This window comes from Prionailurus viverrinus, chromosome B3, assembly GCF_022837055.1.
Source record: "Prionailurus viverrinus isolate Anna chromosome B3, UM_Priviv_1.0, whole genome shotgun sequence".
Taxonomy (NCBI): domain Eukaryota; kingdom Metazoa; phylum Chordata; class Mammalia; order Carnivora; family Felidae; genus Prionailurus; species Prionailurus viverrinus.
The window spans coordinates 80,912,501-81,056,679 of record NC_062566.1 but is presented as its reverse complement, the minus strand read 5'-3'; the positions used below and the strand labels follow the sequence as shown (position 1 = coordinate 81,056,679).

General features: G+C 37.4%; 3 long non-coding RNA genes across 5 annotated transcripts; 2 read left to right on the top strand and 1 right to left on the bottom strand.

The window, feature by feature from the left end:
• Positions 1-41,679: 41,679 nt before the first annotated feature.
• LOC125167785 (uncharacterized) lies at positions 41,680-43,141 on the top strand. Of its 2 annotated transcripts, none has more exons than XR_007152947.1 (2): positions 41,680-41,763; positions 42,581-43,141. It is a non-coding gene; the product is annotated as an uncharacterized LOC125167785 (long non-coding RNA). The 2 variants fall into 2 exon arrangements; XR_007152948.1 differs by having other exon boundaries at positions 41,720-41,763; positions 41,960-43,141.
• A 30,787-nt stretch (positions 43,142-73,928) lies between these two features.
• Positions 73,929-120,535, bottom strand: LOC125167784 (uncharacterized). The gene is made up of 4 exons (XR_007152946.1): positions 120,444-120,535; positions 103,167-103,302; positions 86,198-86,292; positions 73,929-74,001 (listed from the first exon to the last, which is right to left on the bottom strand). It is a non-coding gene; the product is annotated as an uncharacterized LOC125167784 (long non-coding RNA).
• Positions 120,536-120,657: 122 nt separating this feature from the next.
• LOC125168744 (uncharacterized) lies at positions 120,658-133,768 on the top strand. 2 transcript variants are annotated; one of them, XR_007153278.1, is made up of 3 exons: positions 120,658-120,740; positions 129,137-129,235; positions 133,160-133,768. It is a non-coding gene; the product is annotated as an uncharacterized LOC125168744 (long non-coding RNA). The 2 variants fall into 2 exon arrangements; XR_007153277.1 differs by having other exon boundaries at positions 120,659-120,740; positions 129,144-129,235.
• The last annotated feature ends 10,411 nt before the right edge of the window (positions 133,769-144,179 follow it).

The following is a 144,179-nucleotide window of genomic DNA, read 5'->3' as shown; positions in this document are numbered from 1 at the left end:
GAGCTTCAGAGAAGATCCAGGCAAGAAAGAAGCGGTTTGCATGTGTGTATACGCATGAGGCATGCACGTCTGAAGTGTACGTGTGTGTGTGCGTGCGCGCGCGCGCGCGCGCGCGTGCGTGCTATCTCTTTGTGGGGTCATCATCTAACGCTCTTTGTGATGCACATTCTAAATTAGGCAAAAGGGATGAATCTTTCAAATGCAGATCATGTTTGCATTAGAAGAGCAATGAGAACACTTGTCAGTTTCAGAACATTTATGTGCTAGAAGTACTGTTAGCAGAAGAGCAGTTTAGATAAATTCAAGACTTTTTTTGCTGATCACAAACATTAAGCTTCACACCTGAAGCCCTCAGCCCCCCGCTGTGCTCTAATCCTGGCACCATTCACCCTTAGAGACTCAGAGTGCTGTGCCTCAGCTCTCAAACCTTTGATTGCCCTTACTTTGAATGCCACCACCTGCAAAAATGCCTTTTTATTCCCTTTGAGCCTCTTGAGAAGGAAGTAAAAATGATAATTCATGACAAACATTAATTAATTGTTTACAAGATGATCTTTTCTTTTTCCAACTTCTGTTCAGCAGACATGTTGAACTGCAAGATTCCACTCGCAAGGCCAGGATTCGTCAAGAGGCCCGCATTGTTGTTTCTCACTGAGGCATAGGACCGACTGCAGGCCATTGTTTCTAAAGCTCAAGTGGGCCTGTCTGGTTCGTGTTGGAAGAATAGGGGTGACATGCGTGAGTTCCCCAGTATAAAAGAACTACCAGTTCTAGGAAAGAACGGGAGTTTAGCCACTAATGCAGAGTAAATAAACATTTTTCACCACCTCTTGCTCCATGTGATTTTTTTTAAAGGTCAAGAGCTGCCATTACAGTATTTTAAAAGCTTCAAATTATGTTTAAAGAATGTATCACTAAACTCACAGAAACCTTATCAGAATTGAGGAACCTACTGTGATTGGTCCTTGAGTTTATCATCACTGGGAGGTGGATTGTAAAAGGAATGCAGATGACCCATTGTTTCTGATACCCTGCAATTTGCTCAAAGCGGATGTTGCCCAACCTCTTCCAAATTTTCTTCAAAGTACGGAGAGTGTTGAGACACTTCAATTTCAAAATTTCATAAGGTCCACACTGCGGGTCACACATTCTGACAGACAAGAATAAAGTTCAGGGACCTTTCCTGACAAACATGTTCAAAATGCAGAGAATGGGTCCTGTTCCTGGGAAACCTCCAAATGTGTGTAAAAGAAAGAGAGAGAAGTAAAACACAGAGGGAGATTTCTTTTTTAAATTAAAGAATAAAAAGCTTACTTCAAGGAAGTGTAGAGTAACAGCAGAAAGACTTCCTCAGCAACTGAGGTTTTCAGATTTCAAATTAGGAGCCCTTAGATCACAGCTGCTAGGCTAAAAATCAATTCTGTATTTTCTGAGTTAATACTAAGGATTGCACTTAACAGACATGGAGACTAATAAGGTATGCAGAAGGAGTAAAAGCAGCACACACACACACACAAATTCAGGCCTTAGTTTTGGCCATGATCCAGCACAATGATGTTTCAACCAGATTTGAAAAAAAAAAATCAATAACATCTGTGGTATAATGGTTAATTAAAGCAGCTCTTCAGCAGAGCTCAGGAGGAGAGGCTCGGCCTGAAATTCAGACAGCTGAAGCTTGATTATCAGGAAAGAATGCTTTTTTAGCTACGAGTGGATAGGCCAAAAGCTGCAATGTGCCAAAATGGGGAAAAAAATTGCTTTTATTTTAACTTTCTTTAAGTAATCAATACATGCTTTTCACCTGTATTAGGACACTGCTCAACTCCAAAGCCTGTTACTCCATTTCAGCAAAAATTCTAGCTACTGTCTTTTGAAACTTAGGTTTGAAAAGGAGCTCCCATCCCCTGCAAAGCAAAGAAACAAAGATGCAGGTGTAGGTGTATGTCCGTAAGACCAGTGAAAGCTCAGGCTCCAGGATGGTCTAAAGGCTTTAATCAATAAGTTATGAGCAAAGTTGACCTGACCTTGGAGTAGACAAGAGGCCAAAGCCAACGTACTAAGGCAGCATAATAAAACCACTAAAAATTCTCAAGGAAAACTGTGAAGGGCAGGGTCAAATTTCCTCCTTCTTCCTATTGTTCTGAGTACTGTGCTAGGGATGTTTTCTTTACCTTTTTAAGGACAAAGGTCAAAGAATCAACACTGATGTCTCCTGACTACAGATGGCAAGGTCAGTAGGTGACTTCTCTAAAGAAAAGACTATTGCTCACACCCCATCTGTCTACTGGCACCTTGCTTTGGCTTATATCTCAAATAGAAGTGTCTATGAGGACTACAAATTTCAAACTCCCTCTAGTCAATTGCACTCTGAAAAGGGGCAGAGTGAGCGTTCAGGAGCTTCATGGCAGAGTGACACTGGAGTAGAATCTTAGAGGATGAGGAAGTTTCCAGCAAGGGAGAGAAAAAGTCAGAGAAGGCATTCAGAATTTATGTATACTTGTGAAAACTATAAAAACTGTTCAGAAGAACATGTAAAAAAGAAGCAATAAAAATGTTTTATAAAATCTTCATAATTAATCTTTGTATTTTATATCAGTTCTCCTTATTTTAAGAACTGTCAGATTAGATTCCAATGCCTTCCTTTATAACTATCACAATCAACTAGTTCTTTCCTTCTTCCTTTTGGCCACCCTCTCTCACTGGAGGTTGAAAATTTATGGGTGTCTTCTCTAAATTAAATGCATTCAACACCTTTGGCTTTTAATCAGGGGTCCAGAATTTATTTATTTGCCAGAACTAGTCACATACGTAGCAACATGGAAGGCTGGGAGATTAGACTTTATTCTAGAGTCACTTGTTCAGCCAAAATTCATGTTAAAGTAATTATATTAGACCCAGGATGTAGTTGCTCATGCTAAGCTTGATGTTAGCAAACCAGCACTTCACTCAGTTTCTATGCTTGGCTCTCCCAAAAAAGAAAGGCTTAGGTCAACCAGTTAGTGCCTGCCTCTCAGCACAAAACAATGTTATGAAAATATTTTTACGTTTTTCTAAAGACTTTATAAATCGTGAATTGATTGTAGAATTTTTTTCATTTGGAAAGAAAAAATGTTAAAATATGTATGATTCAGAAATTTTTTATGGGAAAAATACACAAATGAAGATTAAATACACTAAGGGATATGAAAAATGCTTTGAAGATGGTACTAAGTATTATGTAAATATAAACATAAAGGTTGTATTATGTTTGTGATATTAAGATTTTCATTGGTATTTCCAAAGAAAGTAAAGGGGGTACCTTCTATTTTTGTAGTTGGGGAAGAAACATACACACATACAAAACCACTGGAGAAAATTTTAATGTAGATTGGCATGATATAGAAGTTTATATTGTGTTGAGAGACAGCTCATAAATGCTGAGGAAGCATTTTAGTTGAGAAATGAAGTAATATATATGATGGAGTACAACTCATTCATTCGACAATGATTATCTGTACGAAATGATGGGAAAACAGTAAGAAGGAATATTAAGCTAGAATCAATTGAACAATACAGCAAATGTGATACCGCTATGACATAAAATCTTGCTGCTTGAATATTCAAAGCCTACAGGTCAGTTAAACTCTATCACTAAATTCAGTTTCTAAGTGAAACTCATTTAATTTTTATTTTCCGGATTCATTACACTTGGGAGAATACTAAAATGACTCATAACCATTTAGCTAGTAATATCATCAGCTACCTATTACAGAGAATTTCAACCTTTTATCAGGGTTTTTAGTGTGGTTGTTTTTGTTTCTGTTTTTGAGTAGCTATTGTGCACTAAATACACCATTACAAGAACTAATATTAATGCCTAGAACTTTTCATCTTAAGCCTTTTATGCATATCAACAAATTAATTTAAATAGCATTAGCAAGGCAGGTACTATATAAAGTAATGCCCATTTTACAGATAGGCGAGTAGAGCAAAACTGCTTAACACAAGGCAATATTTACACCAGAGAAAAAGGTGGAGGTCGAGGTGGTTAGGTCCACAGTGAAATGAAAGAAATTCTTGGATACCCAAAATGTGTTCTAGACAGTGTGTCTTTTATTTCTTAAATGTTCTTTTACCAACAGACTATATAGTGGAATAAAACTCAATTGTGTCTGATCTGCAACAAGTACTAAGGACCTACAGTGCTGTGTCTAGCTCATAGTTAATTATTCTTGAGCATTATAAAAATGTCCTGACTTATGACCATTTGTCTTCTTTATCATTTAGTTTCTCTAGCTCTCAATGTCAAATTTGTAAATGTCAAATTATGTAAAATTTGCAGAATACTTACTTAGTAACTATACATACTTACCACAATGCTTATATGAGATAAAGATTGTGAATGTTTGAAAACTCAACTCATTTTCACTTGTCTTCTGCATATCATACTCTGAAGACCCCTAAAGACAAAGAAAGGACAAAAAAAAAACAAAAAACCCTAACAACTCCCTGCCAGCAGCTTGGAGGAATTTTTTTTTTTTTACTAAGTATAAGATTAAGAAAGCTATCACGAGATAAATAATAATCAGCCTATGATATGTCTCAACAAAGAGAAGAGCCCTTTCTCACCTATGGCCAACATTTCTGCCTGGCTTATGCAACAGCTATTTCCAAGCCTCTTCTCCCTTGCCCCAAAAGACTTGCTCTGCAGACATGCCAATGCAGCCTCCTCCTCCTTCCTTGTATGTTGAATGTGAAAGTGAGAGAGTGGCCATCTTAAAACCACTTGGGGACATGCATGTAGATAAAAAGCCAACACTCTAAGGATCACAGAGCAGAAAAACAGAAAGTTGGTAACAGCTGAACTGCCAGACCAATCCTGAAATTGCCTACCTCCAGACATAATGGGTACACAAATGTTATTACAGTCTATTCAAGTGTTAGAATAGCAGGGTAAGTGGGAGTAACAGAACTTGCTGCAGAGGGTAGATGCCTGTGGGTTTCACAAGTTTGCACTGTCAGCAAATCGGGCTGCAGGGTGGTAGAAGATCCCATCTAAGTGAATCATGGCCAAAAAAAAAGGCCACTACTTTGAATGAAGGATGATATCCAAAACACTCTCCTCCCCACACTCCTTTAAATAAAGAAAGACAACATTTTGTACAGATGAGAAAAAAGACCGGCCTCAGGATTTCCACACTTCAGAGTAAATACCCAAATTAAACAGAGTGAGAAGGGACAGTAGGCTATGGTCCCAAGTAGATTTCTTTTTTATTTTTTTTAAATGTTTATTTATTTTTGAGAGAGACAGAGTGTGAGTGGGGGAGGGGCAGAGAAAGGGGGAGACACAGAATCCAAAGCAGGCTCCCAGCTGTCAGCAGAGAGACTGACATGGGGCTCAAACCCACAAACCAGAAGACCACGACCTGAGCCAAAGTCAGACGCTTAACCGACTGAGCCTCCCAGGCGCCCCTGATCCAAGTTGATTTTATTTAATGAGAAACAAATTGTCTTTCATGTGTGAAGCTGACAGAAAGAGTCGTAGATGGGGGCACCTGGGTGGCTCAGTTGGTTAAGCATCCAACTTTGGCTTAGGTCATGATTTCATGGCTCGTGAGTTTGAACCCCATGTCAGGCTCTATCAAAAGTATAATATGGTGCTACTCTAGTAGTGACAGATCCTAAATTACATGAGCATGCAATATGCATTATATGCCTAGAATCATCTTTATCAATGAAAAATTCCAATATGAACTCCACCAATGATTTCTATTATCACACAATTAAAAATATTTTTTAAAAACCCATACAATTATAAAATTCTAATTTAAAAAAGTCTATTGAGGGGGTGCCTGGGTGGCTCAGTCGGTTGAGCGTCCTACTTTGGCTCAGGTCATGATCTCAAGGTTTGTGAGTTCGAGCCTGCATCAGGCTCTGTGCTGACGGCTCAGAGCCTAGAGCCTGCTTCGGATTCTGTGTCTCCCTCTCTCTGCCCCTCCCCTGCTTGTGCTCTGTCTCTGTCTCTCTCTCTCAAAAATAAATAAACATTAAAAGAATGAAAGGAAAGGAAAGGAAAGGAAAGGAAAGGAAAGGAAAGGAAAGGAGAAGAGAAGAGAAGAGAAGAGAAGAGAAGAGAAGAGAAGAGAAGAGAAGAGAAGAGAAGAAACGAAAAGAAAAAAGAAAAGTCTATTAAGGAACCCAGCCAGACATGATACCTAAACATGGGAGACATTAGTCTGGTTCACAGGTGCCAGGGGCCACTGGAGGAGCAATGGTTGGAGTCCTTAGAGGCACAGTTTGTAATTCTCCTTATAAATGAGAATTTCATGGGAGGGGTTTAGGCTGAGCCCCCAAGCACTGCATCCATGCTTCTGAGCTCTGCCCTGAAGAGCTTAGAGTTTCTAGCCAAGGTTGATGTATCCAGTAAGCACAGTAGGCACAGTATTGGGCCCACAATATTTTTAAGGATCCACAAAAATGTTACTTTTTAATTGATTTTAAATCAAAGTGAATAAAGTAATAATAATAAACCCAGACTAATTTATATTCATACTCACACTAACACAGTCATAACATTTTAAATTTTTATTATTTTTTTATAGAGGAAAGCACCCACAAAGATGAAGGCATATAAGGCCCATGACATATAAGTCCTAACATGGCCCTGCCCCTAGAACTGGAGAAACAAGCCCTAGACATCCAGGCGAACGCTACAGCCCCTCGGATGCAGCCTGGTTCCCAGCCTCAGCAATTCTTTTCCATTTAACCAGAGGCCCTGAGTTGAAAGCCACAGTTTCTGTCCTATTCCTACTTCAAATATTTTTTAAAAGATCTGTATTTTTAAGTAGTCTCTAACAATGTGGGGTTCCAACTCACAACCCTGAGATTGAGAGTTACATGCTCTCCTGACTGAGCCACGCTGGTGCCACTGTCTTTTTCCTATTTCAAAGATCAATCCATCTTCCAGCCACAGGGAGGGCTTGGCCCTGAGAGAGAGGATTCTAATGAGGAGGAACCTAAGGATACTGAAAATTCAACCCTCAACTACCCTGCAAAGTATTTTAATGTCCCAACTGAATGCCAAATTCTTTCAAGAGGAGGTTGTACCACTATATAATACTGGTACTGAGGGCAGGTATTAATTGGGTCTTGGGGCTCATTACAACTTCATATACTATATACTTGATAAATATTAGTTGGCTGGGTGGCTGGCTGGATGGATGGATAGATGGATGAAAAGATGGATGGATGGATGGACAGATGGAATGCTGAGGATCAGAAGCTACATTCAGATGCCTTAACTCTAAAAGACTTAAGGCAGGGGTGAGAAGAATTTTTGAGTCATGTAGAAAATACTTATTTTAGGTTCTATGGCCCATTCTTTGCTATAACTACTCAACTCCACTATTGTAGCATAAAAGTAACCATAGATAATATGTAAAGGAAAGGATGTGGTTGTGTTCTAATGAATCTTTATGGTCAGTGAAATTTGAATTTCAGTAATTTTCACGTGTCATGGAATATTATCATTCTTTTGGTGTTTTTCAACCATCTACAAATGGAAGAAACATTCTTAGCTAACAGGCTACACAAAAATAGGGGGTGGGCCAGGGTTTGTCACAGGCTGTAGTTTGCAGCTCTTTAACCTGACCTAGAGTGGGAGGACTGACCCATGAAAGACCTGTTCCAAAGGAAAAGGCCACAGTTGCTACTGAGGAAACAGTCATTGGAGGGGTCCTGCCCACCAATCTAATTGGGCTTTGGCATGTTATCCAAACCTCCACAACTGCCTAGGTCACTGATTCAAGCTTGAAACTCTCTTCATTACTACAATTAAAACTTGCATTGTCCATCATTCTACAGTGATTCCTGCCCTTTTCACAAAGCTTCTAACCTTTATTATTCCAAGAATCCTGATCCAACCAGGCCAAACAGATTTGATGTTCTGCCACCATTCCAAACTCAACATGTTTAAAATGAAACCCATTACTTTTTCTTCAATATGAGCTTCCCATATTTTCTAAGCCACCGGGCCAAGCCCTTTGACATCTCTGAATCTTTCTTTTTCATTCTCAAGACACAGGCTTCCCTCCAAGCTACAAATTTGACTACCCTTACCCCAGGACTAAGACAGGGCCTGTCAGAAAGAGAACAGTCTTGGGTTCTAGGCCCAACTCTTCCATGAATTGGCCAGATGACCTGTGAGGTCTCTCTGAGTTCAGGATCACTTTAAAAATGCTTTAGGAATTCAGAGAAGAATTGTATCCTTGTGAACTAAGAGTGTTTAGGAAACACAATATGCACATGCACAGACCTTGAAGAAATGGTATCTACAGAATAGTCAGCCTTCTAATTATCTGATTGATTGCTCCTACTTTTTCTTCAGTGCCTTTTGCCAATACCTAGTCTCCCCATGTTAGATCTTTATGTTATGTGTGGATTCTAAGCAGGAGGTCACTTTAAAAATGAAGCCATGCCTTTTAGCACCAGTTATTTACTAGAGTTTAAGAATTTCTCCTTTTCATTGAAAAAGGAACGTACAGTTCTCTTGATATTACAGCTTAAAGGAAAATGGGCTGACAGCAAAAAGAGGTAATTTAGCCAGAATTCCTGTGCTCTGTACTTGAGCTATAAACAGGGTCTTCATAAGGGCCTTGTGCACTTTTAAACTTTAATAACTCGGGTTGTGCGTGTTAGAGAAACAATCCGTAAATGGTACTCAAAAGTAAATGTATTAAAGTTTAGGACAACTACATTACACAATTGCACACAATATGTACTCATTTCAGATCCTGTGACAAATGAAATATGGCCAGCAGAATTGAAGTTCATGACAGCTCTAAGAAGAAAATTGAATTTGCCTTTAAATTCCATTTACAGTTTACTATCATGTCTACCTCGTATGCTTTTGAAGTTAAAAGTTTAATAATGGCACAGAGACTTTATAAAGATCCTGTACTTGAATTCAGTGATAAGTATAGTTTGAGAGAACATCACCCCATCTCTTAGCAAAGATAATATACCTGCTTACTTTGGCTGCTTTTAAAACAGCTTCAGAAACAGAAAGTATAGTATGTCACCACAGTTAGTACAACTCAGTAAATAACAATAAAACCGACTATCTGAAACCAGAGCCTAGTTCCAAGCTTTGCCAATAGAGTGGCTGATTCAGGAAAATCAGTTCTCTCTGTCCTTCAGGTTTTTTCATCCCATGCTAAAAACAGAGCAACATGGGCCACTAATTCTTTGTCACATGACTTTTCTGAGACTGTGTCTGTGCATGTGTGTACAAGGAAAGGAGTTAGCCTCTACATTTTCCTAGTTAAAAGTCTATTCCAATGTATTTGAATCTGAGGACAAAACACTATTTTCTCCTTATTCCCCAAACTGGAGGTTGCAAATCTACCCAAAAAATCTGGGTGTGTGCCTTTGAGAGGGAGAACAAGAATGAGGTTCTCTTAAAGTCCTTGCTGAATACACAGAACCGAGAGCTGGGGCAGAGTTACACAATTTGCAGATTGCTTTGGCTGGTGTCCGTGTGCTTTTTGCAAAGTGATTCATTTCCTTTATTTGATCAAGATAGAGAAAAATTGGGCACACACGAATTTAATGAGGTTTTTGATTGGAATAGTCTATCAGATAAGTAGGTAAGATTTCATGATAGAGACGGAGAGCATTTTAACATTTAAGACCAAGGGAAGTTGGAGAAAATGGTGTAATCCAAAGGTGTCCATATTCCCAGCTTCCCCTTTGGCAAACTTTTCTCCTCCTCATTGCTTTTCTGCTTTCCTGGAGGGACACAAGTATTGTTCTGCTCCATCACAACTTTCTTCCTAAGGGAATCTGATAAACATCTTCACACTGAGTTGCAAGCTGCTATTAACTCCTCTAGGGGTATTATTGTATTTTAACAGAAGCCAAGTTCAAAAAGTAAACCTCTGATTGAATGATTTTAGGCAACCCTGGAGTTGGAGAAATGAATGCTAAGAGGCAGGCAGTCTTGCTAGAGTCCTGAAATTCTTCTTCCCTAGTCAACTCTGCCCTCAGCAGTTAGTTAGGCTTTTACCTAAAGTTGGCCATGCATTGTATGCAGAGTTTTGGAGATAGTATGAGGAATGTAGATTTTTGGGTGACCTGATGGGCTTCAGTATTCGAAAAAATGGGGATGACATTGCTCCTCTGGAGTTTTTTCTTCAAAGTACTTAGATAAGGCTAAGGCAACCTGGAAAGTTAGAGAAGCAGCTAATACACCAGTGCTGTTGACTGAAGAACAGGCAGTGGCCTTGGCAACATGAGGGACCCTCGGCTCAGTAAAGAGGATTTACTCCACTTACCAGAACTTAGGCAAACAAAGAAGTACTCTGTTCTGGATTGTGTTTTTTTGCAACTTTGAAGGCATGAATTCGAAAAAGTCATCTATGCTGTTCTTGGCTTTAAAAGATTTTGTTGAAGGTTCTCCAAGCTTTGGAGTAGAATCTCTTTTCAAAGTAAAGGTTTGGGACTCTGAAATATGTTGTTGCCTCCATCCCACTCTGGGTTTTCATTAGAAGCTTTCTAAAAATGTTATACAATTTATTGTATTGTTATTTGATTTGTGGTAATGCATTTGCACACTCACTCCAAACTCTCTTCCTTGGCCTATCTTAGATGCAATTGCTCTCTCTTTATGAATAGGGCAGACAGCCAGAATGCCTCTGAGAAAAAAGTCGCAGTTTAAATGGAGCATCAATCAAAAATACAAAAGCCAAAGCTCTTTCTTCAAGTTCTCTGCTGTTGTTTGGGAAACAGCAAACACCTAATGTATCATCTTGGATGCACGTGATCTTGCCCTCATAGGAAAAAGCTTTTAGAATGTTCAGGGCAGCATTTATAGCATTCAGACATTCTAAAAACTTTAATTCAAGGTGTGAATTAGTACTCTTTTGGTTTGTTTCTTGTATCTTCTGGCAAACCTAAAGGATTTTATAGGTTCGACCGGGAAATCATTTGAGCAATGCTTGGAAAAATTTGTTCTCATCTATGCTCCACCAATAGCACTATCATATCTTCTAGTCCTGGTCTTTCTACCTCATCCATGTTGGAACTTCAGTTTCCATGTTGGAAGGAAGGAAGGAAGGAAGGAAGGAAGGAAGGAAGGAAGGAAGAAAAAGAAAGAAAGAAAGAAAGAAAGAAAGAAAGAAAGAAAGAAAGAAAGAAAAGAAAAGAAAGAAAGAGGGAGGGAGGGGGGGAAGGAGGAAGGGAGGAAGGAAGGAAGGAAGAAAAAAGAAAGAAAGAAAGAAAGAAAGAAAGAAAGAAAGAAAGAAAGAAAGAAAGAAAAGAAAGAAAAAGAAAGAAAGGGAGGGAGGGAGGGAGGGAGGGAGGGAGGAAGGAAGGAAGGAAGGAAGGAAGGAAGGAAGGAGGGAAGAAAGTGCATCAATGTGCATCAATGAAGATAAATCCCTAATCAACAGAAAAAACCCCTACACACCAAAACACATGCCTGCATGAGGCTCTCACAAAAAGCAGGAGTGAAGACAGTGCACTTCTGCTCAGCTTTTCCTTTACCCCTGGGTTCCTTGTGGGGCATTTGGCTAACACTGACATTCCTTCCAGACAGAGTGCTAAAGGGGCTGAGGACGAAACCAAATTTGTATTATACTACTAAGCCAGAAAAGCATACTTGAACAAACTTTGTGCATCTCTTTAAGAAAATGTTTACAAATACCAGGCTTTCTTAGTTCCTGAGCCAAAAGCAGTACCAACAAGAACCATTCCATGAGAGAAGGCAACAGAGTCAGTGCTCAGGTGTCCCCAAACGACCTTGCTTCCTTCAGCATTGGAAATCACATTTTCCCCCTAACGTGTCTCAGAGTTATCACAGACTTAGAGGAGATGCCAGGTGAACGTTACACTGAAGTGCTCTGCTCACCCTAGGCCACTCTGCAATATGAGGCGTTGTTACGACTCAACCATACCTACAACACAGCTAAGAGGTTAAAATAACTCTGATTTGGTGCCTAGGATGACTTTCTAGTTATATATATTGAGTAAGGTTGGAGGTATGCTGCTACAGGAAGTTTTGGACTAGCGTTTTTATTTGTATGAAGTAATACTGAGTTTGGAATAGATTAGGAAAGCTTAAAAGTTCTTTTCATTTCTTTAGCACTTTATTTCACATATAGGTCTCATAATTTGAGGCTACCTTAAAATCTCCCATACCTTGCTAAACTCTCTCTAAAATATTTCTACTTGTGCTCTGCCAGCTTGAACAGTAGTCCTTGGGGAATGGGAAACCTTCCTACCATCTCCCAGGGCCATTCCATCTGTATACAGTTCTGACTGTCTGAAAGTGTACCTCTTGGCTCTAAGTTAAATCTGCCTCTTTGAAACTGTTTTTAAGAGTGTTAGGTGAAAAAATATTTTTTCTGATAATAATAGTCATTCACACTTACTGTAGAAAGTTCAGAAAATGTAAAGAAAATATTAAAAAAATTAAAACGATCCATTATTACATCCCAAGATAACCACTTTGCTTTTATTTATTTTAGTGCTGTTTTTCACACTCTGTCTAAACTACATCATATTATCTATGCAACACTCTACTTAAAAAAAATTGGTAAGGTATTTGAATTTGTCTGAACACATAATTTTTTCCAATGTATTATTATAAAAATTTTCAAACCTATAGAAAAGTTGAAAGAATTTTGTGGTGAATGGCCACATACCCACCAGTGAGATTCTACCATTAACACTTCACTCTGTTTGCTTTATCACGTTTAGTCATGTATTCATCTCATTAACCCATCTTATCTTTTTGATGCATTTCAGACATTGCAGACATCACTACACTTCCTTCTAAACCCTACAGCATTCATATTTTTAACTAGAGTCTGAATTAATGCTTTTCTTTCGATGCAAAATTTACATAAAGTAAAATACACAGATCTTAAGTATATATGCACTAAGTTTTGACAAATGCATACCTGTGTAATCCAAGCCTGTATCAACATATAGAACATTATCCTTACCCCAGAAAGTTCCCTTATGTTCAGTTAATCTCTGCTTGCACCGCCAACCTCTAGTTTTTCAAATCTTGAGTTTCACATCATTGACTAGACTGAAATTCATATGGTCGGGATCATACACTATGTACTCTTCTGTATAAGGCTTATGTCTTTCAGCATAACTTTTTTTTGAAATCTATCCATTTTGCTATGTTTATACACACACAAATAAGAAACTGTTTGTTCCTTTTTACTGCCAGTTACTATTTCATTGTACGAATATACCAATTTGTCCATGTTCCTATTAGACACTTGGGCTGAACCCAGTTTTTTACCATTATGAACGTTCTTAGACAAGTTATTTTGTGAAGTTTTTCTTTCACATGAGTGATACTTAAGAGTGGAATTTCTGGATCTAGGATGAGTATATGTTTAGTTTTTAAGAAACTGTGAAACTTTATCCAAACTGGTTATAACATTTTACATTTTCAATAGCAATGTCTACATCCTTGTCAACATTTAATGTTGTAGTCTTTTTAATTATAGACATACTAATGAGTATATAGTGATATTTTTATTATGCTTTTAATTTTAATTTGCATTGCTCTGATCGCTAATGATGAGAAGCATTTTTTTCATGTGCTTATTTGCTATTCGTATTGTTCTTTTTCCAAAGTGTCTTCTAAAATCTTCTGCCCATTTTTAAATGGGTAGTTTGTCTTTTTATTGTTGAGTTTGGAAGTTCATTGTATATCCTTGTTCCCAGTCCTTCACCTGACGTACGTTTTGTGAATATTTTCTCCTGGGCTGTGGCTTCATTTTCTTAATGGATTTAAAAAACATAAATGTTTAATAATTATAAAAATTCAATTTTATAAATTTGTATAATTCATTTCACCACTTCTCTACTGTTGGATACTTAGAGTTTTTCTGTTTATTTATAAATGACATTGTGATGAACATTTTTGTACATCCTTATATATTTTAACTCACTCTTTGTCATGTGTTGAAACTCTTTTCCCATAGTTTGCCAACAGTACTTCAAACTTTTTAGAGCTTTAAACTCTAAAAATACTTGTGAGCAGAGGCTTTGCATTTAGACAGGCCTAAACCCAATAAATTAGCTACAGACTTGAGCAAAGTAACTTCTCTAAACCTCAAATTCCTCATCTTCATGGGATTGTTGTGATGCTAAAATGAGGTATAGAATTGTAGTGCTTGACATAATGTCTAGTATATAGCACGTACTTAATAAATGTTAGACATCTTTATGATGATTTTTACTATTACTTTTATATTTTTTAATGTTTTTTGTTTGTCTTGCCAATTTCAAGATCAATGAAATACTTATGTTTTCTTCTAGTTTTTGGCTTCTTAAAAAAATTTAACTCATCAATTCAATTCATATGATCTTCAAAAATTATTGCTTTTGTCTCCTCCATTCCAATAGTCATTGATCATTTTATGAATTATGTCACTGATTTGTACTGTCTAATTGACTTGAACTATCTAAATAAAGGTATATTAGTTTAACATTGCTGTGTAACAAATTACCCCCAAACTTAGCAACTTAAAACAAGAAACATTTGCTAAGTGTTTGAGGGTCAGGAATCCAGGAGCAGATTAGCTGGGAGTTGTGACCCAAATGTCTCATGAGATTGCTCTTGAGATGTCACTGGGGTTACAAGTCATCTGAAGGCTTGAATGAGCTGGAGAATCTGCTTCCAAGATGAATTTCAAAGAATGTGTGGGCATATTTAAAACCACCAAAAATGGTTAATAGTGTTAATACTAGGCATTCTTTTTGTCTCCTTTTATAAAAATACCTCTAGAATTTTTATCATGACTTTTAGTTTGACAGAGATAGTCTTCATCATATTAGGTGTAAAATCTTTAATTCCTATATTTCTAATAATTTCTTTATTTTGAATAGTTTTGTTAGGTTCCTTTTGACACAATCATATTATTTTCTTCCCTTCCCTGTTCACATAACAAACAGCACTGATCAATTTCCTAATGTTAGACCATTCTTGTACTCTCAAAATAAGTAGTAGCTAATTAAGCATTCTTAAATATACTGTTGGCTGGTTTGTTGACATTTTAGTTGGGGTTTTGTTTTGATATTTATATATGAATCCATCCTCTTATGTGTCCCCATTTTGTTTAATATACATGTCTTTTAAGCAACATGCAATTAGAATATGATATCTGACACACAGCACAAAAGATGCTTCAGCTATTAACATTTTCTTTGGCTTTAGGCCCGGCTCTACGTTAAAAATTATTTTTTGCAATATTTTTATTTCAAAAGATGTTATTTTGTTTTTATGCACACTGTACCCCCACCCCCCGCCCAGGACTACACTCCCTGCACATGCTCATCCTTCCCCTCAAAAAATATGTTATTTATTTATTTATTTATTTGAGAGAAAGAGAGCACCTGCGCAAGCTGGGGTGAGGCAGAAGGAGAAGGAGAGAAAGACTCTTAAGCAGGCTCCATGCCCAGTGCAGAGCTTTATCTCACAATCATGAGATCATGACCTAAGCACAAATCAAGAGTCAGACACTTAATGAACTGAGTCACCCAGGTGCCCCCCAAATGTTTTATATGTTGTATTCATTTCAAATATCACATTTTATCGATCATTTAAACTTAATTCTTTAATTCGTCAAATGTTTACTGCTGTTAGTCCTTTCATGGCACAATTTCTATTTTAAAGCTATTTTTAATTCACATTTTGTTAGCTGGAGTTCATTTTCAAGTTAACTATTCAAAAAGGATGGTATGTGTCTAGATAATTTGCTATGCAACACAATGAGGAGTCTCTGAGTTAGGGAGCTCCAGGGCTGTAGCAAGTTGGGGTCTTAAAATCACAAGGCTCTATCTTACCAAAGGGTAACAACTATCCAGTGAGGTTTTGAAGGGTATGCAAAGGAGGCAGGTTCTAAATGGTTTAAAATTTTGCTTTTTGGGGCTATTTTTAAAATAAATGAATGTGTAAAAACTTAAGTTTGGTGCCAGTGGGCTTTTGAGCTAACAAATCTCAGCCTGCGGTGAAGAAATAAACAACCTAAGGGCCAATGTACGGAGGCCATCTTTGGCTCACTTATATAACATTTTTTAGTGATTTCCCTGAAATTTTGTAAAGTCTGAAATCTTTGTCACATGTGGCCACTGAAGTCTCTGTTCAGTTGTCTAGTGGTCAGCTAATGACTGGATAAAATTTCCTTAAGTGTCTGGAACCAATAAATCTCTAGCTTGTGCTTTATTCACATTCTCCTGCTTTTGTTGTTGTTCACTATTGTGTTTTTTCTTCTACTTCACTGTCCACTCCTTTGTCTCTTTTGGTGATTATTTTTTCATGCCTCCAACCTCTAAATATCCAAAGGTGGGAGGGCTCCATCCTTGGACTTCTTCTCTATCCACACTCACTTTGTTAGTGGTATCCGGTTTTATGGCTTCCAGTAGCATCTACATGCTGCCAGCTTCCAAATTTATATCTCCAGCCTAGATATCCACTTAATTTATCACTTGTATAGCCAGTTGGTTATTTGACATGTCCATCTGGATATCTAATAAGCAATACACATTTAACATATATGCTCAAAACCAAATCCTCACCCTCACCCATATTTGTGTTCACATAGTCTTGCTTATTGCAGTGAATGTCAACTCTATATTCTTTCAGTTACTCAGGCCAAAAATCTGAAGTTGTCCTGGACTCCTTTCTTTCTCTTGCATCATATTCAATCTGTTGGCAATCATGTTGGCTCTATCTTCAGGATTTATTCAGAATCCTGTCACTCTTCACTACCTCCATTGCACTTCCCTGGTCCAAGCCACTAGTATTTTTTGTCTTGACTATTTCAAAAGTCTTCTAACTGATCTCCCTGCTTCTACCCTTGTTTTCTCCCTCCAAAGTCTTTTCTCACTAAAACTGCCAGAGTGATCCTTTAAAAACCATAGTAAGTCACTCCTCTGTCCCAAACCCTTCAATGGTTTTTCATCCTTCTCAGTAAAAGCCAAAATTCTTTGAATGGTCTACAAGGCCTCAGTGGTCTAGTCGTTCATTACACCACTAACTTCATTTCCCAAATCCCCCCTCTTCACACTCTGCTCCAATCACACCTGCCTCCTGCTAATTCTGGGACACACTAGGCATGCTTGAACTTGGTTCCTCTGCCTAGAATTCTTGCACCAGATATCATCATGGCTATTTCAGGTTTCAGGTTAATATCACCTTATCAGTGACATTTCCCTGGCCATCTTTTTAAAAAGTGACTTCCCTCTTCCCTTTCCAGGCTATCTCCCTTCTTTATTTGTCTTTGTTGTTCTTGTCACCATCTAAAATACCACAGTTGTGCTCACATGTTTATTCTTTGTCTCCCCAGTCTAAAATGTGAGCTCCCAGAGAGCAAGGATATCTATTTTGTTTACTGCTTTAACTATACTGTATAGAACAGTGTTGCTGTTTACTGCTTTAACTATACTGCATATAGTAGGCACTTAATAAGTATCTGTTTTAAAACTGGATTTAACACATGTCTGAAGGAAATTTGTATTTTAGAAAAGAAAACATCTAATCCAACCCTAACCCATGCCAGTCAGCCGTCTTCTCTCTTCAGCTTGCCGGGCAACATAATTTTATCAGCACATGCAGGTTAGTCCTTGATTTCAGCTAAGAGGAGATACTCAGTCTCCGTATTGCCTTGTCTCTGTGACAAGGATGCATTTAGATAGCTTTAAGATAGTACTATTTATTTTATATATATCTACACACATCATCTTCCTTTCAGTTCACTAGCACTAATTTCCTACCTTTCAAATAACACTTTAAGAAAGTCATCTTTCAGAAAACTTTGAAAACCAAAGACAACAGGAGAAAAAAATAAGAATCACTGTTTCCCTATGCAAGTACAACCATTAGTATTTTATATTTCCTTATAGTCTTTTGTTTAGTCAAAAAAATTTATATTGTTCACATAATCAGAACTATACTGATTCTTACATTTTTCATTTGAATATATCACAAGTGAATAAAGTTTTCAAGTACCCTAAGTAGCTACAATGATTTTGGGAGACTTAAGTGCTGAATTGGTAAACATTCAGCTAACCATTGTTTTGGAGGAAATCTGGATTGAACAAATTGCTTTCCCAGAGTCAGTCTCTCTAGGACAGCTGCTTAAACCAAAGAGGCTAATAATTACATTGAAACCTGTACTGGATGGTCTTGTAAAAGAGTATCTGGTTTGCCATTAAAAATTATAATTGCATTAACCTAATGCTTCCGGGACTTGAAGCACTAAGGCTGACCTTTTCGCATTCCTTACTCATATCTACCTGTAACTGTGACTGTACAGGGAGGGGGCCTACCTCTTGGAGGTGAGTTAAGAGGGGACTCTCCAGCTGTCATGAGTGGAATTACCACTTTAATTTAATTACAGGTATTCTTCAATGGGCCGGATGTTTTTAAAGTGATTTTGTCTGTCATTTCTCCTGAAAGTTTGTGATCAGTTTGGTTAGTCCTTAGAATATTAATAGTCTCTTTCTTGATTCTAATTAAGTTACTAGTACCTAAGCAAAATAGCCATTAAGAGCTATGGAAATGTAATTGCTCCACCAACTGGTCAGCTATAACATTTTATTACAGCAATAGAAATGAAAACATTACTGTTTACCTATAGGAGAATTTATTAAAAATTAATTACATGTAAAAATAGGAACAGGCTTTTGAGAAAAGGTTAATCTTTGAAACCCATAATTGTGAAGTCAATTGCTTTTTTTCCTCCATGCTGAATATAGTTTTTTAAAGTGTTTATTTATTTTTGAGAGAGAGAAAAAGCAGGAGGGAAGAGGCAGAGAGAGAGAATGGATCCCAAGTGGGCTCTGTGCTGCTAGCGTAGAGCCCAATGCGAGGCTCGATCTCACAAACTGGGAGATCATGACCTGAGTTGAAATCAAGAGTCAGACACTTAACTGACTGAGCCAATCAGGTGCCCCATGCTAAATATATTTTTTAAAACTTATTTTCCTTTCTAAGTTATATTCCAAATTCCAATATGTTTATTAAATTCATGTCCTTGTTCCTTGTGTGAGCTAATGACTGAAGAAGACTGAAGGTGGTACATTTCCCAACAGTATTCAATATTAAAAGGGAACCCTTAGTTAACCTCAAAGCATACCAATTTAGTTAATCTAAAAAACAAAACAAAACATCACCTGTTTAGATATATGTACTCTTCACAGATATTGCTCATGGCAATTTAAAACAAAGAATTATTTCTGACAACTGGTTGTTTTAATCTTTTAATTTATTTTTACCAACCCATTAAGTCATTAAACTCTCTTGTGTGAAAAGGAAATAGTCCATTATGTTTTTGCTTCTTGGAGCTTTTCCCAAGACAGACTGCTTTTAGCACTGTGACAATCCTCCATAAGGAATAAGCTGCTCAGATATAGCTGGACAGGAGGAGGGAAACTCCTTTGCCACCAGCCTCCTGTGTGGATCTGGGAGCCCTTCTGGGCCTGAGTTTCCTTATCTATAACCTGAAGCCCTCCTACAGACCACCCTACTTCTAGCATTAAATACTCCATGACTTTATCTTGTGCATGAGTTACAATTACACTTATGAATAAAAAGGCATTCAATTCTTCATAAAATGTGGAATTTTAGAGCCATGTATTAGGTATTGACTATAAAAGAATTTCTGTCAAATAGCACATGAGGGATATGAGGAATGGTTAGATTTATGTGTGTGTGTATGGTGGGATACACATACACACATTTACATACAGCATCCTTCTTACCCAACTCACCTCATACGATGTGAACAGTGGGCTGTAGTATCACTTTTTTCACTCCAAGTTCTGTGAAAGCATGTCTTTAAATGTTCAAGGCCTACCAACTAAAAGGGACTTCAGAAAATCACCTGTCTCCAGGCCTCTAGAAAGCATGGTGGTTAAACCACCTCATAAAGATTTGTGTTATCAAGTGACCATTCATTTATTCATTCATTATATATTTACTGAGCACTTAGTGTCTGCCAGCTTCTGTGAAGGGAACAATATCCTCAGAAAAAAAAGAGGGAGAGAGGGGCACCTGGGTGGTACAGTCGGTTAAACGTCTAACTCTTGATCTTGGTTCAGGTCATGATCTCATAGTCTGTGAGTTTGAACCCTGTATTGGTTTCTGCTCTGATGGTGTGGGGCCTACTTGAGATTCTGTCTCTCCTCTCTGTCCTTCGCCTACTTGTGCGTATGCTCTCTCTCTCTCTCACAAAATAAATAAATAAACTCAAACAAAATTCTTTTGAAAAGAGGGAAAGAATGAAGAAGAGATTACTCAGGAAATGGTGACAGAATTAAGGCAAATTATTTGGGAGTTTATCCACTAAAATTCTGGTGTTTTAAAAATGACTGACTTTAGGGGCACCTGGGTGGCTCAGTCAGTTGAGTGTCCAGCTCTTGATTTTAGCTCAGGTCATGAACTCAGAGTTGTGGAACGGAGCCCTTGTGTTGGGCTCTGCACTGAGCATGGAGCCTGCTTATTCTCTCTCTCTCTCTCTCTCTCTCTCTCTCTCCTTCTATCCCTCTCTCCCACTCATTCTCTCTCTTTCTTTAAAATAAAAATAAATAAAATAAAATAAAATGACTGACTTTAAATGCTCATCCTGCAAAAAAAAAAAAAAAGCATGAGAATGCCTTTTGCAAATTTTTGGTTACAAGAGGGTGTGGTGGTAAATAGGAGGTCATGATGGGTGTTTCAAGGTATCAAGGACATCATATTTGTCTAGAAAATAGAAGCTGGTAAGATGTCACTTAAACATGAGGCACTAAATAAACTGCTATGTCTCAGGAATCAGATGGGAAGCAGTCACTAAAGGAGAAGAATAAATCTGGATAAACCAAAAGTCAGAATAAATGTAAGTGCACTAGCACACAGCAATTAGAGTCTGAAAAATGTTATTTCACAACAATGGAGTGTCTTAGACAGCAAGGGAGAATTCATGAAGGCTCAAGGCCCCTGATTTCCTCCTATTCTTTTGTTACCTGACTTAGTACCCACCAACACGAATTCCGCCTCCCCCCAACCACACTATCCCTCACACCCTCTTGTATTTTCAATGTACTGGCCGTGACTCATCCCACACCTCATCTTGCTCTCAAGCCTCCCGGCACAATACACTCCGCCACTACTTCAGCGTTCAGTTTAGCACACAAGATTCAAGCTGCTTCCATTTCCCACATTTATTTTTCACCACCTGAGGACCATCGCCTGCCTGCTCTTCTGAGGCAGCTGGATCTGGGTGAATACCAGGGTCTGGGGTGAATGATTGCTTTTTCATTCTTTTTTTTTAAATTTTTTATTTTTAATGTTTATTTATTTTTGAGACAGAGAGAGACACAGCATGAACAAGGGAGGGTCAGAGAGAGAGGGAGACACAGAATCTGAAACAGGCTCTGGGCTCTGAACTGTCAGCACAGAGCCCGACGCGGGGCTCGAACTCGCGGACTGTGAGATCATGACCTGAGCCGAAGTCGGACGCTTAACCGACTGAGCCACCCAGGCGCCCCGCTTTTTCATTCTTGATAAATTTGGGGGCATTTCTGAGGTTCCCACAGGGCTCAGCTTGCCTCCCCTCAGTGCTTTTCCACAAGGCTAAATGTTAAGCAGCCACATTTAAAGAACTGCTTTTGCAGAATCAGGCACGAAGGAGGGCATGAACTCCCTGCAAACGGCCTCAGAAGCTGGTGCTTTTCAGGAGACAGATGCCGCGGTAGGTGTGGTTACCACGTTTCCCTCTGAGCCCGCGCTGGCCAGTGGGGAGGTGTGCATATGCTTCCTATGCTTCTGGGTGTGACCACATTTTTTTTTTCTAAGCTTCACCTTTCTAAGTAGTCACTGCAGGAGGGTATGCATGTATTCTGATGATGCTGAGCATATTTTTGAAATCCTTCTTTAGTAATCTGAAGAACAAATTTGTATCAAGAAAATTGGGATCAATTTACAGCTTCACCTCTTTCCAAAACCAGTCCCACTCCATGTGGCTGGCCGGTGCATGAATTTCTTACTTTAGAAATCAATTCTATTTTCTCTAACAATATTCAAAAGAAAGTGCTGTATGCTTCGAATACCACTCCAAGAAGGGGCTTCCAAAAGTTTGCCGAGAATTTTAACACCTAGGTCTCCCAGGAATACCATTTTTATTTATTTGGATGGATTAAATCTGGAATATTTATTTTAAGAAAATCAAGCAAACCACAGTATTTGGCTTCCTGGTAGAGGATCTCATTTCTCCAAGAAGGCTCACACATCTTGGCAAAACCTCCAAGTTTCTCATTGTCTCAGAATTCCTTACACTGAAATTTGATCACCAAGTAAAATTGACAGTTTATTTTTAATCAGGTTTGTTCATTTCCAACATGTTTAGGAACTTGACCTTTGAACTTTCGTAATTTGGACTGAACATTCCTCTAATGTTTACTCTGCTAGGTACTATGGAAGATATATAAATGAAACTGGCCATTCATTCTCCTTCCCTCTTTCTGATGCTTAGTGAACTTCTGTTTATCCTCCCAGACCCAGTTTGACATCCTCTAAGACATCTGAACTGACATCTGACACCAAAATTTTACATATTACTTCATGTATAATCTCCACATGAACTATGCAAGTAGATTGTTCAACTGAGGTGTCACTGAGAGACAATGCAGTATAATATGTTTTGACTTTTAAAATCTTTATTTTTTATATTATATTATACTTAATACATATACATATATATGTATTAATATATATGTATGTACATACATTATATTATATATATACATATTATATATATTATGCATCTGATTTCTAGAAAGGATTCTCTTTCTTCTTCTAAACAAGATAAACAAAATGCAAACCTGAAAAGACAAAGCAAAACTACAAAATCCTATACTGTCATCTCCTTTGATTTTTCCTATTATATAGGAGAAAAACCACAGAAATCGCTTAAACAGATAAAATTAATGTATGATTAATGTAGCAGGGATTATAGAAAAATATATGTCAGTATTGTGGATGATTAAATGTTGCTTCCTCCCACCTCAAAACTAGTGTTATAGTTCTCTATCAATGTAAGTACCATGGAAGAAAGGTATCATTTCCATAAAGAATTTTTTATCCAGAGGCAACACAGGGCCAGGTGCTATTTCTTAAACATAACATTTAAAATGTTTCTTAAATAAAACATTAATGAGCTGTATAGTAACGTTAGTTTTGTTCATTAGCCAGAATAACTGGAATATTCCCAAATGACAGCACTTGGCTGATGGATGATATTAAATTACCTCAACAATTTTTTCCAACATTACTAAAATTTTCAAACATAAATCAAAGTTCTAAAAGTTTTACAATTTGCACTCATTTATCCATCAAGATTTTACCACTAACATATTTCTCTACTTGCCTTACCACATACTATTACCCATTCCTCAGTCTATCTTATCTTTTTGAAGCTTTTCAAAGTAAACTGTAGTACACATTTTTCTAAATTCTTCAGCATGCGTATCATTAACTGGTGTTCAATATTTATTTTTTTTCTTTTAAGTAAAATTCATACACGATGAAATGTACAAATCTTAAATGTCCATGCGCTGTTTTGACAAATGTAGACACCTGTGTAACCCAAACCCCTATCAAAATATAAAACATTACTCTTACTGCAGAAAGTTCCCTCCTGTTCCTTCCTAGTTAATCCCTGCCTCAATCCCCACAGATTATTTTTCAACATGAAGGTTTCAAAAAAATTGATGAAATTTTAATATATTCCTCTCCTCTTAATGTACCTAAAAAATTTACATCAAACATGATGGGGCATGCTTGGAATTTATAGAAGCAAGAGACTTAAGTTTTACTTTGTATTGTTGGTGATGTACAGCAAGGAAGAACAAGGTTAGCTTAGTGGTTAGTATCATTTCCTTTGCAAGATTACGAAGTACAATGTATTGTCCCCATACTGCAGCATGCCTATAATCCTATAGTAAGAACAACTGACCCTGGGTCTTTCTGGAATGGGCTCTTTGGGAAACCTCACACAGTTGCCTTCCCCATTGCTTGGGGGCTACAAAGGGGGTCACATCCATTAGCCCATTCCTCCCTCAGGTGGCCTATCTTGCCCCTGTCAGCATGAGGCTTTTTGCCTTCTTCCCTCAGTTTGGAAGGGGAGAAGAGGACAACTCAAGGAGAACTGCTTTTCAGTTGGGTTAATAAAGAGTTCTAGGAAAAGGAAGTGTTAATGTTGAGAAAGCTCCTCTAGCTGAAATGGAATGAGGAAAGGAGCCATGAGTGTGTGTTTTGGCATGGTTTGGGGCCAGTGAAACAAAAGTGAAAAAGGTGAAGTTGACAGCAAAGAAAAAGGAAGGAAAAGAAAAAGATGAACACTGAGAAAACATTTGGGGCAGATTTTCTAATTCTCTTTATAAAGTCATCTTCCAGCAGCTAGTAATGTTCAGCCCTGAGGGCTCCCGACTACTAGGCTCTTACTCCTAATACATCTCCCAGTGATCTCTGTGTTCATCCCCTTCCTGCAGGACAAACCCATCAAAGCCTAGGGACTCTGGCCACCTCTCTCAGGGGGATTGGGTGACCTGACTGCTCCGGTCATAGAGCAAGACAGGATAACAAAGGAGCTGAACTTGTCTGGCAGTGCCTGGCACTCTAATACTGGAATGGTTGCCTTTATGGTTGCAAAAAAAAAAAAAAAAAAAAAAAAAAATTGCTTAGAATGAGCTTAGAATGAGCAAAAAATTAGAATTTTGTTATATCCCCCTTTTCTAGATCTTAGCTTTAACACTTATATAAGCTCTGAAGTACATAACCAATTTCTTTTTTAAAAATTTTATTTACTTATTTTAAGATTTCATGTTTAACTAATCTCTATACCCAATGTGGGGTTCAAACCTTCAACCTTGTGATCAAGGGTCACGTGTTCCACTGACTGAGCCAGCCAGGTGTCCCTACATAACCAATTTCTGAGCTTTGAATTGTTTGCCTTTGTAACAATTCTGTATAGACAATGTTACATATACAGACTTGCATAGACAATGTCAATGCCTATATATACAATGTATAATCATTCAAGAAATTACTTTTAATGTATGAATTGCTTGGCTTCATTGATCTGCCAATTCTTTTTTTTTTTTTAAGTAAGCTCTATACCCAACATGAGGCTTAAACTCATGACACTGAGATCAAGAGTCACATGCTTTACCAACTGAGTCAGCCAAGAACCCAATGTGCCAATTCTAGTATCTACTTTTTAAAAGATGAGAGAGACTCAGCAACAGAGATACTATTAGAAGTCATCAAACTCCCAAGTCAGATGAATTCAGAAAGCCACTCTCTTTGGATTTTCATTATTTAGCTTCTGCTTATTGAAAATATAATGTATCTGCCCCTCTTAAGTCAAAGCTATTGACAATGAACATTTTCTTTCATTTAATATTTGCCAAAAGGATCTGTGATAGGAAATATTACACAGATCTCAACTGAACTTCCTCAAAACATTCTCCAAAAATAAATAAAACATTAAAAAAAAAAGAATGAAGGCGCACCTGTGTGGTTCAGTTGGGTAAGCATCCCACTTGGGCTCAGGTCATGATCTCACAGTTCGTGAGTTTGAGCCCCGCATCGGGCTCTGTGCTGACAGCTCAGAGTCTAGAGCCTACTCCAGTTTCTGTGTCTCATTCTCTCTCTGCCCCTTCCCCACTCATGCTCTCTCTCTCTCTCAAAAATAAATAAAACATTAAAAAAAAAAAAAGACTCCTCTTACCACACCCTCTCCAACTTAGTCCCCCATCACAAAAACACTCTGATTTTCCAGCAAGCCTCCTCCTATCTCTTTTGGTGTCCTCTATTTCAGACCTCCCCCAAAAGTAAATGAAGGAATTCACAACTACTCACCCATATCCAAGTCCAAAACTCTAGATTAGAGAACTCCTGGGCAGTACAGGGTTTATAAAAGCAACCAAGCTTCTCCTGAAAGCAAAAGAGTGGGCCTGAAATATATGAAGTGTCTGAAATATATGAAGTGCTTGATGAAAAATATGAAGAATGAATGAATGAATGAGGTCTAGTGGGCACTTAATAAAAGAAATAAAGACAATCCCTGGTCTCAAAGGGCCTACAGTCTGTTTGGAGAGATAGAAAACACTAACTGAATGGCTGAGGGGTACGTATAGAAATAACATTTCAACACTCATAAACTAATATTGTACCAACTTAACTTATTAAGACCAATGAACAATACCAGAGTTAGAAGAAGTCAATCATGAGGGGTGCCAGCGTAGCTCAGTCAGTTAAGTGTCTAACTTCAGCTCAAGTCATAATCTTGTGGGCCGTGAGTTCAAGCCCCGTGTCGGGCTCTGTGCTGACAGCTCACAGCCTGGAGCCTGCATCAGATTCTGTGTCTCCCTTTCTCTCTGCCCCTCCCCCACTCGCACTCTGTCTCTCTCTCAAAAAATAAATAAGCATTAAAAAATTAAAAAGGAAGAAGTCAATCATGAAAGAAAGCCTAAAGGAAAGGGATTTTTGAGTTGGGTTTGAGGGTAATGAATTATAGTAATTGGTGAGCAGAAAGTGGTGTGGGAAGGACGCAGGAGTAAAATGTGTAAAGGCTTAGGAAGAGTAGATTTGATTAGAGCAAAAATTTCATTAAGAAATAATGAAAAGTCAGGTTGGTGAGATGAAGGACAGAAAGAAAAAGGGATATGTCTTTTTTTTAATTTTTTTTTTCAACATTTATTTTTGGGACAGAGAGAGACAGAGCATGAACGGGGGAGGGGCAGAGAGAGAGGGAGACACAGAATCGGAAACAGGCTCCAGGCTCTGAGCCATCAGCCCAGAGCCCGACGCGGGGCTCGAACTCACGGACCGCGAGATCGTGACCTGGCTGAAGTCAGACGCTTAACCGACTGCGCCACCCAGGCACCCCGGGATATGTCTTGATAAATCTTGTATATGTTGGCTCTGTAAACTCGCAAATTGGGAAGAATCATGTAAAAAACATGGTTTAAAGAAAGATAAAGTTGTTACTCTGTTATTATTACAGAGGCAAGCCCAGGGCTGGAAAATCAGCCTGAGGCCTTTGGGATAAAGTTAGCACCAGGGGTGAAGTCCAGAGGAAAGCAATGGGAGATGGGAATGGAAAGGAGATTCCACTTCTACTAAGTGAATATGGACAGCACAGGCCAGGTCATATTTAAGCAAGACGTGAAAATTACCTAACCTCTAACATCTATCACTTCAAAACTTTAGCTTCCAGGTATAGGTTTGCATAGAGAATGAACATAATGCTATGTTTTCCTCTCTGCTTGCTAGCTTTTCTCATACCCATTAACAAAAGAACTTACTTAGACTTGTATCTGATCTTAGCCAATCTACTTTCATCCTCCATGAGAAGTGAATGAGGAAGGAGGAATTTTCTTCTGGAGTCAACCTATTCAAATTATTTTTGAATTCCCCTATGTTTCTTGATTAGTTTCAAGCTTTCAGAGCACCTGGGTGGCTCAGGTGGTTAAGCATCTGACTCTTGATTTCGGGCAAGGTCCTGATCCCAGGGTCATGGGATCAAGCCTCATGTTAGTTTGGGGGTGCGGGGGAACTCCTTAAGATATTCTCTTTCTCTCTCCCTCTCTCCCTCTCTCTCTCTCTCTCTCCCTCTCTCCCTCTCTCCCTCTCTCCCTCTCTCCCTCTCTCTCTCTCTCTCTCTCTCTCTCTCTCTCTCTCTCTTTCAGGGCACCTGAGTGGCTCGGTTAAGTGTCAGGCTCTTGATTTCAGCTCAGGTCATGATCTCATGATTCATGAGATTGGGCCCTACATCAGGCTCTGCACCAATAGTGTGGAGCCTGCTTGGGATTCTCTCTCCCTCTCTCTTTGCCCCTTCCCTGCTCACATTTTTTTTCTCTCTCTCTCAAAATAAATAAACTTAAATTTATTTTCCAAACGTTCATTTTTAACAACCATTTAAGACTATATGAGTGCTTACTTGAACCAAACAAATGTGATCTAGAATGAATTTATCTGAAGACTGATTTATCCCAACATTTCTGGGCCTTTAGTTAAGAGTTTAGAAGAATGTTTGATTCTGGCAGTGTTACCTAGTCGTTTTGGGCCACCCAACGTGGATCTGAATCCTGAATGCACAACTTACTGGCCATGTAACCTTACTTACCTCTCTTAGCCTCAGTTTCTTTATCAGTAAAATGGGGAATGGTAACAGCTCATAGAGCAATAGTTCTTAAAATGTGGTCCCCAGATCAGCAGCAGCATACCTACATCAAACAACTTGTTAAAAATGCAAATTCTCAGGCTCCACAGGCTCCACATCAAATTTGCTGAATCAGAAACTACAGGCAGGGTCCAGAAATCTGTATGTGAGCCATCCTCCAGGTGATTCTGATGCCAATTACAATTTGAGAACCAATTATTACAGGGGTGCCTGGGTGGCTCAATTGGTTGAGGATCCAACTCTTGATTTCGGCTTGGGTCATGATCCCAGAGCCATGGGATAGAGCCCAGTGTCAGGCTCCATGCTGAGTGTGGAGCCTGCTTGAGATTCTCTCTCTCTCCCTCTGCCCCTCTCCCCTACTCACACTTGCTCTCTTTCTCTCTCAAGTAAAATAATAATAATAATAATAATAAGATAGGCATTACATACTTACAGGGATTGTAATAAGTAAACAAGACAACACACCTATATTTGGTGTAGACTTGGCACAAATTAATTGCTCCATAATTGCCAGAAATGATTATGGAGATGGTGGTCATAACCACCTTCACAAGGCAAGTTAGGAAGATCCTACGGTACCGGGCCACCAACAGGAACACTATTCTCAGAAAAGGGAAAATTCATTCAGGTACTTCACAGGTAACCAAGCAAATGTCTGTTTTCTAAAACTGCTCAAACATCAGTCTGGCTGTAATTCCCATATCAGCCTGTATCTGTCAATGGCTTAGCAAAATCCCCTAAACACATGCTAATCTGAAATCCCAGAAGACAAGGTAAAAATAAATCAATTACAATAACTTGTATTGGTGATTCCAGGTTACCACTCTTTCCCTGACTTCCTCTAACATTTATTGTCAATTTGGGATGCTTATTGTGGTTACAATTTTTAAAAACCATAATTTTCCTGTTTTTATCATGGTAGATAAAAGCTTAGTTTCCTTCCCTTCCACCTCCTACCCCCTTTTCAGTAAAACTTCCACTGATCCATTACAGACATAATTCTTACAGCCAGAGTGGGAAGTAACCCATTAAGTAAGCAGCCTAGAATATCCTCCCCTTTAGTATGAACAGGACCTGATATTTGCTTCTACAATGATGAGAAGTTTCTCTTGTTAAGTTGTAACATGTATTAGAGAGGAGACAGTGGAAATGAAGGGAAACAGATGAACTTGAGAAAAATCCAGAAGGTAAAACTGACAGGACTTTGTGATGGTTTAGAGATAGGGGTATGGAAGAGGGAAGTATCAAAGCTAACTCTTGGTTTCTGTCGTGGTCATTCTCTGGCATGGCGAACACTGAAAAATGGTCAGGTCTGAGAGAAGCGTCAACAACAGTGAGTTTTGTTTGGGCATATTGAGTGTGAGGTACCCTTGAGACATACAACAGATATGTGAGGTAAGCTCTCTGGACAGAAGATATATATTTGAGGATCTTGGTAGCAACTGAAGTGTTAGTGGGTATGGGCTTTCTTGCCTAGAGAGAGATAAGAGAGAAGAAAAGGGACCTCTATTCAAATCATGTAGGACTCCTCCAATTAATGGCTGTTAGGGAAAGTAGAGGCCTAGAAATAAACCAAGAAGGAGCTGCCTGAGAAAAAGAAAATCAGCAGTGCAGTGACACTTGCTTGCATGCCTCTCCGGGTATCTCTATTAGATAGGGCAGGTGTCTTTGACACAAGGATTACTTCATTCTCCCTCCTTGATTAGCATGGAAGCACTTGTAGTCTTTGCCTTTCATGTTTATTATAACTCACCAGTTCTGATAGTGTCCAGGGCACATAGCAGGCACTGGCTAAATATTTCTTAACTTGAATCATTTCCTTGTTCAAGAAAGGGTGGAATGAATAGATATATAAGCCCAGTTCTTTCAAGCACATAAACAAATGAGCAGAGTACAGGATATTGTTTCATTATGTAGATGGTAAATATACAGCTACGTGACTAAAATGGTTCAAAAGCCATTTCAGTAGTTTCTGTTGCTGAAATATGTTTAATCAAATGTTTAATCTCTTAGAGATTCAGAGAACTGATAACAACACGGGACGTTTTTGGCTGTACGCTGCAATCAAAAGTTAATTATTGTTCACACCTTTGGTGTTCCTCAGGTTCTTCAAGAAGGCAAACTCCCAGTGGAAAATGTGTTAGGAACTATTTGTTTACTTACTCAAAAAATGCATAAAGAACTTATTACATCCATAATCAGTCCTTTACCAAAACCCACCAGCTAGTGTAGTGGATTTGGAGTCTTTTCCAGAATGACTTAAAACATGCTGATGTCTCATCAGATGTCAACAGATTATAACTCTGACCAACCAATTAAATCCAGGACCCTCAGAAAATGATGCTGAGTAGTACACACTCCCAAACCATTCTGCCACCCTAGGAGCACTTATGGTCATGAATGTGAAAGAATGTGCTTGTATTTGTTTTCTTGGGCTACCAAAACAAATGACTGCAGACTGCTTGCTTAAAACAACAAAAATTCATTTACTCAGTGATGCTGGAGACCAGAAGTCTGAAATCGAGATATATGTAGGACTGAGCTCCCTCTGAGGGAACTAGCACAGAATCCTTCCTTACCTCTTCCAATTTCTAGTGGCTCTAGGCATTCCTTGGCTTGTAGACAGCAAAACTCCATCTCTGTCTCTGTCTTCATATGGCATTCTCCTCTATGTTTCCATATCCTCTCCTTTTCTGTCTTTTATAAGGACATTTATCATTGGATTAGGGCCAAGCTGGGTAATCCAGGATGATCTCATTTTGAGATCCCTACCTTAATTACATCTGCAAGTAAGGTCACATTCCAAGTAAGGTCATATTCTGAGGTTCTGGGTGGAAATAATCTTTGAGGGGTTACCATTCAACTTGCTACACCACTAAAACTTCCTAAGAGCCAATGAAGTAATAAGCAAGCTCAATTATTCCCATATAAAAAAGAAAAAAAATAGACTTTCCAAAATGTATTTTAAAATTATCCAAAGTTAACAGAGGGCTTGACTCTGAACTTTTTGAAAAGCATGAAAAGATGATTTTCCGGATTTAGGTAAGAAGTTCCTTCGAGAGGAGGGCATTTGGTGCCTCTCAAAGTGCCTTCTGACAAAGATATCTTCAGGAACTTGGAAGCCCACCATTAGCATCATTCCTTGAGAGCCTCTTAGAAACAGGGGCAAGCTAACTAAGCAAGAGCATGTGCCAGGGAAAGATGATACATTAGTTGGCTAAAGCATTAGCAGAGATTAAGTTATCTGATTAACTTATCTCTCCAAATTGCCTAAGTTACTACCAAGAAATAAACTATATGTTTGGGAGAATCTTGTTTATCCTTTCACTAATAAATAATAATTTTTTAAAAAAAGAGATATAAAATCTAGTCAAGACTAACTCAGTTTACAAATTCCTCATGGCTGTGAGACCCATTCACCTCTTTCTAATCTGGGGTGTTGTATTCCCAACAATTAGTTCTCACCAGAGAAAGAGACTTACAATGGACTGAAAAGGATGAGCCTGTGCCTATGATCCCCAAGAAATCAAATCTACCAGCCTGCCACTGACCCTGTACTAGGAGACACAGCTGTCGTCCTGTGTAGACCCAAATGACAGTATGATGATCTAGTATGCATTTTTCAAAATAACCTGTGAAGTCACAGTAGCAAATGATTGGCTTGAACTTGTTCCTCAGTTACTCCTAACCTTTATAGCAACATCACAGCCCAGTTTGGAACGAACAGTGTTCAGAGTCTATAAAACACACCTTCATGTCCCATCTAATTGTGAAGAGGTATGAGCATGTAGATCATTGCTGAAAACAACCAGTTATGAGAAAGTCGGTTGCAGCAGAGGAAAAGAGAAAATGAAACTTTCTCAAGCTATTAAGAAATGACATTGCTTATAAACTAAATATAATTAGGCACCTGGCTCCTGCCGATTGCTCATATCAGTAAGCATTTGCACTGGGGAGAGGGGAGTAAGTCACTAGTCTGAGTCATGGTATGGAAGTTTAGATTAATTATAGGACAGCAGAGAGCGGGACCTTAACATTGGGGCAAAGGCATAATCTTTCTGATCCCTGTCCAATGAGCTTGGTCATTCTGGTCCCTAACTAGAAGGCTGAACGCAATAATGGCTTCAAAGAGCCAAAAGCTCCGTAAAAGAGGAACATAATTTGAATGGCAAAGGCATATGTTTTTGAAATTTTTTCTAATGTATATTTATTTTTGAGGGAGTGAAAGACAGAGTGTGAGCGGGGGAGGGGCAGACAGAGAAGGAGACACAGAATCCAAAGCAGGCTCCAGGCTCCAAGCTGTCAGCACAGAGCCTGACACAGGACTCGAACTCAGGAGCAGCGAGATCATGACCTGAGCTGAAGTCAGACTCTTAACTGACTGAGCCACCCAGGTGTCCCAACACAGAGGCGTATTAACTGTGGTCTGCTCAGTGCCTGGTGAGAGGGCAAGGACAATGCTGCACTCCACCATCACCTTGAATTTCTGGAGGCTCCAGCTCTCATCATGTCACTCTTTGGTCTAGAAATACCAAGCTCTTCCATCTCATAAGTAAAGCCCAAAGATCTTTTCTTGATAATATCGATTGCTATTAATATCATTAATCCACAAAATTCTAAAAGCACAAAGAAAAAATATCACTTCCAAATCCCAGCACATGGAGGAAACCAGAGTTCCACATAACATTTGGTATGTTTCTCTGGTCTTGTTGAAATGCAGAAATGTGTCCATTTCAAAGGAACAAATAAACAGAATGTTTAGAGTCAGTTTTCTTTCACTCCACAATAGTTAATAAGCACTTACTGTATGCTAAGCACCATGACAAACACTTCTAAGAAGGCAAAGATGAGTAAGATCATATCATTTCTTTGATGTATTCCCCAGTCAAAAGAGAAAGACAGACATATGGACAAAAAGTCATAATCACTCCTGTGTGAGTCTCAAGAATGAGAGACGCTAAAACTCAAGTCTTCTGAGTTCTTTTCTTGGGGCTTCTCTTCCTGGTAATATTAAATAAAGTCACAAACATACTCCTTAGCACAAAGACATTTCTCCATCTTTGTTCCTGTAGACCCCTAGTGTGAACAGCAAAATCATTACAAGTGCCCCCTTAGGTCAGAGCAAAAACTCTGACAGGCCATAAGGCAAAGCCAGCCAGGGAAGGAAGGGAACAGACCTTAATTCTATGTGAAAGCGAACAGGCCCAGAGGTCCCTCAGTGTAAGAGAAAGCCATAATGAAGATGAGGATAATCATATTTTACATTTACTGAGCGTTTTATGTCCTCAGCACAGTGCTAAGCTTTATACCAGAATCTCATTTAAGTCTCAGAATGAAATTATGGGATTGGTATTAGAATTCTTGTTTTACAGATAAAATCACTAAGGCTAGAGAGGTCGTCGGTCTAAAATGTGGCAAACTTTGCCTTGAGCCCTGAATCGGTGTTCTTAACCTCAGAAAATCACAAATCAGGAGACAGGAGCTAGCCAAGAGAAGCAGCAGTGTGGAGGAGGAACTGGCATGAGCTTCAGAATTATATAAATGGCTTCATATTCTGATTCCATACCTTCCTTGATGAGATGCCTTAATGTTTTTGCTAGTTTTTCCATTTCTGTGCAGGGAGCCAGATCTTGTTTATCACTGGGTCCTCAACATCTACAACTAGGTCTACTGGCCTGTAGCATAGGTTCTCCAAAACTGTGTTAAATGAGTGCCAGATTAATACATGAATTCAGGCAGGACAAGAATACTTATTTCTAAAGGGCTGCAGCAAGGGTTGGCGATGGTAGGAGCAAAATGACTCACCTGGTGCCTGCATAGTGTAGACACCCCGTAAGTGTTGAACTCATTATCCTACAATGGAAACACAGTGTTCAGGGAGGTGAACTGAACCAGTGGGGTGCTTCTTGCCTTAGTTTGAAACCTCACCTTAAGACATATTCCAGAATGTGTAAGGCCACTAAAGGGAAATAAAAGAGGGAGAAGCGGACAGGAGTGAAATCCATGTGGGATCCCCACACAAACTGTCATACTGTAATGAATTTCCTAGAATATAAAGTCTCTTGCCTTATCCACATGCATACCACCACTGGTTCCCTAAAGCATTTTCAAGGGAGGGGACGGTAGGTAATGGGTATTGAGGAGGGCACCTGTTGGGATGAGAACTGGGTGTTGTATGGAAACCAATTTGACAATAAATTTCATATTAAAAAAATAAATAAATAAAGCATTTTCAGAGCTCAATACAACGCCAGGTTTGCATGCCTGTATTGTTCTCCCGAGGCAGAGCAAAAGTCCTTTTTGATTCCTGCTTCATCCATAGGGAAAAAAAAACAAAAAACAAAAAACATACTAGAGAAGTCCTGAGTGGAAACGGCATTGTCACCAAGCATAATAGAAACATTTTAAAGATAAATTTCTTCCGATTGCTGTGGCCTTTTATCTGGCAACTCCGAGAAGGGTGTTAAAACTGATAAGCAGATTTTCTTTGCAGTACAGTAAAATATCAGGGGCTGTGTAGAAAGAATGATCACGCTTATGTTGTCTAAAATAAGATCTGGCTTTTATAAAGTATGGTCTACTCAAGATATCACTGTTTATCTCCTACAAAGCCCATTTAGTTGTTTTCTCACCTTTTCACAATAATCTCATAAAAAACCCTCGTTTTTATTCGAATGTGGCATGAAATCTAGCAGTAGCTCCACCGGCCTTCTTCAGGGCAGCAGGCCCACTGCAGCTGATGATCCCCTTCCAAATATCCAGTCATCAGCTTCTTCACCTTTAAAGTAAGAAGCCCTTTGACAAAAACAAACAAACAAACAAACAAAACCACTTTGGTCAAATTCAAGTCCTCCTGTGCTTGTTGGTTTCCAAATAAGCTGTTCTAACTCCCTTTCAGGGTATGTGGATCTCTTCTTTATGCCCAGAAGGGTTTGTTCTCTTTCTCTTTCCTTGTCTCTCCCTCATCACAGAGGGGAAAAGAATGACTCTACTTTGCTCTTGGCTCAGAATGCACATCAGCCAAAGTCCGAAGGACAAAGCCTCCTCCAGGGGGGCTGTTGAAAGCCAACTTCTTTGAAAATTCATTGGCTGCCGCCCACACACCACTTCCCAGGACAAATTCCAGCTGGAGGAGTTCAGAGACAGAAAAGGGTGGTTTCTCTTGAAGAACTAACTTGATTTTTCTGATGAGCTGAGGAGGGCTCTGTAATTCATAGAGTTCCCTTCTTTGCCTGACTGCTGGAAAGCTCAGAGCCGGAAACTATACTCTTTTCTGGCCAGGATTCCCTGATATAAATTTTTCTTCAGCTATCACTTCATGTTTGTTTGCTGTCTTTTAGCTTCTACTAATGAGTCTCTGTTTAATTAGAACTCCATTTCTTGTGTAATTTGCTTCAATCTCTTTTTGAAAAGTAGATGAGTAAAGAAACATTTTTAAAGCAGCCATCGTCATTCTAACCATACTGTTCTTCCTACCTGAGCAATAGGAAAATTAACCCAGGAGAAACAACCTAAAATCATCTTCCCAGTGAGTGATTTCTTTTTAAAAAAATTTTTTTGTTACATTTATTTATTTCTGAGAGACAGAGAGAGACAGAGCACAAGTGGGGGAGGGGTAGAGAGAGGAGACACAGAATCCAAAGCAGGCTCCAGGCTCTGAATTGTCAGCACAGAGCCAGATGCGGGACTCGAACTCACAAACTGAGATCATGATGTGAACTGAGGTCATATGCTTAACCACTGAGCCACCCAGGCATCCCCCACCCACCTTTGAGTGATTTCTAACTGGAAGCTTTTGGCCTAACCAAAACCAAAATGAGGACAATAATTAATTCATTCATATATAAACGTTCTCATCATTAATAAACATTTGCTTATTGGCTCAAAGTAAACTCACAAAGCTGCCTCCTTTCCTTTCCTGCCGGCCATTTAAAAAAAATAGCATAAAAGAAAAAAGCAGCCCATTTTAGATAGGTATACTGAGTCCCAGAAGTCAATAAGATGAAGAAAATGTGCCAAGTTATAGAACAGGTAACAATTGAAGATGTGATGGTCTATGAAGTCTATGAAGACAGAACTGGCTCAAAACCTGCAGACTGGAGCCTTACAATCCCACCACAATGCAAATAATTTAAATGGGGAATTATAAAAGGTTAGGTCCCATTCTTCTCACCACCAATTTCTCTGGGAAAATGACAGTATTTAAACTAACTTTACTTTTTTTGAGAGAGAGAGAGAATTATCAGTTTCTGTTTATGACTTACTGAAATAATCCTAATTAGAATTTTCCTGCTTAGGGAAAGGGAAGACAAATTTGTGTTTGATGAATCAAAACCAGATAATGTGATTCATTAAAAATATCCGCCAAATTAACTTCGCATATAGAAAGGTACAAAAAATTGTGGGAAAATTGTAATCAGAAAAATGGAGGCAGAGATCAGGGTATGCAAAATTTATTTACCACCCAACAACTACATTTGCAATCAGGAAGTCATGACAATATAAATGTCATTTAAAAGAAACAGACACATACATTATGTTAATCTCCTCAGGGATGGCAAGAATTGTGTAAGAAGTAAACCAAGACAGTTGTGGAGGCAGGAGACGAGCAGGACATGTAGCTATACTCCTGCTCTCTGACCCACAAAACTGTCATGCTCCTTTAGGCTTCTTTCTCCAGACATCAGAACTGACACTGCTAAAATCACGGTGCTTGATTTTGTCAAAAGGAATCGAAATATCCCAGAAACATGTTAAGAGAAGTGAATCATGTATGTTCCTGACATGAAGGTGGGTTTAAGACAGTGTCGGCCACTAACCCAACAGCATTCTCCCTTTATTTGTGCCTACATGTTTGAAAAAAGGGTGTGTATGGGGGGAAACATACCCAAGTTTACTTTTTTAAAACTAAATAACGCTGCCTTGTGGCACTCATATTGTATCTATTACACATTTCACTTCAAAACCTCATCTCCCCTAAACCCTCTTCAATGCGCTTGAAGTAGCACAGCCAAAGGAAAGGAATTTTCTATTTAACTAGAGCACTGACATTCTGTTACACAATTCGATCTTGTCTATTTACCTGCTCTCAAAAACACAAGACACTAAACACAAAATGCTGAATGCGTTGAGTCTGCAGTGCCATAGGTGTCTGAATGCATCTGCAGCTTCCCTCTCACTCATCAGTGTAATTGTTGCCATGTTATTCCATTTTTTGATTAGTCTAGTCCCTCAAGCTCAATGCTTTTTTCTGGCCTAACGTTCTTCTGCTGGTTGTCATGGTGATTGAATTGTTAGAGAGGAGAAAGGCTCTGTTGTCTGTCATTGTTCTGTTGTGGTTTAGGTAACGCAGGAGGCAACACAAGTGAAGTGGATGGACCTTTTTTGCTCTGCATCATTTCATAGTATTGAAAAATCTCACATAAAAAAGGAGCAAATAGGCCCAACCAAAGAAATAACCAAGCTCTTTCTAAAGGAAAGTGCACATTATTATAAAGAGGCAAATGGCACTAATGATGAACTGAGTAATCTATGAAAAATGCTGCTGAATATTACATTTATTACTAGAACAATTGCTGCAACTTAAACATCACATACAATACCTACCATTTTGCAATTTAGAGTAAATATAGTTTTTAACTATACAATTGCAGCATCAACTCTTTGATTCTCGAGGCTCTGCTACTTTAACCTGATGTTCTGTTTAACCCAAAGATAGCAAGTTGAAAGTTAGGACTGAAGCAAAATTAAGACTTGGGCAAATTGTCTTTCGGTGGTAAGATGGTGGGTTAGGGTCAATTTCTACTTTGAGAAGATGGAAATGATTTTTTAAAGATTAGAGCTGACTACAAAGAAGAACTTCTTATTCAAAAGGTCAGAAAGGTTTTTTGAAGCCAACTGAAATAAATATAATCATTCCTCAATTTAATTTTCAATTTTCCAGATTTTTTAACCAGAAAATGGAGACACAGAATAGACATACAATACATAAAGGGATATATCATAGACAAGAACCAAATGAATAGTAGTTTCTGTGGAAAACTGCTTGTAATCTTCTTTCATCATTGTGTTGGTAGACATATACCCTAATCAGCGATTAGTTTTCATTAGTATTGGTATCATTTTTGTCACTAAAAACTATTTCATTTGCTTATTTGATTTTGGAATGATTTAATTTCATTTTTTATGTTTATTTATTTATCTTGATAGAGAATCCCAACCAGGCTCTGCCCTAGCAGCAGAGCCTGACGCAGAGCTCAATCTCATGAACTGTGAGATCGTGACCTGACCCGAAACCAAAAGTCGGACACTTAACCAACTGAGCCACCCAGGCACCCCTAATTTAATTTTATTTAACTGTTTCATTTAATTATTTTAATGATACAACGTTTTAAGTAGGTAAAATTTGGTAAAATATGATTTAAAAATTTAAAAAGATTAAAAGGTTTACTTCTCATCCCCTGAAATTTATCTTGTTCTCTCTTACTCTTCCACACACAGCCATTGTTGTTAGGTTCTTCTGTAGTTTTCCAGAATTTCTTTATGCAAATATTAGAAAATACTGACAGAGATTCTTATTCAACCTCCTGCATATTCCAAGTGGGAGTATGCTATTCAGTGTTCTACACTTTTCACTAAACCGTATATTAGGTTGTCTTTCCATATCAGAACACAGAGATCTTCCCCCTTCTTGTTCTTTTTCTCCCTTTTTACAATCGCATAGTATTCCATTGTATGGATATACTGTAACTTAATCAGCCTCTATTGATGGACAGTTAGGTTGTTCTCAATACTTTGTTTTTATAACAAATAATCTTGTATATTTGTTATTTTTTATGCGTGCAAATATATATGTAAAAGACAGAGTCCCAGAAGTGAAATTTCTAGGTGAAAGTATATATTTGCATTTGTAAATTTGATGAAAATTGTCAAAATGCATTCTGTAATAGTTCCAATCTACACTCCCTCCATAGTGTACAAAAGTACCTGTTTCTGCATGCCTTGCCAACAAAGGGTATTATTAAACTTTTGAAATTCTGCCAATCCAAAAGGTAAAAAATAGTACCATTCTACAGTTCCAATTTCAATTTCTGTTATAAGTGAGGTCAAATACCTTTTCATATATTTCAGAGCCTGTTGTATTTCCTTTCCTGTTAATCCTCTCTTCAGATGCTTTGCACGTATTTCTTTTAGGGTGCTGATATTTTTCTTATTGATTTCTAGGAGCTCTTTATGTTTTTGGAAATGTGCCCTCTGCTATGTTATGAGTTGGCAGATATTTTTCCCAATTTGTCATTTGTCTTTTGACTTTGCATATGAAGTTTTTTCCCATAGAGAAATTCTGATGTTTATACAGAATTTCATACAAATTCATACAAATATTTTATGGTTGTCTTTTTTCTCCATCCCCACTCCAAGGCTATAAAGAAACCCTCCCATGCATTTTTTGTAGTACTTGTATGGTTTATTTTTATATTTTTTCCTTTCTTAAAATATTTAATATTAATATTTAAACTTTATCCTTGTGGAGGGTATAAGATACAGATTCAGCTTTAGATTTTTCCAGATGGCTACCCAGTTATCCTATCTCCAGTTCTGGAATAAGCCATCTTTTCTCCCCACTGATTTGATATACTCCCTTTACCAGATGCTAAAGTCTATGTTTTTGATCTATTTCTGGACTCCCTATCCAGTTACCTTGACCTGCGTGTTCATACATGGAGTACGTCTATCGTAACAAATACAAACACAATCAATAGTGTATTATAAGAACTGTACTTAGTCTTAAATGCACTTAATCATATCTGTATTTTCATACTGCAAGTATTTTGCTGTATTTAGCCACTGCTCACTCTAACTCACCATCCAAACATATATTCCCTCTTGGATTGCCCCCGGGAGTGTATCCATTGTTATGCTGAAGCAGACTTTGATTGTCACTCAAGTTCTGGGAAAATACGGCTGAGACATCACCAATTTTTCAATTAAAACTACAAATTCAAGAATCTATATGGCAGAGATGTTTTCTCTTTCTGAATATGCCTTTAAGGGTACAGAGTGTGGGGTGTTCATAAATCTCAGCGTGCTTTCATTCAGCATCTCATAGTGGTGTACAACCACAGAAATCTGTGAAACACACTGCTCTCCCTTCCTGAGGGCACTCCACAGTGACTTTGAAGCCTAGCCATTAAAGGCATTTGAAAGGGCACTTACTATTTAGTACCCCGTAAACATATATTTTGATTTTCTTTCATACTGTTTAATGGCATAATATTCGGCAAGGATCTGTGGAGACCAGCTAGCAATCACAACAGACACACTCCAAGAGGAGTAGCAGCACTTCCTAGATTGTGTTTCTCCCCCTTCCCCCAGCAGAAGGGCTGCAGCCCATTTCTTCACCGTGCCAAATATTCACAAGCGTGTTGTCTGTTACTGGTTTAATGTAGTACATTCACACAGATTGAAGCTGATTTTCAGTAAAGGTCTATAAATAACACTCTTCGGCTGTGATCTTGAGGCTTTTGAGATCAGTTTTCCCGCTTCCACCCCTCCTTCTTACCAAGCATTTCAACACTGGGGAGAAGATTAATGTCCTCACAACAAAAGATGACTTTTGGAGCAGAACCTACCCAATAATCAGAAGTGGCAAGTAAAAGAGAGAAGGTGGTGACCTCTCTCAGTGACAGGAACAAGAAACTGGAGGAGCCTTTCCTTTTGCTTAGAAAGTGCCCAAACCACTCATTGCAGGAAGCGTTTGGCTACCAATCACTTCTCTGAGACCCATTACAAAAGGTGAGCAAATTTGAAAGCTCGCCCCCTCCCTCCCCAATTAGTTCAGATTGCAGTCGACCTTCAAAGATATCCATTGCAAAGGTATTTTTCTGGTGATGATGCTTTGAAAATAATTTTCTTTCTGAAGGGCTTTCTTTCTATTCTCTCCCAATGGCAACTTTTGAAAATTTGTTAAAATGCACATACACACAAGCCTCTTGGGCTATCTACAAGCTCTCTAGGTGAGTGGGAACAAACGGCAGCCTGACAAAGAAGTGCGCCCAGCACAACTTCGCAGTTCTGATCCTTTGGGGAATCTCACACAGATTCCCCTGCAGTCCCCAGTGCAGCATGGGGAATTTTTTTAAGTACACTGTGTGATAAATTAGGCTGAAACCAAGTTGTTCCTTTGCTTGTTGAAGTACAAAGTAGTTTGGTTGAACTGCTTTTCCAAACTGACAAGAGACATTTCTTACTGTACCAATATCTACATAGCAATGGAAGAAAGAAAGCTAGAGCACTTATAACTTCAGGGCATGCTGACACTAGAAACTGGTAAGAGGGAATTTGTAGAAAAGAGAGTATACCAAAGGTTTAAGGGAACCATGGTGATTCAGAACTGTTGGCACATTCTGGCATTAATCCTAGCACCCAAGTCATGGGAAGATTCATTATTACATCAGCAGAAACCTCCTCCAAATAGATGAACATCTCATTGACTCCACATGGTGAAAGAAATCACACCTCACAGTTTTTGGTAAGTACTTGCCTCATTTCAAGCATCATAACTTTCCATGGATGTCCCTAGGGACGCTTATTTAAAAATGCTCTTTAAATCAGGTATAAAGAGAGAAGAAAGCAAAACCTACTGTACACTTCAGTGTGGTATAATTTCTAGGAGCGGGGGGGGAAAAATGGCTGTTTTCTATTTTATCTTTTCTGCCTCAACACAGAGTGTCATGCCGAGAATTATGCTGGGGCTAGGATTTAATGGCCATGCCAGGAATTGGAAGCAGCACCTGTGGACCAGAATTTAAATCCCATGGACGATTTTTCCTGATGTTTTTATAGAGCATGAATGAGGATGTAATTTAAAAATAAGCCCTGCATCCTATTTAAAAAGATAAGAAGGAGCTGGATGTGTGTAAATGTTTGGATTAAACATGACCAAAGACTGCACTGTATTTAAATGGCTTGGCACTTTAAACATGATGGAATCAGGCTTCATAATGGTGCAAGCATCTACCTAATGGAACTAAATTTGCAATACAGGTGCATAGTGGAAAAGAAGGACAGACAAGTGGCACTGAGAATCTAAGTGAGACGGCATCAAAGAATGAAACATATTGAGTTTAATGATTGACCTTATTGGAGGCTTTCTGCTCTGACAATGAAGATGTGAATTATCCTATTATTATAAGCAGATGGATCATCTTATTAATGCACCCTAGCCTTTCACATTTTTATTTAACTTTAAATTAAATCGAACAATTTCAGTACCATCCCTTAAAGGAAGCAGAAGATGATTCTAGAAATATTTTCTGTGGAACTTTAATATATTTTTGTCTTTCCAGAGACACACTTTCAGCTCTGCTACACTATAATGCTTTGGCTTTCATTTGGATATAGCCGAGGTGTCTTGGAAATTTCTCCGTAAATTCCTTCAAATCCAGAAGAGCTGAAAGAGATTCTAGGAGCCTGTGCTTCTCTTAATGATTCCACATGGAACAGCATCTTTGGAATTCTGATTCTGACATCGTCAGCCACTTGATAGCCAGTGCTACAAGGAGCAGCAGAGGAGCCATAATCAAATGTTTTCTGAATTCATCCTCAGTACAACTCTCCCCTGAAACCAAAATTAGGCAGCAAAGTAATATTTGTTTAGAAACACTTACCAGGCACCTGCTTAATACTATAAATGCTATCCTGGCAAAATCTTCACACACAAAGGAAATATCTCACTGGAAGGCCAATATCTGCAACTACTGAAAAGAACAGAGCTGTTTCAAACTCACCGACAAAGGCTTCTGTCTTAGCCCCTATTCCACTCTCATTTTTTTTTCTTTTTGGTTTTGTTTCCTTTCAGCATATTTTAGGAACTAATCAGCTTTATAAAAGGTACCACTGTTAATCTACTGTTTGTCTTGGTCTTCACTGAAGCTCCTTAAAAGATAGAGTGCAAACAAAGCAAGAATTAAGGTCATTCCATTTAAATCCTTCAGAGAGGAAGACAAGGGCTAAGTTATTGCTGAGGGCTACAGAGAGGGCTGGAGGAATCCAGGATAAAAAAAAAACCCTCATTGTTTATTATTTGCCAGACTCAGAGCAGCCCCCATTCCCATATTTGTGAAGGGATTACCCTTTAATGGGAAGCCCAGACAAGTCCCTGGCCCACAGTCCACCCTGCTCCAAAGCGCATTCTACAGGAAGGTGGACCTCGGAGTGCATTCACTGGGGGGACCCAGAGTGGGACACGGCTCATACCCTGCACAGAGGCAAAACCACATCTTAGCAGGTGGTAGCTACATATGTGAAAATCTTAGCATGTAGCAGATTTAAAGAGGGGAGGGGAGCAAAAGTAAAAAAAATAATCCACATGAAAGCATTGCAGTGGCATGTAATACTGACCCATTTCTTCTACAATTCTGATTGCAACCCTACTGCCAATATTTTATTTGAGACAGAAGTTGGTTAAATGTACTTGAATTTCCTCATTTGTTGCTACTATAATTGTTCATTAAGCATCACTAAAATACATTAGTCTTCAATTTTGTTTTAGTGTGGCAATGGGTTAATCTGTTTAAGTGAATGATTCACTGTTAAGTTTTGTCTTTAAAGAATTAAGGTCAGGAAGCAGAAAGCACTGTCTATAACCAACAGAGATGCGGATTCTTAACTTCCAGTATTTAGTAAGGCTTACACATAGTAAGTGCACAGTAAGAATTTGTTACATGAAGTTGGGGTAGTTTTGACTGCTTTAATAATAATAGCAACGTTAATAATAATTGTTAATGTTCACTGAATATCTACAAGTATGTGCTAAGCGCTCAACTTATATTACCTCACTTAATTCTAATAATCAACATCAAGTGGTTATTATCCTCATTTTACATATGAAAAAAAAACAAAGCTTAGTGAAGTTAAAGTCACTTGCCCAAGGCTAATTACATAAGTAATCAATAGCAAAGCCAGTCTACAGGGCCATAAGCTCTTGCTCAGGACCCTCTGTTCTTTTTCTTTCTTCTTTCTTCCTTCCTTCTTTCCTTTCTTTCTTTTTTTAAGTTAAGTAGGTTCCACGCCCAATTGTGGGGCTTGAACTCACAACCCTGAGATCAAGAGTCGCATGCGCTACTGACTAAGCCAGCCAGGCACCCCAGGACCCTCTGTTCTTAATGCTATACTGCTATACCTTCAAAACAGCATTTCTTAGCTTGAATTTAGAAAATATTCATTCAATGACATTTCATTAGACAAAAAATTATCCTTAGAGAGAACAAGGATTCCACCTTTAGCCAAGATATGAGAACCTGTAAGAGATGAGAAGAAATTTCCTTCATAGTGGCTTCCAATTTTGTCCTCAGGTCCCAAAAGAATTTAACTATTCACAAAATACAGTGACAATTTTGGTGCTGCTTTGTTGAATGTCATATGAACAGATCTTCTGAAAGTGGTAATACTCCTTCCTTACGAGATAACTTACCTCCCCCCAGTTACCACAGACACACACACACACACACACACACACACACACACACAGTGTGTCAAGTTTTCCCAGGCAGAAGGAGATCCGTTTGCAAAACCCTTGGCATATGGTAGGTCTGCCTGGCTTTCTACAGTGTTTGATTATGACTGGCCTAGCTAATTCATTTCATTGTATGTTCACCCCTCTTTGGAAACTGAACGGGATTAAATTGCATTTTTGAAGCTTTAGCAAATCACCGTGTGATTTAAATTAGAATAAAGACAAACACTGAGATCATTTTTTTCTTGAGGAAATTCTGACAGCATTTCTGGCCCAGCAGGAATGTTTGTCCAGAGACTCTTAAAAGTCCCTCTTGGCCATTGGGATACCCAGTTAGTTCTAAGTATATTAACCACTCAGTAAAAAATGTAGAACCTATAATCAAAGACAAGCAGAATGAAAAGCCATACATGAAATAAATGCTTCCTCTTGAAAAATCCTAAAACCCTATTTTTAACAATAGCCCAATTTATTCTCCCTCCAAACTTTATTAGCTTACAGACTAGGCCAAAGAGGACTGAGTTATATCCATGTACTTAATAACTTCTCCTCTTCCAAGAAAACTGCTTAGAAATATGGTATTTCTAAGTCACTAACGAGAAACAAATAGTTCATGGAACTAAAAGCTGAGGGACACTTGCTATTATTTTTAAGTATATTATACTGAGCTATTCAATAATTTCTAGCATGATTACTTACTCAGTCTCATCTGCACCATAGGTTGTAATACCATTGTCCCTTCCAATAAAATGAGTAGATAAAATAAATAGCAAAAATTAAGAATGTGTTCTCATTTGTGGAATCTCTAGCAGTTCTATTAAAAAAAAGCTTTAAATTACAGGGGCCATTTAACTTTCCTAATTTTAGGACATGGTGTTTTTAAGAACCTTTGGATGCTTGTTCCATGTGGCACAATTTTTGTAGCATTTTAATATGATAGGCCTCAAGCTTTTGAGGTTGAAAAACCAGAGCCCACCATTGAACAAGCATGTTTTGTCCCTTTTCATTTTCAAGTATAAGTCTACAGATTCTGCCATGAGTTTATGGTGATGGTGACTTGGTCCTATATTCCATAGGCAGCATGGAAGTTGATCTTCATTTTGCAGTGAAGTTTATCAGGCTAGTCATTAGATGAGCTGCCAGGGTTTTCCTGTTGGACAGGTAGTTATGCCTTAAGCTGAACTGAATATAAAATAAAATATGTTGCTATGGTAATCTAATAGCTTCCTTTAATGGACATTTCATTTTAAAGAAAACAGAAAAGATTCTACTCTCTTCCACCATCCAAAATAAAGGAAAAGAAAAGGACAAAGGAAATTGAGCTTCTGCTTATAATTCATAAGCGTCAGTGTTATCTAAACATCCCATTTAGGAAATTTTGTATTGCCAGAAAAAATCTAATTAAAAAGAAAATTTGTTTTTAAAGAAATGGTCCCTAGGTGAGACAAGCACACAGAGTGCAAACAAACACCAATTTGGGGGGAAAACATTTATGAGATATATTGTACTTCAGGATATCAACATTCACTTCTTCAAAATAAGGTCTACCAAATAAATTAGGATATATCAAAGTGAGGGTGTTTTTACTAGTGAAAGATTTCCAGAGTACAGAATGGTTACTTGACAATTCATCAAGCCACAGCTGTATTTTGTTTGCTTTGTGAAGGACAACCAAATGGCCACATGTAAATGATTTTATAAGCATCCCTCTAGGGAGGTGTGGACCAAGCTGGCAGACCAAACACTTGCATGTACTCCTGGCCACGACCCCTGAAAGCACAGGTATTTTAACAGAATAGATTCATGAGGATACTAAACAATAAAGGAAATTTTCATCAGCAGACAAAAAAATTCTAAAGAATCCTAGAATACAGAAAAGCAAGATGGATGATATTGATTGAGAACAAAACCAGAGAGAAAGAAACATGGCCCAAACCAGGAGCAGGAGAGAAGTAGATTCAGGGAAGTATTACTCTTTTTAAAAAAATTTTTAGGGGCGCCTGGGTGGCGCAGTCGGGTAAGCGTCCGACTTCGGCCAGGTCACGATCTCGCGGTCCGTGAGTTCGAGCCCCGCGTCAGGCTCTGGAATGATGGCTCGGAGCCTGGAGCCTGTTTCTGATTCTGTGTCTCCCTCTCTCTCTGCCCCTCCCCCGTTCATGCTCTGTCTCTCTCTGTCCCAAAATAAATAAAAAACGTTGAAAAAAAATTTAAAAAAATTTTTTTAAATGTTTATTTATTTTTGAGAGAGACACAGAGAGAGAGACAGAGAGACAGAGAGAGACAGAGCATGAGTGGGGGAGGGGCAGAGAGAGAGGGAGACACAGAATCTGTAGCCAGCTCCAGGCTCTGAGCTATCAGCACAGAGCCTAACAAGGGGCTCGAACTCACGAACTGCAAGAGCATGACCTGAGCTGAAGTTGGACACTAAGCCAACCAAGAACCCCTCCAGAAATTTCACTCTTAAGAGTAGGCCCTAGAGGGGTCCTGAAGGTTCACTGAAGAACTGCCCTTGGAACAACAGAGGCTAGTAGGTGTGCACTTTCCTCTTGTTTATACAGAGCTGCTGGCAGGAGCTGCTTTTAATCCCTGGCTAACCCCTCCGAACACTCTCTCAAGAAATATCGTGCCTGTGGACTTCCCGTGTGAGTGCAAGGCCCTAAAAGAGGAGGAAGGTAGAACATAAGTAACTCTATACCTTCAGAACAGACAAGGAAGGAGGTATGCCAAGGAAGCACCTCTGCCCAGGAGGGCAATGTGCTACCTACCTTAGTAACAAAATTAAGCCCTCCTTACTTTGGCGGTGGGGAAATGTGGAAAGGACTAGTCAGTAACTTGCTGTGCCAAGTGCAGGCACCACAAAAGAAGCCTCAGCTCAGTCAGTCTCAGTCAGCCCTCTTAGTCAAAGGAGAGGCTTATTTTCAGGAGAAACCAATAAATATTGCTTCAGAGGAGACCTACATTGGCTGCCTATATTAATGAACCTAGTCTTTCATCATTAATTATGTTAAATGAACAACTGAAGTTTGCCAGATATTGAAGGAAAACTAACAGCTTTTAACAACAACAGAAATAATGATGAAAAGCTTCCTTGAGGATTAAAGATAATTAAAGGAATAAAAGAAGAGTGAGAAAATAAATTCTATATCTTCAAAAAGACATGAGGCTATTGCATCCATTACACAAAAACAGAATATTATCTAGTGCAATAAGACCAAAAAAGAAAAATATTTTAAAAAGAGAGAGAGAGAGAAAGAAATGAAGAGACAGGCTGTCATTATTTGTAGACACACAATCTCCTACCTAGATAATACAAGGGAGTCAACTGAAACACTACTAAAATTAATAAGAGAGTTTAGTAAGCCAGCTGCTAGAAGATCCATAAACACAAATCAATAGCTTTACTACAAGCCAAGTGGGCAGACAGCGTGGCATGGCTAACCTAACTCATTCTTCTCCTCCTTTCCCCTTGCTGCCTCCCTTGCCTCTTGAAGATAGTGATGTGACACAGTTCTGGCTAGTTGAGGAGTGGGCCAGCTCTCCTGAGGAGCTTTTTTGCATTCCTGATACAGGAATCACAACTTCCTTGTCTCTTTCTTCTTCTTGTTCAAATGCTGACTTGGGGCTAGATCCACACTGAGCATCTTTTGAAGATAAGGCCACAAGAAACAAAAGAAGAGACACTTCTCCTGCTATATAACCATGCTGCTAAACCCACACCGGCAGCTGCTTACATTTGGACTTTTTTGTTGTGTGAGTAAAATAAGCTGTTTCTTTAAGCCACATTTGGGTTTTCTGTTTTTTGTGGCCAAATATATTCCTAACTGATAGATATGTAATAACCAACACAATGGGAAAATATTTCATGCACAAAGGAAGCAAACTATAACATCAGAAATAAATGCAACAAGAAATGTGCAAGATCCATACAAAGTAAACTATAACAAAAACAGGCCTCAAGAAAATGGATGGACCAGTTTCTTGTTGGGAAGACTTCCTATGATAAACATTTTAATTTAAAAGCTAATGTCCTATCAATCGAAATTCTAATAGGATCTTTAATGGAACTTGACGAGCTGATTGTAAAATTTACCTGAAAAAGAAAGTGAGCACATAAAATAAACCTATAAAAATTTTGGAAAGAAAGGAAAAATGAAGACTATTTATTCTATCAGCTATCAAACATGCTATGAAATTTCATTATTTAAAACAATGTAAGCTTAGTGCAGAAATATGCAAATATACTAATGAAATAAATAGAAAATCTGAAAACAGGGGTGTGTGGGTAGCTCAGTGGTTGAGCATCCTACTCTTGGTTTTGGCTGAGGTCATGATCTCAAGGTTCGGTTCCTAGGTTCGAGCCCTGGGTTTGGGCTACATGCTAACAGCACTGTGGGGTAGCGAGTGCTGCTTGGGATTCTCTCTCCCTCCCTTCTCTCTCTGCCTCTTCCCGGCTTGTGCATTCACACTCTCTCTCTCAAAATATAATTAATTAGTTAATTAATTAATTAAAAAAAAGAAAATCTGAAAACAGACTCTTGAATATGTGGAATTTTGTATATAATAAACGTGGCATTTCAAACCATCGGAAAGAATGGATATTTAATATGGTGTTGGGAAAGTAAAGTTTCCATTTCATACGAATCAAGTTTGTTCATTATGACACACACATAAATAAATTCTAGATATAATAAAGGCCCATATGTAATAACCAAATTTAAAGCACTGGAATAAAATAAGTGAGATTTTTTATTTAATTTTATAAAGGCAAAGACTGACACATATGATTGCCACAAAGGCACCATAAATAAAGTTAAAACACAAACTAAAGCTTGAAAGAAATGCTTTCAAATGTTTTCAACATGTACAACAGAAAAAAATATCAATATTAGTAATCATAAATAATTCTTACACGTCAATAAAATGACAAATTCAATAGGAAAATGGACAAATGTTTAAACTAACAAGACAAAGGTGAATAAATACAAATAGCTAAAAAAATGCAAAGAAATGATTAACCTCATTAATAAAGAGAAAATTGCAAATTAAAAAGTTCTTGTCATCAGACTAGCAAAAGCTGGAAAGTACGTTAATATACAGTTGTCAGGGGGAGAACACTGTATACTCTCATATACAACTGTAGAAATGAATAGATATAACCATTTTGGGGGAAGGCAATCAGATACCTTTACCCATGTTGAAAATGCACGTGCATTTTGACTCAGCAATACCATAAATTCTCTTTCAGCTCTGTCGCTCATCTTACTCTCACAGTCAATGTCCCTGAAGGAATATTCTATAGTCACTTTCTCATCTCCCAGTCACTGTGACTTTCAATAGTGTAGCTTATTACCTTTACAAGCCCCCAATTCCATTGGTGGGAGGTGGGAGTTGTAAACAATTACCCAACTGTCATACACAATGACATCTTTTAAGTACTTGTCCTATTTGTCTTTGAAATATTTGATGCTCTGGACCATTCTTTCCTTGATATTATTTCTTCCTTTGGCTTCTAATACTCTTCACTCTTGTTTTTTTTTCTCCCCACTTCTAATTCTCAGTCTCCTTTGCTCACTCTTTCTTTGATCCTTCAAAGTGTTCCCCAAGGAACTTCTTTTTCTTACTTTACCTCCTTGGTTGAGCTCAAACTATGGGTTTAATTTCTATTTACAGGTTTGAGATTCTAAAATAACCCCTATCTTCAGTCCAACCCCCCTTACTGAACTATAGATCCTTATTTATACCTCCTTTCTAACATCTCCACCAGGCTATTCCACAGGTATCCCAACAATTTCAGTAAGATGTTTCTCTCTCTCTCTCTCTCTCTCTCTCTCTACACACACACACACACACACACACACACACACACACACATTCTTTTTTTTGATTGAAGCTCTACTGTCCACCCAGTTACCATAGCTAGAATCCTGGGAGTCATCTAAGACACTTTGCCATCCCTCACTCTCATATTCAATCTGCCAAACAAGTCTTATACCATCTTAGTTATGATTCTCATGTCCACCTGTTTCTCTTCATCCTCACTGCTACTGCATTAGTCTATTCCTTCATCATCTATTCAAGTTCTTAACCTGGAATTCATGGGCTCACATGAATCCATGAATGGACTTCAAGATATCTGTGAGCCACTTATAGCATTATATGCCACTTTAGCATTATATGTAAAGTATGTACATATGCATACATAATTCTAAAAAGGGATCTGAGGCCCCCAAAAGGTTAAGAACAATTCACTTAGTCTAATCATTGTTATAATCTTCTAGTTCCTCCTCCTGCTTCTAGTCTCACCCTTCGAACCTATCCTCCACCCTCCTGCTGTTATGTTTTTTCAAAATATAAATCCAACCATGGCCCTGCTATTCAAAACTGCTGCAATATGTTACCATTTTAAAATTAAAACCCAAACCTACTTGTACAGTCCTCCATGATCTGGCTTCTGTAGATTTCTAGAGACTTTTGCATCTCAATTTTCTCTCCTCCTTACATCCCAACTCCAACCCATGATAAAATCTTAATACTTAAATTGTTCCTAATGTCCTGGTTGCTCCATACCTCTTGACTTTTGCTCGTATTGCTTTCTTTGCCTGGATGCCCTTCTTCACAAAGCCTTTCTTGTGTTCCCTCTGGCTCTAAGCCCATTAGACTATCCAGCCCAGGTAGAATGGACCACTTCTTCCCCTATACCCAGAGTATATTATTACAGAGATTATACAGAGCTTTAATATAATTCTTATATTCTTTCATGTCATGTGCTTACGGTTACAGGTCAACTGAACTGTACACTCTCTGAAGGTAAGAACAATGTCTTGTTTTTGTCACCTACAGCAAATGACACAGGTGTGTCCTATAAGGCTACTCTATAAATATTAATGACTTTAAAGGGAGATATCAGCTTGTTTGTTTTATCACCTTCAATCCCCCTTCATATGTTAGAAAGAAAAGATGTGGAAAGAGGAATGAAGAGAGAAAAAGCATCTTAGATAATAGAATGTGAATGGAAAATGCTGCTAGGTAGAAACAGTATCCTATGAATATCAAAACTTCATTGCAAAGGCCAAGAATTCTACAACAATATGAAACAAGGAAGATTATAGAGAAATTTTCAACTTTTGCTGAAGTTAACATAGCTGTCTATTGCCTTCATTCAAATATTGACTTTATTAGATTTATTTCTCATAACCTTCAGTAATATTAAAAGAGATATTAAAAAATAGATACAGTCCAAGGTCTATAGTAGAACGTAGAATCAAGACATAGGTGTTTTGAGTTCACCAATCAACTAAGCGAAGTTTAGAGAATAGAAAATAGGACTATAACAAGCAGCTTTTATATTTAAGGTATACAAATAAAACAACCAATTCTGATTCTAGGATTTTGACACACTGCAGGTAAGACTATAACTTTATCAAAATTCCTTTGAATATAAATCTTGAAAAATAATGTGGAGTCCTCAAGAATATATATCATATTACATTTGTGTGTGGTCAAATGTCGAAGGCTGGAAGGGAAATAGAAAGAGATGAAAGAAAATATGCTATATATGTACCTGAGGTGAAGGGGAAGAATTTCTAAAAAATACACCAAGATCCTAAAAAGGAAGCTTCCTACTTGCTTCAGTGAAATAACAATCTAACATAAAGAAGGCATTACCATTGCATCATGCAAATATTGACTGACTTGGCTAATCAGGGCTGTATATCCACAGCCTTTTTTCCCCTGGAGTCTGCAGCGACAGCTTTGTGTACTCTGCAGTCTCTTGTGCCTGAGCCAACAACTGATAGAGTATTAGATCAAAGCCTTGATACACAGATGCCAGGCAATTTGGTATTAAACAAGCGATAAGAGTACAAAAGAAGTCTCAATGTACTTTCACCACAATTTGAACAGCAAATAGTTAATTAGGTTGATAATAGATGTCAACATTTTACCTGATGTCATAGTTCTAGAAGGTATAAACTTCTTCCATCTCAGATGAAAAACTAAATTAATTTTTTAAAAGAAGCAAAGATGAATAATGTTTTATTATTTATGATTTTTTCTCATCTGAAGTATTTAGTTAAACACAGTTTTAATTTTCTTCAAGGTTTTTTTCTGTAAAGGGACAATATAATTTTCACCAGCATAATTTAAGTGAGGTGTTTAAAAGGTGATATGATGAGCCAGTAAAGTTTGCATTCAATGCAAATAATCAAGGCTTGAATTCATTATGAATTATGGAGATGCTGCTATTTCAAGGGGTATTTTTGAGGTTTCTTATGTGTGGGATTTATAAAATATCTTATTCATTCATTCCAAAAAAACAAAAAATGATATAGGAAATAAAAAACATTTCTATCCTCCTGATACTTTTTTCTTAATTAAAATACTCAACAATCTAGTTATTTTAAACTAAATCAAACATCAGAAAATTGAATATCTTAAAAAATTTTTCTAGGTGATCATCAGATAAAGAGGTCAAAAGTATAAAATGCTCTCAAGTATATATTTTTAACTAAAAAATACATGAAGGTTATTAGAAAGACCATCTATCTTCCCAAGTCTCCAATATCAAGCATGAGGTAAATAAATGCCTTTCCAATTTCAAATGAATTACCAAACCTTTGGAGCAAAGTTTACATGTTGTATTAATTAATTGTATGTGTCAAAAAACCCTGAAACACAGAAAGAATCCAAAACCCCCATAGCCAGATCATGTTAGGGGAGATGAAAATAAACATCACAGAGATCACAGAGTTGAAAGGACTTTATCAAGTAACTGAAGTGCCACTAACTTTAGTTGGAACAACCACATAGTAAATCTTTGGAATACTACTTCCCTTTTCCAGATTTTATAATAAAATCAATGTATATTAACAGTGCCATCTACTGCTTATCAGTAACACTACAGTGCCCCAAAGCAGCCCACTGAATCCAAGATGGTTATTTTTATTTTCACCAGGGGCATCATCATTGGAACTGGTCCATGGTGCTATTCTGAGGACACTATAAAATATGATAAATGTACATAGTCAGTGACTAATTGCTTTCTTTATTTTTTTAAAGCCAAATTTGCTTCCAAATAGCGATTCATGGGAATGTAGTGAAAAAGTACTGGAGTACCAGTAGAAGAAGCTAGGTTCTTATACTTTTTCTTATTCCACCATTGTTTGACCTCATTTTCTCGTTAGTCTTCACAATACTTTCTAGCATAATGTTAGTAAGTTGATCTTTAGAATTTATTTCTTTCAGGAAAAAAATATATCATGTGGGCTCCAGAATGAAGGCATCTAAATCCTCTTCAAAATCCTTTCCAAATACTTTTCAGACTTAACTGAGACTTCTTTAGTTGAGAATAGGAATAGTTACTTTAAGACTCTCTAAAATGCAAATAAAATTTAGATGAAAACCAAAATATACAGGCAATCAGTTTACTTAATGTAGAAAATCCCAGTATCTGGGTAATTTAGCAAATATCTTCATTTGTTTACAGTCTTGCAGACATAGCCCAAATCCCACGAGAATGGAAAAACTTCCTCCCGTGAAATTCACATCTTAAAAATGTTTTAACTTCATGGTATCCTGTACCTCTTGCTGTGATGCACTAAGAATACAGTATTACTTAACATAATATTCCTGCCAAAATACATAACCTGAATCAAATCATGAGGAAACATCAGACATACCCAAGTTAAGAGACTTTCTACAAAAAAAAAAAAATGGCCTATAATTTTTTCAAATGTCAAAGTCACACATGACACAGAAGACTATTCCAGATTCAAGAAGAGTAAAGAGGCATGACAACTACATGGAATGTGTGATTCTGGATTGTGTCCTGGAACAGGGGGAAAAAAATTAACATAGAAAATATTATTGGGAAAACTGACAAAATTTAAATATGGGCTATTTATTAGATAATATTATTGAATCAATGGTGATTTTTTGGAATTTGATAAATAAATCATGGTTATGTGAGAAAACATCATTGTACTTAGGAAATACAATCTGAAGTACATGGAGGTAAAGGGGCACAGAGTCTGCAACCAACTCTCAAATGTTTCAAAACAATTATCATCTATGTACATATCTAATGAGAAACCAAATGGTAAAGCAATACATACATATATATGTATATATATATATATATATACACATACATGTATGTATATATACACACACATATATATATGTATGTGTATATATATATATAGTGGTAAAGCACATGAGGCAAAACATTAGCAATTGGTGAATATGAGTAAAGGGTAATCAGAAGTAGTTCTGTATTGTTCTTGAGACTTTTCTGTAAGTTTAAAATTATTTCAAAATAAAAAAGTAAAAGAAAATAATGGTAGATACATTGGCTTCTATTTTAAAACATAAATTTTAAAGTGGAAGAGACTGAAGAAAACCATTTAGCTCAAGCATTTTATCTAAGAGGAAATTGTAGCCTACAGTGCTGAAGAAAACTTCGTAAGATTGCAGAAGCAATGAAAAAACTCCTAACTCCTGAGTCCCCACCCAGTATCTTTTTCTAGCAAACCACACGAATTCTATAAAAAGGTGATAGATCACAAATACCAAGGTATCATTTCACTGGCTAAGACACTGCTGCCAAAACCTCCAAAGTTCCTCGTAGTACAAACCATTCATCCTCAAACAGTCTGCGCAGCTGGCAGCTTGCTGGGCATGAGAATATAATAATGGAAGACCTGGCAACTCAGAGACAGTGGGGAAGGAGGGTCCTGGTGCATACATAACCCCAAATGTGGCCTTTGATCTTATTTTAAAGCTGAAATTACATGTAAGGGGGTCAAATCTTTGGTTAACAAAGCACTTATAGGCACTTTCTATAGATAACATTTTGTTGGTTTTTGTTTTTTGTTACGTATTAAAGATGATAGAGTCAAAAGTGCAAATGCTAGAGTTCTTAGAATCCAACATTAACATGCCTTCCCATACTATGGGTTTTCTTATACCGTACAATCAAAGCTCATTAGAAGGAAAGATGAATGAGTCTATTTTCTAGATTAAAATGCCAGCAGTTACAGAGAAAGCAGAGAGGGGAGAAAGAAGGAAAGAGGGGGGAAAAACACATAAAGAAATAAGGAAGAGGTAAGAATTCCCTTAAGTAATCTACATTATTTGAACTTTTTAAATTTACTGACTAAACACTGAATTGTAAATAAATTAATAAAATGCCTTTTTATGTGCAAATCAGCCATTCTTTTTATTTGTACCATAATATATGTATTTATGTTACCTATCACAGCCTCTAGTAAGGTATCAATAACTTTTATCATTTTATCCATTTAAAAGGCAATAATTGAGTGTTCAAGGAAAATACCATTTTCAAAATGCTTAAATCTCTAAGTTAGTCAAACATCTGCCAATCAACCAAAGTTTCATCTGTATTTGCTATGGCAGCACTAACATTTGAAACCACCTAATACCAAACAATCTGAATGATAATCCCCCATCCCCAAGTAATTCTTTTTCCTCCTGAATTGGCTAAAAATTTAACCAATATATAAATCGAAGAATGTGAACTTTTAGACTAGATCAGACCCATGCTTCAGCCTGCCTGCCCTGAGACCACAACTAAGAAGCATGTGATGTGTTGTGGACATGCCTGTTGGTGCCTCTCTGGGCCCCCACATCCCAACTTTGTTTCCCATTTATTGAGGACTTTCTGAGATAGTAGTGCTAGACAGAATTCCCAGAAGCATCAAGCTATCACTTCTGGAGTATCCACAAAAAGCCAAGTACTTATGGGAGATGCAAGATAACATGTGGTCAAAAGAGTGGACTGTGGGTCAAGTCACCCACTGTTGAGTCCTAGCTGTGCTGTCTACTGTTCTATGTCTGAATTTCCTCCTCTGGAAAATGGAGTATTAAGGTAACCTAGATCATAAGTCTGGGGCACAGAATCCGGTAAATTACTGTTAGCTATTACTATGCAGTTTATTAACAATATACAATTTTCTTTTGCACATATTTTACAAGAACTTTTCATACACACCAATGCTTTTTTTTAAAAAAAAAGATTTTATTTTTAAGTAATCTCTACCTCCAGTGTCAGGCTCAAACTCACAACCCCAAGATCAAGAGTTGTGTGCTCCACCACTGGGCCAGGCAGGTGCCTCCCAATACTTCTTAAAGTAAGATCCATGGGCCTTCTGCATCTGGCACCTGGATTTGTCAAAATGCAGATTCCAGGCCTTTACCCTACACTGGATGGAATCTTGTGGGACTGGGGGGGGAAGGGATACTACATTTAACATTTTACCTAGGAGTTTGAGAACCAGGATATTATTCACTTATAAACACCCATTTACTTTGCTCATTTATAATTTAAATTTTCTATCCCACAAACCACAGTGCATAATGATAAGAAGACAAAATGTAAATAAATTATCCTTGTATAACATATGCATAACATACCCAAACCTAAAAATGGTGTCCTGACTGGCAAACAGATGGAGACTGTTTAAAAGAACTTCAGTCAAATCTGTTCCCTAGGTTTCTGAGAAGCTTTGCATTGGGTTATATTTAAAAAAAATTTTTTTTACATTTATTTATTTTTGAGAGACAGAGAGTGAGCAGGGGAAGAGCAGAGAGAGAGGGAGACACAGAATCTGAAGCAGGCTCCAGGCTCCGAGTTGTCAGCACAGAGCCCGACACAGGGCTCAAACCCACGAACCGTGAGATCATGACCTGAAAGTCGGACGCTTAACTGACTGAGCCACCCAGGCACCCCTGCATTGGGCTATATTAACAGCTGGTGTTTACTGGCAAATATGGCATCACTCCTCAAATCACGTGTTGCCCACAAAGTAGAAAAGCTAGTCTACAAAATGCAGGGTTGCCAGTCCTCACCAGAAAGTCATAGAGTAACATAGCTACAAAAATCCAGAAGCCTAGTCTCTGGCTCCTCTGGGCACTTCTCACCTATCTTGCATTTTAGAGTATATTCATTCATCCATGCATTCATTCATTCAAAAAAGTGTTTCTTGAGCACCTCCTATACGCAAGGCACTAGTCTTATGGATGGTGGATACCCTAAATTTGTTAATCCAGCTCTTCTGCCACCACATTTATAAATTCGCCTTCAGTTCTCTAGGAGAAGGTTGTGGGAGCAGGGGTGGGTAGAATATTTAGAAAGAAAGAATTTGCAGAACTGAAATAGCCTGACATTAAGATCTGTTATAACAATATGTACTTTGGTGGGTTTTCATCCTTTTTCCCTAACCTAGAAAAAAAGATACCTGGTGTGTACGGAGGGGTACACACTTGTAACTTTAGAGGCCATGATGGAATTTTGCTGACAGCATCCTTGGGCAGGACTGAAGAGAACTCCAATGGAAATATGCCATTATGTCTGCCTCTCCCAAATTTTGACCATATTCTCCTGCTGGATTTCCCTCATTCAGAAAAACAAGAACTCATGAGATCATTCCTATTAGTGAGGTTGGTCTATCCAACCTCAAATTCTGACTCTGGCAGTGGCACCAAGGGATATTTGGAGGGACACCTGATGTTGACCTCAAACATGAGGAATAGACCTCCATCTAAATCTTGTTAAGGGAAATTTAAGTTGTTTTTAGAGGACAGTTTGCTCAGTATACAAGAAATAAACAGTATCAAGCTTTTACTGTTTGCCTGGATTTTCCCTAGGTAAATTTGCTTGTCTGAGGTTAGAGCTCACTGTGCTTGTTCCTTGAAAAAAAGTGATATTGTGCTGGTTTTATTGAAAGGATTATTTAGATCCCATTTACCACAAACTTTTTTCAGCTTTTTAATTTACTTTTTTCAGCTATAATTTTAGCTGTCACTGCAAATCCCCAGTATTGTCAAATACACTGACCATGCCTTGCAATAAAAAAAGAAACCACAGTCTAAATAACTTAAGGTTCCATGAATTTCAGAAAACACTTTGGAGAAGCCCCATTTCCCTTCTATCTCAATTTCTGAAATCTTCTGACAAATTTGTTTTGGAATTCATAGCAAAATTCCAGAAGGTCATGCTGTACTATTGTTGGAAATAAAATTGTGTAAGAAAAGCCAGTGTCAGTATTTAGTTACCAAATAATTCTGCCAGGTGGTATTTGTAATACAGACTACCCTTGTACTCTGAATAGTTTTGTCTTTTTTTTTTTTTTGCCCTTCCAAATTCATAGATCAATCTTAATCTCACAGCAATGTCATGCTTTCTTCTGTAAAACTTGTGAGCCAGTACTTACTCTCAACAGCACATGGTGTATCCAAAAATCATTTCTCGACATACGAAAGCTTCAGCTGTATTTGTTTCCCCTTGTTTCATTATTTTTCTTTAGGGGATATATTTCACCTCCATACCATCTCAGTTTGCTTGTTTGTTTATTAACAACTCTAAGGTATTCAGCAGGATTTTCATTCATACATCGTCAACATACTATCTGATTTCGTGGAAAGAGTACAGGGGGGAAAAAAAGGATTTTATTACATAAAGCCAATAAAAATTATAGAATTGCATAGCCACATTTAAAAAGTTTTTCTCTTCGGGGTGGTTGGGTGGCTCAGTCGGTTAAGCAACCGACTCTTGAGTTTGGCTCAGGTCATGATCTCACGGTTCGTGAGTTCAAGCCCCACATTGGGCTCTGTGCTACAGTGTGGAGACTGCTTGGGATTCTCTTTTTTCTCCCTCTCTTTTTGCCCCTCCCCCACTCACGCTGTCTCTGTCTCTCTGAAAATAAACTTAAAAAAGAACTTTTTAAAAAACGTTTTTCTTTTCATATTAACATAATGAGATTTTCTAAAAATTATATTTGAAAAATAAAAGAATTTGACAATTCAATTAACTTATTAGAGATGACTAATATCCATTTCACCAACAAACCTGGTGGGGTCTTCACATACATAACTGAGAAGACACGAAGTAGAGACTGGTTATTAGCTGATCATCGCCAGTGGAGAGGATATAATTCTTCTCCAGTATTCATTCACCAGTCAAATCACACCCACTTGTTTACAGCCCAATTCAAATCCCTCTTTTCCATGAAACCTTCTATGATTATCCCAAGCAACGTACTTTCTCTGTCCTTTGCATTCTATTATACTGGCACCTATTTGAAGATCTAAAGGAGACTAACATCAAAGAATCTGTGAGGAATCATGCCAAAAAGGACATACATAGAGGTCCCCACTGTCAGCAAAACTGTTCAAAATATGCCATCACTTTTAGCCTTAGGAGGTTAAGTCTCCACTATGGAAAAAGGAAAATTTTGGTACTGGATATGTTTACAAGGCACAAATTTCTGAACTCAAGATAACCACAGCCTGGCTATGGATCTATATAGCTTACTTGGTGTCTTTTCCTCTCCTCTATCTTGTCAAAGATAGCTCTTTTTCTAATCTATCTGGAAATCTTACTTTTTCCCTTATAATGTCCTTTTCCCAGTTCATCTCCAAGGAAGAAGACAAAGAAAGGGATACTAGTACCTGTCCTTTCTCTGCTGATCCATAGAGAGTTCAGGGTTATGTCATGTCCTCATGGAGCACTACCTGATTGAAGGAACCTGGCCTTTCATAGCTTTATGTATTTCTCTGTTGGGAACCAGATATAACAGAGTGGGCCTCAGGGACTGTGAAAGAAATGGGAGGAAAATGTGAAAAGACATAATAGATACTGAGATTTCTTAATCTGGGAGATGGAATATCAGAGGGTAATTTGATAATAGATTTTAAATATTAAGGTTAGATGCAAAAGAAATAAGCTGAAACACTGGAGTAAGAAATGAAAGTTAGATAAAGAAGTAATTTTCATAGATAAAAGAGTAATAAATTACCCAAGAGGGTAGAATATGCTTCATTGTTGGTGTTCAACAGGGGGGAATTTCATCTGCTAGAAACAGTTTAAATAGAGCAATGTGCAAGACAAAATTTTAAGATTAAAATCTATGATTCTCTGATGACAGACTAATCAGAACTTTAATATCTAGTTTAACACATCATAATCACAACATGAATTCTGGAGCTAAGATTAGGAATAAAAGCATAATTACTTCCTTCCCAAATGGAGTTAATCTATATACCAAGGCTATGGCTTTGATATAACTGGGAGTGTCAACTGATTCTGTCTTTAAAAAGTTGAATCCTATTACCTTCTATTATCTATTACCTGGTACATCTATTTTTTTATTCTTTATTCAAGACAGAAAGCAAAAGAGAATGCTTTTGAATATATTGATGTGAAATTCTTTTGGACATCAACAAAATACTCATTTTCAAGTAACAATGATATGCATGGTAGCATGCACATTTTGCACATTTTGTGAAATGCAAAGAGTAAATCAGTATAGAAAAGAAATGATGTTTGTTATAAAACTAGTGAACAAAAGTTCTAATTGATAGCTTTTGAATAAGACTAGCCAAGAATTTGATTCAACCTTTAAAAAAAATTTACATCATTATGAGTTAGTAAATAGTTTGTCTAAAAAATACCTGGCGTGTATTATTTTTATTTCCTTCTGATCACATAAGTAATAAGGTTTATTGTTAAACTTGAAGATTAAAATAAAGTTATAACAAATAAAATAAAAATCATTAATATTCCTACTACCCAAAGGTAACTACTGTTAACATTTTGGAGTCAATTTCCTCCCAATCTTTGAGACCATGTTTTATTCTATATCATTATATTTTCCTTCCTTCAAAACATTATTTGTAATGTCTGTAAGGCAGCCCATCAGAGGGATACACTACAAGATATTTAACCTTTCATTATTACTGAAGATTTTAGCCAATCCTAATGAAGAGTCAGGAGACAGAAACCTCTCTACCTATGTTAGGCAGAAAGGCATTTAATACAGAAAATTAGAACTCTATACTGTGTCAGGGAACGATTCCTAGAAAACCATGACAGAACTGATGCGTGTGGGAATCAGGAGACCCCATTGGGATTGCTGACTTCAGGAACCCACTGCCATAGCTCTGATATAAGAAGCTATGATCTAAGGATGACTGCCACCACCTGCGCAGCCTATCTTGATATTTCCCAAATGAGTGATGGATACTGGTATGCTTATTCAGGAAAACTCAGCGTCCCTACCATGTTTGCTAACAGAAAAGAAAAAAATAAACATCTAGGTCAATAGGAAGATGTCTGTCATCTGCTTCATTTATACTCTCTGTGTATCACATGGGTACACCTACTTGAGGGAAACCTAATTTGCAAATCCTATAGGTAAGGGATATTGGGCTGTGTAGGTTTTAGCTTTCCAGTCTCTAAAGAGAAGAGGGGCTGACAAGAACAAGGTTGGAAGGATGATGAGCCTTAACCCACTATATCTGCTACAACTTTTGCAATAAGGCTGCAAGGAAAGTACTTGACATTGATCTTTGTTTGCGTTGCTGTTTACTTCCTTCGGGTAGATTCCTGGAAGTGAAGTTACTAAGCCAAAAAAGAGAAACTGTTTAGATTCCTGATATATAAATACTGCCAAACTACTTTCCAGAAAAACTAATCACTATACACATATAAAGCAAGATGTGAAAGTGCTCATCTCACCATACACTTCCCAGTACCAAGTACTGAATCTCTTTTAAAAAATCTTCAAGATCACCATCAATGGTGGATATCTGATTCTAACAATCTGGTTATCCTTGTATTAGTAAGAGAAACCAAGAATTCCTCTAGGATATCTAAGGGACTTATTAGATTATACACATTTCTAAAAATCCATTACAAATGAATTCCCCAACAACAACACAGCTAATCATATTATTGCCTTCGGAAAAGGCACTTCACAGCCTGTACAGGACTTCTGACATAAAAGAACCGTGGTACAGGATGTAAACAGAGACTGTGCAATAACAGCAATTTCTGAGATAAAAGGCAAAGGACGGGATACAGATGTTTGAAGCTGTATTTCCTACTAGAAACCAATAGCAGTGTTGAGGTGTCAACTGGGGCTTCTTTCTCCACCCATTGTAATTTCCATCAGCACTTCTAAGTCACACCTATTAGACAAACAATCTAAATAAAAACAGTCCTCTTGCTAGGCAAATTGAACTTCACAGCAAGTCCTTCTGGTTGTTTCAGTTCTATTTAGACTAAAGCCCTTGAGTCCTTCCTGTATACAAATCCTGTAGCTGCACTCTTTGGACCTATATTACCACTTCTACCCCTCTCACAGTAAGAGTAGAATGTAAAAGATTCTTAAACTTTATCTCTACCCCTGTGTAGGTTTCAATAGCTCTAACTATATACAGCACATAGCACTAACACCAGTGTCCTCAAAACTCAAAAATGACCACAATCATCATTTCTCTGTAGAGTGGGATTCATTTCATGAAAGCCCCTCAGAGGAGTTCTCTCTCTCTCTTTCTCTCTCTCTCTCACTCCCCTTCTCTCTCTCTCTCTCTCTGTCTCTCTCTCTGTCACACACACACACACACACACACACACACACACACACACACTGTCTTCCTCTTTCTCAACCTTACTCTATGTTTCTAAACACATTCTCCTCTTGCTAATCACTGGCGAATCCCCTGTATCAGATGTCCACCTCTGGACCAATCAATGGCCACTACTTCCCAAAGAAATGTCTATGACTTCTTCTGAGCTGAGGACTTAGAGGGAGGCTGTTTGGTAGAACAGTTCTCAAAGTGTGGCACTGGACAAGCAGCAACACCTGGGAACTTTTTAGAAAAGCAAGGCTTTTCTCAGGCTTCACAACAAATCTACTGGATCGAAACGAGTTGGGGCCCACCTGTTTAATAAGCCATCCAGGTAGTTCTTATGTGCATTAAGTTTGGGAACTACCTGGCTAAAAGATACAGGTGTGGGTAGCACTGTGACAGATGTGCATGGTAGTATCATAGGGGAAATAATTTGGCTTGGATTATATGATCAGGAGAGTGGACCCAGGCAAAGTCATTTTATAAAAGACAAACAACATGCAGCCAATTATACGGCTCCATGTACTTCTACTCAGCACATTCTTCTCACCAAAAGAGAGAAAAAGATTTGAGGACATTATTCAGGAGCCAATGCCTATGGTAGTGCAAAAAGGGAATCAAAGTTCAGGATAAAATGTTAATGTGGAGTTCCATTTCTAAAATTTGTAAAAGACGACAGTACTGGGATTTTAGCGGTCTTTGATGCTTTAACTACTAACTGATGTGGTAGACCCCCAGACTGGAAGTCACAGGACCTGGGTTCTAGTCTTACCTCTTTTCTTCAGTTATTTTATCATAAGGATAAATCAGGATCTCAGTTTCTTCATTGTAAAATGAGTGTTAATTAAGGTCGCATTCAATTCTAAAATAACTTTATTATCTTATGAGACTCTTTGAGATGGAGTCTCAAAGTTGTGACTACAGGAAAGGATCCTAAATGAAAGCAGGGCATGGTGGTATCAGGAAAGGAAAGAGTGGGGGTAATCTGAGTTAGTGGAAAGTATGGGCAAGGCCCAGCATAAAGAGAAAAAAGAAATTGCAGACATAAGGAATTTCAATCTAGGCTTTACAGCTTCTAGAGCTTCAACTCACTAGTAAATAAGCCTGGTTGAAGATTCCCTTGGGCAAAGTCTGGAGGCCCAACAGAAGATGGAGGGAGTAGGAGAGGAGCAACATAATTAAGGGAAAAAAAACACAGAAAAAGGTGAAGCATTGGCTATTTCACTTCCAGAAAAGAAAATTGCTTTCTGCTGAGGAACTGAACAAATCCCAAGTTCTCAGCCAGTATTTCCTCCTCTCAAAAAAAAAAAAAAAAAAAAAAAAAAAGAACAATGTCAAGGTCAAAAGGAGACAACAGAAGTGAAGTTTGTAGCATGTTCTTGGCACAAAGGATCTCCTTTCTCTGCCTCCCATCCAACCCCACAAAAAAGTGACTTGTCCAGGCCACAAGGAAGAACCAGAACTCAATGCCAGCCTCAGGACCCATGAAACTCCTTTCCAACGGTACCAGTGTACTCCCACTTCACATTCCACCCTATTATCCACTTGGCTCAAAACATCAGCTTTGTTTGATCCCTGTTTTGGGTCAGAAACAAAACGCACACACATAAATTCAACCTTATGGGTACCATATAAAGCAGCGCTGGTTTCGACCAACAGCAACCTAAGGAGGAAGAAAGTCATACATCTATCTCATTTTCATCATTGTCCATTGTAGGAAAAGGTAAATTTTATTAGTGTTTATTTATGTCAAGGTTTTAGATGACTTTTTCAAAGACTGTATTTTCTCAGAGAAGTTTGCCTGGATTAGCAATTCTAAAAAGTTGTAATGCACTATTTTAATCTCTTGCCTGACAGAATAATTTCTGCACAGATAAAAGCACAAGTGAAAAGCAGCTATTGTGTATGCACAGTAGCATATTTTTAAACCCTATCCTATTAAGAAAGAGAGAATAACAACAAAATGTGCCCTAAGAATCAAGGTCCACACTTTACATTACTGGGAGTTACGCCATTAAATCAATGCATGCTGGGTGAAAACTTTTCCCCTAATGTGTGTACAATTTCATAGGTTCTTCAACCTCAGAGCAAAATGCACAGGTACTGTGAGGCTTCTTAAGTCTTCTATAATTCTTTAATAGCTTTTGCTTTTAGTGTTTCCCTCCCCATCTGTTCAGTAAATGGTTCATTTTATATTGAAAGTCAAAGATAATTGAGCACAAAAGTGCTGAGTTGGTATGCTTTCTTAAAGGGTCAATGACCAATAGGTAGCAAGTTAAAATTAAAGTAGGTGAGAGGAGGAAGAGGTGCTGGGCCGTACCCTAAAAACTGTTCCATTTTGAAGGAGTTTAATTGACTATATCTGGAGATTTCTCAACCAAAATCAATGCCGATATATGATGTCAGAAACCAGACCCTGACAAAGTTAGTGTAATCTCTTTAGTCTCTCTCTATCTTAAGGGGGTCATCGGGAACTGAGAGAGATTTAATATTGAGCAACAAAGATGATTATAAGATAGAAAAAAAGGAAGGGCCCCAATGGTTTTAGAATGAAGATGAAGATCCAATGTTCCAATTTCTACTTAAGGAGAGGAAATAGCATGGCTTATAACTAGCATGATATTTCCTAAACTTGGTTGGAAAAACTGGCTAAATTAAAAGAGTAGGGAGGTGGAGCACCTGGGTGGCTCAGTCAGTTAAGCATCCAACTCTTGATTTGGGCCCAGATCATGATCTCACAGTTCATGAGATCTGACAGCACAGAGCCTGCTTGGGATTCTCTCTCTCCTCTCTCTCTGACCCTCTCCCTGCTTGTGTGCTCATACAGCGTGTTCTCTCTCTCTCTCTCTCTCTCTCTCTCTCTCTCTCAAAATAAATAAAATTTAAAAATTTTTTTTAAAATAAAGGAAAAAAAGACAAGGGAGGTATAAATTTGACACAAGAGTAGTCAAGGTAACAAAAAGTATAGAGGTAAGGTGAGAAAAAAGAGAGCTAGAGTATCCTAGTGGATGAAGAGGAGATATCAAGGTTTCAAATGGGAGAGAACACATTCATCTTTAAACTGCACACACTTCCTCACCTGCCAAATAGAATTTGCAGAATCATGGCAAACGTTTCTATAGGTGCCAGCAAATACAGCAAATCTGGAAAGTGATGTCTTGTCCAAACCAAACACCTAAAGGAGGTTCTCTTCTCAGAGATCTAGAGATAATTCTTCTCTGTGGAATGTCTAGTTATAACCAGTCCAGAGCTGCAGATGTCTGAGAGCTGAAGAGGCTCCAAAGAGCAAGATGAGTGCCTTAGCAAAGACAGCTGCGATGACATTCAGCCTCAGCAGCCAGGTTACCCACCAAGCCAGACAAATCCTTAAAGAGACACACACATGTTCATTGAAAAAGGAAAAGGAAGAAATCACTCAAGGCAGAAATGGGGAGTTCGAGTTTTGTGTTTAATTATGGTATTTATCTGTAAAGTCCTGAGAACTCAAACGAGAATGCTTTTGTTTTACTCTCCTTAAATAGTATTTTTTACTCTTTAGTTAGAGCTTATTTAAAGAAAAAAGATGAATTAGATAATTCAAGAAAGGAATTCTGCCTGTCAACATGCTTCAAATGCAGACCAGTGCTACTGTTCACCTATACCCAGATGAATCTAGGAATCCCATCTATTTGTTCAACATGGTACATATTTTGCAACCCAAAATGTGTTCTGGGAATGAATGAATTCACCAAGAAGAAACTGGGAAATTGAATACACAAAAGGAAGTTACAAATTCTGGGGCCATCTTGTCTTTGGTTCTTTCTTTTATACTTCTCTTTCTATACCTCTCTAGCCCTTAATTTCTTTGCTAGAAAAAAAAATGTTTTAATTCCCTCCTCTGCCTAACTTACAGAGATGTTGTGAAGTTTAATGAACTATCACTCATGAAAGCCTTCTTTGAGCTTACCTCAAAGAGCCTTTGTACTCTCTTTGAGCACACCTTTCCTTTGGCCGAGGCCTATGTATACCATGTTATTATTGTCCCTTTAGATTAATAGCAGCTTTGTCCTTTTCTTCCCTCACTGTTAGCACCCAATACAGTAATAATAAAATTCTTGTGCATTTCCAACATTTTTCCTACCAACTGCTATTAGGTTATTTAAGGCCTATATTTCATTCAATAGATCACATACAACAGTATTAGTATAACAGAACTAGCAAATACATTAATCAACTAACGAAAATAAAACCTTACCACTCATATTCTCCATCTCTGATCCATAAGGTAATTTTTGAGAATAATATGCTGATGATAGATACCTGGAAATATGGATTTATTTTTCTTTTTAAAAAAAGTTTAAATGTTTATTCATTTTTTGAGAGAGAGAGACAGAGCACGAGCAGGGGAGGGGTAGAGAGAAAGGGAGACACAGAATCTGAAGCAGGCTTGAAGCTCTGCGCTGTCAGCACAGAGCCCAACGCAGGGCTCGAACCCACAGAGCTATGAAATCATGACCTGAGCCACCCAGGCGCCCCTTGAACAGTTTTTCAAAGCATCTTTGTTTTGAAATTTGGTTCAGATAATCTAGATAATCTCTTATTCTACACAAGACAATGTGTTCATCACTGAGCTCTCAATTCTTTAGATTAAAACTTTAGTAACCAGATCATGTTCTGTTAAACATGAAAAGTACCCAAACACTTTCACTGGAAGAAACTAAACCAATTCTAGTTGTCAGGGAGAAGTGAATACACAATGATACCAGATATCAGATATCAAATATCAGTGTTGCAACTACCAGAGGGCCAGTTTCCCTGAGCTGGTCTATGAATCACACTCACCAGAATCTCCAGAGAATTTGTTAAGAGGCAGATACCTGGGCCCCACACCAGACCTACTATATTCAAAACTGTGCTGGGGCTTCAGTTGTCACATTTAACAAACAAAAATACAAATACAAAAATATACATAAAGCATGCATCAGTAGGGACCCAGAAGTCTATAGTTTAATAAGCACTCCAGATATACCTTCAGCACACCTAAGCTTGCAAACCACTGGCCCAGGCAATATGGATTAGAAATAACAATGAAATATTACTACATACCCTCCAGAATGGCTAAAATCAAAAAAGACTCATAGCACTAAATGTTTCTTGAGGATGTAGAGTGACTGGAATCTTCATATGCTGGTTGCGATAGTATAAAATGGTACAAGCTCTTTGTAAAAAGGTCAGACAGTTTCTCATTAAACTAAATATATTCCTACTTAATAATTTAGCAATTCCACTCCTAAGTATTCACTCAATAGAAATGAAAACATTATGTTTACACAAAGACTTAGGAATGTTTACAACAACTTTATACATAATAGCCCAAAACTGAAAATAGTCAATAGTAGAATGGACCAACAAACTGTCACATATTTATTCAATGGCAATATGACTTGGCAATAAAAGTGAATGATGTATCGATATACACAATAATAGGGATGAATCTCAAAAACATGCTAAGAGAAAGAAACTTTATACAATAGTAGATACTGTAAGATTTCATTTATTTGAAGTTCTAGAACAAGGAGACCTGTTCTATGGTGGAAATAAATTTAAAAGGTGGTTTCTTCTGATGGAGAAGAGGTAAGGGTTAACTAGAAAGGGGTACAAGATAACTTTCTGGAGTGATGGTAATGTTCTGTGTCTTGCTAAGCATTCGAGTTAAAATAATGTACACAGTTGTCAAAATTACCTGAATAGCACACCTAAGAATTGTACATTTCATTCTTTGTAAACATTACCTCGAAAGAAAAACTGTAAACCAATATTCAATTCTAGTTTATGAGATATACGCTGAAGTATTTAAAGAGAAGTATACTGATGTCTGCATCTTACTTTGAAATTCATCAAAAAAATTTAATGAATATAAGGTGGGTACACACACACACACACACACACACACAATAAAACAAACATTGTAAAATGTTAATGGTAGGGCCTAGATGATGGAAATATGAGTGTTTACTATAAAATCCTTTTACCTTCTGTTTGAAATTTTTCAAATTAACTACTGGAGAAAAAAATCACTGACCCAGAGGAACCACAGTTTTCTGACTGAGGACACCAATTTTAAAGAGGCTTCTACTTCCATCTTTAGGCACCTCTTCCTTCAGCACCTGGGAAGCACAGACTCACCCTCTGGGAAGAACCTGTCCTTCTTGTCACAGTCCTTCCTTCACTCCCTTCTAAACACTCACTTTGATTCTTTTTTTTCCTTATAAACTCGAATTTTCTGCACTTGCTTTTGTTTTCTGCTGAGGAACTCTTTTTTTTAACTTGTCTAAGTCATGACACAGAAAGTTGTTCTTCAAACACTTGAACCTTCACCTTTAGCATGGTGACCAACTTGCGCTTAACACACATGAATGGTGCTTGCTTCAAGAGAGAGAGCAAATAGCTCACAGTGTAGCTTTTGGCTCCCATGGCTCTTAGCTCTGGGTTCTCAAGTAGCATCAGAGTCTTGGAGGTAGCTCCATCGCTCTCTCAGATAATCACTCAAGGGATAAATAGCTTCAGTGAATAATCCTTTGTACTGGCCACACTCTGATGAACAGAGAAGATGAGAGTTTGCTTTTTAAGTTATATTTGTAATTTGTCTTACCTGGTTTCTCTCTTTCAGATCAGGCCTAATTAGCTCACAATGGCCAGCAAAGTAGTGGCAATTATTAGTCTGCTACCTGCTCACTCTGTAGTAGCCACACTATGGTGATTCATTAAGCAAAGAGGGTTCCTGAATTCAAATGATTTCTTCCTGAATCAAGACCCAGCTAGGTCTTGTTTATTTCAGGTTCTGATCTATCATTGTGGGCTAAAAGATCATTTTAGTGTGTGGGAGCCAGAAAATTATAACTGTACAACAAGAACTGCTGAAGGTCAAGCTAATGCTTTTATATCTTTGGAGGACGCATTCCTGGTTTAAGAGAGATTTGAAGAGAGAAGAGTAGTATTATTTGAAAGCTTTCTCATTTTTTAATTGCATTTGCAACATCTATACTTTAGCTTTCTACTTAATTACAAATTTATTATATTCTCAACACAGAATATTTGGAAAACACAGAAAAGAATAAAGCAAAAATAACAAAATTTATCTATCATTTCACCACTTAAGATTAGTACTACTGTCCTTTTGATATATATCATGTTTTGTTTGTTTTGTGTCAATTGCTGTTCTCCAGTAATTACTGACTTATACACATAAGAATTATTAACTATTTGTTTTTATTATTTCCTATTCCAGGAAGTATTCAAGACAACCAAAGTCACCAAACTATGTGCATGATTTTTAAATTGAGTATTATTTTTTATTTATTATAAAAATAAGAAATTCTGAAAAACATTGAAATTATTGAAAAATATACTTAGCAAGAAGAGTATATCTCCCACTACCCCATACTCTATAGCGATATCATTAGCAGATTGACAAATCTTTTCAACTATCTCTGCTGGTGAAACTATACATGTATAATTTTTATAAAAAATGAGATTATGCTCTATATATCATTCTATAACTTATTAGTGGATATTTAGATTATTTTCAATTCCTGGCTATTGCATATAATGCTGCGATGGTGATCTTTCAACAGAATTAAATTGCACATATCAGTCTGAGTAGGGTTTTATGCTGTAATAATCAACTCAACATCTCAGCTTCTTAAGACAAAATAACTTTTTGTTTGTGTAAACCACAGCCTAATATAGATTGATGAGCAATAGTGGTGATGGGCTCTGCTCCACACAGTCATTCAGGAACTCAGGCTCCTTCATCTCACAACTCCACTCTTCTTTTGGTCCTTCCCTCCTCTGCATTCTGCCCATGGCTGAGGAAATCAAGCAAGAATAGAGAATGTGCTCCACTCACAATCACCTCAGCCTAAAGGTGACCTACATCAGTTCCACTCATATTCCACTGGAATAGGTAGCCACATGTCTCTATCTTTATGGAAATTCAGATTCATGCTAGAAAGAAAAGAGCTCAGATACTGAACAACACTAACAGTTCTTATGATAGTTTACTAAACTTTCCCTACAGGACACATTCATAAACATGGGATTGCTGAGTCAATTATGAATACTTTAGTTTTGATAATGTCAAACTATGCTCCATGAAAACTGAACCAATTTATATTCTGCCAATAATGTGTTGAGTGTCTCTTACCCCATATTTTGTCAACACATTTTTCATTATTTTAAGTATTTCTCAATTTGAAAGATAAAAAGTACTATCTTGAGAGTTTCATTTTGCACTTATTTATGTATAAGTGAGGGTGCATATCTTTTCATACATTTTAGTCATTTATGTGAGCCTGTTCCTGTCCTTTTGGGGTTGTCCATCTTGTTGATTTATAGTAGATATCCATGAATTGCATTAACTTCTGTCATATATTTTGCAAATATTTCCACAGCAGTTATTATTTTATGTTAACTTTGTAAGATCATTTATCATACTGAATTTTAATAGTGTAGATATTTCTAATATGTTTTTCCATTTATGGTTTCCAACTTTAGCATTATACTTAGAAAGATCCTCCCAGAGGCACCTGGGTGGCTCAGTCGGTTGAGTGTCAGACTTCAACTCAGGTCATGATCTCACAGTTCATGAGTTCAAGCCCCACATCGGCTCGCTGCTGTTAGCCTGTCAGCGCAGAGCCCACTTTGGGTCCTCTGCCTCTCCCCTTACCCGCCCCCACTTGCACTCTCCCAAAAACAAATAAATATTAAAAAAAAGACTTTACCAAACAACAAATTATAAAAATTCTCACTACTGTTTTCTTATAGTGCCATTATGGCTTCATTTTCCATACTTGAACCAATGTAATAAACTTGGAAAACAAGTTAAGGACAATAGAAAAAAGAAAAATCACTGCCAATCCACCACCTAAAGATTACCACTATAAACGTTTGGGGTATTTCTCTTTGCCTGGTTTTACATTGATGTAAGACCACCTAGCTGAAAAGGCAATATCTATATACCATTTTACATTGTGATTTGTTCCAGAAAAGTATTAAGGCAACTAGCTACGTGTATGCTATAAATGGACCTTTAAAATATTTTCAGAGTTTTGATTGGCTTTTATAAAACCAAAAAAATGTTTATTACATTGAAGAAATATACAGAAAAATAATTCAGCTGACAATGTGTATGAAAGTGAAGTGATAAAAAGAAAGGTTTGTTGTCAGTGATGTCAAAAGTGAGAGAAAGTAAATTCAAAACACGAACCATGCATCTGACTTTACTGTTTTTGAGTAGCTATCCTCACTAGGGAAAAAAATCTTCCTATTCTGATTCCAAAACTCTTTACAAACCTTTTGTTAGGTACCCTTTCATAACTATTTTTAAACGAGGCAATCAATGCAAAATACACAGTTACTAAGACAACGTTGGAACGTGTGGGGAGATTACACCTAAAAGTAGTCATATATTCTTTTTTTTTTCATTGAAGTATAATTAACATATGACATTATGGTCATACATTCTTTATATATTTGCCTTGTGTAAGCATCCTTGCAAATTTTTATAAATTTCTCAGGCAATTTATTTAATGGAATATTGCCATAGGATAAATTTCCCTTTCCCAATATTCCAAGAAATCCCTTGACAAAGTATTTTAACTGAAGTAATAAAGAAATTTTAGCATCTGATACAATAACAATGAGGATGTAGACAGTATGCAGGCAAATCTCAGTCCACAAAACCCACTCCCCTGTACCTCTAAAACCATCATTGTTCTGAGTGGAGTCCTAAGGTGACACAGGGAGTGAGACCACCTCTGAGAGCAGCCTTTCAGCTCCCTAGGCCTCAACTGCTTTCATGGAATATGAGAAATCACCAGGAATTCTTTCTCACACTCCCTAGCCTCAACTGAACTTTCATCTCTTTGTGGACACTGGTTCCACAGTGACTTAACTTTAGATTGCTTTGTTTTTCAGGCTGTGAGAACCCTCACACAGTTTAGATACCTGTCGCTGCCTAACCTATCCTCTTCCACACATGGAAGAGGTCACTGGGAGGCAGACAGAATAATCACAACTCCTTCTCTTCTTCTACATATGACTTTTCCTGCTGCAGCCAGAACCACCTTTCTTGACAACTGGGCCCCCTATCTTTATTTATCACTTTATTAATTCTTCTGTCAAATGACTCTATTCAAAATATTATATAAACTTATTTTTAGAGAAATGATGGCTATAACTAAAAAAAAAAAAGGTTGTTTTTGTTTTGTTTTTTAAGCTGACAGCCATTTTTGTTGGTTGTTCTGGCAGAACAGTAGAATTCTTCCTGAAGAGAAAACTGCTATTTTGTTTGGGAGGCATCCAATGGGCTTTTTTTAACTGAATGAGGCTAGACCCCAGGAGAGTCTGGATAGGAGAGGGTGAGCCTAAGGGAGAGCCAAATTTCTCTGCATCATAAAGTTACAGGAATTTTGGAGTGGGTTCCTCCCACCATTGCAGGGCTGAGGAGGATCAGACCATGAAAGAGGGATTGGAAACAAAAAGCTTTCTTAGAGTCTAGAGAGCAGAGAGCATGCCCCAGAAATGCATAATGAAAAGGCTGCCAAGAAGGAGTCCTTGAGGTAGAGATGTTAGATAACTTTAGCCTTAGTGCTGCTCCATACTCAGTTTTAAGTTGTTCCCTGCTATATTACATACACAGAGGAATATGCTACAATTCCTCTGTGTTATGCATATAAAATAAAAATGTAATAAAACACTGCTACTCACCACAGCATTGTCATGAAGGTGAGAGTGAGTCTGTATTTTGAAGCAAAGCAGACTTGAACCGCCTGGAGCAGCCTGTAGGAGCCATGGACAGATGAAGAGAAGAAATCAAGAATAGTCAGAAGCAAGAGTTGGAACAAGAAAAATTGGGAAGACTAAGTCTCAACTGCAGAATCAGCAGAGGACTTGGAGAACACATTGGACTTCCAACAATCTATCGTATGGTTATTAAACAAAAGATGACCTTGGAAGGATAGAGTTGAGGACTTTGGATTATATGAATAACCTTTATATGGAATATTATATTTTCTCACTGCTTAAAAAACAATAGGCTTGCACATTTACTGGCAGTGACCTACACCAGAGTAATGAGCACAGAAAGTGAGGAAAGGCGCTGTCCTTGCAGTTTGTCCCATTAAACTAAAACAGTGAAGCAGGAAGCCTCACATGTAATCACATGTAATAATGATGAGAAAAAGCTCAACAGAAAGTAATCATGCTTTCAGAACTTATGTAATATCCAAAGACTTTACTGAATTAGTTCATGGTTCACTTTAATGCTGTCATTTGTTCCTTCATTTCTTTGCAGGATATCTGTAGGCATAGCTACCCTACACTCTATTGCTGCATCAATCTAGAACCACCTTGCAAGTACTACTAGGCTCAGTTCCAGAAATTCCTCTGCAAAATCTATAAAGTACATTTACCTTGAAACATGAAGAAATGTTTTTTCCAGCAGAAATATCAGAGGCCAGGGAGCTAATACAAACTCTCTCTTCAAGCAGCTCAGTATCTAAGACATCTTAAATTGTTGAGGAGTGACATACAAAATACTGGGAGGGGGGCAGGGTGAATTAGTAATGGCCCAGGAAAAAAACACAAGGACTGAATTTTTTTTTCCTCTAGAGAAAAACAGGATTCATAGATGAAAGAGGAATGAAGAGGAAAAAAGTGATCTGAGACTAATGCATTTCTTTTTATCCTACTTCTACCTCGTGTGTGAGAGAAGATTGTTCTGGAAAAGTCAACTTAGAGGCACCAGGTCAAAGGCTGAATGGAATAAGTGTCAAACCCAAGATTTTGCACTGAGAAGGAATACTCAATCATGTGGATAAGCACTATTTTTTTAATATGCTAGTTTTTCTTTAGATAATGACATTTCAGCTTGTGTTGTAGCTTCCTGGTCATTAGCTCATGGTTATTGCATCTTTGATGTATCACTCAAAGGTATAATTATATTGCATCAGTATACCATTTTGGTCCACTAAGACCTTAAAACTGTTCTCTAGAAAAACAACAATCTATTCCCTCATGACATTATGTGTATATATATATTGTGTATTTATATCATTTTCTTAATTGAAAAGACTCCTTCTACTTCTTTGATACTACCAAACTGCTATTTGCTGCCCAGATTTTCCTCATGTCATTGGTTTTTTCCTTTCTGGATGAATTCAATATAATTATGGGAGTAAAGCTCTTTTGGAAATTAGGAAAGCCCTCCAAAGTTATCATCCCAGTTGCCAAACTGGAAACCTATTTAATTTTGTAACAAAACTACAACAATGATGCTTAATCGCAGAAAGTATCTTTCAGAACATACAGTCAAAGCAAGTTACAAATATAAATTTAGAACTAGATTTCCTTAGTTTTCAATGAGGTTTCTCCAGTGATTCCAAACAAAGACATGTTAAATATAGTTGTAAGCCAAAGATTGTAGAGTAAGTTGGCAGATAAGTCATAATGCTAAGGAGTGGGTTCTTCTTTCCACTTTCTTTCTAATCTATCTAGCAAACAATTTAATAATTCATAAAAACATGTTTGTGCCAGGCACTCTGCCAGACATGGCCTATGTGACTCTGAGTTTGAAATAATTTAACAGGAACTTTTACCTAAATTTTTACAACTGGGGTGGGGATTATTTAATGACAATGCATAGAAAATGCCATGGTGCCTATGTTTCTGCCCAATGCAGAATGTGATTTCAGGTAGGACTGAAATCAAGAAATAATTCTTGAACTTCTACTGCCAACCATGATGGGGTGATTGATACTGGATGAAGCCAAAACAATTCCAAAACTGGACAAAATATGTGAGTCAGCTGATTTCGGGCATTGTCTAACAAGCAATGTAAAACTGTGATTCTTGAGAGAGGGGAAATGCATGAGGTGAGCTGCACAATTGGCTCAGCTCTTTGCCTGGAGACAACTTCCTGCCCATGGTACAGATTACCTGGAGTCTAAGCAGAGCAAGCAGGTCCTGTTGAGCTGAGGAGGAAGATATCAGAGTTCACAGTGGCTGAAATAGTTAGAACCTGTGGAAGAGGGAGCAATGAAGAGAGGGGATCCCAGAAATCTATTAGGGTTCTCCTGAAATCCATGGCTGAGAGCTGGACTGTACATGTGCAGAGTAAGGCAACCTGGGCCTTTAGTATCAGCTGCTATGGAGTCAAAAGTAGAACCAAGATACTAGAAGTTGAGCAATTCTTGGGGAAGAGCAGTGGCAGGAGATGACGGAGTCCTGGCCCTGCCAGAGTAAAAAGGTTATTGAAAACTGCCGACATCCAGTTAATATACCACAGAGTCCACATTTAGGAATGAGACATGCCTCAGAGAGAGACCTACTCTAGACCTACCCTAATAAAGTCTAAAACAAAACTTCAAAAAGACTTGTGGGGAAGACTCTGAAGAGTATTACCAAGTTAGAGAAGTTTGGGAAGTGCCTGAGGCTTTCCACAGATATACACTAACAATACAAAACACCAAGATCACACAAGTTAAAGTGATCAGCCAGTAAATGTACTGCCTTCTTAAACAAGAATCAACTTTCTTCAGAGGAAGATTACAGACTCTAGAATTTGTAGAATCGGTTATCCACAAAGTTTAATATTTAATAAAAATTCACTAGGCATACAAATAATTAAAGGAAATTATGTTAAAAGGATTCAAAGAAAAATTCTATCTTGAGAGATCAAACAGGAAATCTCAGCAGGAAATGAAGACTATAAATACAGTTAATCAAACAAAAATTCCAGACCTAAAAAGTACAGTAACTGAAATAAAAACTGATGGGCTTAACAGCAGGTCAGAGTTAGCAGAGTGAAGAGTGAACTGACACAAGCCAATAGAAATTAACCCAAAGAATAGAAAGAAAAAGATTGAAGAAAAACAAACATTAGACAATAATGAGGTATCACTATGCACCTATTATTGGAATAGCCAAAATCCAGAACATTGACAACACCAAATGCTGACAAGGATGTGGAGTAATAGGAACTTTTATTCACTGATGGTAGGAATGCAAAATGGTACAGTAACTTTGGAAGACAGTTTGGCAATTTCTAACAAAATGAAACATATTCTTAACCACATGATCCAGAAACTGTGCTTCTTGGTATTTATCCAAAGGAGTTGAAAACTTACATACACACAAATAGCTGTTTATATGAGTTTTTATATGAGTTTTATTCACAATTGCCAAAACTTGGAAGGAACCAAGATGTCCTTCAGTAGGTGAATGAATAAACTGTGATGCATCCAGACAATGAAATATCATCCAGCGCTAAAAAGAAATGAGCTATCAGGCCTTGAAAAGACACAGAGGTAAGAAACATAAATGCATATTACTAAGTGAAAAAAGCTAATCTGAAAAGCTTACATACACTGTATGATTCCAACTATATGACATTCTGGATAAAACAGAACTATAAAGACAGTAAAAAGATCAGTGGCTACCAGGGATTAGGATGGAAGGATGGATGAATAAACAGAGCACAGAGGATCTGGAAGGCAGTGAAACAACTCCGTATGATACTATAACCATGGATATGTGTTATTATAAATTTGTCCAAACCCACAGAAGGAATAACACAAGAGTGAATCATAATGTAAACTTTGGACTTTGGGTGATAATGATGTATCAATATAGGTTCATCAATTGTAACAAGTGTACCACTCTGAAGGGCAATGTTGACAACGTGAGAGTAGAGAGTATATGGGAAGTCTCTTTACCTTCTGGTTTTTGCTATGAACCTAAAACTGCTCTAAAAAAAATAAAGTCTATTAAAAAAATGAAGATTAAAAAATAAATCTAAAAAACTCAGAGACCTGTGACAGGATCAGTCAGCCTAGCAAGAGAGTAATTGAGTGCCAAAAGAAGAGAATAATATAGGGACAAAAATAATTTGAAGCAATAATGACTCTAAACTCCCAGGGGTCAGAAAAATACTGAATTATAGATACAAGAATTCAGTGAATCCACACAGGATATAAAGAAAACCAGACCAAGGCTCTTCATAGCCAAACATCTGATAACCAAAGATAAAGACAGAGTCTTAAAAGCAACCAGAGAGAAAAAAAAAGGCACTTTCTCTATAGAACAAGAATAAGAATTATCACTGACTTCTCATCACAGACAATGGAGGCCAGAGACAATGAAATGACTTCTTTAAAGTGCTGAAAGAAAAAAATCCCCATCAACCCAGAATTTTATATCCAACAAAAATAGCTTTTGCAAGCAAAAATTAAATAAAAACATTTGCTAGAGAATGGAAGCTGAGAGGATTTGTTTCCAGCCCAGCTGCACTCCCTGAAGGACAAACTTGGATCTATAAGAGAAAGAACAACAGAAATAGTAAATAAGATAGGGAGCTGAACTATGAAGAATTGGACAAATTTCCTCAAGACCATGGTAAAGATAGAGCTCAAGATGCAACTGAAGTGCCTGCAGACTTTCAATTCCAAATTACCTCTACCTAAGAATTAACTGTCTTGGGGCACCTGGGTGGCTCATTCAGTTAAGTGTCTGACTTCAGCTCAGGTCATGATCTTGTAGTTGGTGAGTTTAAGCCCTGCTTCAGGCTGTCTGTTGTCAGCACAGAGTCTGCTTTGGATCTCTCTCCCTCTCTCTCTGCCCCTCCCCCTGCTCTCTCTCTCAAAAATAACCATTGAAAAAACCACCTTAATATCTAGCCCTTATAATCAGAATGAGGCTGAAAGGTAGCCGGAAAGTTTTTAAAATTAAGGTATTGCTTTTCTAGTCTTGTCTGGGAAACTGCTACTTTATTTAATTTAACTTAACATTGAATATAAAAAGTTCAGACTCCAGTTTCACAGTATCCATCTACTTCCTTTGGCCAATAGAACAGAGCTATAAATCAGAGTTAAATTACTGATTGCTTCCATAAACACTTAGTAAAAGAGTGACTCATCTAATGTGTATAGAGTTTTATACTTTTATTCTCAGTACATTTTTGAAAATTCTTCTGTAACCTTGAAATACTCAAGAATTATTTTAACTCACATAAAAAGAAACATAGGAACTAGCTAGTACAGAAACAGATATCCCGGTAATGTGTACTTACAGTTATATCTTTTATAAATACCTAATTCTGCTTTAAATAGAAAGCACACCATGTATCAGTCTACCTGTAGAATCTAATAAAAGGGCCTGCTATAAGAGTTTAATACTTTTATTTCATTTTTTAAAGCACCCACTATTTTTTTGTTTCCTGTATTCATCCTGGTAACTCCAGAATAATTTTTCTATTCTGGCAAAAAGATAGGTAGAATCCTAAGAACTACTTTATTAAGGATATAATCATACTGAAAGCAAATCTCAAGATTTTTTTATATTAATGAGAACCAATTATTTGATGATGAACATAGAAGTATTCTGCTACTAAGACAAAATGAGGAGGCTCTTTGGGATAGAAGAACATAAGAATTGTCTGGAATCCTAAGTTATTGGGTTAATGTGTTGGGGGTGGGGAGGAGACTGCATTAGACCAATCAGATACTGAGGTATAAAAAACCAAGCGCCAGAAATGAATGGAGTACAGATGTCATAAATAAAGAATACAGATGTCATAAATACATACTTTATGAGACATGATAAATGCAGTACTTAAAATGTAAGTGCTTAAAATGTAGTTGGAAGGCTATGGGGAGATCATTTGAAAACAAGGAACATTAAGCAAATGTTCGGAATTGGCAGGGGGAGTGAAAAACCTCTTCAGATATTACCATAATTTTCTATAAATTTCTAGTGGCTCTGGTAGTTACAGAGTTATTTACATATTTTTATGCCTGGAAATTAAATGATACCATTTTTTATTTTCTTGTTAATTTAAGAAAAGAACTAATCAAAGATCATTAGAAATTTTTGAGCTAGACTCTAATACAAATTTTTTTAAATTCTAATTACTAAAGATCAAAATCAAAATCCTCTATATTTTTAGTTGTCAGAGTAGATGAGCACAATAAATAGCTTATACATTTTCATGGGTTAGTACATTAACTAAAAATACTAAAAAACATCTAACCATCTATAGTTTTAAATATATTTACATGTCCAATCCAACCCTGGAAACCCACTAAAACACAAATTCAGATTGCAATCCAGTTACAATGCAAGCCAGGCACAAAAGCCTTCTAATGATCTTTGATTAGTTCTTTATTAAATTCATCAAGGGAGCGAAGAAAATTTAATAATCTTCACCAGTTGTCATCTTTCTGATTAGAGTTTTGATTAGAACTTTCAGCTTTTATTTTTCTCCTTGCTAGCCTCTGCCAGAGCTTTGCTACTGCGTCTAGTTGGAGAGGAAGAACAAGGCAGATGGAACATGTTAAATAACTCACATGTTAATATTCCCTAGGTATGCGTGTTGGGAGTTTACTGATGGAGAAAGTTCTCTTGTAGCATTCTGTGTGCATCCCCTCCCCACCACCTAGCCATCCTGATGGTGAACTTTTTGCTTTCACCAGCTCTTTGTCCAGGAATGCATTTTGCTTGCCTGATTTTTTCATATTGTTAAGTGTACAAATAAAAATCATACTGAGGTTTGGTTAGTCATATCATACACATTTCATGAGCGAAAGCAGTGGCATTATAGGAACTACCACCCATAGGTATTTGAGAAATGTCCATTAGATTGTTCATAATAAAGGACTCTGAAAGGTCACTCAGTCTGGCATAAAAGGAGTAAGATGAGCAATAATGGTGTTTGCATGTTTCTTCCTCATACAGCATATGGGAGAATAATGACATTCAGATTTCTATATAGCACATTTCTTCTTAGTATTCACAAATATCGCCTCAATTATTTTTCTATCATTGCTGAAAAGTAGGAAATGTGTAGCTATTATCATCTCTATTTCCTAGTATAGTCTATGATGCTATTTTAGTACCTGTCACCTTAAAAGAAGGGCAGCTAGGTAGTGTGTTTATAATCACACTCTATCACCATTAGACCTCAGCACTGGAGAGAGATAAGAGGAAAGAAAGTAAAAAGATATAATGAAAATGCAAACACAGGAAATCCTTAACCTATGAAAAGGTTGTATTCTCAAAGTTCATTTATTAAGCTATTATGTGGAACTCAAAAATCTGTATTTCCATAGAAACAATACTATAACCAGTGGTTAGGTTCGTAGGCTAGCCTGTCGCAGCCTATTTACTTATGTAGTTGAAAATACAATTATTACAAAGATTATAGCACCAGAAAACTATTTGGTTGGAAATATGTGGTATTTTAACTACACAGAAGGTTAAATAAACTTTTAGAGAATAACATATTAGCCAAATGTCTCTTCATAGCCCCAACTCAGTGCTTTGGACACTGGCAACAGTCAATGATGCTGTGACAACCACTCAAGATCTAGGAAAATCACAACCACAAACACAAACTCAAAACCACGGGACCCTCAGGAAGAACTGCCCAACAACCTATCAAATAGGCTATCTTCCCCTTTCTAATTCTCAAAGCCACAACACAGTGGACAACCTGGGAAAAGACAGCTGGTATCAAAATTTCAATCCAGGATCCCAAGGGAATCTCCTTCTTCTCACTTCAAATATGGTAAAGGTTTCTGATTCCAAAGGGTTTCTTTCTAGTTTATTAAACTTGGTGTTATTATCAAAATATACTAGTTACATATAATATGCCAGGCACCACATTGTGAACAGAATACTAAAAATATTAATTTTGAGACCTAACAATTTATAATTTAAAGCAAAAAAATGTTTAAAAATATAGTACATAATATTTTAGAATCAGGGTGTGTTTAAAGGGTGTCAAAATTAATGTCTAGCTTCATCAACTCCAATGAGCAAATGAAAATCTAAAAGGAATTGGCTGAACCAATTGTTAGACTAATTGGTGTCTTTGTTCAGAATACTGAACTGAGGCTATTCTTTCCCTGTTGCTACTGAGAAATTCATTTGAATTCAAACTATTAGTCATTTAATATGTATTACACACCTTCTATTTGCAAACAACAACAAAAAGATTCACATTTATAAAATGAAATAAGCATAAATAATACCCTCCCAGCATCAGAAAATCTCTAGCATTTTCAAAACATAAACATAAACCTGAACATCTCAAAATACATGTCCTATTGCCCAGCATACACAGTATCATTTCCAGGCATAGTTCAACATTCTAGACTTTATGGTCCTAGATTTCTGGCATACTTCTATGACAGCAGTTAATATATTATACCATAAATCTTTGTTATAAATCCAATTCATCCACTAGTCTAGGAGCTCACAAAGGGCAAGGACTGTGTTTTACTTAGTGTTGTATTTTCAGTCCTTGCATAATGCCTGGACCATGGTAAGAGGTCAATAAGTGGAGAAGTGGGGACGCTTTTCCAAGAGCTTTATGTTTCCTTCCATGGGCATAAAGCTCTGCCAACTGTAATGCTCCTGGCCATTTTTTCTCTCCTGTCTGGTTCTTCTATTTTATTTATTTTGTACAGAACCTGGGAGGGCAAAGCGTGCAATTTATTGCTCTTTCAAACCCAACCAGATCTATAGGAGGAAAGATGATAGGACAAATAAATTAACCTGTTCCACATTCCTACTTCACTTTAAATTGTCATTGAATATATAATAACCAACTAGAAAAAGAAAGCAAACACTTCTAAACTTCAAAAAGCTATTCTGGTCAAAGCAGATGCCAGAAATAGACAAAAGAGTTTGTGAGATTCTGATTGTACCTGAATCCATTTGCACCTCTTTCACACAAAGGAATTTGTGTACTTACACACACACACACACACACGCACACACACACACAATACTCATTAGAGATCTAAGACACCATTAATAATGGTAATACATATTCATAAATGTTTTTAAACTGTATCATTTATGCAATCGACATAAATAGATCTTTGAGTACTATTTTAATCTTGTACTACAATTATATATTTAGAACACATTACCCATAGATTTAAAAATTCAAAAAATATTTAAAATGTACTATGTTTGCCTCACAGCTGAGTTTTGAAATGGTGCATTCCAGATTCCGTATGTAAAATTAAAAGCTCTCTGACTGAATCAAATGACAGGTTCAGTCCCCTCTACTACTGATCCAGTTATGTGATTTGGGACAGATTTCTTACCTCTCTGTGCCTCATGTTTCTTCATGTGTAAAATTAGGAGTCAACTAGATAGTCTCATAGGTCCCTGTTTTAGCACCGAAGTTTTATCATTCTAATATAATTATGGTACTTGTATTTTTTTCTACTATAGTCCTAAGCTGTTCTTAAAATCTTCTGTCTTTATTTTTTTTTTAATCTTTGAGTTTCTGGTAATATTATTGCACCCCAGTGGACAGGGCTCTATGTATACCTGTTATGTTATGCTATCTATACCGGTTTTGGGAAACACTCTACTTCTAACATATTATTAGGGTAATAACAAAGAATTTCTGCAGCCATGTAAAAAGTAGAAATTAATTAATTATCAGATCAATAGCTTAATTAAGCCAATAATAGGTTATAATGGAAGGAATGTAAGAACATGATGGTTTATTAAAGCAGGGACATCCTTTTGTAAGGGTAAGAATAACAGAAATGGAACCAACAGGTGGTTAATTCCACTTTCCAGAATATAGACAATGTACATGAAACTGGCCTGACAAAAAAGTGGTCTAATCAGCCTAAGTCATACAGAGAAAATATCATGATAGAAAATAAACCATTCAGCAGTAACAGTTCTGAGCATCGTGTAAAACAATATTATTGGCAGGAGCTTTACCTTCAAGCTACCAGCCTCACTGGAACTTCAAAATTATACAATTCATTGCCTGGGAACATGCCAGCCATCAGCAGGGGAGGGAGGCGGTATCTTTTTTTGTGAGAAAGCTTGAAATTTTTTAAAGGTACATTATGAAATGGCTTGGCAGAAGCTTGGCATGTAAATACTAAGGTTAGCATATTCTTTGTTGTAGCTCTACAGAATGTTAAGCACTGTATTTTAAAAATCTTAACATTTTAGAGTGCTTAAAATGAGTACTCTTCCCATTTAATGGGAGCCTTTTTTCCCCTCTGATGGGCAGACTATGAGGTTTTATAAGTGCTTTCCCTAAGTCTTAGAATCAAAGAGGTTTGATTGGTTCTTTCTTTCACAAGCTTATTTTATTGTGTTGGATGATGACTTGGCTTTTCATGTAACCCTGGCAGAAAGGGATTTGTTTACACTCCCCTAGGTTCTGGGAGGAGATTTAGGCCCCTGAGGAAGAAGGCAGTTCTGGCTAACATTGAGAAGCTAGGATTTGGTAGTACAGTTGCATAATGAGACCACATTCTACCCAGGACTGAACACAACTGGCACAGTTAACAAACTCCAAGCATTGATGCAGAAGTTAAAGTTTCTTTAGTCTTCTTTGTGAATGAAACTGTATACTTTAACCTGTGGTTCTGGAGGCCAGTTAGAATAAACCATTTATAATGACACAATTAATCATGGCATCTAGAAGTTATGTATCGACATCTTTTCACCAGAGTACAAAGAAGGCAAGAGAGCTAACACAACAGAAAGAAATAGACCAGCTAGCTTCTTCCATTTTTTGTAATGTATTAGAAAATGATGAAGATTTCAATATAAAATATATTGGTGAAATCATAATAGGATTAATCATCCTCCAAAAAGGAGAAAACTATTAAAACACCTTTGCATTCAGCATTGTTGGATTTCAAATGGTCTTAGTTACTGAGGCACTTGTTCTAACATGTAAGAGTTTAACCTCTCAGCCACAAAGCTAATCAACCATGAAACTCATTATATTCCACATAGAGAATACAGTATAGCCCTTGTCGATCACCTTAGAATTTATAGCCAGAACATATGAACTGCCCATCCTACCCCAACTTGTCAGACACTATAAAGTTCAGATGGTATTTTCCCCAATGGTAACTATACCATGCAAACTGCAATTTTAACCTTCTTGTACAGGCAACAGTGTTTACATTTTTGTCTATGTTAACTCTTCAACTCTTCAGTAGAAGGGCATAAATTTAGAAAGAAAACCACCAGAAAATTGGCAATCCTTCCACAGTTGCCTCACAACATTAACTATTAGACAAGATGAATATTATAGTTTCTCTTTCTGCCTGACACATGAAAGTGACTATTAAACCAATGATAAACATGCATTCCCTAGTAGCTACAGAGAGATTTTCCAGATGACTGCAATGAATTATCCGCTAGATGTATGAAGTGCAAAAAGCTGGATGCAAAACAATGCATACGAATCTACTGACATAAAAACTATGGAAATGTATACATTTCCATTTATAAGGACACACATCAAACACTTGGGCTGGGAAACAGTACTCTTGCTTTGCCAGGAATATTTGAATTTTTAACAAATTAAACGGATTAATGTATTACTTGCATTAAAATGAAAACAATTTGTAACATTTAGAACTAAAACTTCAGGCACAGCCAAGACTTAATAATTCACACATATTCTGCTTTGCTTTGGAAGGATTATGTTTAGTCATTATATTCTCTGTGGCATATTTTACTGAAAAGGCATCAAGAACTTAGTCTGAAGTCAAAGGAAATTTGTGAGCATGCTGTTGCTCTACAGTACCTAAAATACTTTAGCATACCACCTAGCATTAAATCAGGCATGCCACAGACACTGGATGGATACATGAACAATAGATGGAGGAACAGATAGATGGATAAAGCAATAATAATAAGACTTCTTGAATTTACCGTTCATCTTGGTTGACTGATAAGAGAAACATGCAAACCTTTTGGGATGGTAGTTCCTTTGAGCAATTTTGATTGTGCAGTAGGTTTAGAATTGCTCATTTTTACAGTGCCTCTAACTGCATTTGAAAGAGAATTTCTCATCCTGTTCACTGATAGCTTTTCAAGGTTTGATATGTTTCAGGAGTCACAAACCACTAAGCAAATTTTCAAGAGTTTTCAAAGGCAGTAAGCCCTATAAAAACTCTATTTGCCTCACCAAATGTGAAACTTCATCCCGTGAGTTCTTCTACTGCTCCAAATCACTAGTTTCATTATCTTCCGGTACCAGATATTCAAAGATTCTATTAATTTCTACAAAAATCAAAAAGGAAAAATAAATAGGAAATACTTGTCTAATTATTTCATTATACTTAAGGGACAGGTAATCAGTAAAGTACCTATAACATTTCAAGTTTTCTTTAAATAATTGTGGTAACTGTCTTTCTTTTTGACTCATTCTTAAATTTAAATAAATGCTTTTTGAGATTAGAAGCAAGGGATTGGTTTATTTATGTATGATTTTATTGTGATAAGAACACTTAACATAAGACCTACCCTCTTAAACAGATTTTTTAAGTGTTTAATACAGTATTGTAAATTATAAACACAGAATTCTAGAACTTACTCATCTTGCATGACTAAAACTTTATACCTTTTTTTTAATGTTTGTTTAGTTTTGAGGTGGTGGGAGGGGCAGAGAGAGAGGGAGACAGAGGATCCAAAGTAAGGCTCTGTGCTGTCAGCAAAGAGCCTGTTGCGGGGCTCAAACTCACGAACCATGAGATCAAGACCTGAGCAGAAGTCAGACGCTTATCTGACTGAGCCATCCAGGCACCCCTAGAACTTTATACCTGTTGATTAGCAGTTCCCCATTTCCACCCACCTTCCCCCCAGTTCCTGGAAACCACCATTCAATTCTCTGCTTCTATGAGTTTGACTATTTTAGATGACTTACATAAGTAGAATCATGCTTACATGATTCAATCAAGTCAAGAAACACTAGTGTTCTGTGACTGGCTTATTGTACTTAGTACAATACCCTCAAGGTTCATCCAAGTTGTCATATATTGCAGGATTTCTTTCTTTCTTTTTTATTTTTTGTTAACTCTCAATCTGTTGTAATTATGTTATGCTGGGGGTAAATAAATGAAGGTAATGGTCAAAATGGAAATAATCACATGCATTCATACACACACACACACACACACACACACACACACACACAACTGTTGAGTCACTTAAAGAGGTAGTAGGGACAGAAAGACCACAGGACTTCAGAAAAACATGTAGTTTGTTCTATATTCTAACATTGGGGCGGGACAGCTGTGCTTGATGTAGTGGGGGTGTGTACATAAAAAAGATACTACCCTTTGACTACCTTCTCCAAGCATCACATATTCTTGCTTTTTCACTGCTTCCTCCACTGTCCTTTCATCATGGTCTTAACATAGTCTTATGAACTATTCCATCTGCTCTCTACTCCCTCCACTTCCAGCCATGCTGCTTTTGACTTGGTATCCCAGAGAATATTCCTTCACTAGCTGTGTGATCTTGGAGTAGTCAGTGATCCACTGTGGCTCCTTACGTGTAAAATAAGAGTATCAGCCTGGACAGATCAAGGTTACTTCCAGTTCTTTTTTTTTTTTTCTTTTTCTTTCTGTGTGTGTGTGTATGTGTGTGTGTGTGTTTTATTTATTTTTGAGAGAGAGACAGAGCATGAGCGAGAAAGGGGCAGAGAGAGAGGGAGACACAGAATCTGAAGCAGGCTCCAGGCTCTGAGCTATCAGCACAGAGCCCGATGTGGGGTTCAAACTCACGAACCGTGAGATCATGACCTGAGCCGAAGTCAGACGTTTAACTGACTGAGCCACCCAGGTGCCCCTTTCCAGTTCTACCATTTGATATTTTCATGTCTTTTATAGAATTATATCAGATGTAAATAACAAGGCTTATCACCCTTTAATGTCCTATCTCTTATCTTGCTGTTCTCTCTTATCAATAATACTGGCAGATCTCAGACTGTTCTCACAAACCCTGTCTCAACAATTCAGATGTTCCTGAGTGTCTAGTGATGATTGAATCCAATCAGGAAAACATGCCAATGGCTCATGGTCACAAGAATTAAAAGATAACATATGTGGGCATGCTATAACACATACTGATAAATGTTTACATTAGTAACATCAGCACTAAAATGATAATAGTAACCAAGGGTTGGTAGACATTACATAGACTCAAGATTGGGTGAATTCATCTTTAAGATAGCTTTAATTAATAGACCTTTAAGCCCTGTGAGTCTATGACTACCAATACATTGCTCTAGTAATAGAGTGAGATAACTGGGACTAGTCCCACATTCTGGTCAAAGTAAGATGCGATGTCACCTGAAGTAATGACTTGTCCTATGATATCAATTTCATCAACATTAAATACCAATACTATGAAAATATCATCTTCCAGTTGTTTATATTCTGAACATATTGTCTGATGACTACTGGCAGCAATGCAGAACTGCTGAGCAATTTAGTTAAAGGAGTGGGGGCATAGGGTATAATGGAGAAATGTACAGATTAAGGTAACCAGTGTTTTTTAATTATCCATCTAGATGTGAAGACTAAGAGTCAATAAATCTACAAGTGTCCAAGTAAGGATAGTTGTTTTTAAACATACTCCTAATTTTAACCCATGTAAAGCCTTTTACTGAAATTTTCTAATTTAGCATGATGAAAAGAATGACTAGCTTTAAATTTTTTTTAATCTTTATTTAATTTTGAGAGACAGAGACAGAGTGTGAACAGGGGAGGAACAGAGAGAGAGAGGGAGACACAGAATCCAAAGCAGGCTCCAGACTACCAGCCGTCAGCACAGAGCCCAACACAGGGCTTGAACTCATGAACTGTGAGATAGTGACCTTAGCCGAAGTCGGACATTTAACTGGCTGAGCCACCCGGGTGCCCCAAGAATGACTAGCTTTTAAAGTGCACTTGAATGGCAAATTCCCTTTATAAAATAACATGTGAATGCAAGCTCAGTTTAAGACTGCAACTTTGAAATTGTCTAAAATATTTTCTACCAATGAACAATGAAATTCATTCATAACTATTTATATTCCTCTTTTCAAATAAATGCTTTAACCCTAGTATTTTTATAGTTCCTTCCTTTACATCCTCACAAATAAAATCTCTTAGTTCCAGACACACATTTAGTAAAAATATAATTCATCTCACCTATCTCACTCTATCTATATGGCCTCTAAGTCGTACAAGTATAGGTAGAAACTGTCCATAGAAAATTGTTCTTGTCTATAGTTTTCTGGAAATTTCCGTGTTCAATTAACCACAGTTTAAGTTAATCAGAACATCTAGGAAATGAACACTGGTGAGACTGAATGAGGCAGAAAATTTGATTGTGTTATACATGAAATTCAGCTATTCAGTGAAATTCTCCAATTGTGGTAATTCCACTGTCCTGATTACAATTATTTCATCTATGTGGTGCATATATATTTTAATCTTCTCCTGACACTGTCTGTTTTTGTAAATGAATTTGTCTTCCCAGCTATTCACAAATACATTTGCATTATTGAGGTCATGTCTGACTATAGGGCTTGGTTCCATGATTTAAATAATATTTAATCTTAGCTCCTAGGATTATTTTTGCATTAGATAATAATTGATTGGAATCCACTGGCAAATAATAAAGATATCATTTTCTGTTAATGAGTTTGACAAAGGAGGATTCATATCCTTATATTTTTAAAAGAAACATTTCTTGACCTTGAATACATTGATAAAACTCCTGATATCATTAAACATTCATAACAGAATATTAGATTTCACAGGTTTTAGTCAAAAGTCCCTCTAGGTATGGGCAGAATTCCTCTAAAATCAGAGCCCAAATAGGATTTCAGCCTATGTGGCCTTATCTTTTGGAAGTTAGCCCATTCCTGTTATATTTTACGTCTAGATTTCCCTTCCTTCCTTCTATCCTTTCTTCCTGCTGCTCTCCCTGCCTTCTTTCTTTCCTCCCTTCTTCCTTCCTTTCCTAGCACCTTTTTTCCTTTGTTCTTCCTTCCTTTCTTTCTACACTGGGTGTCAAAATTGCTTTTTCCACTTTTCACTGTTGAGGCTGGATTCCATAAGGAAAAGGTACCAAAAAAAAGCTGAAAATTCTAACTTGATCAGAAAAGCAAGAAATATATGGGGGCAAGTGACATATTCTTTAATGTCCCCTTCTAATTCCTCCCCACTTAGGCTTATTTTTATTTTATATTTCAATCAATTTATACAACAAAACCTAAGACAAGCACTTATGCTTTAGAGGTTTTAAACTTGTTTCATTTTTCAATTCTTAAGCAGCTATTTATGTAAAGATTATTAAATTTTTCTTCAAAAAGAAAAAAATTCCATCATTCATAATTTACTGAAATTTTGCTAAGTTTAAAAACATTTCTGGGGCGCCTGGGTGGCGCAGTCGGTTAAGCGTCCGACTTCAGCCAGGTCACAATCTCGCGGTCCGGGAGTTCGAGCCCCGCGTCAGGCTCTGGGCTGATGGCTCAGAGCCTGGAGCCTGTTTCCGATTCTGTGTCTCCCTCTCTTTCTTCCCCTCCCCCGTTCATGCTCTGTCTCTCTCTGTCCCAAAAATAAATAAAAACGTTGAATAAAAACATTTCTGTTGGAGAACTGATGTGGTCTTGAATCAGTACCTAGATGTTCCCAGTACCGGTCCAAACTCCATTACTGATTGACTGACAGCATGGTCTTAGAAATGATGTAATTTCTTTATTAGCATTTTGGCTAAAGTAGGGATAGTGATAACATCCTAACAAAAAAAAGGTGATCTGTTATAAATGGACTGTGTAGGAATACAAATTGCTTTCACTGACAGTTTGGTCATACAATTCAATAACCAAGCCCTGAATGATACTGCTGTAGCCCAGGGATTCCAAGTCTATTGTGAAGTTGTGTAGGGGACAAAGAAAGAGAGGAAGAGATTTTCAATCAAGCAAATCTAACAATAAGATCTGGCAGACTTGGGCACCTGAGTGGCTCAGTGGGTTAAGCATCGGACTTCAGCTCAGGTCATGATCTTGCAGTCCATGAGTTCGAGCCCTGCGTTAGGCTCTGTGCTGACAGATTGGAGCCTGGAGCCTGCTTCACATTCTGTGTCTCCCTCTCTCTGCCCTTCTCTGTGCCCTTCTCTGTCTCTGCTCTCTCTCTCTCAAAAATGAATAAACATTAAAAAAAAAAAGATCTGTCAGGGTCAACTGTGCAGATGGGTTGAATATGGACTTAATTATTAATATATTGTTTATTCCTGTGTCATCTAAGGACAATGGGTCTATTCAGATTGTCTCATGCTACAAATGACTGTAATTTAAAGACTAATGATACATAAAAAAATAATATTAGGAGAGCCACTCATGAACTCCTGGGGAGTTGAGGTAACAACCAGATACTTATACATCTAAAGTAGTTTGTATATCATCATCTGATTAGGTTTTCTTGATAAAGGAAAGTTTTTACTGTGTAATCCCAAATTGTTATAAAGGATTCTCTCTTCTATCTCGTATCTTTTCTGTTGATTCACACTGGGTGTATAGATAGATAAGTAGGAAAAATATTTCTTAGTCATATAATTACCTTGGAGCTCCAACAGTATAATTGTAAACTCCAGAATCTTTAATGGTAAGGTAATTACATCCTTTGGTCATTTAATCTTCACCTCTTACAGAGTTCTTGCAAGAATTTGTACCTTTTTTCTGAGGGGGGAATTTGTGCCATGAAAATTCACCTTAAGTGGGATAAAGCACTGGTGGAGAGCACGATATTTGTTGAGGCACTTGTTTCTTATTTATATAAGAGATTCTTATGTAAAGGAAGGTGTTACAGGTAAAATGATTTCGTTTGCTGACTCACTTTATTGAGCCTTATTGAGCTAAACAATCAAATGACAACCACAAATGTTGAAATTAGACATTTGACCGGTTTATGAGACATTTCTACCTGGGTATCCCAAAGGCGCCCAATCCCGACATGTTTCAAACTAAGCCTACGTACACATAGACAGTCAGCCAAACCTGCTATTCTTCTTGCACTCCTGATTTCAGCTAACTGTACCAACTTCTTCTCTAACCACACTACCTTAGTTCAGGCCCTCTTCACATCTCACCTGGCTATTGCTAATGACTCCTGATCCTTCATTCTTACCTCTTCCCAATCCAACCCGCACACTGCTCCTAAGGCAATCTTTATTTTGAGTAACATTTAATAAGATTTTCTTTTACCTGGGTATGTGCTTTGAGAAGTACCTGGTCAAGATCTTAGTCCATTTTAAAAAGTGGGCTGTCTTTTTCTTTTTGACTTGTAGGAGTTCCTCTCATAATCTGAATGTAAGTCTTGGGTACCCGAGTTCTTCATGCTGGATATTAATCTTTGTACTGCCAAAACTATTAGTACTGTGAATACCTTTTCCTACTCTGAGTTGTATTTTCACCATCTCAAAGATGTCCACTGATGAAAAGAAGTTTTAAATTTTAATGAAGTCCAATTTATCCACCTTTTCCTTTATAATTAGTGCTTTTTTTGGACCTGTATAAGAATACCTGTCTGCCTCAAGTGATGAAGATACATTTATATGTGATTACTACAGAAGTTCCATTACTTTACTTTTCATATTTAGTTCTAAATTCTATGTAGAAGGCTTTGGGTTTTCATTCTTTGGATGTGAAAAGTTTGGAAGTCATCACTCCTGTCCTCACAGCAAGAAGAAACCTGAACAAACAAAAAATCAGTAACTCTCCTTAGATTCGTAAGAAAGTTCTGGTCACAGAGCAAACCATTTCCTCAAAAACTGGAGACAGGCAAATACAGAAATTCACCACTTATCAGGAGCAGAAGCTACTGTCTGAAGCCAGCACCCATAGGGATGCTTAAATTGTAACTGACAAATTGCTGGACACTCAGTATGAACTAGCTTGAAAGTTAAAAACATCAGAGGGCCCAGCCTTAGGGAGACTCCAATACTTTCATAAGTTTTACCTTCAAGAGACCCATCAGGTTGTCATAGTGAGTGAGAAAAATCGCCTCTTGCTTCCAGCACGGAGAGGAGGAAAAGTAATCTTTTTGAAATATACACAGGGGGGAGTTATCCATTTTGAAATGTGCCTACAGCATTCAATTTCTCTTTCTAGTCTCTGTAATAAAGCCAGCTCCCAAGGGAAACTACTTTGCAAAAGCCTTATTTTACCAGGGCAAGGACAATTAGCCAATGCAACCCTCGGCTAGTCTCTCAGTCTCACATAGTGGGGGTGGGGAGCAGGGAGGAACCCCAAGAAACTGTTCTGAAAGTCACAGCCCAGGGACTCTTGCCAAAATACATAAATATATATGTATAATTTATATAAGTGTGTGTGTGTGTGTGTGTGTGTGTGTGTACACACAGTTATGAGATAACAGAACATTTTCCCTTCCTAATATCTTACCATCATATCAACAGAGCTCCAGGATAAATAACAAAGGATTACAACTAAGACAGCTGCAAGACACAGACTATTTAAGAAGTTACTAGGAAAACCCAAATACACAGAGGAAACAAAAACAAGACACTAGAAGAACCTGAAGCCTCTGATACCTGAAGCCATAGTCTAACTTCTAGCCAGATAAACAAAATTTCATACTAAAGACCTATAAACCACAGTTCCTCTTGCCCAGTCAATACATTCTGTCTGGCTTTCAACAAAAAATCAAAAGGCATACTAATGGGAAACTATGACTAATGGGTCATAGTTTGAATAGACACAAAAAGCTTTGCAGCAGACTCAGATTTGACATGATTTTAGAATTATCAGGCTAGTATTTAAAATAACTATGATTAGTATGTTAAGAGCTCTAACAGGAAAAGTGAACAACATGCAAGAATTTACAGATAATGTAAGCAGAGAAATAGAAACTCTAAGAAAAAATAAAAAAAAACACATGGAGACAAGTGAAAATGAAAACACAATGGTCCAAAATCTCTGGGATGAAGCAAAAGCTATTCTAGGAGGGAACATTATTGCAATATAGGTCTACCTCAAGAAGAAAGAAAAATCTCAAATAAACAACCTAACCCTTCCACCTAACAGAGCTAGAAAAAGAAGAACCAACAAAGTCCAAAAAACACCAGTTATTAATATAAATTCTGGAAAATGTTCCATGTACACTTTGAAAGAATGTGTATTCCACTGCCTTTTGATGAAATGTTCTAAATATATCTGTTAGGTCTACCTGGCCCAATGTGTCATTCAAAAACAGTTTCCTTCTTAATATTCCATCTGGATGATATATCCACTGATGAAAGTGGGGTGTTAAAGTCCCCAACTATTATTGCATCACTATCAATTTCTTCCTTTATGTTTGTTAATAGTTGCTTTATGTATTTGGGTGCTTCCATGTTGGGTGAGTAAACATTTACAATTGTTACATCTTCTTTTTGGACTGTTCAGCTTACAATTATATAGTGTCCTTCTATCTCCTATTATGGTCTTTGTTTTAAACTCTATTTTGTTCTATGTAAGTACTGCTACCCCAGATTTCTTTTTGCATTCATTTGCATGATAGATGTATCTCTATCCCCTCACTTTCAATCTGCAGGTGTCTTTAGGTCTAAAATGAGTCTCTTGTAGGCAGCATACAGTCGGGTCTTGCTTTTATATCCATTCAGTCGCCCTATGTCTGTCTGTCTATCTATTTATCTATTTATCTATTTATCTATTTATCTATTTATCTATTTATCTATCTATTTATTTATTTATTTATTTATTTATTTATTTATTTATTTATGTGAGAGAGACAGGCAGAGAAAGAGAGGGAGAGAGAGAAAGGATCCTAAGCAGACTCTGCATTGTCAGTATGGAGACTGACACAAGGCTTGAACTCACAAACTGTGAGATCATGACCTGAGCAGAAATCAAGAGTCAGATGCTTAACCAACAGAGCCACCCAGGTGCCCCACCTTATGTCTTTTGATTGGAGTGTTTAGTCCATTTACATTCAAAGTAATTATTGGTAGGCATTTACTTCTTGCCATTTTGTTACTTGGTTTACAATTGATTTTGTAGTTCTTCTCTGTTCCTTTCTACTCCTGTTCTCTTTCATGGTTTGCTGGCTTTCTTTAGTGATATATCTGGATTTTTTTCTCTTTATTTTTTTATATCAATTATAGGTTTTTTATTTGTGGTTACTATGAGGTTTATATATAATCCTAAGCATATAGCAGTCTGAATACAATGCCATTTACAGCTGCACCAAAAAGAATAAAATCCCTAAAAATAAACCTAACCAGGGAAGAGAAAGATCTGAACTCTGAAAACCATAAAACACTGATGAAAGAAATTGAATATGACACAAACAGGTGGAAAGATATTCCATGTTCACAGACTGGAAAAACCAATATTATATCCATACTACCCAAAGCAATCCATATATTTAATGCAATCTCTATCAAAACACCAAAAGCATTTTTCACAGAACTAGAACAAACAATCCTAAAATTTGTATGGAACCACAGAAGACCATAAATAGCAAAACAAACTTAAAGAACAAACCTGGAAGTATCACAATCTCAGATTTCAAGAAATATTACAAAGCTATAGTAATCAAAACAGTATGGTACTGGCACAAAAATAGACACATAAATCAATAGAGAGCCCTAAATAAACACATGACTATATGGTCAGTTAATCTACAACAAAGGAGGCAAGAGTATACAATGGGAAAAAGACAGTCTTATTAAGAAATGGTGCCAGAAAAAATGTCAGCTACATGCAAAAGAATGAAACTGGACTACTTTTTTTTTTTTTAATGTTTTTTTGTTTTTGTTTTTGTTTTTGTTTTTGTTTTTGAGAGAGAAAGAGAGAGACCGACCAGAGGAGGGGCAGAAAGATGGGGAGAGAGAGAAACTTAAGCAGGCTCCATGCTCAGCACGGAGCCCAACGCGGGTCTCAATCTCATGACCCTGAGATCATGATGTGAGCCAAAATCAAGACTCAGATGCTTAACTGGATGCTTAACTGACTCAGTCACCCAGATGCCCCTGGACCACTTTCTTACACCATACGTAAAAATAAACTCAAAATGGATTAAGGACATAATGTGAGACCTGAAACCATAAAATTCCTAGAAGAAAACATAGGCAGTAATCTTGACATCAGTCTTAGAAACATATTTCAGGGCCTCTGGGTGGCTTAGTTCGTTGAGCATCTGGCTCTTGATTTTTGGTCAGGTCATGGTCTCAAGGTTTGTGAGATCGAGCCCCACATCGGGCTCTGTGCTGACAGCATGTACGTAGCCTTCTGGGAATTCTGTCTCTCTCCCTCTCTCTGCCCACCCCCCTGAGGTCTCTCTCACTCTCTCTCCCAAAATAGATAAACATTTTTTAAAAAAGAAAGAAATGTTTTTCTACACATGTCGCCTTGGGCAAAAGAAACAAAAGTAAAATTAAACTATTGGGAATAAATCAAAATAAAAAGCTTTTGCATAGTGAAGGGAACCATCAACAAAGAAAAAGCCCACGGAATGGAAGAAGATATTTGCAAATGATATATCCAATAAGGGGTTAATATACAAAACATATAAAGAACTTATACAACCCAATAGCAAACACAAAATAATCCAATTTAAAAATGGGCAGAACAGACCTTTTCCCAAAGAAGACATACAGATGGTCAACAGACACATAAAAAATATGTTCGACATCACTCATCACCAGGGAAATGCAAATCAAAACCACAATGAGATATCACCTCACACCTCTCAGAATGGCTAACATCAAAAACACAAGAGATAAAAAGTGTTGGTGAGAATGTGGAGAAGAGAGAACCTTCATGCACTGTTGGGGGGAATGCAAACTGGTGCAGCCACTGTGGAAAACAGTATGAAGGTTCTTCAAAGAATTAAAAATGGAATTACCATATGATCCAGCAATTATACCACTGGGTATTTATTCAAAGAAAATGATAACACTGATTTGAAAAGATATATGCACCTCTATGCTTAGTGTAGCACTATTCCCAATAGATATGGAAGCAACCCAAATGTTCATTGGTAGATGAATGGACAAAGAAGATATGGTATATGTATATGTATAACATATACACAATATTACTCAGCCATAAAAAAGAATGAAATCTTGCTGTTTGCAACACCACAGGATGGATCTAGAGTGAATAATGCTGAGTGAAATAAGTCAGAGAAAAACAAACACCATATGATTTCATTGTGGAATTTAAGAAACAAAACAAATGAACAAATTAAAAACAAACAAACAAACAAAAGAGACTCCTAAGTAGAGTACAAACTGGTGGTTGCCAGAGGGGAGATAGGGCGGCAGTGACGGATGAAACAAGTGAAGGGGATTAAGGGTACACTTATTGTGATGAGCACTGAGTAATGTGCAGAATTTTGAATCACTATATTGTATGCCTGAAATGAATATAACATTGCATGATAATTATACTAGAATTTAAAAAATAAATAAAAATTTAAAAATAATCAGTGGTTGCCAGAGATTCATGGAATGGGATGGGAGGGATTAATAGATGAAGCACAAGGGTACTTTAGGGCAGTGAAACCAGTCTGTACGATTATGTAATGATGCATACAAGACTTTATGTACAAAACTCACAGAACTGTACAGCATCAAAAGAACCCTAATGTAAACTGTGAACTTTAGTTTTAAAAAATATCTCCATATTGGTTGACCAACTGTTAAAACTAGGAGAAGCTGTGAGCAGGGAAGAGGGAGTATATGAGAATTCTCTACACTGTCTATTTTTGTGTAAAATGCAGAAAACTAAAATATGAAGCACTATTCTAAGATATAAAATCTGTTAATCTTTTAAAAGATCTACATAGAATTGATTTGTGCATATATTCTGAATTAGACATCATGACTATATATATATATCCATATATATATATGAATATATGGATATATACACATATAGAATATGTACTTATATTCTATACACACATGGCATATATACATATATACATGTATATATTCCATATACATTGATATTAAATTTACTCAGCAGTGGGGTGCCTGGGTGGCTCAGTCAGTTAAGCATCTGACTTCAGCTCAGGTCATGATCTTGTGCTTCGTGGGTTTGAGCCCTGAGATGGGCTCTGTGCTGACAGCTCAGAGCCTGGAGCCTGCTTTGGATTCTGTGTCTCCCTCTCTCTGCCCCTCCCCGACTCCTCACACCCTCTCTCTCTCTTTCTCTCAAAAATAAACATTTTTTTAAAAATTAAAAAAAAAATTTACTAAGCAGTAAGAAATATTTAACATGAAACAAGTGACAAGTGTCATCTCTTTCTTATTCTGTACTCTTTATTCTATTTCATGTTTTGTTTACTCTTTAATGATTTTGGAGGTGTTGATATCAAAATAATGCTGAGGACATAAAATAATTAGAAAGAACTCTCTCACATCCTATTCTCTAGAAGAAATGCAAGATTTATTTTATTTTTTCCTTAAATATTTGGAAAAATTGACCCTCTAGGCCTGTAGGTTCTTTGTGGAAAGCTTTTCAATTTTCAATTTCCTTAGAAGTGTTTCCTAAAAGCCTTCTTTTCTTAGATGTTCAATGTTAAACAATGTTTAAATTTATTAAATAAAGAGAAATAAACAACGTTTATTTAACATTAAATTTAAATTCAATGTTTAAATGTTAAACATTCAATATTTATTCATTTCCTTTTGTAATCACTACCAACCCACACCCTCACCTCCAGGTCACCAATAACCATTGATCTTATTTCTGCTATTATTGATTATTTTTGTTCATGTTAGAATTTTCTAGAGGAGCAATCATGCAATATATACTATGTTATGTCTGGCTTTGTTCTTTCAGCATGTTTTTGGAGCTCATCCATTTTGTTTCATGTATCAGTAGTTTGGTTTTTTAAATTGTTCAATAGGATTACATTACATGAATATTCCATATTTAATTTGTTCTGGGTTGTTTCCAGGTTTTGGTTATTATGCTATTATAATAAAGTGGCTGTCATCGTTTGTGTACAAGTCTTTGTGAGAACATATACTCATTCCTTTTGGGTAAATACCTATAAATGGATTTGCCGAGTTGTACACTAAAAGAATGTCTAACTATATATTAAACTGCCAAACTATTTTTTAAGGTGGTTGTGTGATTTTACATTCCCAAGAGCAATGTATGAAAGTTTCATATTTACACCAAGACTTGCTCCTGCCAATCTTTTAAATTTTAGACATTCTAGTAGGTGTGTAGTGATAGTTCATTGTGATTTTAATTTGCATATCCTTAATGACTAATGGTTTTGAACATCTTTTCCTGTGTTTTTTGGTCATTCATATACCTTCTCTTATGAACTGTCTAAAATTTTGCTTAATTTTTGGGCACCTCGGTGGCTCAGTCAGTTAAGCATCTGACTTTGGCTCAAGTCATGATCTTGAGGTTCATGAGTTTGAGCCTTGCATTGGGCTCTGTGCTGACAGCTCAGAGCCTGGAGCCTGCTTCAGATTCCGTGTCTTCTTTTCTCTCTGCCCTTCCCTCGCTCATGCTCTCTCTCAAAAATAAACATTAAAAATTTTTTCTTAAATTTTTGCTTGGTTTTTATTGGGTTTTTTGTTTTTATTGAGTTATGCAGTTCTTAATACACCTTGAATATAAGACCTTTGTTAGTTATATGCATAGCAAATAATTTGACAGTTTGCCTTTTCATTTCCTTAACAGTGTTGGTAAAAAATTTTGAAAAAATTTTGAAGACCAATTTATTAATTTCTCCTTGTATGTATTTTGTATTCTATCTAAGAAATCTTTGGCTACCCCAAAACATGAAGACATTCTTCCATGTTTTCTTCTCAAAGGTCTACAATTTCATATCTGATGTTTAGGTCCATTTTTAGATAATTTTGCATATGAAATGAGTTAAGGATCAAGATTTGTTTTTTCTCCACCTGGATATTCTGTTTCTAGCCCCATTTACTGGAAAAAACTGTCCTGTCCCAAATTGAATTACCTTGCCACCTTCATCAAACAGCAGTGAACCATACATGTATAAGTCAATTTCTAACTCCCTACTCTATCCTTAATCTATATTCTATCTTTACACAAATTCCATTCTGTCTTGTTTACTGCAGCTTCATAGAAAGTCTTGAAATTGGATATTGTAAGCCTTCAACTTTGTTCTTAATTTTCAAAATCATATGGCTATTACAGATCCTTTGCATTTCCACACACATTGTAGAATCAATCTGTCAATTTCCATGGAAAGGACTGCTGGAATTTTCATTAGAATTGTATTGGAAATATCAATCTATTTAAGAAGGACTGAGATCTTACAAATATTGATTTTTCTAATCCACGAAAATGGTGTACCTATTTATTTAGGACTTTTCTGTGTACAGGTCTTTCACATATTTTGTGAAATTTATTTCTAAGTCTTTCATATTGTTTGATGCTCTTGTAAATTATTTTAAAAATATTATTTTCCACTGTGGGGTGTGTGTGTGTGTGTGTGTATGCATCACATGTATTACATATGTAAGTATTATGTATGCCTATCTACCTATTTATACACACACACATGCAGTTTTTGTAAACTGACTTTGCATTCTCTGTTTTTTTAAATTTTTTTTTCAACGTTTATTTATTTTTTTGGGACAGAGAGAGACAGAGCATGAACAGGGGAGGGGCAGAGAGAGAGGGAGACACAGAATCGGAAACAGGCTCCAGGCTCTGAGCCATCAGCCCAGAGCCCAACGCGGGGTTCGAACTCACAGACCGTGAGATCGTGACCTGGCTGAAGTCGGACGCTTAACCGACTGCGCCACCCAGGCGACCCTGCATTCTCTGTTTTGCTAAAGACAATCATTAGTTTTAGTTTTTTTGTAATTCCTTATAATTTGATCCATACATAACGATGTCTGTTGAGAATTCTTGTCTCTATGTTCATGAAGGTTATTGGTCTATAATTTTCTTTCCTTATGACGTCTCTGGTTTTGGTATTAGGATGATGCTAATCTCATAAAATGAGTTAGGAAGTGTTCCCTCTTCTTTTTTCTAGAAGAGATTGTGTAGAATTAGCATTACCTCCTCCATGAAGGTTTGGTAGAATACTCCAAAGAGCTAACTGAGCCAGTCAGAATTTGAACATCTCCCAAGCCTATGTGAGCAATGGGAATTATTCAGTTTACAACATCCTGGTAGTTCTTTACCCTGCCCCGTAGAGTTTTACTTTATTCAAGCTCAGTTTAGCATTCAGCAACACACTTAAGAACCAGACATCTGGAACTATTTATTTGCACACTTCCCTTCTCCCTGATATACTCTGCCCCACCCATTCCAGCTGCTTTATTAGCTGGAATCTTGGTCTCCCAGTTGGGATCTCTGCGCTCTGTTCCGTTTGCCGTTTCCTATGTTGCAATCTGGAAAGGTTCTCCAGTCAGAGAGCAGGATGATCATGGGGTTCATCTTGTTTGTATTTCTTCACTCCAGGATCACAGTATTGTGCTATCCGTAGCTCAATGTCTAAACATAGCAGCATCATAAATTATGCTCAATTTCCTAGTTGCTTATTTATGGCAGGAGGACAAGTCTAGCATCAGCTATTCTCTATGGCTAAACTCCTATTATTTTTTAAATGTCTTTAGAATTTGTTGAGATATTCCTCATATTGGTATTTAATACTTTCTTTTTTCATGATGATTTTGCTAAGGATTTGTCACTTTTATTAGTGTTTTCTAAGAACTAACTTCTGGTTTTACTGATTTTCTGTAAAATGTTCCATTACTTTCTATTCTTGTCTTTATCATCTCTTCCTTCTCTTTTCTAGGTTTAATTTGCTGTCTCTTTCTAACTTCTTGGGATGGGTACATAGATCATGGATTTTCAGATCTTCTTTTCTAATATATATATGCAAGTAAGACTATAAATTTCTTTTGACATGTTATTTAAGTTGCATTGGACAATTTTTCAAATGTAATGTTTTCAATATTATTAAAATGTTTTCTAACTTCTACTGTGGTTTATTCCTTATCCTATTGGATTTTAAACTTCTCTTTAGGGGCACCTGATTGGCTCAGCCGGTTAAACATCCAACTTTGGTTCATGTCATGATCTCTCAGTTTGTGGGTTCAAGACCCGTGTTGGGCTCTGTGCTGACAGCTCAGAACCTGGAGCCTGTTTCAGATTCTGTGTCTCCCACTCTCTGCCCCTCCCCCACTCATACTTAGTCTCTCTCTCAAAAAATTAAATAAACATTATAAAAATTTAGAAAAAAATAAACTTATCTTTATATTTCTCATTTCTGACTTGATTCCACTATGTAAAAGAACATACTTTATATGATTTTAATCCTTGAAGTGTGTTGAGACTCGTTTTACAGCCAAGCACAAGGTCAGTTTTGCTAAGAGGAGGTTTGGGAAGATATATCCTATAGTTGCTGAATAAGTGCTTTATAGATATCCATTAAGTCAGTTTATAATTGTTATATTCAAATTTTATTTTTTTTATTCTTCACTTTTCCTATCAGTGTGTTAAAAAATTTTTTTATGATTGTAGGTTTTTCTTTTTTTCCTGTTTTTCTTTTTGGTTTTGTCAATGTGTGCTTTATATTTTTGAGGTTGTGCTGTTAACTGCATACAGTTTTAGAAATATATATGTACTTTTTATCACAAGTTGCCAATGGCATTTTATTTTTTCCTTTTTCCTTTTCAACATCCTGTTTTTCAGCTTCCTTGGTCCTTTTTGCCAATGAACTTGGCATTGGCATGAGTCATGCAAATGCTGGTGAACCATTGTAGTTCTCTGAGATGACTCTGGCCTTCTCCTTCTTGTAGACATTCTGTATGGGCATGACTGGTCCTATCAGCTGGGTGGCCAATTTGAGTTTTTCAACAGAGCTGTCTCCCTTCTTGGGAGCTGAGGGCTTCTTGGGTAAGAGAATGATTTTGGAGTGGTACTCCTTCAGAGGCCACATGTTTGCCTGCAGAGACTCTGTGGACTTGTTCCACTTTCTTGGATCCACTGAGATCCTAATGGTCCATGCCACTTTCTTGTGAATTCCAGCCACCCTTAACTCATAAACCAAAGCCCCTGCCAGCCTTCACCTCACTATAGGCTGGATGGGCCCAGACACGAGGCACAGGGCAATGTGGCCTACCTTGGCTTGCTGGGCCTTGGGTCTTCAGATCTTCTGTGCTATCTGGTTGAGCCACATAGCTGCTGCCAAGCTTGTGGAAGTGGGGCTCAGGATCAGGCTATTCTAGATGGGTACCATGGCTGTTGCCTATGGGCCTCTGAGGAAGAATGGCCAGCAAAAAAGGTATAAATAGTATATACTATTAATTGTTTAACACTTTCATCAACATATAATGCCTCTCTTTCTTCTTTCATCAACTGGCAGGTAAGCTGGCTGGATGTTCAAGGATGACCTCAGTTACATGACTGGTGGTTATTGGGCTGTTGGCCAGATCCTGACAGATTATTGGCTGCAGCACCTTGGGTCTCCTCAACACAGCCTCTCATACCTTCAGCATATGGGTGATCTATGAGCTTCAAGTGTAGCAAGAGGGTAAACCCCCTTAAAATGTAGCAAGAGGGCAAACACGTTTATTTGGCAGTGTCCAACTGGCCAAATAAAGTCACGTGGACAACCCAGCTTCAAGACAGAGTAGATACCAACTTCTGTTAGAGGATTTGAAAGGTGACATTGCAAAGGGACATGTTTACAGGAATGGGAAGAATCTGTGGTCATTTCTATAATCTACCACAACTCCTAACCCAAACATGATGACCTTGTGCATACTCTCTAACTCCACTTCCTCCTCTCCCCACCACTTCTTCTCCTCTCTCTCGATCAAACAGCAAATGTATTGGCTTTACATTTTGAAAGAGATAGCTTAGATAAATTATTGAATTTATATATTTTGTTTTACAAATACTACTGGATACAAACAAACTGCCCTTTTATTAGAAAGATTCCTCATGTTCATACATAACCTGAATATTTCAAGAAGTCATATTTGTCAAATGCCTAAATACTTCCCACTTCATACTTTGTGCTTAGTTCTTTTATTTTTTTTAAGTATTTATTTATTTTGAGAGAGAGACAGAAACAGCACAAATTGGGAAGGGGCAGAGAGAAAGGGGAAGCGAAAGAATCCCAAGCAGGCTCTGCGCTGACAGCCCAGAGCCAGATGTGGGGCACGAACCCATGGAACCACGAGATCATGACCTAGCCAAAATCAAGGGTCAGATGCTCAATCGACAGAGCCACCCAGATGCCCCCTTAGTTCTTTTAAAAGAAGGAAATAAATTAGCATATATATTTCAGAGTGGGAAAAGTGAGTGGCTATTTTTAACCATATCTGCCTTTATAGCAATAAAATTAGTATTTAATAAATGTTAATGTTTAAAAAATATTTCCAGCATTATACTATAAAATTACCATTTTACAGAAGATATAAAGCATCCACTTACTAATGGAAACATTATTATGGCATTCTTATTTTATATCATGAGCCTCTCTATGGATTTGGTCAGAGCAGATGAGCCCTAGAAGTAAAATACTCATACATGGATTAAATAACAAAATGTAATACCCTCTTAGGGACTAAGTAGATCTATAAGGAATAACTTTTTAATAATAATTCTGGGAGTCTTAAAATACAAGCCCTTTCTCTAACAATCTTGTCAAATACTTAAAAAGCATTTGGTTCTGAAGAAAGCACCAGTTTTAGATAATATTTCATAATCAAGCAGAACTAGACATAGAGCTCCTTGTGGTTAAGCAGATATTGTTAGTGTATGTACTCTCACATACAGTCCTTAACCAGAATCTAACTATCTTCTCTCCATTAAAAAAAATGTTTCTAATTTTTCATCTATGAGATCTCTAAATCTCAGTTTTTCTAATGATTCTTCTGCCATTAACTACCTCTTTTTCCTGTATGCCTAACACCCTTTTGATACATTTCTGCATAAAACATTTCAAAATTTTGCTCAAGGAAGCATTTCACAAGTTTTTCCTTAAGGGAAGATGGCAGCAGAATAGGAGGGCCCTAGGCTCACCTTGTCCCACGAATACAACTAGATAACTATCAAATCATCCTAAATATCTCAGAAATTGACCTGAAGACTGGCAGAACAAACTCCACAACTAAAGGCAGAGAAGAGGCCACACTGAAGAAGGTAGGAAGTACAGAGACATGGTGTGGGAGAGAAATGGAGGGTGCCACTGCAGTGGAGAGGGAGCCTCAGACGAACACACAGGGGAGTGCATGGGGAAAACAAATCCCCATAGATATTGTCTTGGAAAGCTAGACAGATTGAATTTTGTGAGTTCTTGTCACCAGCAGGGCTTAAAGATTGTAGTTCCTAAAGGTCAGCAGGCTTGGCTTGAGGAGAGCCCAGAGGCATTGGTGCTCCTCTTGGAGAAAAGGCAAGGCAAACAGCCCCTGGATACACAACTTAGAAATAGTGATCTGAAGAACACCTGAGTGGCAAGGTTATTTTCTCATCTTGGAGTGTGTGCCAGAGAGGCAGCATTCATGGAGAGATCCCTCTGAGAGCAAAGGAACTAGCAGGCACCATTTCCCTCACCTGTCCCTCAGCATAACCACAGGGCCACCTACAGGAACCAGCACAGCACTCACACTTACTACTTCACTTGCTTACACTAACACCAAACACCCCCATGCTCTTTTGGAACCTTCCTTTGAAACCAGTCACACTTGCCTCAGTCCCAACACAGTGGGACCCTCCCCCAGAAGACAGGCCCTACCAACACTGTGTCTCCCATCCTGAGAGTTTTGTGGAGCCTCAGTTTCCACAGCATGGCAACAGGTCTCATTTTATAAGCAGACAAGAGCACACCTAGTTAAAATGCACCACAGTCAGGCCAGGAACCCATCACTGCTCACAGCAGGTAAGGAGAACCTCTGCAAATGACCAGCCCAAAGGATAAAGCAGCTAGGACACAAAAGCAGAGCACATGCAGTACACATTGGAGACATTCCTGGAAGTGCCAAGCCCTAGGGAATAAGGGACAATACATAGCAAGACACTACAGGACCTCTTCTTCATGAGGCCGTTACTCTCAAGAACAGGCAATATAGTTGACTCTCCTAACACAGAGAAACAGGCACAGAGATTTAGACAAATGAGAACATAGAGAAATTTATCCTAAATGAAAGAAAAGGACAAGGCCATAGCCAGAGTCTAAGTGAAACAGATATAAGTAACATGCCTGATGGAGTACTTAAAGTAATAATCATAAAGATACTCAATAGACTTGAGAAAAGAGTGGGAGACATCAGTGAGGTAAAAAAGAACCAGAGATGAAGAGTGCAGTAAAAACATGCTTAATGCAATGAACAGCAGGCTGGAAGAAGCAGAGGAACAAATTAATGACCTAGAAAAAAGAGTAATGGAAAGCAATCAAGCTGAACAAAAGAGAGAAAAAATAATCATGCAAAATGAGAACAGACTTAGGGAACTTAGTGACTCCATCAAACATAATAACATTCATATTATAGGAGTCCCAGAAGAAGAAAAGAGAAAAGGGAGAAGAAAATTTATTTGAAGAAATCATAGCAAGAAACCTCCTTAATCTGGAAAAAAAAACAGATATCCAGATCCAGGAGGAACAGAGAACCTCCAAAAAAATCAACAAAAGCAGATCCACACCAAGACATATTGTAATTAAAATGGGAAAATATAGTGATAAAGAAAAAAACTTTTAAAGCAGCAAGACAAAAGAAGACAGTAACATACAAGGGTAATCCCATAACTTTATCAGGGGATTTTTCAGCAGCAACTTTCCAAGCCAGAAGAGACTGGCATAATACATTCAAAGTGTTGAAAAATGAAAAAAAATCTGTAGCCTCTAATACTCTATCCAGCAAAGCTATCATTCAGAATAGGAGAGATCAAGAGTTTCCCAAACAAACAAAACTAAAGGAGTTCATGACTACTAAACCAGCCCTACAAGAAACATTTAAAAGGACACTTTGAGTGGAAAGGAAAGTTCAAAAGTGACAGTATGAAGGTAGGAAACACAAATACAGTAGAAATAAATATTTCTTTAAAAAAATGAGTCAACGAACTCACAGAATAAAAAGGTGTAATATGACACCTTATATACCTAAAATGTGGGAAGGAAAAGAGTAAAGAATTGGCTCAAACTTAAATGACCATCAACTTACTACAAACTGCTATATATAGATGTTATATACCCACAAATAAAAAACCACCAATAAATACGCAAAGAATAAAGAGAAAGAAATTCAAATATATCATTAAAGAAATCCAGCAAACCATGAAAGAGAGAAAGATAGGAGATGATCCGTGAAAAATCCTCAGAAACAACCACAAAATGAGTAATCAAATGTCAATAAATACATATCTATGAATAATTACTATGAATGCAAATAGACTAAATATTCCAATTAAAAGACCTAGGGTGACAAAATGGATTAAAAACAAAAAGACCCATCAATATGCTGCCTACAAGAGACTCATTTTAGACCTAAATACACCTGCAGATTAAAAGTGAGGGTATAGAAATACATCATGCAAGTGGATGTCAAAAGAGAGCTGGAGTAGCAATACTTATACCTGACAAACTAGACTTTAAAACAAAGACTATAACAAGAGACAAAGAAGGACACTACATAATAATAAAGGGCATAATCCAACAAGAAGATTTAACAATTGGAAATATTTATGCACCCAAAATGGAGTATCCAAATACATAAACTATTAACAAACAAAAGGAACTAGAAATGATAATACAATAACCATAGAAGACTTTAATACTCCACTTACATCAATGGACAGATCATCTAAATGAAAAATCAACTGGGAAACAATGGCTTTGAATGACACACTGGACCAAATGGATTTAACAGATATATTCAGAACATTCCACCCTAAAAGAGTAGAATACACATTCTTTTCAAGTGTACATATTAGGTAATTAAAATTACAAATCACATATTAGGTCATTTAAAAAAAGCCTCAACAAATTCAAGAATATAAAAGTCATGCCATGCATCTTTTCTGACCACAATGCTATGAAACTCAACCACAAGTCAACCAGAAGAAAAAATCTGGAAAGACCACACATATATAGAGATTAAATATCATGCTACTAAACAATGAATGGGTCAACCAGGCAATAAAAGAAGAAATAAAAAAGCACATGGAAACAAATGAAAATGAAAATACAATGGTGCAAAACCTTTGGGATGCAGCAAAAGCAGGTCTAAGAGGGAAATTTATAGCAATACAGGTCTACATGAAGAAGCAAGAATAATATCAAATAAACAACTTAATCTTATACATAAAGGAGTTAGAAAAAATACAACAAACAAAACCTAAAACCAGCAGAAGTAAGCAAATAATAAAGATTAGAGCAGAAATAAATGATACAGAAACTAAAAAATAATAGAACAGATCAATGAAATCAGGAACTGGTTCTTTGAAAAAAACAATAAAATTGATAAACCTTTAGCCAGACTTTTAAAGAAAAGGACCCAAATAAATAAAATCAGAAATGAAAGAGGGGAAATAACAATCAACACAACAAATATACAAAGGATTATGAGAGAATATATGAAAACCTATATGCCAAAAAATTGGACAACCTAGAAGAAATGGGTAAATTCCTAGAAACATATAACCTCTCAAAACTGAAACAGGAAGAAATAGAAATCTTGAAGAGACTAAGAACAAACAAAGAAATTGAATCAGTTATCAATAAACTTCCCACGAAGTCCAGGACCAGATGGCTTCACAGGCAAATTCAACCAAACATTTAAAGAAGATTTAATACCTATTCTCAAACTATTCCAAAAAATAAAAGAGGAAGAAAATCTTCCAGATGCATTTTATGAGGCCAGCATCATCTTGAGACCAAAACCAGATAAAGACACCACAAAATAAAAGAACTATAGGCCAATATCTCTGATGAATATCAATGCAAGAATCCTCAATAAAATACTAGCAGAACAAAGCCAACAATACATTAAAAAAATCATTCACAATCTGGGGCTCCTGGGTGGTGCAGTCGGTTAGGTGTCCGACTTCAGCCAGGTCACGATCTCGCGGTCCATGGGTTCGAGCCCCGCGTCGGGCTCTGGGCTGATGGCTCAGAGCCTGGAGCCTGCTTCGGATTCTGTGTCTCCCTCTCTCTCTGCCCCTCCCCCGTTCATGCTCTGTCTCTCTCTGTCCAAAAAATAAATAAACGTTGAAAAAAAAAATTAAAAAAAAAAAACATTCACAATCAAGTGGGATTTATCCCTGGGATGCAAATGTAGCTCACAAATCAATATAATACATCATATCAATAAGAGAAAGAGTAAGGACTAAACGATCACTTCAATAGACACAGAAAAAGCATTTGGCAAGTACAATATCCATTCATGATAAAAACCTTCAACAAAGTAGGACACAGCTAACATCATCCTTAATGAGGAAACACTGAGAGCCTTTCCCCAAAGATCAGGAATAAGACCAGGATGTCCACTCTCACCACATTTATTCAATATAATACTAGAAGTCCTAGCCACAGCAATTAGACAACAAAAAGAAATATAAGACATCCAAACTGGTAAGGAAGAAGTAAAACTTTCACTATTTACAGATGACATGATACTATATATAGAAAACCTGAAAGACTGTACCAAAAAAATGCTAGAACTGATTGATGAATTCAGTAAAGTAGCATAGAAAATCAATCAACAGAAATCTGTTGCATTTCTATACATCAATAATGAAACAGCAAAAAAAAAAAGAGAGAGAGAGAGAGAGAGAGAGAGAGAAATTAAGAAAACAATCTAGGGGCGCCTGGGTGGCACAGTCGGTTAAGCGTCCGACTTCAGCCAGGTCACGATCTCACGGTCCATGAGTTCGAGCCCCGGTCAGGCTCTGGGCTGATGGCTCGGAGCCTGGAGCCTGTTTCCGATTCTGTGTCTCCCTCTCTCTCTGCCCCTCCCCCGTTCATGCTCTGTTTCTCTCTGTCCCAAAAATAAATTAAAAAACGTTGAAAAAAAAATTTTAAGAAACCAATCTAATTTACAAGTGCACCAAAAGGAACAAGATACCTAGGAATAAACCTACCCAAAGAGCTGAAAGACTTGTACTCTGAAAACTATAAAACACTGATGAAAGATACTGAAGATGACACAAAGAAATGCAAAGACATCCATGTTCATGGATTGGAAGAATAAATATTGTTAAAATGCTTATTACCCAAAGCGATTTATACATTTAATGCAATCTCTATCAAAATACCAACAGCATTTTTCAGAGTCAGGATACACAATCCTAAAATTTGTACAGAACCACAAAAGACCCTGAATAGCCAAAGTAATCTTCAAAAAGAAAAGAAAAGCTGGGGGCATCACAATTCCAGACTCCAAGTTATATTACAAAGCTGTAGTAATCAAAATAGTATAGTTCTGACTGGGACAAAAACAGACATATAGATTACTCTTCAACAAAGCAAGAAAGAATACCCAATGGGAAAAAGATATATAGTCTCTTCAACAAATGGTATAGGGAAAACTGGACAGCTACATGCAAAAGAATGAAACTGGACCACTTTCTTATACCATACACAAAAATAAACTCAAATTGGATTAAAGACCATCATTTTTCTGCTCAAAAGACATCTTCTTAATAAAGCCATTTCTATATATACCCTATATAAAATAGTACCTCCCCCACTACACCTGCTCTTTTCTGTAGCCTTTACCATATCAACTGTTCCATGTTTTCTAAGATTACTTATCAACCTTACAGTTGCTCCATGTCAGAAATTTTGGAGTCATCCTTGACTCTTCTCTTTTTCTCACATCTTATACCCAATTCAAAATCAAATCCCCTGGGTTCTAATTTTACAATACATCAAATTCCAAGTATTTCTCATTATGTTTGCTATTACCACTCAGATCTGAGCCACCATCACTCTTCAATTGGATTACCTTCATAATCTACTAACAAGTCTCCCTGCTTCTATCATTACTTGCGCCCTCTCCAATGAACACATAATCTGTTCTTTACCCATCAGTATAATCATATTTCTCTACTTAAATCGAGTGATTTCTCGCCTTGCTTAAAGTAAAATCCAAAGTTCTTTTATAGGCTACAAGACCCTCCATAATATGGCCCCTCAACATCTCTGATTTCACATTCTAATGCTTTTCTTCATGCTTGTTTTATTGCAGCCACACTAGCCTTTTTTTAATGTTTATTTTTGAGAGAGAGAGAGAGTGAGTGGAGGAGAGACAGAGAGAGAGGGAGACACAGAATCCAAAGCAGGCTCCAGGCTCTGAGATGACAGCACAGAGCCCAACATGGGGCTTGAACTCACAAATCATGAGATCATGACCTAAGCCAAAGTCAGATGCTTAACTGACTGAGCCACCCAGGTGCCCCACCACACTAGCCTTCTTGATGTATAAAAGATCCTGAATAGTCAAAGTAATGTTGAAAAAGAAAACCAAAGCAAGAGGCATCACAATCCCAGACTTTAGCCTCTACTATAAAGCTGTAATCATCAAGACAATATGGTATTGGCACAGTAACAGACACACAGACCAGTGAAGTAGAATAGGGAATCTAGAATTGGACCCACAAATGTATGGCCAACTAATCTTTGACAAAGCAGGAAAGACTATCCAATGGAAAAAAGACAGTCTCTTTAGCAAATGGTGCTGGGTGAACTGGACAGCAACATGCAGAAGAATGAAACTAGACCACTTTCTTACATCATACACAAAAATAAACTCAAAATGGATAAAAGACCTAAATGTGAGACAGGAAACCATCAGATCCCTAGAGGAGAAAACAGGCAACAACCTCTTTGACCTCTTTGCAGCAATTTCTTGCTTGACACGTCTCCAAAGCCAAGGGAATTAAAAAGCAAAAATGAACTATTGGGACCTCATCAAGATAAAAAGCTTCTGCACTGCAAAGGAAATAATCAGTCAAACTAAAAGGTAACTGACAGTATGGGAAAAGATATTTGCAAATCACATATCAGATAAAGGATTAGTATCCAAAATCTATAAAGAACTTACCGAACTCAACACCTGAAAAACAAATAGTCCAGTGAAGAAATGGACAGAAGACATGAATAGACACTTTTCCAAAGAAGACATCCAGATGGCCAACAGACACATCAAATGATGCTCAAAGTCACTCATCATCAGGGAAATACAAATCAAAACCACACTGAGATAGCACCTCATACACACCAATCAGAGTGGCTAAAATTAACAACTCAGGAAACAACAGATGTTGGCAAGGATGTGGAGACACAGAAATCCTCTTGCACTGTTGGTGGGAATGCAAACTGGTGCAGTCACTCTGGAAAACAGTATGGAGGTTCCTCAAAAAATTAAAAATAGAACTACCCTACAGCCCAGCAATAGCACTACTAGGAATTTATCCAAAGGATACAGGAGTGCTGATTCACAGGGGTACATGTACCCCAATGTTTATAGCAGCACTTTCAACAATAGCCGAATTATGGAAAGAGTCTAAATTTCCATCAACTGATGAATGGATAAAGAAGATGTGGTTTATATATACAGTGGAATACTACTTGGCAATGAGAATGAAATTATGCCATTTGGAGCAACGCGGATAGAACTGGTGAGTATTATGCTAAATGAAATAAGTAAGTCAGAGAAAGACAGATATCATGTTTTCACTCATATGTGGAACTTGAGAAACTTAACAGAAGACCATGGGGGAAGGGAAGGGGGAAAAAGTAGTTACAAACAGAAAGAGAGGGAGGCAAACCATAAGAGACTCTTAAATACAGAAAACAAACTGAGGGTTGATGGGGGGAGGGGAAAATGGGTGATGGGCATTGAGGAGGGCACTTATTGGGATGACCACTGGGTGTTGTATGTAAGCGATGAATCATGGGAATCTACCCCCAAAACCAAGAGCACACTGTACACACTGTATGTTAGCCAACTTGACAATAAATTATATTTTAAAAAATAAAAATAAAACATATCAAGCATGCTCCCACTTCTGGGTCTTCGTGCTTGTTCTGCCTGCAGTGCTCACACCCCAGATATCCACATGTCTTGCACCCTCTTCCATCATGTTTCTGCTCAGAAGACATCTTCTTAATAAAGCCATTTCTGTATATATATATATTTATTCTGTATATATATATATATATATATATATACATACATATATATATACATTCTGTGTATATATATATATATATATATACATTCTGTGTGTATATATATATATATATATATATGTATGTATATATATATATAAAATAGTACCACCCATTATTTTGAACTCTTGTTATTCTGCTTTATTTTTCTTTGTAACACTTAGGAAGAAAAAAGAAACACTGTATGCTAAATTTCTGTCTTTTCCTTCCAGAATGAAGGCTCCTCAAGAGCAAGGGCTTTGTGTTGCTTGATTCTGTATCTCCAGCAGCAAGAAGAAATCCTGCCACAATATAGGTATTCACTAAATATTTGCTATAAATGAAAAACTTCTACCCATCCTTCAAGACCTCTTTTCCAGAGACTTCCCTGATCTTCTCAATAACAAAGAACTTTCTTATCTCTCCAGACTCCCAAAGAATTGTTTTGCATCTCTTCCATAAACCTATTATCTCTTTTCACTGTTTGATGGTATCCTATTTGCATTTGATTCCCTGCCACCTAGCGTAACATCATTTAACAAATATTCAATGAATTAATGAATGGATGACTTGATAAAAGGCCTGTATTATAAATACACATTTTGGGTAAATAGAATAAATCCTCCCCTCTCTCCCATCCTCATACTTCTGCTCTTATTTTTTTTCCAACCATGCCAACCTGAACCCTGAAACTTACTATTACCCTCTCCTTTGCCCATGCCTTCCTACAATCACATTTTCTTACTCTTACCTCTAAGTAATCCCAGATTAGTGGTATCAGAAACTTAAAGGACAAATAGAAAACTTCTAAACCACAAATAGAAAATTTAAAGCAGCACTGAAGTTAAAGATCTAATAGTAACCTTTACCCCATGCTTTCTCTAGGGAGACAATATTGAAAAGGAAATATATCACCAGTATATCATCAATAAAACAAAAGACAGTGGGTATCATGGGTGGTTATGCTCCCAGTAGTAGTATTTCTTAAGACATTCTTAGAAGGCTTCATAATAAAAGAGATTTAAAACACAACAAACGTTCAATTTCATGCACTTTCAACTGCATTATCAGCACTCCCTTCATCACCAAAAATTATTATTAAAACCCATGACACATCACGAGCAGCAGACAGAAAATCATGAGGCCAGTGCCTCTGAGGATCAGAGTTGCAGGGACAAACATCACAGTTGTCAAGCAGTTATCCACAAATGAGACATTTGTCAAGTGGGAATTGATCACCCCTTTTTTTAATACAAAGAGAGATTACAGAACTGTGGAATATTAAAGCAAGCAGCCCAAGAGACAAACTGACTTGCCTAAGGTCACTCAACAAATGGCCAAACCAGAATTTGATTCATACTTGAACTCAATTTCTAATTCCTCATAATGCATGTTTTCTACTAACCAGAGTCTCTGTAGGGAAGATTATCCATGCACATGCACACATGCAAATTCTATTCATATTAAGGTGTGTTTCCTTTTTTCCTTATGGTAATAACAAGAATTAAAAGCTCTTGGATTATAAAGTAAACTTCAATTTTTCCTTCTTGATAGGTTTTCAGGTTTTCCTCTAAAAGTATTTAAAAGTACTACTCAAGTTGTTCTTAGTTGTCTAGAGTGGTTTATGCTGCCATTAGCTTCTATAGCACCATCATTAGAAAAATGGGCTGTACTTCTTCTTAAACCTCCACATGCAGCCAAAATTGGGTTGCTTTAAAGGGCAAGATGTCAAAAGCAGATAAAGCCTTTGTACTGTAATGAGCATAATGATGAATAATGGTACTTATGTGCAATAAATGATGCCCTGCCCATAAACAGCCTTTCCACCCAGATACTCTATTTAATTCAATAATATATTCCAGGTAATTTGTGGAACTAGATGAGAAATTACCTCAACCAAGAAGACTAACTGTGGAATTTACTAAAACATACCATGTTGAAAATAATTAATGGAAGCAGAGTTTGCAGAAGTAAAATTATGGCATTAAAAAACCCCATTACATGAATTCTTCTTCCAAGTGGCCTGCCTCATAGCAGCTGTAGAAATAAGGGCATTGTGGCAATAAAATGATGTTGGTAATAAAAGACATGCTAATAATATCCATGTGCCATAGTATTCAGTGCTTTTGTGTTTGTTTTAGGAAAAGAGACGATAATCAATATAGTAGCCTATCTGGACTACTTCAAAATCCAGCTGATTCCCTTACTAACTATATTCCATAGAACAAACAAATGTAAATCCTATCACATCATTCCTCTTATCAAACTATGTTATGGTTTCCCACCAAAATCTGAATAATCCAAAATCCTTGCCATGCCCTATAAGACTGTAACAGGACCTATCTTAGGCCTACCTCTCTGACATTGTCTCCTACTACTCTCCCCCCTCTACTATACCATGTTAGTTATACTTGCTATATTGACAGTTCTCAGATACTCTAAACTATCCCTGCTCAGAACTTCTGTTCTTTCCACAGAACTAATTTTTGCATAGATTGCTTCTTTACCACATTCAAGTATCTACATATGTATCACCTCCAACTTCTGTTTCCAGCAATGCAGCAAACTAGGTATCTTGAAAAAACGCCTCCCCAGTAGAGCTAAAAATGCTAGATAATATATTTTAAATATTTTAATGCACATTATTTCAATGTATTATTTTTATATTATTATGTATTAATTTGTAACAATAGATACTATATTTATAATAGTTAACTGATAGTAAATTACCTCACCAGAATGCTAGATAATATATTTTTAAATATTTTTAATGCATAGTTTAATGGGAAAGTTTTTTCAATCCCAGAAACCAAAATATTAAGCAAAAACATTAATCTCAGGAGGTAAGAGAACATTGGAAACAGTATTTTGTAATTAATGTTTTTGCTTAAACATTTTGGTTTCTGGTGTTGAAAAAAACTTCTCCCATGGGGAGTTCTATAGTATGAAAGCACCATATGGTTATCCCATGAGAGGCAAAATGTTCTGACTTTTTTTAAAGACCAAGCCTGTATTTATTAATTCTTTACATCAAGTATCTTCCTCATCAACAAATTTTTAACTGGAGTTTTACAGCCATGTTAACACAAATAATTTAGGCATCATTTAAAGCTTTATTATTTTCATTGTTCATTTTAATTTTTTCTATATATTTTTAACATGTGCTGTTTTTTAATGTTTTATTATTATTTATGCCAAATAGAAAACTATAGGAAATGTACCAGATATTGATATGCTCACTACTGAGATTAAATCTCTATTAATATATTGCTTCTATTTAAAATTCTCTTTAGATTATCTTTATTTTCAAAGAAACAAAACACTACAAATACGAGTACAGTCCCACTTTCCACCCCTATCTACCCAGAAATAACACCCCACTTAAAATGAGTATTAACAAACTTATACATGTTTTGTTCTTCTTTTGAGTAAACTTGCTAAATGTTTGGTACCATATCTATACTCAACCTTTTTTTTTAACCTACAAGTTTTTGAGATTTGTACACATTGACACATTCAAATCTAGTTCGTTCATTTCATTCTTATGCTTCCCATTGGACCAAACTACAACGTATTTTTTCATGTACAAATATCTTTGTACATGCCTCCTTGAACAAGAGTTTCTCCCTGATAAGCAAGCCCCAGTAGTAGAAACGTTGAGTTACAGAGAATGTGCATTGTCAATTTTATTTGCTAGTTCTAAATTGCCTTCCCAAATTATATCCATTGCCCTCCCTCCAGTCCTGCATTAGTGTTCTTATTTCTCCACATTATCACTAACAGTTGATATTAGCAAAATTAATAAATATGAAAATATAAAATGTTATATCTTTGTTTTAATTAACATTTTCTAATTCCTAAAGAGGCTGGACATCTTTACATATATTTATTGGACATCTTTCTTCCTCTCTGAATTTACTATTATATCTTTTGGCAATATTTCTTTTGCTATTTTCAATTTCTAAAAGCATTTTATATATTCTGGACATAGATATTTCATTGGTAATATGAGTTGCAGCTGTTTTCTCTGTGACTTGCGTGTTCATTTTTTTTTTTACGTTTTATCATACAGAAGTTTTTTGTCTTAATGTAGGAAAATGTATAAATATTTTCCTGTTTGCTCTTTGCATTTAAGAATTATCTACTGGGGCGCCTGGGTGGCGCAGTCGGTTAAGCGTCCGACTTCAGCCAGGTCACGATCTCGCGGTCCGTGAGTTCGAGCCCCGCGTCGGGCTCTGGGCTGATGGCTCAGAGCCTGGAGTCTGTTTCCGATTCTGTGTCTCCCTCTCTCTCTGCCCCTCCCCCGTTCATGCTCTGTCTCTCTCTGTCCCAAAAATAAATAAATAAACGTTGAAAAAAAAAATTTAAAAAAAAAAAAAAAAAAAAAAAAAAAGAATTATCTACTAATGGCATAAAGAATACCTCCCATTTTTTTTATTAAAAGTTTTAGAGCTTCTTTTGGTATTTATTTATTTAAAAAAATTTTTTTAATGTTTGTTTATTTATTTTTGAGAGACAGAGTGTGAGCAGGGGAGGTGCAAAGAGAGAGAAAGACACAGAATCTGAAGAGGCTCCAGGCTCTGAACTGTCAGCACAGAGCCTGATGCGGGGCTCGAACTCACAAGCCATGAGAGCATGACCTGAGCCAAAGTCAGATGCTTAACCAGCTGAGCCACCCAGGCGTCCCTGGTATTTAGATTTTTAACCTCACTGGAATGTATTTTTGTGAATGATGTGGTATGGAAATCTAAATTTATCTTGTACTGTAACATAGCCAGTATCTTCAGAAGTATTTGTTAAATAGTTCATCTTTTCCTATGGATTTTATCAGCTCTCATATATAAAGCTCCCAAATATACATTGGTCTGATTTCAGTCTATTCTCTAGTAGTCTGTCTATTTGTCTATCCGCCCAAGTACCTCACGGTTTTAAACAACACATTTTCATATTACTGCCTAGGATTTGATAAAATGACTCATTGACCTTTTGTTGTTTTTTTCCTAGTCACTAAGGCTAATAGACTTTTGTACCCTGCCCCTTACATCAGTCAAAGGCTTCAGGCTGCCCCCTGGATGAGAGGGCAAAACTTCTGGGGCATTTCTGGGTAAGGTGGCTCCATGAGCCTAAAGGCAATTCTCTGAAGTGTGTAGTCATAAGCCATTAGCAGCAAATACTTACAGCAGTGGAAAGATGGTTGAATAGTAGAAGGGATCTGGGTAGGTTTCTGGTACTGGGTCTCAAAAGTAAATAGACAGCACATTGAAATTGGGATAATTTATTTATTTAAAAAAAATTTTTTTTAACGTTTATTTATTTTTGAGACACAGAGAAAGCATGAATGGGGGAGGGTCAGAGAGAGGGAGACACAGATCTGAAACAGGCTCCAGGCTCTGAGCTGTCAGCACAGAGCCCGACGCGGGGCTCGAACTCACGGACCACAAGATCATGACCTGAGCCGAAGTCGGCTGCTTAACCAACTGAGCCACCCAGGCACCCCTCAAATTGGGATAATTTAAAGACAGCATATTTGCAAAGCGACTATAAATGTGTGTTTAGGGTTAGGAAAACTACAAGGGATAGAGGTGTTACTATTTCAAAAACTGGGTGGGGGTGAGGGGGGGCAGAGGGTAATGGCATAAAGCAGTTACTGGAACCATGAAAGTTTCATGAAGAGAAAGTTGCTTTGAGAGAAGTAATGACCTTCATCAGCCCAGAGTGACTACTGGTGGGGAAGGGAGGGAGGTTTAGGAAAATAAATACCCCAATTTCATTCTCTTTCCTCCCTCTGACCTCCTGCTGGACTCTCCATTTGCTAAGCTCAATGGGAAGCCAGAGGAAGTTTTTAATACACTGCATATAGAACAACCCCCTGGAGGAGAGCTCAATGGGAAGGATGGAAATGAATGCGGACATTGTTTTCCATAAAGGCAAATAAAAGATGTTTCAGACAAACAAATGTCACCTTCTCTGAGCAATCTTTTCAACCATGCTATCTAAAATAATGTGCCTCTGGGGTGCCTGGTTGGCTTGGTTAGGTTTCCAACTCTTGATTTAGGCTCAGGTCATGATCTCACAGTTCGTGGGGATGCTGGGCTCTGTGCTGAAAGCATGGAGCCTGCTTGGGATTCTCTGTCTCCCTCTCTCTCTCTGCCCCTCCCCTGCTCACCTGCACGTGCTCTCTCTCTCTCAAAATAAACTAGAAACTAAATTAATTAATTAATTAAGGTGCCTCCAACCTCTGTCCTTTGTCACTACCCCAACCCCCTACTCAGCTATCTGCCTTCAAAGCACTTATATTTACATGAAATTATATTAAAAATTTCCACAATAATGAAAAGGCAAACCCAAGATAGCTGGGCAAAGTACAAAAATAAATAATTCACCAAACAAAAGTATAAATGTTTAACCACATTAATAATCAAATAAACAAAACACATTTTAAAATACATAATTTTTTACCTATCAAATTGACATATTTTTTTAAATTTTTTTTATGTTTATTTTTTGAGAGAGAGAGAGAGAGAGACAGAGAGAGAGAGAGAGAGAGAGAGGGCAAATCCGGGAAGAGCAGAGAGAGGGAGACACAGAATCTGAAGCAGGCACCAGGCTCTGAGCTGTCAGCAAACAGCCTGAGGCGGGGCTTGAACTCACAAATCATGAGATCGTGACCTGAGCTGAAGCCCACGCTTAACCGACTGAGCCACCCAGGTGCCCAGACAAATATTTAATACAGCAATTTCCAATGATACGGTTTGAGGAAAATACCTAAGACCGGAGTATAAAATTGGTGAAATATTTCTCAAGAGTAATTTGAGAATTTCTATCAAAAAATTTTAAGATGTTGTTTTACCCAGGCATTCCTCTCTTAGGGATGTACTGTGGGAAATAATTCAAGATGTTCCCAAAGATGACAGTTATTTACAATGGCTAAAAACTGCCAACAATCTATCTGTCCAATAACAGGAAATAGTTTATCGATGTTTCCCAAAATGTGTTTCTTAGAGCACTAGTGTCATAAGATTCTGCTTGAGAAAGAGTTCCACAGTAATTAAATGTGGGAATTCCCTTGGAATGAAAGGCAAAATTTACAAGCCAGGCTCACGTGACATAAAAGCTAAGCGACTACGTGGGTTCATAGTGAGTTCAAAATTCTAAATTTCGTCTTATTAGCCCTGAGTGCCAACCATCAGAACTAACAGAAGCAGGTCCACTATGAAGGCGTTTAGCCCTCCACAAAAGTACCTTGTGGTCAGGTGGAGGGGTGACCCCCCCCCCCGCTACAGCCACAGCGACCTCCGACTTCTGCGCTTTGGGCTCTCCCGACTAGAGCCTAGCCAGCCGAAGGACACCACACCACGCAGGCGCAGGAGCAGGCGCAGGCGCAGCAAGCAGCCAGTAGCGAGGCCAAGCCACGCCCCCTGCCCTGCAGCACCGTTACGCCTGGGCGGGGATTTGACAGCAACTTTCAGTCATCGCACTACAGATGGTAGTGTGCCCTTTCGGCTCTTCAGCCCAGCACACACACTGAAAGTCTGACTGGTGAGTTCTGATGTCTGCAATACGGGGCAAAGTTAACCAATTGGTTCACTAATTAAACGGATTGATTATCATTTTAACTGAAATTCATTTTTATGTTTTACATGAGATAATTCATTGTGTCGTTTGTTACCCATTTAGAATTTTGAAAGAACGAACGTTTATTATCTCACAGTTTCTGTGGGTCAGGAATCTGGGCACAGCTTAGCTGGATGGCTCGGACTCAAAGTCAGTCATGAAATTGCAGGCAGGCTGTCAGCTAGGTCTGGGTTCACTTGACCCCGGAAGGTTCAGTTTGGAAGCTTACTCCTGTCATTGGCATGATGCAGTTCTTCGCTAGCTGTTGGCTGAAGGCCTCCTTCTGTTCCTATCCATAGGACATACCCAATATGGCAGGCAGCTTCTCTCAGAGTAAGCCAGAAAGAGTGCAAGAGCCTAAGAAAGAAGCCACAATCTTTTTGTCACCTAATCTCAGAAGTGACATCTCATCACTTTTGCCATATTCTGTTAGAATCCAGGCACTAGGTGCAGCTCACACTCAAGGAGAGGGGGTTACACACAGGCAGAACACCAGGAGGTGGGGATCACTGGGGCCCTTTAGCTGCTGCCTGTTACAGTCATTAACATGAAAGCCCTTGAAATTCTTAAGCGACTAAGACTTGCTAAGTAGCCCCTTCTCTAATCACAACGGAGATCTGACAGAAGGGTGGAGGAAGGGGCCACAAAGAGATACTGAATTTGTGAAATAGATGGGTAGATACCTAACATCGGGTTTTTTTCCAATTTAGTTTGGTGAAGATTTTCACTGACTGGAGGAGGTTCTTGGGGCCCCGGGGAAGGAAAATGGGAGTGGATGGGTACTGACAGGAAAGGCAAAGGGTGGAGAAAAGAGAGAAAAGGTCTCAGAAACAATTTGCCAAGGGCTAATTCAGCTTTATCGCAGCAGTGTCACTTCAACCCATTCTGGGCTCATTTCTGGTGCAAATAATCTAGGCCTCTTGTGACTCATCTGCTTCCTCCTGCTTTTATGTACATTTTTTGCCATGTCTTGCTCCTTTGTACCTTGAGAAAAGTCAGAAAGGAACGAAAAGCTGGTAATATTCAAAGCAATCCAGTATTTTATTGCACTTAATCTCCAGAGTGAAAGAATAACGTTCTCCACTCTTGTTTCCAATGCCTATGTAGTTACACAGATAATTGGATAAGTTAACGGGGAAACTCTAAATAATTGCACAAGTCAGCACAATCAATTGAGGAATTAAAAAAAAATTGTTTTGACCTTAAATCCCTCAAATGTGGGACCTCAGTCAATTTATTTGTCAATAAATTGGTACCCCCTCTTTCTCAACATTTGTGGGAATACTGTTTTTCCTCCTGAATTGACACAAACGATCTCATCCTTCCACCTACAATTTACTCAGTGAGACATATGAAAGTGGGGTCTATTTTTGGCTCCCTAGCAAAGCTGCTAAAGGGTATAATCTTTTTCTCTGCCCTGCCTGGGATGGACTAGGTGCCATAGGAGGTCTTTTCTATTTCTAATTTTTACAACACCTTTCAGCAAACAGCAGGTAAACAATTTTAATACAAGGCCATTTTCATTATGTGTCTGCTAGAGAATATGTCCCTGCATTAAAATAAACAGTAATAATATAAAAAAAGTTTGCTCATACAATAATAGCAACCTTCCTAAATTACAGTGATTGTGCCACCCAGCAGTATAATACAAAATGTGGTTTTTATCCCAAAAGACACAGAATTTATTATTTTCCACCTACCTGGCATTTTAGAGCACTTGGAACCAGGTTTCTGAAAGAACAATTCAGTACATTAGCTCTCAAATACAAAAAATATATTTTCAGCATTGAAATGACTCATTTAAAGCAGCACTTCAACAAAATGCTGTCCACCCTGCCCTGGTAATTATGTCACGTCTGGTGTATACTAATTTACACAGTGTATTGTTTTCCTGCGTAATTAAGGCTATTAAGCCGAATTCTGAGGCTGTGGTTAATTAATTAAACAAGCACGCAGCGAAGTTACTGACAGAGTCAGAGCCTTGTTTCCACTCTCCTGGTGGGCAAGATGCTAAAGAAATGGCTGTCACCTGGGACTCTCCCTCAGTCACAATTTTCTATTCACAGGGAAAAGTACAAAAGTCATTTCCCAAAAAGTAGACACTTCAATTCATTGCCCCACAATCTCTCACCACGGAATCACCAAGCATGACATAGTATTTAGAAATAAAAGCATATAATGAAACTGATTACCACTTCTCCATACTTTCATCAAAGTGGAGGGTGTTCCAATATACTTGCTTTGGGTTACCTTCAGATACTATCTCTTCATGGATTATAAACTAGATGAAGTCAGGGGAAGGTGCTTTGTCCAGACTTTTCATTCTTTTCAAATTCATCCAGAATAGTAGATCTAAGCATTCTTTGTGTCAGCCACGAACACATATGAGAAAATCCTAACTGGCTTGGGTTTCACAATCCTTAAACAATTGTAACATTTCTAATTTTTTTTACATCACACCAATGCTGTGCTTTACACCCAGTGCACTAGCCCAGGACACTGCCCCCAAAGCGCTGGAGAAAAGTGGGATACCCAGAAGCAATGATCTTCAGTATCTCTTTTTCACAGTTATGTAGCCTTTTCAAACATGTCCTTAAAAACTTATCTTTAGACATCTCTTTCAAATGTTCTGTTTTTTTTAACTTTTTATAAATGTAAATTTGTATTACAAAATAAATATTTGTATTTCACAGTGACTTCATATTTGGAAAGTGTTAACTTCTCTCTTTCAACTACTCGTAGTGATTATTTGATTATTACTAATCATTGCAGGAGTAGTTATTGAATCTTACTACTGTTACTGTGTCCAAGAACCCAGATCTTCAGGAGAAGTGGGGAACCCACTGTATGAAGAAATGCTATAAATCAGACAAATGCCAGTGTATGGTACTATTCTGTGTATGTTCTGGCAACATAATTAGGAGATCAAGTATAAGACAATTCAGAATTCTTTAATGCACTTAAAATCACTGTCATGAAGCAATGGATGGCAAATTTGCATGTGAAAGGAGTGTGAACAGCATGTAGGAAGAATTGTGAAATTACTATAGTATTTATTATTATAACTTGGTGTCATGCTAGTCTCATTTTAGAATGAACTATAAGAATGGATTAAATTAGTGCCATTTTCTTTCCTTGTTAACATCTTTGTCACAAGAGCAAGCTGTCAGAATTTTATCTAAAATAGGCCATGGATTATTCCTCATGATAGTTGGCCATTTCTAAACTGTGGCTTTGATTGGTTGTTCTTACCCCTGTCCATGCAGACATGTAGGTTGAACACAGGGAAATCATAATCTTTTAAGAAACTCATCAGGTTGCAGACACCCTGATAAAGGTAGGAAGGACAGTATTATGTTACAATTTCAAAACAGCCTTTGCTCATAAAACATTATCTTCCGAGAAAATGCTTTTGACTATTGCTAAAAAAAATACTCTTTGACACATGACTTTAGAATAAGGACTACTCAGAGATGTGTAATCTTATTAGTATTTCTCCAAGTTTTTTAACTGTCATAAGATAATGTACAATGAACATTTCTCTGAGGGGTCAGGAGCACCATGGTCTAGTCAACTTTAAGATAAATGGTGATCAGAATTTGATGATTTGTTACTTTCTTCCTGTGTCTTTATCTCACTCATTGGTCCCCTAGGCCTCAGTTTCTACATATAATGTGGAAGCTCTATTAGTACAGCTTTTTCAGAGAAACAGAACCACTGGGATATAAAAGGAGATTTATTCTGAATTGACTCACCCAATTACGGAAGCTGAGAAGTGCCATGTCTGCCTTCTGTGAGCCGAAGACTCAGGAAACCCAGTGGTGTAATTCAGTTCAAGTACAAAGGCCTGGGAACCAGGGCAGCTGATGTAAATCTCAGTTGAAGGGCAAGAAAAAAGGTGATAAGCCCACCCACTTTCGGGAAGGTTAATCTACTTCACTGAGTCCACTGATTCAAATGCTAATCTCATTCAGCAACATCCTCACAGACACATCTAGAAATAATGTTTAACCAGATATATGGGCATCCACTGATTCAGTCAAGCCAACACATAAAACTATCACAGATGCCCCTTTCCACTATGATTTTCCTCCCTGCCAATTCCTCATAACAAGGGTTACTATAGGTCTTGGTTTGCCTGGGACTGTCCCACTTTATGCCTGTTGTCTTAGTTCAACTCTTAGAAGCATTTTCTTTCACTCTCAAAAGTACCCCAGCTTGAACAATACATTATATGATCATACACTCATAATACTTTCTAAGAGCCTCTCTGAGACTCATCACTGTTTATATTTTACTACATAGATAGCTCCCTTACTAGACTGATTTGAGGACAGAATCTAGCTTCACTCATCTTTTTGGTTATCACAGGGCCTTGTACAGAGTATATACCTAATAAATATTTTTTTAATTAATGAAAATATAGAGTGCTAAATCACTTCAGTGCCCAAAACTATAGTCATTAACAGTTTTGAAAAACTAGTATCTAGAAGAAGATAGCCTTATTTTATACTGAGTAGATCAAACCCCACTTGAAACATCTGTGTAGTAGGTGAGAAAGCTTCTGGGTAGAATTTTCATGTGTACCTTAGATGAGAGCACCCAGCTAAGGAAGCGAGTGCAGCTAGCATTCAGCCTTACTCCATTTGTCATTAATATATGTTCTATTTGGTCTAGTGGAGACCTGCTACCTAGTTTCCAGAGGTCAACACAGGTTTTATGGGACCTGAAACTTATACAGTTTGTGGGGGTGGGGGGGCGGGAGCACTTTCAGAATAAACAAAAAAACTTATGAATACAAAACTAGGTATGAAGGTCAATACTTATTTAGAATAAGAAGTCAAATTTGGAAAAGTTATCAAAGTATCACAAAATTCATAGGAATAATGTAATACTTTTGTTATTTATCTGTTTGGCATACCTCTATAATACTGTTTCTCCTACTTTTTGGCTACAGAAACTTTTTCTTAAAGACTATTGTATTATTTATTTTTTAAGTAATCTCTACCCCCAACATGGAGCTCAAACCCACGACTCCCAACATCAAGCATCTCATGCTCTACCAACTTAGCCAACCAGGCACCACTGGCTACAGAATACTTAAGTGATTTTTTGGCATGTGGTACCCCTTTCCCCAGTGCCATCTGTTGAAGAGACTGTTCTTTTCTCATTGAATGGCCTTGGAGCCCTTGTTGAAAATCAACTGACCATATACATAAAAATTTATTTCTGGGCTCTCAATTCTATTCGATCAGTCCATATGTGTATCCTTATGCCAGTAACACACTGTTTGGATTACTATATCTTTGTAGTAAGTTTGGAAATCAAGAAATATGAGTCTTCCACTTTGTTCTTCTTTTTCACAATTATTTTGATTATTCAAGGTCCTCTGAAATCCTATATATTTCATTTCAATTTTCAAATCAGGACTATAGCAGCTAGAGTAATTTAACTGTATACAGAAATGATTGCAAACATATAAATGGATCCCACTGAATCCAAATAGTATGCATTCCAAATCAATTTTCACTTAGTTGTATCCAAGAACTGCTACGGGCTGCTAATACACTACCCTACCTGTGATGGACGGGAAGTTGAAATGGAAAGGCATAGACAGCAATGGATAAAATATCTTCTTTTGGCAAGTTTTGCTAAGACATATGCCCATATGAACTCATTTCTAGGGCCCCATGTGTGTGAGGTACCCTGAAATTTTTGCTTCACTGTAAATTTGGCTCCTAGGCTTTATGAGCCCATGAGAACAACCCACAAATACCTAAATGACATCATATAGAAGTTGGAATTAGGATTTGACTGAGACTACTCTGAAGGTACTGAATGTACTGACTTTAATCTCTGAGAATGATTGATTTAATAATCTGTATTTTGTGGTCTACACCGCACCAAAGCAGCTTTGTGGAAAGTAAGAAATAAATCCAGTCAATCATGTGAATTTATCAACTACACAATCCCAGATAACCTGATGTATAAACAAAGCTTCTCAGTTTAGAACATTATCAGTGAGAAATCTATCTTTTTACATCTGTTTCTGTGTGTCTCCCTTCATTGATCTTAAGTTTAAGAACAGAAATTCTCCATCTTTAAATCCCCAACATCTAGCTCAGCATCTAGCCTATTCTGGTTGCATACAAGAGGTACAAATATGTTTTTTTTAATCAGTGGAGGAATTAATAAAGGTTTAGATTATTAACCCACAATTTTTATTTAGTGCTTATTGTACACAAAGTATTATGTGGGAAAACTTTTCTTTTGTCCCTCAGGAATCACATGACATTTTAAGAAAATAAGAATTATAGGGGTGCGTTGGTGGCTCAGTTGGTTAAGCATCCAGGTCAGGATCTCACAGTTTGTGAGTTCAAGCCCTGTGTCAGGCTCTGTGCTGACTGAGCAGAGCTTGGAGCCTGCTTCAAATTCTGTGTCTTCCTCTCTGTCTGCCCCTCCCCTACTCACACTTTCTCTCTCTCTGTCTTTCAGAAATGAATAAACAATAAAAAAAATTTTATTAAAGAACGGTAGGGAGACTATCACAGTTAATTCAAAGGAATTGAATGGCTCTGAGTGAAATAATAGACAATTAGAAATAAATAGACCAGTTTCCGGTCAATGTCACATTTACTCAAGTTTGTTTAAAGCCTTCGGAGTGCAGACGCCCCAGGGCTGTTTTTGCTAAAGAAGAATCATTCCTTCAGTGACAACTTGTGCTGTTCCCTTAGGAATACACTAAGACTGACATATTCTGTCCATGTGGAGCTAATAGTCCTACAGAACTAGATACACACAATCACAATCCCCAGATGATGATGGGATTCAACTACAGCAGCTTACATTCTTTCATTATTAAGGGTCTTCTGACCCCAGTTTCTAACGTGCAAGGGTGGAGGGGGACATGTTTTCCCAACAACAACAGCAACTGCTGTCTACTTAAGATAGCATCATATTCCACAGGTAAAGGGGGTCACTTCTACAAGACAGCCCTTACCCCCCCTACACACACACACACACACACACACACACACACACACACACACATACACTTCAGATGCCAGTGGAGAGTTCAAGTTGTCACCGGGGCTTTAGATGAAATTGCTAAAGGTCAGAGATTCCAACCACCCACTCCTTGGGTCTGATTAATTTGCTAGAGCAGCTCACAGAACTGAGAAACATTTACTCACTAGGTTACTGACTGAATTTATTATGAAAGGATATAACTCAGTAACAGCCAGATGGATGAGATGCCCAGGGCAAGGTATGCTGGAAAGGGCTGCAGGCTTCCCATACCTTCTCCAGGGTGCCCATCTTCCAGCACCTCCATGTATTCACCAGTCCAGAAGCTCTCTGAACCTCTCCTTTTGGGTTTTTATGGAGGCTTCATTAAAAAGGCATGATTGGGGCACCATGGGAGGCTCAGTGCGTTAAGTAGCCAACTTCAGCTTAGGTCATGATCTCACGGTCCATGGGTTCAAGCCCCGGATCAGGCTCTGTGCTGACAGTTCAGAACCTGGAGCCTGCTTCAGATTCTGTGTGTCCCTCTCTCTCTGCCCCTCCCCTGTTTCTCTCTCTCTCAAAAATAAACAAACATTAAAAAATTTTTAAAAATAAAGGCACAATTAATGAAATCATTGATCATTGGTGATTGAACTCAACCTCCAGTTCCTCTCCCCTGCCCAGAGGTCAAGGGGTGAGACTGAAAGTGCTGACCCTCCAATCACATGGTTGGCTCCACTGGCAACTAGCCCCCATCCTTAGATGCAGTCCAAAAGTTACCTCAGTAACATAAGAAGACACCTGTATAGCTGTCATCACTTAGGAAATTCCAAGGGATTTAGGAGTTCTGTGCCAGAAATGGGGATGAATACCAAATACATATTTCTTATTATAAACCACAATATCACAATTGTTAAGTTGCTCAGGTCTCTGTCTCATGCAGTTAGCAGGTAGCTAACTGGGGTAGCAGTAGCTGCCCCAGTGAGGTAATCAAGATCCCATCCAGGAATGAGCTACAGATAGCAGTCAGTACTGCCAATGTGTTCTGTAGCACTTAGACATCAAAGCAGAGAGAAATTGAGAATTGTAACAAAAGGTTTTTTAGTTGAATTGTTATTACGGACTGAATGTTGTGTCTTCCCAGAATTCATATGGTGAAACCCTAATCTCTGTGTGATAGTATTTGCAGGTAGGGCCTTCGGTAGGTAATCAGATCAAAAAGGTAGAACCCTCATAAATGAGATTAGTGTCCTTATAAGAAAAAAAACAAAGCAAAACAAAACAAGAACTAACTAGCTCTTTTTCCACCTTGTGAGGACACAGTGAAAAGGCAGCCACTGCCAACTATGAAGAAAGCCCTTATCAGAAAGTGACCATGCCAGCACCCTGATCTTGGACTTCCAGCCTCCAGAACTGTGAGAAATAAATTTATGTTGCAGATAAACCATCCAGTTGATGGTAATTTTGTTATAGCCACCCAAATTGCCTAAGACAACTGTTCTTACATTTCTTTCATTTTACCTTTTTTGGGTGTGACAAATTTTGCCCTTCAAATATTAACCATGCTTAGTCAGTAGACATGCTGTTTATGAGTGAGGACAAATAAAACATTAAAAACCAAGGGGCGCCTGGGTGGCTCGGTCAGTTGGGTGTCCGACTTCAGCTCAGGTCACGATTTCGCGGTCCGTGGGTTTGAGCCCCGCGTGGGGCTCTGGGCTGATGGCTCAGAGCCTGGAGCCTGCTTCCGATTCTGTGTCTCCCTCTCCCTCTGCCCCTCCCCCGTTCATGCTCTGTCTCTCTCTGTCTCAAAAATAAATAAACGTTAAAAAAATTAAAAAAAAAAAACCAACCAAAACTTATCTGCCAAAAGCAAAACCAGCCTAAATCTCAGATATACTACGTGTGGAACTAAGAAAGGTAGATGAGAGGAGAATAAAGAATGTCCATAAAAATGGACATTGCTCATTTGGATAAGGCAGAAAAGAAACAGTAATGTTTTATTCTCTACAGTAAATTTGATGATTCAGGAAACAGAAGCTTAAGTGCTTTAGTATTACAAATTTCAATATTTTAAAGAGAAAATTTTAACCTGTAGCATCAAAAACATTGATGTTTGTTAAGTTTAGGAGAAGCAAGAACAGGACCTTGTTGTGGGAGTCTGGAACAAAAGGACCTGCAGGGAGAGGCAGACTGCTGAGAGGATGGGTGCACGCCTTGGTAACATGTGGCCTGGGCTGGAACCCTAGCTCTGCCTCTTTCTCACTCTTCAACTTTGGACATGTAATTCTACATCTCTGTGCCTCAGTTTCCTCATCTGCATTGTGGGGAGGAAGATATTAATATTTGTATTCTATATTACTATGCATAATCTCCTATACCTACTTTAATTATACTAACGTAGTGTTATGAGGAGATAACTTAGTTAAATCATTTCCTCTGCCTTGCCCAGTACCTGGTACTTCATAAACACTCAATGAACTCTCAGAAGAAAATCTTTCAGGGGCACCTAGATGGCTCAGTTGGTTAAGGGTCCGACTTCAGCTCAGGTCATGATCTCATAGTTCATGGGTTCAAGCCCCATGTCAGGCTCTGTGCTGACAGCTTAGAACCTGGAGCCTGTTTTGGATTCTATATCTCCCCCTCTCAGCCCCTCCCCTGCTCTCTCTCTCTCTCTCTCTCTCTGAAAGATAAATAAACATTAAGAAAGAAAGAAAGAAAGAAAAAGAAAAAGAAAGAAAGAAAGAAAAAGAAAGAAAGAAAGAAAGAAAGAAAGAAAGAAAGAAAGAAAGAAAGAAAAAGAAAACCTTTCAAATTTTACTGACTTTTTTGCCTGGTTCTATATACTCAATATTTGACTTTTATTAAAATGAGTTTTAAAAGACTGCTATTATTGCCATAACTATTGAGTGCCTATTACTACATCATGAAATGGGTGAGCATATATGACAACTGTCAGCATTTAATCCAAAAGGGCACTCCTGGACCCTCTGGCAATTTTTTCCATATACTAATTTGTTATTAGGTTCATCTGGAGGTGCCATTTGTGAGACCCCACACACACCAAACCATTAATCAGAATTAATCACAGGAGTAAGATAAAAGCCTATGGCCAGCCCTGGGCCAGAGCAGCCTCTTACGCAGTCAGAATGCATTAAAACTGGACACCGCAGTTTTTTGCAAAGGATGTGGGAGGGGAGAGGAAACAAGCAAACGGGTTTCAGAGATTAAAGACAATATGATCTTCAAATGAACCTGACTTAATGCCGCTTACAAGGGTCAGATCAAGGGTGAAGAAATGAGAATTGGCCAAACACTAGAGCAATTTCCAGCTATATAAAAAGCCACATATTCTTTTCTTCACCTACAACAGAAAATACACTGAGAGACAAGGAGGGTTGATCGTGGATGCCAAAAATGTACTTTCCATTCTTTGAGGCTTCTAAAGTCTCTTCCTTTATCCATTTTCTATTTTTCCTCATATTGCCATTCTCTGTTTTTGTCAATGACCTTTCTTCAATACAACTCAGCCTCTGTCTAATGGCCTGAAGAGGACTTCTTCACATGATGGAAAGCTTTAGATTTAAGATCCACCCCCCCCCCCCCACTTCATTAGAGGGAAAAGTGAACAGCCTCTATGTGCTGGGTGTTAATGAATGTGAAGAAAGATTTTTTTTGTATGTGTTTTACACATTATGTTCTTGACTCCTAGAGGTGCTACAATAAATTGCCGCGCTTCATTTACAAGGAGCCATAACAGAAGCAAAATGAGAATCTGGCGACAAATTGCTTCTCAGTCACCCTGGGTCAGGCTGTTGGGGCTAATGAGAAGAGGGGCTCTAATTTTAAACTCCTCCTCAACCAAGCTATTCCTGCATTAATGTTCACTGTTGTAAATTGTAAAGTCAAATGAAGGAGCGCTGTTGAAAATTAACCAGTATTTTTATCCTTTGAGTACCCAATAGAGCATATTTTGGCTTCTGTAGCTTGTGGTTATCGAAGGCGGCTCAGCTTACACCAGGAGTGCCAGCCTTCTCCATGGACTCCCCCCCTCCTCGATACCACACCACTCTCCTAATTCCTCTGGCTTTTACACCCAAGCCTTCCTTCCACCTTCACAAAGAAAAATCTACTGGCAGAAGTAAGTAGTATAGGTTTTCAACAAGATTATAATGTGGCCTACAGGAACAGTGTATGAAACCAGCCTTTTTGTGGGTCCATTGAGCAAGATACCATACACAAGCATTCAAAGTCAGAGAATTGTACTCTCCATTTAGTCCTGCTGTAAGTTTAATGCTCTGTAATCGTGCACATGGAGGAAGAACCTAAGTAAATCACGGACCCTGTGAGGGCTGGAAGCACTTTGTCTTTGGAAGCCTAAAGCAGGATTTGAACAAAGAATGAGAAACCAATGCAGTACCTGCCTTCCACAAAATACTTTCCTAATCCCACATTTTGCCAGTTTATAAAAGTAAACAGCAGGCAAAAAGAGATGCAGGAGAAAGGAAGATGTTTTATCAGACTATGTAGGATTTTGATCCCACATGGATGAACAGGCAACAACTCAAAATTCAAGGTTTGTATTTTGGGTTTTTTTGGTCATGTGTTTTAAGCGAGTATTAATGAAATGAAGTTCCTCTTCTGTGTAATGTGTCTGTCCGGGTGCATTCTTCCATGGAATCACTACATAAAATACAAATTAACCACACTACCCTAGTCTAATCATTGTAATCAGTTATGTTTTCATGTGTACATTACTGATATATAAGGCTGTTGTAGTTCTTGTGTGTGGTTTAATTGCTTGTTTTTGCATATCTTGTGTGATTGATGATGTTCTAGAAATCTTTTCCCCTAAAGGAGACTTTGTAAATTACTTTGTTTAGATGCTAATGATTGTATTTCATTAGTGGCCCTCTCATCCAGAATCATCTTTAAATGAATGAATATGCCATAATTAAAAATCTGAATTATGAATTACTTTGAAAGGAGACAACATTGTCCCGATTTCCCACTGCGACACAGTGTTATTTCAATTATGTAAATATGTTTAATCATTCCCCTTTTGTTTTTCTAATTATTTAATATTAATGTTGCTTTACCCCTTTATTGCTACAAGAAGGGATATGGCATCTTAAATGAGAGTACTTAGACAAGTGATACACAGATGACTAGATTAAAGCAGACATTTATCAGAATGCATAACCCATTTCAAAAACAAACATGCTATTAACATTCATACTAATATAGCAACACTGGCTATAATTGCACTTCATGAATGTTTTGTCTGTACAAATCTAATGTATTCACAATGAACAATTTCCAATTATTGTTTTTTCTTATAGAAAGTCCAAAACCCCTGGTGAAAGTTTCAATTATCTAGAGGTGTACATCTGAACCAACCAGAAGATCCCTATTTTTTCTACGGTAGGAAATATGCAGCTGCTCAAGTACTACTAGACATGACACATTCGACTTTCACCCACCCACCTTTGAACCTTCAAAAAACGTTTGCTAAAAAGAATGTGTTTTTAAGTCCCCCCCCCCTTTTTGCACTCACTCCCTGAAGTAGGAGAAATATTAGGAAATTTACTCTTCCACTCAACAGCTCTCACATGAGCCTTCAAGAAGCTACGCTTATGAGAGAAGCATGAACCCAGCGGAGGAGAGCTCCGGAGGGGTCACCGTGTATGACAGTCAACTTTATATATTCACACTTCAGGCATCTTATTCAAACCAACTGCAGAAGCCTGATTTGTTCTTTCGAAAACATTACGCTGACTTCAATTTAGACATTTCTATTTTGGTGCAGCTAGACTACACAGGAGTGTGTTCCTCTACCATTTAGTAATTTAGATACTTTCAATATTATTGCTAACTGACTCTTGAGGTATAAGAGCCTTAATTATGTTGGTTTAATATTTTGTGCTTAAATATTGTTATTTGTAAACTAACAGTGGGAAACACTACAACTTCCCCACGTTCCTTTCTTATTTCACTGTTACAATAAAATATGCTATTGTTGATTGACTGTTGAGTTTTATTAATGATATTAATAATATTAAGATCATGATGAAAATATTTGTACTTTCATTACATATTAAAAGAGTGAGAAATCTTTAAAGATCTCCTTTCTCAACCACATTTTTTTTTTTACTAATTTGAACCTTTAACTTTAGTAACCACAGAGACAAGAATTGGTGTTTAATATTGTATCTGGGTATAACTTGCACACAAACATACAAATTACTTCACTATATCTACAAAACCCTCAATGACATCACAGTATCTGTACGTAAGCAAAATATTTATTTGCAAGTTATAAAGAAAATTGTGGAAACTGGTTTCCACTTAATATAATACATTTTATTTCTCATGGTTTTTTTTTTCAATGAGAGAAAAAACATTTCTCATTGAGAAAACATTCTCATACCCAAGGAACTACTGATCTTCCCCTAACTAAGGGAAACCTTTGATTGAAATGTTTCATGATTGGGGTCCCTGGTTGGCTTAGTTGGTTAATCATCAAGTCTTGATTTCAACTCAGGTCAGGATCTCACAGTCGTGAGATAGAGCCCTACATTGAGCTCAGCATTAGGCTCTGCACTAGGCGTGGAACCTGCTTAAGATTCAGTTTCTCTCTTTCCCTCTGTTTCCCCCCTCCCAACCTCCCTTCCTCCCTCTCTCTCTCTCTCAAAAAAAAAAAAAAAGTTCCATGATTAACAGGATAAAGTCACAGTTGTCAAGACCAAAGGAAGAAAGTCCCAAAGTTTTGTGTAGATGAGAAATGAAAAGTCTTTTTATTGGCAACACGTTGATTTTAACAATTTTTCAAAGAATAATCCTTGTTGAATTTTTCAGGTAGAAATAATTTTCTAATTATTTTAAATTAAAAGCTAAAGTTTAATTACTTGTTTACACACATCTAACTAGAAATTTTGAAAACTCATAACACCAATACAGAGAAAATCCCAGGAATCCTTTGAAACTATTGTTTGACATCTAAAGACATATTTTGCTTTTGATCGGCTCAATATTGTTTAAATGACTTTAGAATCAACAGGAGAGAAATTCATGAGAAGAGAGTGAGAAATGGGAATTCATAGAAATCTGCAGTTCAGTTTTTAAATCATGATGCTGCTAGATTTTGAAGAAGCCAGTGATTTGAATTTGGTTTAAATATGCACTATCTGGAAGGAAGATGAGAGAAGTATTGGGAAATCCATACCTACATCACCATCTAAATGACTTGGATATTTCGGGGTGACTGGGTGGCTCAGTCTGTGAAGCATCCAACTCCTGATTTCAGCTCAGGTCATGATCTCACAGTCATGAAATTGAGCCCCACATGGGGCTCCGTACTGGCTGGGGGAGTCTGCTTAAGATTCTCATTCTCTCAGGGGCACCTGGGTGGCTCAGTCGGTTGGGCATCCAAATTTGGTTCAGGTCATGATCTCACGGTCTGTGAGTTCCAGCCCCACATCCAGCTCTGTGCTGACAGCTCAGAGCCTGGAGCCTGCTTCAGATTCTGTGTCTCCCTCTCTTGTTCTGTTCCTCCCCCATTCATGCTATCTGTCTCTCTCTCAAGAATAAATAAAACATTTAAAAAAATTAGAAGAGTCTCATTCTCTCTCTCCCTCTGTCCCCCCACCATAAGTAAAAAATAAATATTTAAATAAAATGGATATTTTATTTCAGGCACCAGTAAAGACTAAAGAAGGACCTGGCAAACATACTCTCTGGGAAGCCAGGGCAAACCAGAAGACAGGAATGACCAGGCCATAGAATTATGTGAGGGTGACTTGTTGGGGAAATCAGTCATGGCAGGCAAATGATGTCCCACCTAAAAGCATCCTGCGTTTCCAACACAGGAGAAAAACCATACTGTTTTCCAATGTTTGAGGAAGTCTTAGATATGCAAATGCTTTTCCCACTCAAATCCTCCTCAGACCAAAGTACCCTAGCAGCTTGATTTCTGTAGCTGGATGGAGAGAGACAGTTAAACACAGAAGTACACTTGGATTTATCCAAGCCTGGCAGTTCAGGAAGATGAGACTTGCTCATATGATCTTACCAAACACGCAATGAATATAAAACAGAGCTAAAGAAAGGGTCCTACCTCACCTCCCTAGGAAATTCTTCCATTAGGAGTGCTAATGCCAGGGAAAATGATTTAGGAAGATCCAAGTTCAAGCACCACCCTATCCATCCAACCTGTACTCAAAAAGGTCAGTATGAGACACACACTAATCACCACAATTATGGGAAAGCGAGGTAGAGAGAAATCATTTTTCTTCCCTGAATTTTCCCTCATTCATTCAACAAATACTAAGTGCCTCCAACATGCAAAACTCTTTTCCAGGGACTTCAGAAGCTACATTAAAAACAAAAAAACAAAAGATACCTCTCTTATTCCACTTACCCAACTTGGTTAGAGCCTGATTCTGAGCTCTTAGAAATGCTCCCTTGTCCATTTTTCTCCATGTCTTGCCTAACTTCCACTTGGGCTAAATACATTCTGCAACTTCATCAGATGGGTTTGAACACATCAGCATATCAATGCTAGAAAGTAAATAGTAGTATGTACATTCTTAATTGTATCAACTAATCTGAAATATGACTTTGAAAAAGGAAAGAACCCTTTATTCTGATAAAGTATTTATGTTAACAATTCAGAGGAAGAGGCATAGTGGAGTTGGAAAAAAGGATCCTGCATAGAAGGAAACCCTTAAAATGAGCCCAGGTCCTTTTATTTTAAGTGTGTGTGTGTGTGTGTGTGTGTGTGTGTGTGTGTATGTTTGAATGTGTGTGTCTTCAAAAGAAGAAATGCATTTGGCTCAAAAACAGTTTTGAGCCTAGAGTTTTATGTCACCACTGAAAGCACGTAATTTGTTGAAACAAACATTTAAGTCTTCATCTTGAAATCCAGCATGTAAATACTTCTGCTTGAAAAGGATTTTATGGTAAAAAGTTCTCCAATGTTTCGGTTCAGCTTCATGAAGAGTATTCATATATTTTACTTTTTTCTTTTCTAAATGTATGAAATTATTCCAGGTATGAGCATAAAATACATGGTATATCCATTTATTTTCTTTTCTTGCTCCTCATTTATTTCAATTAGTATTGGAATAAATGCTTTGTATTCTTTGAATCATTTTTCTTATATTTCACATCCTTGGTACTGTTTATTATTTGCCACATCATATTAGCGATGCTAATTAGCGATGCATTTAGCATTAGCTAAATGCTAGTGAATGACTGACTTGGTTTCGCAAAATCTATCCCAAATGCGAAAACAAAGTAATAAGTAGCAGTTATGGAGATGGTGCCTGTTATATTCTCTTCTTTCACTGTCTTTATGCACAAACTAGACATTTAAGTTCTTCATTTCTTCCTCTATGAGTACAGTTTTGACTTTCCATGCTACAATCAGGCAAAGCCACATATACTGAAAAAAAAAAAAAAAGAAACAGATTCTATGAACTTTGAATTCTCCTCTATACTGACTGCTTTGCCATACAGGAGGGAATGTTGATTTGTCTGGTTATTATTCTCTTATATCAGGGACTTGGGAACAGTGAAGAAGGGTATTGATAAAGACGGTAAAGGAAAAGGCCAATGACATTTTTGCAACCAGCTGAAGTTTTCCTGGGTTTTTAAAAAAACTCATGAACAAGTTGCTTATTAATATTCATCAGCTTATCAAGCTTCTAACAATTTTCTGAATCAATTTATTAATCCACCCAACAACCAAAACGTAGTTTTTTGTGCTAATGAAAAATAAAACTAATAAAACTATCTATACAATTGTGTGGGTAAAAATGGAAAAAACAATATTTTCACCTGAGAAAAGTATTCCTGTAGTCAAGGTTTAGTCCCATGGTGGAAATAGTATGACTTTATTCTCTATTGATATTAAAAAATAGTCACATCTGGAATAGATGATAATCGTATCTTATTTTGTTTAATACATTTTCTACATTTAATACATTTTCTAGTATTTTCACATATCCTCAAAATAATCTTGTGAGGTCAGAAAGAAGACTTTTTCTAGAATATGGAAATCTAAGGCTCAGAGAGGCTAAGCAGCATGCCCAGTAACAGATCTTCCAAAGAAGTTCCTGAGCTCTATTTGGTGTTCTTTTCCCCACACCTTGCTACAGTCAACATTATTCTTCTACTATAAATGCCAGCCTTTATTTGTAAGTAAATTCTGGAATATAAGTGTGGAAATAAGCTAATTTGCACTTCATTAACTCTACAGTACTGTTTACATTCTCTTTTTAAGGTAGATTTTCATTTGTTTTCAAAGTAAGTATATTCAAAATGATCGCTTATGGCTCATTTATTTTCTTTGTGTGAAAAATCAACATGTTAGACTATTTTCAGAAACTGAAACTCCCTCTCATTTTCCAGCCTGTACACTTGATCATGGTGTTGGACCAGCAGGTAGATGCTATAAACCTCAGTTTTCTCACCTGCAAAATCAGGGTAATACTAATAATGCCACTTACAGAGCTGCCTTGACATTTAAATATGACACGATTGTTAGGCACTCAGCCTAGTGCTTGGTAGGAAGAAGTACTACCAGGATTTGACCTGAGATGTTCTTGCTCTCAACCACGTCTTTAATCTCCACACTATAGAAGGCTCATTGGGACATATTGAGAAAAAAGAACAGAAAAGTAAATTGTAGTCAGATTGGGAAGAATAGAGCATACTAAGGTAAAGTATTCAGACTTTTTTTTTTTTAATTTTTTTTTTCAACGTTTATTTATTTTTGGGACAGAGAGAGACAGAGCATGAACGGGGGAGGGGCAGAGAGAGAGGGAGACACAGAATCGGAAGCAGGCTCCAGGCTCTGAGCCATCAGCCCAGAGCCTGACGCGGGGCTCGAACTCACAGACCGCGAGATCGTGACCTGGCTGAAGTCGGACGCTTAACCGACTGCGCCACCCAGGCGCCCCTCAGACTTTAAATTGTAGGCAATTGGAGCTATTGCAGATTTTTGAGTAGAAACTAAAATGTTAAAATAAGGAACCTAGGAAAATTATTTTGGAGATACACATAGATAGAATGGATTGAAGAGATAGTATAAGAAATCAGGTTTAATTAGAAAGACACTTTTTCACTTTTCTTAGTTACTAATAATGTAATCAAATTGATAATTACATTAACAAATACACATTTTTCATAGCATAACAATATTTTCCTGATTTTGTAAGAAGTCAAATTCATTTATAATCTCCCTTAATTATCATTTCTTGCCTTTAGTAAATCATCTATGAGTACTCTCTATACCACAAAGCTAAGGAGAGAATGAACAAACAAACAACCAGAAAGATATCCCACAAAAAGAAAAATCAAACACAATTTGGAAATGGTCTTGATTTAAGAAACCAATTTTCATGAGCAATGTAAGAATACAATATAAAACTAGGACATTGGTACTTAACAGATCATTTCTGTCTCAATAATATCTTAAAAACAGGTTCATAATAGTTAGAAAATTTAGCTCTCTTTAATCTAGATGTTTTCACCATTTAGAGATGATGGACATTTTTTTTTAATTAAGAGGTGAAAATACTTTTAGTATCTGCTAATTGAGGAAATACATAATTATAAACTTACTGTGGATTTGTTAATACTTTTAAATACACTGTATTATTTGTAATAGTATCTATATGTCTCTTTTAAATAGTAGCCTACATATGTGAAGGTATGTCACTTAATCAATCTACATACCATGCCCAATATTTTTTATAAATTCAAGCATCCTTTGTAATCAATTCAGGGTCACTCAGAAGATTGAAAACCCCAAGTTTCCTTATAGAATAATACTATCTTCAAAAAATAATAAAAGTACCTCTCATTGCAGAACTATGAAAAGAATAAAAAAACAAAATTCTCCTTTCAACACAATGAAACTGTTAAGGATACAAGAAAGTGATGCGGTTCTCATATTTCTTTTCAAACAGCAATATTCTTCACCTACTTTCCTGCTTTCATCCCATCTTCCATCAATATTTATTCTAAGGACCAATTTAAACCTAAGGGTCATTTATTTTATTCATTCTCTTAACAAACATTTACTGTGAACTTTATATGTGCCAGGCAGAGATAATGAGCTAACCATCCTCAGTCCTTGCCTCACAGCGATTACATTCTAGAAAAGACAGACAGTACTCCAAATCTAATACAAATAAATGTTTCTGATAGTGCTATGATAGAAAAGTACAAGGGCTAGGAGTGTGGAGAGCAGGGGAATTGGCAGAATGTCAGATTGGGAGTTGGTAGGGAAAGAATCCCCCAGTAAGTGACTTTTGAGCTGAGATTTTTTTTAACATATGAAATTTATTGTCAAATTGGTTTCCATACACCAGTGCTCATCCCAACAGGTGCCTTCCTCAATGCCCATCACCCCCCCCCACCACCAACCCACAGTTTGTTCTCAGTTTTCAAGAGTCACTTATGCTTTGGCTCTCTCCCACTCTAACCTCATTTTTTTTTCCTTCCCTTCCCCCATGGGTTTCTGTCAAGTTTCTCAGGATCCACATAAGAGTGAAAACATATGATATCTGTCTTTCTCTGTATGGCTTATTTCACTTAGCATCACACTCTCCAGTTCCATCCACGTTGCAACAAAGGGCCATATTTCATTCTTTCTCATTGCCACGTAGTACTCCATTGTGTATATAAACAACAATTTCTTTATCCATTCATCAGTTGATGGACATTTAGGCTTTTTCCACAATTTGGCTATTGTTGAGAGTGCTGCTATAAACATTGGGGTACATGTGCCCCTATGCCTCAGTACTCCTGTATCCCTTGGATAAATTCCTAGCAGTGCTATTGCTGGGTCATAGGGTAGGTCTATTTTTAATTTTCTGAGGAACCTCCACACTGCTTTCCAGAGCGGCTGCACCAATTTGCATTCCCACCAACAGTGCAAGAGGGTTCCCATTTCTCCACATCCTCTCCAGCATCTATAGTCTCCTGATTTGTTCATTTTGGCCACTCTGGTGTGAGGTGATATCTGAGTGTGGTTTTGATTTGTATTTCCCTGATGAGGAACGATGTTGAGCAACTTTTCATGTGCCTGTTGGCCACTTGGATGTCTTCTTTAGAGAAGTGTCTATTCATGTTTTCTGCCCATTTCTTCACTGGATTGTTTGTTTTTTGGGTGTGGAGTTTGGTGAGCTCTTTACAGATTTTGGATACTAGCCCTTTGTCCGATATGTCATTTGCAAATATCTTTTCCCATTCCATTGGTTGCCTTTTAGTTTTGTTGACTGATTCCTTTGCTGTGCAGAAGCTTTTTATTTTCATGAAGTCCCAATAGTTCGTTTTTGCTTTTAATTCCCTTGCCTTTGGGGATGTGTCAAGTAAGAAATTGCTGCGGCTGAGGCCAGAGAGGTGTTTCCTGCTTTCTCCTCTAGTGTTTTGATGGTTTCCTGTCTCACATTCAGGTCCTTTATCCATTTTGAGTTTATTTTTGTGAATGGTGTAAGAAAGTGGTCTAGTTTCATTCTTCTGCATGTTGCTGTCCAGTTCTCCCAGCACCATTTGTTAAAGACACTGTCTTTTTTCCATTGGATATTCTTTCCTGCTTTGTCAAAGATGAGTTGCCCATACTTTTGTGGGTCTAGTTCTGGGGTTTCTATTCTATTCCATTGGTCTATGTGTCTGTTTTTGTGCCAATACCATGCTGTCTTGATGACAGCTTTGTAGTAGAGGCTAAAGTCTGGGATTGTGATGCCTCCTGCTTTGGTCTTCTTATTCAAAATTACTTTGGCTATTCGGGGCCTTTTATGGTTCCATATGAATTTTAGAATTGCTTATTCTAGCATCAAGAAGAATGCTGGTGCAATTTTGATTGGGATTGCATTGAATGTGTAGATTGCTTTGGGTAGTATTGACATTTTAACAATATTTATTCTTCCAACCCATGAGCACGGAATGTTTTTCCACTTCTTTATATCTTCTTTAATTTCCTTCATAAGCTTTCTATAGTTTTCAGCATACAGATCTTGTACATCTTTGGTTAGATTTATTCCTAGGTATTTTATGCTTCTTGGTGCAATTGTGAATGGGATCAGTTTCTTTATTTGTCTTTCTGTGGCTTCATTATTAGTGTATAAGAATGCAACTGATTTCTGTACATTGATTTTGTATCCTGCAACTTTGCTGAATTCCTGTATCAGTTCTAGCAGACTTTTGGTGGAGTCTCTCGGGTTCTCCATGTATATCATCATGTCATCTGCAAAAAGTGAAAGCTTGACTTCATCTTTGCCAATTTTCATGCCTTTGATTTCCTTTTGTTGTCTAATTGCTGATGCTAGAACTTCCAACACCATGTTAAACAACAGCAGTGAGAGTGGACATCCCTGTTGTGTTCCTGATCTCAGGGGGAAAGCTCTCCGTTTTTCCCCATTGACGATGATATTAGCTGTGGGCTTTTCATAAATGGCTTTTATGATGTTTAAGTATGTTCCTTCTATCCTGACTTTCTCGAGTGTTTTTATTTAGAAAGGATGCTGAATTTTTTCAAATGCTTTTTCTGCATCGATTGACAGGATCATATGGTTCTTATCTTTTCTTTTTTTTTTTTTTTAATTTTTTTTTTCAACGTTTATTTATTTTTGGGACAGAGAGAGACAGAGCATGAACAGGGGAGGGGCAGAGAGAGAGGGAGACACAGAATCGGAAACAGGCTCCAGGCTCCGAGCCATCAGCCCAGAGCCTGACGCGGGGCTCGAACTCACGGACCGCGAGATCGTGACCTGGCTGAAGTCGGACACTTAACCGACTGCGCCACCCAGGCGCCCCATATTTTCTTTTATTAATGTGATGTATCACGTTGATTGATTTGCTAAGGTTGAACAAGCCCTGCATCCCAGGAATGAATCCCACTTGATCATGGTGAATAATTCTTTTTATATGCTGTTGAATTCGATTTGCTAGTATCTTATTGAGAATTTTTGCATCCATATTCATCAGGGATATTGGTCTGTACTTCTCTTTTTTTACTGGGTCTCTGTCTGGTTTAGGAATCAAAGTAATACTGGCTTCATAGAATGAGTCTGGAAGTTTTCCTTCCCTTTCTATTTTTTGGAATAGCTTGAGAAGCATAGGTATTATCTCTGCTTTAAATGTCTGGTAGAATTCCCCAGGGAAGCCATCTGGTCCTGGACTCTTATTTGTTGGGAGATTTTTGATAACTGATTCAATTTCTTTGCTGGTTATGGGTCTTTTCAAGCTTTCTATTTCCTCCTGTTTGAGTTTTGGAAGTGTGTGGGTGTTTAGGAATTTATCCATTTCTTCCAGGTTGTCCGGTTTGTTGGCATATAATTTTTCATAGTATTCCCTGATAGTTGCTTGTATTTCTGAGGGATTGGTTGTAATCATTCCATTTTCATTCATGATTTTATCTGTTTGGGTCATCTCCCTTTTCTTTTTGAGAAGCCTGGCTGGAGGTTGATCAATTTTGTTTATTTTTTCAAAAAACCAACTCTTGGTTTCGTTGATCTGCTCTACAGTTTTTTTTTAGATTCTATATTGTTTATTTCTGCTCTGATCTTTATTATTTCTCTTCTTCTGCTGGGTTTGGGGTGTCTTTGCTGCTCTGTTTCTATTTCCTTTAGGTGTGCTGTTAGATTTTGTATTTGGGATTTTTCTTGTTTCTTGAGATAGGCCTGGATTGCAATGTATTTTCCTCTCAGGACGGCCTTCGCTGCATCCCAAAGCATTTGGATTGTTATATTTTCATTTTCGTTTGTTTCCATATATTTTTTACTTTCTTCTCTAAATGCCTGGTTGACCCATTCATCCTTTAGTAGGGTGTTCTTTAACCTCCATGCTTTTGGATGTTTTCCAGACTTTTTCCTGTGGTTGATTTCAAGTTTCATTGCATTGTGGTCCGAAAGTATGCATGGTATGATCTCAATTCTTGTATACTTATGAAGGGCTGTTTTGTGACCCAGTATGTGATCTATCTTGGACAATGTTCCATGTGCACTCAAGAAGAAAGTATATTCTGTTGCTTTGGGATGCAGAGTTTAAACATATCTGTCAAGTCCATCTGATCCAATGTATCATTCAGGGCCCTTGTTTATTGACCATGTGTCTAGATGATCTATCCATTGTTGTAAGTGGGGTATTAAAGTCCCCTGCAATTACCACATTCTTGACAATAAGGTTGCTTATGTTTGTGAGTAATTGTTTTATATATTTGGGGGCTCCTGTATTCAGCGCATAGACATTTATAATTGTTAGTTCTTCCTGATGGATAGACCCTGTAAGTATTATATAATGCCCTTCTTCATCTCTTGTTACAGCCTTTAATTTAAAGTCTAGTTTGTCTGA